The sequence below is a fragment of the Pagrus pagrus genome (genome assembly GCF_965226575.1).
Source record: "Pagrus pagrus genome assembly, chromosome: 10".
NCBI classification, from domain to species: Eukaryota; Metazoa; Chordata; class Actinopteri; order Spariformes; family Sparidae; genus Pagrus; species Pagrus pagrus.
In genome coordinates, this window is record NC_140194.1 from 3,240,056 (window position 1) to 3,341,711 (window position 101,656).

Consider the following 101,656-nt stretch of genomic DNA (forward strand, 5'->3'; position numbering starts at 1 on the left):
ATGTTTCTCCTCTCATCCTTTATTTATCAGGGATTGCTTCTGCTGAGAGCATTGCTCTGTTCTTTTATTCCTGGCCACAGTCACACCTGGACGGCTGCACGCCACAGTGTGTCGCAGCCTCTCAAAAAGTATGAAGCCTCAGACCTGTAGCCTCATTTACAAGTTAACTCTTCTTCTTAATTCACATCTAGGCTCTGTTATCAAACTGTTTACACTGTGAGTGAGTAGGAAATAATGCAGTAAGTGAAATTTGCATTTTAAAATCAACACTCATCATGCGTACAGCACTTGGACAACTTTTTAATAAATGTAATAATGTTAGAGCTCAATTACAATTCATGATTCCAGAAAACAAACCATGAACTCGTTCAAGGATCTCGGATCCCACAGTGGGGAAGTCGACTCGTGTGTGTGTGTGTGTGTGTGTGTGTGCTGCACAGTAAATCAGGAGTAATGAGCTGCTGGTCGTATCAAACGTGGTGCCATCAGCTTGCCAGCAGGTGGCAGTGTGCATTCATGCAAAGATGCTCGTCTCACAGATTATGACTGAACAAACCTCAATCAGATATAGATCATTTAGTAATTATATTAATACGCGTACGGAGAAACAGATTCAGTGTAGCATGAATGTGATCTCCGAGCTCACACAGAGAGATGTTGCTGTTTCATCTCCACGCTACGCCAAGACTCATGAATACAAAATGGATGAATGTGAAGCCCCTTAAAAACAGGCAGGGACTTGAAACCACCCTTTTTTTTTTTTTTTGTATCCCAGATGTATGATGCATTATGTAGGTGGACCGGATACAGACATCAAGACCATCAAGTCAGCAGCACGCAGCAGCTCTGTGTGTGCTTCCCCAGCGGCTCGCTCCAGTGTCACAGCTGTTTAACTCTAGTAATGCCAGCTAATTAAGTATGGTGTAGGGCGACCTGCTGGGACCCCCACGCTTGTGAGTTCACACTGGAGACTCCCAGAAGCTCAGGTCAGGAGGCTGCAGGCTTTGGGACATGAATGATTAATCCTGAGATTGACTTTGCTCTTCTCATCTTGCTGCTGGTAACAGTTAGTTGAGTTAGACAAGAACAGCTGTTCCGGTTTATTTTTTGAAGTCCTGACTGTTGTCATGCTCATCACCAGGAATGAGGGAAGACAGATGAATGGAAATACATGGAAGGATTATTCAAGTGTAGGTAGGAGGAAAGACATCCTTTACGTCGCGTCTGCCGAGCATTCTGACTTAAAACAAAAAAAAAACCACAAAAAAATCCCCCAGCCAGACCAACATTTGATGATGAAAGTTGTCTTGAACTTCAAAAAAGCGAGACGTTTGACGAGCGGTGCTGTGAACTCGTGTTTGAACAAGATCAAGCTCGAAATATTATCAAAGATAATCATTTATTTAAAAGGAAATAGATAATACAAATGAAACAAAAATCATTTTGTCACATAAACGATTTCATGAGTCATTAACAGCAAAAAGGAATCCAGTTCTCCCACAAGGAAACTCATTTGCCGTCTCGCTCGCAGACATTTCTCTTGTGAGTTTCATGACATGAATAGTTTTTTTTCGCACAGGGCGCCTTTTCCAAAAGTGCTCTCTGTGGAGTAAATACTGTACAGTGCAATGCCAAGTAAACAATACATCACATCTGATCATTCATTGGTAAACATGTTTTATATCAAAGAACTTAAATGTTCAAAGTTTCATCAATACAGTACATTTATAGCAGACTTCACATAGACCCTGGGCAACCTCCCAGTCTCAGAGTATTTCACATTTAATTATCTCCCCTTGGAATTCCACCACCGCCTCCTGATTAGTGTTGCTTTTCTGCAACCTTCAGTTCTGTTTCTCCGAGTGCAGCCTCACCCGCTCTTCTCACAGTTCACATGCCCTCTGCTCTCCTTCAGTTTGTCTTTCTGGCCCTCAGGAGTCTTGGAGTCTCCTCTCAAATCGCTAACCACGGCTCGGAGGGTTTTGAACCTGTCCAGCCGGGAGCTCTGGGCCGCTTGAAGTCTGACCTCTGAACCCTGAGATGCACTGAGGGAGCTGAGGGAGCGCACCGCCGCCATGCCGCGCTCCTTTCCGGAGGTGCGGCGCGGTGTGGTCATGGTGCTGAGCTCCCCCGGGTGCTCCATGTCCCTGATGACCTCGCACAGGTAGCGGGCCAAGTCCTGGCTGGAGAAGGAGAGGGTTTTTTGGGAGCGGCGGAAGGTCAAAGGGGACGGCAAGGTTTCTGTCTCCGAGGGGGGGATGGCCAGACGCAGGGCGATCGCCGCGCTGCCGTTCCCGTTAGACAGCCCCTTCTTGTTGCTGTCCTGGGGAAGCTTGGTCTGCGGGCAGGAGATGATGCTCTGCGGGTAGCTGTACCGGAGAGACTGTGCCGGGCTGGGCTGAAGGGAGCGCTGCAGCTCCACCATGTTAAAGGCATTCTGAGAGACCATCAGAGAGGAAAAGCAGAGGACAGAGAAGAAAAAATAAAGTGTTTTTTTTTTCTCCCCCTGTGCAATCTTTTCTGAAATTCAAGAGATAATGAAAAACAACATTGCCACATGACACCAATCTGTGCACAGAGTAGAGCAGCTCAGCTAATGCCTCTGCTAGCAAATGAACCCACTCCTCAGACTAAAGAAGAAGAAGCTCCAACCACGAAGGAAGAGATGCCGGCAACAACAGCACCATTGATTAACCTAGTAATTAATTATCTGATTGCAGAGAGGGGAGAACTGCTATTACCAGCACTATTAAAACAGAGGCTTTAACAGCTATGGCTGTCTACTTGCTTAATTTCAGTTAATTGACTAACATTTCCCAGACCTCCAGGGAACTGATATTTGGTTTTCATTTCAAGGCACCAACAAACAGCTCTCCCTCTCTCTCTTTCTCAAGTGTTGCTGGTTTGGCTTCTGTGTTATCTTATTTGCATTATTTCATCCATTTAAAAAGTCCTTTTAAAATAGTTTCATGACAGAGCTTAATGTGCAGAGGTTGTGTATTGTATACATGTGTACCTGGTCCTGCTCCCCTCCGCCTTCCTCGTCGTAGTTGAGCACGTTTTCCCGGATGTCCTCCCACTCGCCGTGGTGCGCAGACACGTGGTACACGCCCTCCTTCAGACCTTTGTGTCTCCTCCAGCAGGAGTAGAGAAACAGGCCCAGCATCAACACTGAGGGGTGCCAGAGAGTAAGGTTAACAACAGCCGGAGCACACGGGGATAATTAAATGAGATCCTGAGCAGAAAAACAACAATCTTTGAGAGTGAATGATGTTGACAACATGAGCTGAAGGAGACGATATGAACACAGAGATGCTAAAAAAAAAACACCGGCTGTATCGTTTTGATACACAGCAGGTATTTTTTTTACACATCCTTTGAAATAAACAGGAAATGCATCAGATAATATTTTACTTTTTGTGCATTTTCCATCACATATGAGTTAAGAGTAACATGGAGACCTGGCGTCAGCTCTGGTTCGGTTTCTCTTCTGTCCTACAGCTCATTTTTCTGTTATGCTCGGAGATGCCTCCTCCTCTCATGCTCTTCTCTTTAATGGTGTCCCCCAGGGCTCTATTCTGGGTCTACTCTTATTATGTCACCCCTGGGGCAGATCATGTATGGACACGATATTGCTTTTCATTTCTCTGTGGATGATATGCAACTATCCAACACCATAGTGTGGGTGAATACGAATGAGGCAACCGTCCCTGGCGTCCTCCTCGTCCATTAAGTAAGGGATAATGCCCGAACAGGTGTCCCTTATCAGGAGCTAATGGACGACGTGAGGTCCATTAATTGCTGATCACAGACACCCAGAAGGGCGTCATGCCATTGTCACTTGCCAAAGAAAAAAACATTAAGACGATTAACGTATACTTTTGACGTGTTTCGCCAACAAAATATAAAGTTTCCCCGGCAACATCTCGTTCACTGCTCCACTAAATGGGACAGACCTGAGATACGACTTAGCAACGGGAGATAAACTAGATCAACCAGACCCCTCGGCTCAGCTGTTAGCCAGACAGCTAACGTTATGCTCGCAAGATTCAAAGTCAACATCGTTGTGTACGTTAAGACAAACTGTAAATATAATTTCGCGGCATGTTCAACAACACAACTTGCCAGCTAACCAGCCATGTCACTGTACCCAAATTCATAAACAAATGACTTTTTACGTTATGTTATTTGTTACTTGGTACCAGTGGACAGAGGTGACGGTATATCAAAAGTTAATTGACACCCTCCAGCCAATCAGAATCTAGTATTCACCCAGACCGTGGTATAAATCCTGCTAATGGACACCTAGTTGGGTTTTATCCCTTATGTATGTCCCTTTAAAGCCTTTTACCACGGATGTTTCCTGTTTTAATGTCCTCCCTTCCGAAAATTAAAAAATCGGATGGTCCAAAAATGTTCTGCAGTTGACAGACTTCCAATCAGATATAACTATAATCATCCCCTCCAGCTCCGACACCAGCAGAATTAACGATCTCCCGTCTAGTCAGTGTACCCTGTCTTATCTAATAGTGTTAAAAAAAAAAGAGGCTGTTATTTTTTGATGCACAATTGACAAAAGTGCCGCAGCAGTCCTGCTTTTTGTCAAACTCAGACATTTACCCGAGATCAGGTCATTCCTTTTTCTCTGTAGATTTAGAAAAAGGTCACTCGTGTTTTATCTCCTCCGAACTTGACTGCTGCAGTGCACTTTGTTCAGGTATCAGGAGCTGAAACTTCCAGAGACGACAACCGCTGCTGCCACATCACACCAATCTCAGCTGCCCTTCGCTGGTTACTCGTGAGCTTTTTCGAATTGATTTTAAGATTTTTAACTTCTTGTTGTGAAAGCCTTGAATGGTCCTGGCTCCTGCTGCACCTGCGATCCGCTGACTCCCTGTGAGCCCGGCTGCTGCTGGAGCTCCTCTGACAGAGACCTGCTAACTGTCCCTGTCCATTGTTTTTGCACGTAACTATATAAATGATGCTGTTTTGTTTTATATCCTTTTGTTCTGGATCACTTTTGTTTGTTTCGCAGGTAAAGCACTTTGCAACTTTTGTCTTGAAAGGCGGCAGATAAATAAAGTCATTATTATTATTATTACTTTCTTTAGCAAAGACTGCAGTTCCTTGAAAAAAACGTATTAAATGAATTTGTACTCCTCTCAGCTTAAACTCAAAGCCTCAGTGGCTCTGCTGAACGCCGGGGAGGAATACTGCAGGAGCCGAGCAAGAAAAGGTCCTAAAGCATACACATCAATCACAGCTATTGTGTGCTGAATTATACAACGTGCTGGACTGACCTTTAAAGTCCATTAATCTCAACCAATATTTTTCTCCCATCTGCCATCCCTCTTTCTCTTTTCCCCTTCCTCACTATCTTGTCGTTGCTAGTTCACTCTTTCTTTTCTCTTTAATTCCTTCTTTTTGTCTTCCTGTATTGGACTTTTCCTCCGTCTTCTCTTCTTCTGTCATTAAGACTCTCTCTGCTCACTGTTTTCCCGTTTTCCTCTCTGGCCTCACGTCTGGCCTCGGCTTTTATCTCCCCGCATTTGATGGGATCCATTTCAACTCGGATAGTTTATATGGTGCGTGCTAAGTATCGGTTTAATTGGAAATCTCCCGAGGAATGCAAGGTAATCACATTAGTCTGGATTTTTTAAAAGTAATTGCTTAGAAAGAGAATAATGCACCGATGGCTCTTCGGGGTCACACTAACAGGCAGGTGTTCATAAACAAAGACAGAAAAACAACTCCCCGAGAGCTAATCTACATTAAGAGAGAGAGAAAACCCGTCTCAATTAAAAATCATCATCTCTATTTATTCACACCTCGGCTGCTGCACTTTTTTTTTTTTTACATTTCTATTCTGCTCTCATATCAGACCGAAGGAGGAGAAGAGATTGTAAGCTTCCCCCCCCTCGCTCCTTAGCTCGGCTGTCCTCAGTATGGGGCGGAGGGAGAGCGGTATTGATCAGCTGACCCGGCTCCCTCTCCGCTGCGCCCTCGCGGAAAACACCAGAATCTCGATGAGGCCCCGGTGCCGAGCAGACGCCGGGCCCTGCCTCTCTCACCTCCAGAATTACCCGCTCCGAGGTGCTGCCTGCAGGCCTGTGCTCACCTCAACATCACCTGAGCTGATATTCAACACATCTCTATGGGGGAGGCGTCGATACACAGCGCAGAGGGGATGAAGCGCAGCCCCCTCCACAACACACACACATAATTAGGCTGAGGTAAACACACACACACACACACACACACACACACACACACACACACACATACACTAGTTACCTGTTGCAAAGTCTTACCCCTTTGCCTGCAGCTATAGTGCCCAGAGTGTGTGTGTGCAGCACATTCCAGTGAGATCAATATCACTCAGGATGGAGAACAAACATCGCAGTCATTCATCAATCCATAATGCTGCTGCCTCTTTGCCCCCTAACCGTTACTATGAACTGGGTATTATGATGTTAGCCTGGACCCGGACTGTGCATTATGAATGAGGGTGTGAGTGCGTAAACAGCTGCCTACATATCGCCCGATGGTAACAACTTAACCCTTTCACTGCAGCTCGAGGATGATGAGAAAAAAATTGAGCTGTGACAGATGAAAACATGGATGGCAGGTTAAGGGGGTGGGTGGGTGGGGGGGGGAGAAAACTTGACGAATGAGCAGAAGGAAATGAGACAGGTGAGAGACGAGGAAGAGTTGAGAAAAAAAATCTTTTATTTATAAACCTGAACAGGCACTTTACATGATCGCTTGGCATCCAGAGCCCCATATGGGAAGCTAATTTCTTCCATTCTTCAGAAAAACCTTCTGAACGTCAGATTTGATGCCGGGCTAATAAGACTTGGACAGACATCATCTGGCTTCTGTCGACTGCTCGCACCGAACTCACATTCTTGCTCGGCCGGTGATGGCTTATGTAAAACTTAATGGATGATCATTTTAACTTTTAATGCACGTCGAGGCAGAGCAGGAGTCCCCCTTTAATTTAGCACCCAGCTAGCAGTCCTCGCTTAGTGCAGCGAGTGTGCAGAGCGCGAGCCTGCGGTAATGGTTGTGGTTCCTGTGTTGATGAGGGTCATCATTAACAACTACATACTGTAAAACCAGCTGTTTATTAAACCCGGCCACTGGATTCATTATATTTCCACATTCAGGGCTGTTTATCATCTTTCTGTGTTCAGCTTGAGAGAAACCATAGTTTAGCTCATTTTTCTTCCATCTTTCTAAGGTGTGGGAACGAAACAGCAGCCACCGAAGACAGCTATTTTCTGATCTGAATTATATCGAAAGGAACAGTCGAGTGATTCTCGTCGAGGTGAGAAGTTTGAGTCTTGAATATAAATGCCTCATCAGCGACAGCGGCCGAGCGACTTCAAATAAGACGGCACCTTCTTATAGTTAGCGACACATGAATTTTCATGAATGATGCCAGCGCCCCACTTTATCATCTTTGAATTCATTATCAAATATTGAAGACCGCTTTATATGTTTCACTCTCAAGTGTCAGAATAACTGATGTCCCAATACCAGCCACATGCCCTGGAGGGAATGTTGAGTCAGTTATAGAGGCAGGGACAGTGTATTGAATTGCCCAAGCGTTTTATAAGCCTGTCTCTGACAGCAAGACTCATAAACAGCAATGTGGCCCTGCAGAGGGTAGTGGGTGCAACAAACATGCAAGCTACTCAGACACATATACACATATTGTCCTCCTGTCACTGAGAGGACCAGAAAAATCAGATTTCCTTCGCTGCAGTGCCTAAAAACTAACACAATTAACTCGTCCCGCTCCTGCCGTGCCTCAACAATGAATGTGATCGATAGTTCATCTGTTATGACACAAGTGTGGTGCTTCTTGTTAAAGACATCGATGCATATACATTTAAAGAAGGCGCTGCTGGCAGCAGATGTGGGCAGATATTGCGTCTTGGTCCTATTAGATGTTAACAGAGCTTATGACACCATCAACCATGCAGTTTTATTAAGACTGTTAAAACAAGTGGGCCGGCGTCGTCAGCATCTAACCAGTCAGAGCTCCTGAAGCATTTTCTCTGATTAAAGTCTGATTAAAGTCTGATCTGTTGGTCAACAGAAAATGTATTATGATAACTGAATCATCATTTCATTGTCATTTTTTAGAGCAAAACACCGAAAAGTCCCCAGTTCATTTCAGCTTTTCACTGTTTTTAAATGTTATATCTTAAGGTTTTGGACTGCTGAAAAAAAACAGCATTTTTAACAATTTTTCAGACGTTTCAAGGACTAAGTGACTGATTCACTAAGAAAAAAAACTGAAAATTCATCAAATATGACAAACAGTGCTCAGTCGAGGCTCCTTATAAAACAGAACTTCTTTTCAGTTAATCCAGACACCTGTATATCTTTATCTGAAAACTGAACTTGTGGTGATCCTCAGGGTTATATTCTCGGCCCTCGGTCTGTCAGTGGGCTTCCACATAATGTAAAAATATTATGTCTTTCAACAGACGCAAACTGTATCAGAAGTTTCTCAGTCATCCAGGTCATGGTAATTCTAGGTGCTGTATTGTAGGCAACTGGACCGGTTTCAGAGCGAGGCAGACGTTTTAATTTTTCAGACTGCTGAACTGAAATCATTTTGATGCAGAGAAAAATAAATCGTTTAAAAATAGTTTAATTAACAAGAAATGCATCTTTATGAGCACTTCATACCTGGAAAAAGACATTTAGCAAAAGTTTATTAGCTAAATGAGCTATTTTTGAATATATTAAATGAATTTTTCAGAAACTAGTCCAACATTTTCACAGCAACAGAAATCCCTTGCTTGTTTTAAAGACTCAGTCCTCTGTTGGCAGCTGGCGATGAGTATTTTTTCAGGAGGAAACAAACTAGTTCCTCCAAATTTTCAGTTTTGAGAGTCGACACGTAGATGATGTTTGTTCTGGTGAATAATTCAAACGTCTTATTGATTTTGTAGTTTGGCACAAAATGTTTTTTTCATTTCTTGCTCCTGTTCTTCTTTCATCGCACTTGTTACCATATTTCTGACCACAGGAGTCTTTACCCTGGTTTTGACTTTGTACTATCGAGACTAACAATGCTTGGGTTAAACGCCGACATCCGTGCAATCATACCTCGCAGCTTAAGAAACACCATGCACACAGTCATAAAACTCAAAATTCAGCAGCTGAGCTCTCGACAGGACCTACAGCGAGACCACATAACCCTCCTCTTACACGCAGTTATTTTAAGATTCCAGTCCTGACACACAAAGTGGTCGATGGTCACTCTGCAGCATATATCCCTGAACTCCTGACCCCTCATGTGTCAGATAGCAGCCTCAGATCATTCAGCAAGTCATGAAGTCGTGAAGGCCCACAAACTTTTCACCCAAGGCCGTCCAATTCAGATTTTCACCTTTAAAATACTTTAAAAACATATTTTATAAAACCTTCCTGGGCGTCACGCTCTCCCTTCACTCTTCTCTGCGCTCCGATTTCATTTTCTGAACTTTATATTTATGTGTGTTTTCTCTGCAGTCAGCAGTTTGAATCACATAAGGTCAGCTTCTTTGCCCTTAACACAATGAATAAAATACATGTGAAAACGTTTTGTTTTTTTGACTCGACGGACATGAAAAAAGAAGCTTGTTTTGCTTATATATACACGTTATTCTTCACTAGAGGTTTAGTGCTTTCATTGCAGGGGCGCTTATCATTAATCAGTTGCACTTGCAGAGCTGTCAATCAAAGGCCCGGCTTACTCAGAGGTCGGAGAGGTAACAGCATGCAGTCAGCGCCTGATCCTGTATTGTGCTGACTGCATGCCGTGCTGTAGATGGGAATGTGCTGTGAGACTGTTAGATATGTTCAACGTTTTTACTTTTTACTGACCTTCAAATACCTCATCAGGTATCATCGTTTTTCACACAAACAAGACTGGCTTTTTGTTTCTTTAGTAGTAACGAGTTACATAACAAAGGAAATGTATGAGTACAAGTGACTAATCAGAATCATTTCCAATAAACTGAAAGATTACGTGTTAAATTATCGGTGCTGCTTATTAAATTCCTCCACTAGCCACTGGCCTATCTCAGAAATTAGTTGTAACAAAGTTTAAAACAAGACTGGAAAGTTGAGGATGAAAGTTAAAGATAAAAACATTAAAAAGATGTTTTATCAGTAAGTTTAAATGTTTAATTTCAAGGCTGTGAATATTTTCTTATAATCTTCCTCCTTTATTTATTTTGAGGACTCGTTCCTCTGTGGGCAGCTAATGATGGTTATTTTCTGCATATCATCAGCTTCTTGTTTATTTTCTCCAGCTAGCATGCTGTCACATTATTTAAAAATGTAATGAAAAATATATTTCCTTCGTGCTGTTTGTTGTTGTGACTGGTTTCAAATGTCTTTTTGCATTTTGTACTTTGTCACTCCCAGATCTCTGACCACAGGCATCTTTAGCCAATCCAAATCCAAACTATCCCTTTAAACTTGATTATAATGAAGTTTAACCCTCTTACCTTAAGTGTAAAACTAACCCTTAAAACACACCTTAACCTAAATTTAACCTTTAACCTTGAATAAACTGGGTTAAAGTGAGAGACAATGAAAGAAACCTGTCCTTCCGTTGGAGATATTTCTTGCCGTAGGAGATCCCTGATTACAGATCCAAACCGTGTACTGTACATAACACTAAAGTGCACAATATGGTCACATTTAGGGTGACTTGGGAAAAACAGAAAATGTACACAGAAATGGAAGGAAAGGCAAAGAAAAAAAACATCAGGGGAATAAAATGAGTGGATGGTGGGATATAAAATAAGTTGGACAGATAAAAAGTAAGGCTGAGAGTGAAATTGACTTCTGAAGTCGGAGCGTAACATCGGAAGAGACAGGGGAAACCGAAGTGATGAGAAATATAGAAAAACACATAAAGAAACCAGATTCTCCAGGGGACTTCTACAGCTTCCTGTGAATCACAAATTAAGACATTCAATGTTTCCCTCCCCGCCTCTCTTCTGCTGCAGATATATATATTTTTTCTATGTTTCCACAAACCTCCCGGAAAGAAATTACATCCTGGTTCAACTCCAGTGATCAATATGGCTACGAGACAAGAAGTGTACGTAGATTTCAGAGAGCCAAACAGAGGTGAGAGAAAAATACAAATAAAACAGAAGATGTTACAGATAAAAAAACAAAGATAATGCAAGAATTATACCGAGGAGATGTGAACAAACAAATAAAAATACAACAGGGTGAAAAGAAAAGACAGACAGGACCATACAGAATACATTAGGAGAGATGAGATGATGACAGTGTTCGGTCACCACAGGTAGAAAAGGACATAGTCAACATAGCTACCTAGAAAGGCCATGACACAGATGCTGATGGCAAACATGGAGCTGAGGCTGAGGCTGTTGTTGTCCTCGTTGTGAAACATGGCGAGCGTCACCTCGCAGTGGCGTCCGCGGTAGCCCTGGCTGCAGTGGCACGAGTAGCGGGACGGAGAGTGAGCCACGCAGGTGCCGTGGCGGCAGGGCCGGCTGGCGCACAGCGTGTAGACGCACACTTTGCCCAGGGAGCTCTCTTTGGTCATGTGGCCCGGAGGACACCTGAGCAGAGACGAGACGAGGCGAGTAGTTTAAAGCAAAGACAAGAGACACTCGGGAAGCTGTCAGATAAAAGGAGCACCGACTTCTACAGAGATATATAACCTAAGCTGACAGTGTAAAAATAAATCCCTCAGGAGATACACCTCTTATTTCAGATTCAAAGATATGCTCTTTGAAGGTTACAGTGTCGACTGTACTCTAAGTGAAGAAAAAAAAAGACAAAAAGAAAAACCAAGAAGGGAAGAGTGGCTTCGCAGTAGCACTCCCTCAGTATATCTGTAGAAAAATATCCCCTGAATATGATTCACCTCTGCCCCCTGCGTCTCTTAATGCTTCATCCTGAGGCTGCGCTGCATTCACAGAATATGGATATCCAACTGCGGTGAAAAGTCTCACGCTGGTTCGGAGTCTGGAAATCGCTGCCAGGACACTTGGTGGTCCTGCAGAGTTTAAAGAAACAGCCGAGGCTCTCACGGTCCCTGCCTGTTACAGACTATTCTCTCAGGTTGACACTCGATTAGACACAGTGGAAACAGGCCTGAGCTCAGCCAAGCTGCCATCTGGTGGACACTTTGATATCGAGCGCGTTGGAGGAAAACAGATTAATAATAAATGCACAAACTGTACTGAAATATATCGTCTGTATTGATGAATAGATGTCTGATTTTGCAGTATGTGCATGTGGATTTCTTAATAAACTACATCTAATGACTTCATTTTTGTTAATAAATGGCTTTATAGATCATTATAGAACACTTTTAGGGATACCAGCCATAAGTTTCGGTAAATAATCATTAATAAATATTACTGGGTTTCCTTTATTCTAATAAGCCATCAGCAAAAAAGTTAATACGTCGTATGCAATAAGGCATAAAAAAGACAAAGTCATGATGGAGGAGGATAAAGTGCCAGCTGGAAGGATTTTTCACAAACTTTGTTTTTATCAATGTCTCATAAATTATCAAAAACACAGGAAATTAGCAAATGATTTATTAAAGATGAATAAACTCACATCTTAAAAAGGGATTTTAATATTTGCCTTTGAATATGTTATCAAACTTTTATTGAAAAACAAAAGAAAAGACAAACTTGAAATAATTTCAGCATCATTGCAAACAGAAACACAGTTTCGGGCGACAGATCCAAGGCCAGTTACTGCGACGTTATTTGCCAACCCGCTATACACCGTTGTCTGGCTCATGGAGTTTGTATAGGAAAACAACACCTAACTTACTCACCTTACTTTACTTCCCACCTCCTTTTAGATCTTTAACAGCTTCACTTATTCTTCTGAATTGTTTTAGGCTATAACTCTTAATGTAAAGTGCTTCAAGCTAAATATGCTATAAAAAGTCATTTTTTCTACTTCTTCCTATTGTTGTTAAGTTTGGTGTCTTTGAGATCTTCGTACTGTCACGATGTTCCCGGCTGTTCCCCGTGACACACTGTATTTTTAGACCGCTGGTCACAGGTGATTTGTCTTTTTCGGATCTGTTTTTGTCATATTTTTAAAGCTCATACATATAAATCTACATTGATGCTGATTGCCAGAACTTGTTTATAGTTATTAAATGATAATAAATCTCATTAACACCTAATGCAGCTCATATCTGCAACAATGTTTTTCATATTATCAATAAATGGACCTTTTAAAGTTCCTTTCCCAGAGGATTAAATTATTGTATCTACCTGTAAGGAATCCATACTCTGCAGCTGTGTGGCTCTTCTTAACATAATTTGCATGTTGAGCTCTTGCGTTACTAATTTCAGTATAAACAGTGCTGAGGTATGCAGTCCACGTCTTTGTGTGTATGTGTGTAAATATATACAGAGCGTGCCTGCATACTGTACGGCCTTATTAACATTCTGGGTTATCCATTCTGTATATTTACAGCACCTGCACTCGTGGTGTCTCCAGAGGTCCACGCAGACCAGCGGCGGGGAGCAGTGGTGCTTCCTGCAGGCATCTGAAGAGCAGCCGCTGGAGACGCCCTGCAATGTGACCACCTGTAGCCCCTCTGAGAGCTGCTCCCGATCCAGAGGAATGGAGCGGCCGTTAAACCTCACATCTCGCAAACAACCTGGTGAGAAAAATAAAAAAAACAGTTTACAATGCCAAAAGACACGCTAAGACACCACACCTCGGGGCGAAATGTTTTATGGCGCACATTTACACCACTGCAACAGTGTAAAGTCCAATAAACACACCCATCGACACACGTAAACAGACTCACTGACGCTCCTGCACACCAACAAACACCCACACTCACACGCATGCAAACACCCAAACAGCCTGAGGCTAAGCTGTCAGCGTGGGTTTCTTTTTTGCAGGACATTTTCTCTGCTGGTTAGTTTGCTCACTCTGTGGGTAGCACGAGGTCTAAACATAATTTAAATACCGATCAGTCCCACTGACTCACTATCTCTCATCTGCTTGAAACTAAGGGATCAAAACACCTTTGGGCAAGATTGTGAGATGTGGATGCACCAGTAAGTGGTAAAGATAAGCACTGAATCATTTATATGTTCATTAATTTTAGAGAAGTTAACTGTGAAGTCCACGCTAGGTCTGTGTTTGCAAGTTAATCTATGTATAAATAATCACCTAATGTACTGATTAAACAGTGAATTCATCCATTCACTCATTCACCCTCACATCCATCCATACTGTCTCTTCCTGCCAAAACACATCAGCAGCCACCTACCGAGGAAGCTCCGGTTGTGTCCCGAGGGAAAAGAGTTTCCAAGCATCACGGCCGAGGGGTCAATAATGATCTCTTGACTCTGGCCCAGCGAGGCTGTGACCTCTCGTCTCCCTCCGCCTCCGTCTAGCCGCAGGGTGAACTCTCTGCCGTACCGATCCAGCTCCACCTCGTGCCACTCTCCATCATCGAGGCGATGGTGGAGCAGCGTCAGGTTGTAGTCTCCGTCTCCGAGGTTGTAGAAAACAGCCAGCAGACCCTGAACAACCTGAGAGACACAGCCAGAACTTTGCTGATTTGAAATTCAGGCATTCAAACAGAGAGGAAGAAGCAAAGAAGTGAAAAATAATAAAAGGTGTCGGAACATTTTGGGAGGGATTTAAGGATGTTGAAAATCTACTTCCAGGCTCCATACGGAAGAGACTTTTCAATCCCTAAGTCCAACAGGCTGCTCTGGTTTTGTCGACAGCTGCAGCAACACGTTTCAAATTAATCTGGATTTCAAGGCTTGATGGTTTTTTGAATAAAACTCTAAAAGGAGGTGACACAAATTTCTAAACTGTCAGGCCTGGACTCGCGCCATATTGTGCCGTGATGATGGGCAAGAAACAGATCTTGAGCAAAGACAACATATTAAGAAGTAGGCCAGCTCCCATGGTGAAGACAAGGCAGTAAAGGTTGGGCCAGGCAAAGACTTGTACGATTTAACTACCCAGAAAAAGACACTCTGTTGTGAACCTGCCAGAACAGAAAAAAAAAACTGGCATGAAATTTTCAGTGGTAAAAATTAATTCAGCAATTTTGCAGCTATGATGCTTTGCAGAGCCGCCGCACACATCAGCGCGTGGCAGGAGCCAGAGTCATCCCGAAGGGAAGGTATACAGAAAAAAAAACAACAATTATCTTTAGCAGCTAAGGATGAGCGAGCACAATGGACTCGACCAATGAAGGGGCTCCCATAACTGCAGCTTGTACATGTCCAGAGCTTAATTGGAAACAGTGGGGCAAGATAATTCACATTCAGCGCAGCCTGCATTAACTATTGCTCCCTCAGCATGGGCATCTCCAATGCATCTCCCCCACTGGATACACACACACACACACACACACACACACACACACACACACACACACACACACACACACACAAACGCACACACACACACACACACACACACAGTAATAGCTGACTGTGCTCCGTCCACTGCTTCATCCTGGCCTCAAGTCCACAACAAAAATGAGCAAAGGACAAAGGACTCAATCAATACACCGAAAAAAAATCTGATTATGGAGACTTTCCGCAGCGCCCCTGGAGATCTGCAAAATCGCTATTAAGTACAAAATGCTCTACAGAACTTTTTAAACTCAAATCACATGTGATGCAAAAAAAAAAAATAAAGTGATGATTTCGCTGTTCTTAAGGGTTACTGGTCTCTGACAAAAGACTGACTCTCAGAAGAGTGCATTAGATAAATGTTTTCTTTGCAGAGACACCATACTCCTCGGAGAGCTGCGTGCTGTTTATACCCCGCTAGCCCCTCGTAACCTTTGTGTGAATGTGTGGTTATTTATTCAGTGTGCACTCTATCCCATATCTACCCTTAAGGAAAGAAAGGAAAGGGGAGAGAGACAACCCTTTAAATTAAGGCTTGTTGTCAGCTAACACACCAGGCTTGTGCTCAAGTGTTTCTAAGAGCTCTGAGACAACCAGGCTGAAAATACTTCAGTGTGCTGCCGCAGACAGACATCACATGTTTTATACAGCTCACCAATTCAGCTCCGGAGAGGGTTTGCACAGAGAGAGGCTCCTCGGCCCACATACAGTAAAGGCTACAGCCTTTTCCTTTTTCCTGTCACAGAGGGACTGCGACGAGGAAAGAGGACAACACTGTTTTTCCTCGTGTAGTTTGAAAGAACTACATTCGCTTTAAACAATGCTGTCTCACAAATAACAAGCACTAGCACGAAGATAAGATGTTTTTCAAAGACGGGGCCAGTGGTGTGGAAGCTGCCATAATGGAGGCAGGTTCACTGCGAACAGCTGACCTGTGAGTTAGCCCAAAGTGACAGTCCTAACAGAGATATTTACTTCCAGGTGCTTTTCACACTTGGCCCGTCAGTCAATGAGACGAAAGGCTTTGACAAGAACTACTGGCTTCATATCCACTCAGGAATGTGTCAGGCAGGAGAAGCATGCTATTATGGATCTTTGGCAAAGTGAAGTTGTCTTCTGTGTGAGCACCACTCTACCCCAGCTTTGGCAAAGTGAGCAGCATGAATACAGGCATGAGTTTGAGCTCAACACTTGAAGGGAGCCGTGTCAAACCACTCCATACAGAGCAGGAATCCTGACCTTCGCTTCAGAACACTTTACCCTAAATATTACTGTGCACAACGTTTCTTTCCTGAGACACTGAGACACTAACCGGAGACAGAAATAACCTTGAAAAAAGGTTGCCTAATTTTTTAAATAAGAGCCTCTCAATAGCAGCTATCTGCAGACTTACTGAAAGACCTTGTCGAGAACATACATATGTCAATCATCGGCCCCCTCGGTATCCACCCATATGTCTCCAACCCTGATATTACTCACTCTCCGCCTGACGAGCATTCACAGCAATCACTGTCTGGGGCCCTAATCATCATTTCTTAGGCCCACAACAAGCCAATCAGAGCTATCAGGATGGGGGTGGGGGAGTGACCAGCCATGACTCACCTCCAAGCGCAGGTATTCGTTCTGCTCCTGAGAAAGCAGGCTGAGGATGACACCGGCGGCGGCACGTGTCCGAAGCCCGACCTGGACCTTTGTCTGGCGCGCCGGCAGCGACCACAAGAGCTGGAACTGAATGTGACTCCGGCCGTCAAAGGAGAACTCTGGAGCCGCTTTGTCAATCAGAAACACAGAAGGCTTGTTCAATTAATTCAGCTGTCACATGGGAAATACAAGAGGATATCGCAGCCAGGACGTGCCGTTCTGCAAAAAAGCACTTTATGTAAAGGCGAGGTTATCTTCCGACGGCAGCAAAGTGACGTTTTGGAACACCGAATTGCCCACAAGTCCCTTTTGGTTTGCACACTTTGTGAGGCTTAAAATCCTCAGCTCCACAGAGATCTCACTGTACTTTTTTCTGACAACCTCACGGTCAATTAAAAGTAATTTTTTTTTTTTTTTAAACGCTCACCTTGATCACACGTGGGCCCCGTAAATCCCGGTTCACACAGGCAGCTGAAGGAGCCCCGACTGCTGTGACAGCGCCCCCTCTTTCCACACGAGGGAAGCTGCTCGGCGTTGCTGCAGTGGCCATCGACAGGAGAGCAGCCCGGTAATGTGTTGGAGGATTCAGCTGGGGAACCGAGGTCGTAAAGCTGAATGGAAGAAGATGAACAAGACGAAATATACGAGCAGGAGAAAAAAAATGTTGTAAAAGGATGAACATGAAAGTGAAGTTGTCCCTGCGATAATAGTAAACGAGTAAAAGGAAATGTGATTGCAGGTTAAGAAAGAAAACATCTCTACAATTAACCAGGAAAACTACACGACTGTACACATCATGAACATCTGCTGCTGTATGTATCGTGTATAAAAACAGAAGAACTATAGAGCAAACATTAGTAGCTCGGCAGTATACTGTTAAAACACAAACAATCATAAATAATCTGACAAGATGACTGAACTTTAATCAAGGAGAAAAATTGCAAGTCAGAAATGTAGTCTGGTGTTCGGTGATAGCAGCATGAAAATGAGCTTATTACACAAAACAGAAGTGTGTGAAGTCTTCCAGTGCAAACGTAACAGAGCAGTGGTTGTTATTTTAATTGATACGGGCAGAAAGCAACTTAGTGTATTTATACATGTACATTCACTTGGGTATTTTCATTTTATTCTGTTTTTATAGTTGTAATCCACCATATTCAGGACACAGATTGTACATACATAAATATAACCAGCTTTTATATATGTAATGTATCGTTATAGATTAAACTATCCAGCAGTTTATACGAGGAAGATAAATTTAGCTCGGCCGAAACCAACTACAGTGTAAAATTAAAATTCTGCTTTTATGTCAATGATCCAATAACGGTTATACATAATAATAAAATATTGACAGATGTCATTATGTTGCTCAATGAGTACTTTTAGCTTTGAGACTCAAGTACAGTATGTGTAGTGATTTTACTTCTGTGTTTTTATTTTAAGGTGTTTCTGACTCGATGACTTAAGCAGGCGTGTTCACAGGACGTCTGTGAGGACTTCCTGCAGACTTCACAGCAATCTTCACTGATTCAATTACTCACAACTCATTGCAATTCGAACATGATGTGTAGAACTAATTATGAATGTGTAAAAATAATTACTTCATTGAGACGTTACAGATAGTCTTGAAGTCTCTCTATCAGCGCCTTGCAGTCTCATGACATGATGACAGTGAACACATCACAGAGTGTACAGCTAAAGTCCAAGAGGGCTCAGGCCAGAGGTCGGACATTTGAATTCAGCCAGTGTTCACACACGATGCACACCCCTAAAGACTGCTAGAGAGTAAACATGGATGTAAACATCGCTGGTTTCCAAGATGTTCAATAATTGGTTGAGCAAACAGCAACGTATGTTAATAAGAAAACTCTACAGGGAACCTCCGAGTGCTATTCTACATGCATCACTTGTAACAACGTATCGTTGCTATTCCTTAAATAAATAATCTAAATGTTTCATCCATCATTGTCCTTTTTATATTCCACTTGTGGTGAAGCATGTTCATCTGCAACATAAGGAACAGAAGCAACATGGACTGTATAATTACACCGAGCAAAGTCCCAGCAGCTTCATGTTGACTACAGACTCACACTGACTCAGGTTTCTTCTAGTGTAGCTTTGAGGCCAAATGTACATTGTTATTGAAGTGCAGTCCTCCAGCACATACAGTACATGACCCCTCATCTAAACAGGTAAAATACATAAAGGGATACAGCACGAAAATCTATTCACCACAGGCCACAAGGCAATGTATATAAAGTCAATGCTGCAGGCTGCACACAGTACCTTGGTGTCCAGGCGCAGGTTTCGTAAACAGCCAGTATAGTGTTTGTGCTGCAGCTGTGGGTATTCGTATGATATGTTCTCGTTGACCCCTCCGAGCTGCATGACATGACTTCCATTTAGATACCTGGGAATAATAAAGCAGCACCTCAATACACAAGCAAACAGAGACGAGGAATGTGAGCAAATATAAAAAGTTAACAGGCGCCAAGTTTTTCAAGGCTGCAATTCCAAACACACAAGTCTTCGACATAAAGAAAGACAGGACGCACGCAGACAGAAGAAAAGCAGCAGACACACCACACAATCTGTCAAGGTTAAAATTCATGGTTTCGTTCTCCTGCTGCTGACAAATAGATGACATATTTTTCATGTTCTCTTCCCCTTATTGCGAATAGAAATACAACGCGCAATGGGTAATCAAAACACAAACCGATTCAGCACGACAACTGTTTTCAGAAGTGGCTGCGCGAGGGGGATAAACCGCCGAATGTTTCTCAGCACTAATTTTAGCTTGTTAACGGGCACAATACTTGTTTAATGACACAAGTACCTAATGAGTTGAAAGTCAAACGCCGCGATCAAAGTAAACAGTTCTTGAAGGTACTTAAAATGTATACGTTATTAAAATTAATAGCAGTGGTAAAGCCCTTATGTACGTTGTTAAACTCACGGCATAATAATTACAAAGACAAAACAATGAGCGCGGTGGCAGGCTGAGCCCACAGCGGGGAGAAAACAAACTCAGCTGCAACAAAGCAAAACCGACTTTGTGCAGGAACACAGTCAGAGAGATGAGTCGATGCCTTCTAAAGGATAATATCTGAAGATTTCATCAACGTTTTCTCCCCAACAAAGAGGACAGCGCGGTACGTCGTGGAAAAAAACTATCTGAGTCACTATCTGATTTGATTTCAATAAATGATTCCATGCAGCTCTGACATAAAACGCCCATTTAGATACTATTTACTGAACAGCCACTGAGACTGCAATGCATGTTTGGTATATAATACACCGACTGCAGGGACATTACTCTTCTTTATCTAAAGGCAGTGCAAATGTTATTTTGAGGCATTGGAGACACAGAGGACGCTCCAGCAGTTCTGATAATCAATTAATCATTCAAGTCAATTATTAAGCAAGACGCCAGAAAAATCTTATTTTTGAGGCTTTGCTGCTTTTTCTCCGACTGGTGGTCGGACAGAACAAGTAATGTGAAGATGACACTGGGCTCTGAGACACTACTCTTGTTATTAATCATCAGATTAATCAATAATAAAACAATCACTGGTTGCAGTCCTAACTAACTTTCAAAAATGACTTCACTAACTGGGATGCCTTGTCTAATCTCGGGCTGCAGCTGCTGTCGATTATTTTCTTGACTTATCGACTAGCTGTCAGAAAATGGTAAAAAGGTGAATCAGTATTTCCTAAAGCCCAAGTTAACGTCCTCAAATGTCTCGTTGTGTTAGACGAGTAAAAAAAAGCAGAAAAAATATTCTCATTTTAGAGGCTGGGATCAGAGAACTTGGATGTTTTTACTCAAACCGATAAATCAGTCATCGATCGTTGCAGATAAATTTAAGAGTTGACGTCTAATGGATTAATCATGGCAGCTCTGATCTAATCCTTCAGAACCTAAATAAATACGACCCGACAGTGTGGGTACAAAGTATATATAACATACAGTCTCCTACATCTGTATGTAAAAATGAACATTATTCTTTATTTTTCTACTTTTACCACCTTACAAACTGCTGCCTCTGTGACTGTGACTGCTGCACTCTATAAAGGATTGTTCACCCCTGTGAGGACACGGGACACATCCACATCCACATGGGTCATGCATCCTTTTAGTTTTAAAAACAGCGAAGATAAGAAAACCTCAGAAGATTAGTAGTTCGCAACCAAAGGAAAACCCCAGACGGGATCTCTGGAGAGTTTTCTGAATCCCTTAATGTTGGTTACTTTGACCACAAACACAGCGATTCATCAAGACCAATATGTAGCCACATTTATTTCTTTTGTTCACATACATGTTCAGTCAGTTTTTTGTAAAATATAATAAATAGAAATGGCTCGTTTTAGGATTCAGAGGAGCCACATGGTTTCTACACTCTACAGTGCCAGTGAGACTTGTTTCATTTAATTATTGATCTTACTTATCCCTGTTGGGTGTGATCCCTCGGATTTCACAGGATGAACGGTCCTCTGTCATCGCCCATGAGTCCACGCCTTCCGTCTCCATGATAATCGCACTGGAACATCGATCGAGGGTGAAGCGCACTTCCTTTAAATTGGGGGAAAGAGTAGAGAAAGGTCATCGCTGCTGCACCGAGTGTGGACATGTGAATATGCTGCAGCCGGGCTCTCGCTACAAATCGTAGCATTTATCTAAATCTGATGTCTTTTTCACGCACGGGGAGAAACTGCAGGCAAGGGCGTGAGCACAAAATGCACTTCACTCACTTTGTTGTTGCTCCTCACATCGAGGCGATGCCAGCGTCTGTCAGCGACCCCGATATTATTTGTTAACTGGAGGACCAGGGTCCCAGAGCCGTGGTTAATTTTTAGACTGGGCGTCCCACCGATCAGCTCTGAGGGAAAAGAGAGAGGACGAGAGAGGATCATTATTATACCTGAATGAAAAATTCTCTTACACATTTGTATAACAGAAAAACAACTTAACTTGCTTGCACAGAAAAAATGTTCTGGCAAGGTCAAGGAAAAACTGAGAAGAAGTACACTGAAAACAAACGGAGGAAAAAAAACAGGCAAGTTGCAAATTACTGCTTTATACAGACCAGAACAAACCCAAGAGACATGGGAAAACATTTTACTTCAAAACTAAGATACATAGCACCAAATAAAAAAGAGAATTGACATTATATCATAGCTGGATTACAGCCAGGAGCTTGAACGACACCACAGACAAGGTGACGTAAAATAGAGCCACGCTGTTATGAAACAAGAAACAAAAAAAATCAATTAACACGTCAGTTCACCCCAAATTACTGCTCACGCTGAGCTGTCTGAATCGTTCAGTAATGACGCCACTATTTCTGGAATTAAACGATTTTTTTTTTTTTTTTCAAATCTCATTTTTAAATGATGTGAGCCCCACAAATGAAATTGAATTCACCTTTCGTCGTAATACGAGAGGCAAGCGTCTCAAAAAGCTCAGCGGAGAAACATAAAACCGTCTGCATGACTAGATATCACCGAGTGGTAAATGAGAAAAATGTGTTTGTATCGTTTGGGTGAACCAACCCAGTTAGCCTCGGTGTAGAAAAAGAAATTATGGTGAGAGAAAATAATAATTGGACAGTATATGTGTGTAACCCTGGGCAACACTTCATCTTACAGGTCCGCCAATTTCATGGTACAGCAGTTAGGTGGTAATTAACGAATAACATATTTGAGATTTCTTTGAAATCATCCACAAATTACCACAATTAATACATCAACATGTATTTTTACATGATTTAATAATGATATTCTGGTATTTTCCAATAAGCTGGTAATTTATTAAATACTTTTCCAGGAAACTGATCCACCATTTTATCTTTATCCAACCAGTTTGTGTCTTACTTCCCCTCAGCAGGACAACAAATTAAAGTTATTGCAGCATAATTTCCAACTAGTTTTCTGGCTCTCAACATCTGCTGATCCCAACACTTTAATTTCCAACTAGTTGGTAAACAACTCACTTCAGCTCAGTGGCCTGCTGAGGGGAAGTTAGACAGACACTCCTGGAAAAATTACCAATTATTTATCAACTGTTTATTGGAAAATAGCTGAATATTCTTATCGAACTATGCAGGAGTTATTTTCAATATGTTTTGAGGTAATTAATGTGGTGATTGGGGGGTAATTTCAACAACATTTCAAATATGTTACTTGGTAATTACTGTCTACTTACAGAACCAATTTCAGCAGCTTATTAGTTGTAACAAAGAAGCCGTGTTGTATTTTATTGCTCCGAGGTTTTAAACAACATGTTGACAGCAGTTTGAAGTTGTTGCTACGCCAGTAAATTACGTAAAAAACGCTTAAATATTGCTTTAACCGACTTGTTATCAGGGTTAAAGCTGGTAAATAACATTTTCTAACTAATCTAGGTCAACTACCAATTACATGTAAGCAGAGAACGCACCATAAATCGATGCCAACTTTCCGAGTTTGTTGTTCCAACTTAATGAGGCGTTCAGGTGAATCATCCCAGTCGAGAACTCATTCTTCTAATTATTCCAACAACAAAACAAATGTACTTTATATATCTGTGTGTTTGTGTGTGTGTGCAAAAGCGACTGAGTAAGACAGCGTCCACGTTTACTCCTCGATAACTACAGCACAGCACAAGAATATATGATTCAGACTGGCTGCTATCACATCTTATGAAAAATTATTAATAACCTCCCCTTAACCTACTTCACCTATACCTCTAACTATTATCTTGTGCCAGTAACTTCAACAACAAGCAGCAGCGTTCTCCAACACTCTGCATGATAAATGACTCTTACTATTTACATCTGCTTGGAAAGACATCACTGTCTAGAAACGACCATGAATCATTGTAGTCATTAAGTTTCGCTCTTGGACTTGGTGCACTTGGGGTCGCGCAGAAATATTGGTCTTATGCAAGCGAGAACTGTACACGGTCACCTTTTCAGTTTAACATGTTTATTACTGTCCTTCATCTGGAAGATTCAAGTTCCAGCCTTTGACAGAGCGAGAATAAACCCAGCTGATCTGTCCTTGAGGGAGTTTCTGAGTGTCTAACAGCCACAGAGTGTGTTCAGAAGATGAGCCGCTGCTGCTCTGACGCTGAAGCATGGGGGGGGTAAACAAAAACAGAATTCCTCATGGCACACGACAAAAGCATTACATACACAACAAACAGCGAAACTAGGTTGGTTGTGTAGCACCACAAGAGAGCGCACTGTGTAAGTCGGCGGAGTGAGCGCTCATATCCCTCAGCAGTGCACTAACGAAACTAAAATTTGCTTCATATATCTGATTAGCTACCACCCAGTAATTAAACACACAAAATTAAGTTCCAAGTTTTTAGTGCACTAATGGCCCGCAGGCCTCTTGGCACACAACTAATTATCGGGACTCATTTTTTTTTTTTTTTTTTTTTACCTATGGCCATGTAGTCCTCAGCCTCCCCAGACTGCAGAGTGGCCAGCGGGCCGGCGTACAGCAGCAGCCCGTCGTCTTCCTCCGTCATAAACTCCAGTGAAAGATGGCTATCAAAGCACGGCCTTATGGGGGGAAACCAGGCATAGCCGTTGCCAAGGAAACTAAGTCTTGTCTGCTGACAGTCTGGCCCATCAAGCTGTGGGGGGCAGTGGCACCTGTAGCACCGTGAAGGAGGGAAAAAAAAAGTGAGGAAAATCAAGGTAAAACACGGGGAAAGAAACAATCACTGTCATTCATGTTTTTCTGCGCTCGGTGGACTCTTCACGCCGTCCAATCTCCGGATCTGTGCGGTGACTTCTCCTCCGGCGGACGTGACAGCCTTGTTGATTCACACGGACAAGAGGCTTTGTTCACAGACGCGCTAAGAAGAAGCGCTTTATCAATCAATTGTTTGCATTAGCACACGTAGCCCTGAATATTCAACTCTACTTTAAATCAATTAGCTCCGAACACAACATTACTCCGGCCTATTCTTTATCTATCACAGCTGCCCGGGCTCAACCCTCTGGAGACTGCTACGGCTCGGCACATCACATCTCCTTTGTTAGGAGATAATTAATTCTATTTCGCTCACTTTTCTATGCGCCGTACCTCCGACTGATTTCCTGGACTTTTTCCTCACTTATCAACACCGGCCCCTTTCTCATTCTTAAGGTATTACACACTTTGGTTGATATGCGACTGCCTCCTTCTTGTACTTATCTCCTTTGATTAGAGCTCGAGTGTTAGGGATCAGGGCTCCCGCTGAAATTGAACGTTTCCCCCGTTCCCCCCTCTACAATGTGTTTGTGTACGAGACCGTAACGGTTAAATATCACTAATCGTACAAAAACACCATAAAGGAAGAGATACATGCGGTGATGAGAAACAGGCCTTTCCATCACTGCAATGGCGAGGATGGAGGGGACCAGTTGATCTCACCCTGTCCCCAACACTGCAGGCATGTGAGACAAGCTGGCTTTGCTGATAATGTCAAAGCCATCTATTTTCATGCAGTGTCTGAGGAAAGCTGTGTGTACCGAGGCTGTTAGGGGCTGTTTCTCCCCATCGCTGTTTATTCTGCAGAGGGGCAACGCATGTCAGGAATACTGATCCATACGAGGCAAAAAAGGGACGGCTCAGGCGGAGTGCAGCCTTATGCATACATATGCACACGGCGAAGCGCGGCAACACCTCACTCTTTCACCGCTCTCTTTTTTTCATGCGACTCATGAGAGTGATGCCAATTCAAATCAAGAAGGGCAGGGCATGTTTTTCTCACATCTGACTGACAATATCTGATCAGCCGCTGACGGACGTTGCCTGTTAAGCTCCTTTGAGAGAGGAAAGGAGTAAAAATTGGATTCTTTATGATGGTTTGTTCATATCACACATGAGGGCGCGTATAGCACATACGGGGAGATATTCTCCGCACAGAACAAGAGCTTTCCTCAGCAGTGTGCAGATGAAGGGCAGCAGAGACGATGCAAAAAAGATAAAATCAAAGATAAAAAAACGACTTCTTTACATTCTCTCTCTGTAGACTGTCTTTGATCAACTTGCATGTTCGTGTACATGCCCTTTAATGAGATTTTTGAGAAGTTGTGAGCGTAGAGGGGGGGCAGAGTTGTTCTAATCCCCTTGCCCTATATTTATTTAATCTGGGCATTAGTGTGTGCATGAAATAAAATGTGTGCTGTTCCTTCTTTAGTAGACCTATACAGTCGAAGCTGAAGGCCTTTATATTGACTACAAACCTTCGGCAATATGTAGGGTTCATATTTAAAGCATTGGCTAATGACCTTGATACAAAGCCTACGCTCACTATTTACCGTTAAGTTCTGCAACACGGCGTGCCAGGATTTTAAAAATTCAATATCAGGCTATAAATCTAGAGACCTCATTTACTAATCTTGGCAAGATACACTCAGATATGCACATAAATGTACACGGCTTCCATAGAAAATAGTCTAAAGCCCGCTACTCTATATTCAGCTGACAACACAGCAGAGCAGCTCAAGCAAGTTAGGTCAAGTTGCAGGTGAAGGAGGTTTTTCTCACAAGGGGCACTGCGAGTAACTCTGGGCTCATTTCTCAAGATGTCACTCTTCCACTCTTAACAGGATGAGAGAGAAGACTGCAGCACATCAGCAAACTCTTATTTCTATGTCCTATCTTTTAAAAGCTTCTTCCAGCTCCGGTCCATCTCCTGATAGGACTGCAGCTACAGCTCACCTGTATCCATTCTGGGTGTCGATGCAGGTTCCCCCATTAAGGCAGGGGTTACTGGGGTAGGAGGAGCAGGGTTGGTGGGTCATTTCCCTGGCAGCGCAGCCACACACGGCCGAGGATGTCACCTTTACTGACACCAGGGATAAAGCACCTGAGTCTACCAGGGTGGGCGAGTCGCTGATGCTTAACTGTGTGGAGCAGCCGCCCGATGTCTTGCAGTCTGTGTGCACACACTCATCTATCTGCACCTGGCTCACATTCAGACGCAGCAGCGACTGCAGCTGCAGAGAGTCGGAGAGGGGAAGAAGGGAGGAGATGAGGGAGACAAATATGGGAATTACAATAATCGTCAGTGAAGATACAAGTATTTGTATCTCCAATGTTGGTGGTGAGGGGTAAACAGAGAAATAGATTTGGAGGGATAAAAGACAAAGGCGAGGCCTACTCTACATAAATGCTTTTAATATTCTGTAACTGGTTGTTTTTAAACAGAGCGAGACATATAGTTAGGAATGACAGAGGAATCAAAATGATGCAGAAGCCATTAAAAAAAAGAGGCGACGTAGAGAAGAAATGAATGGGAGAGACAAAGAGACATGACAGGGCCAGGCAGTAAACAGACAGAAAGTTGGTGTGAAAATAAAAGGGCAGATAAAAAGCTGTTATCTCTTCCCCTCAAGCTCCCAAGTGTATCACTTGATATATGAGCATTGATCTTTATCTATCAAACGGGATGGTATATATACCTTCTTTTTATGTGCGGCGAGGACAGCGTGCAGTTTCTCTGGGCGTAGGTAGCTATTATCAGTTAGCACATAGAAATGGATGTCCACCGTGTTCTCCTCTCTGTCTGCCACGCTGAAAATGTTGACGCTCCCCGTTCTGACGGACAGGGTTTCGGACAGGAAGTCCCAGAACGTCTCCAGCCGACTCTTCCCCTCGACATGAGAGTCGATAAAATCTCTCGCTGTAATGCCTTGGGGAGAAAAAGAGAGCGGAGGCTCAGGCAATAAGAACAACCGGCTCGTCAATGACAACTTCTGAGTTGATCAAAGTCTGCTGAGTTCCTGATTCCATTAGCACGAGAGGTAGCCTAACATCTCCCTCTATCGATCCTTCCCCCTCGCCAGATCATCCATAAAGTGAGGGAGTCATGATGCAGTCGAGGAAAAATCGTTTATCCCCTCGCTGAGATAAAGTTAGGGTCTCTTGACGAACAGCCTTGTACAAAATATTTTAATGACCTGAAAATCAATCACGTTTGCGGTGCCACCTACCAATAATATCTGCAGGATGCTGGGCAGTCATCTTTAATCTCCAAATATGATAATGACTCGGAGTCAGAAGCATCCATAAAGGCGTTCGACTCTGCTCGCCGAATGGCTTTTTAAATGTCAAGGACTTTACCTGACACTTCCAAATTGACCTTTATAACTCCAATTTGCTCAGAGAGACTGACAGTGGAGGAAAAAAAAAGCTTTTAACTTAAACTTCAGTGTTAAAGAAAAAGACGGAGAAAAAAAAGAAACTATTACCAACCCGCATTGTGAATGGTTTGCTTTTTTGCAATGCTTAGAAATGCTAAATAATACAAGTATAAAAATTTCTCCTGACAGCCTATTATTTCAGCGTTAACTGGATTGACAACCTGATAATCATTCAATGAAAAGTACCACTTAATTCATGCCTGTGGCAGAATGTGTTTCTTTCAACATCAGCTTCACAAAGAAATTGAACAACAGCAGCGGCGACAAAGAGCAAGCTTTCTATTATGTGGGAAGACTGAAACGGGGAATCCAATTGAAAAACTATTAAACTCAATATTGTCTTGACTTGTGGTTGTTGGGGGTCATGCGGAGACATAACAGGTAAAGTCAGAGTTGAATCGCAGCATCCGCCTGCACAGCTGCAGGCGCCCAATGATTCGAGATTAACGCAGTGTTTAAGACAACAGGTGAGTCAGTGTTTCTGCCAACCCTTACCGGTCAAACGCAGCGAGGCGGATGACAGGATGGCCTTTTCCACCAGGTCCCTGACATGAACTCTGACCCCTGAGATCACGTCGGGCCACACCCCATCGGACACCCCGACCCTCAACCAGTAGCTGCCTGCGGGAATGTTCTGTCGGGCCGTCAGCGCTCCCGAGCTCTGGTTCAGACTGAAGTACCTGAGGAAAAACAGAGGAGCTGTTAAGTAGGAGAGGACAGCTTTAGTGGAGGATGAGAGAAAGAGAGAGAAAAAAATGGCGAGGAGCTTTCTTTTGTTTCTGAGACCTTGTTCATGGGAAAAATACCTGACAGCTGGCAGACAGACAAGTAGAGAATCGGTCAGCGGTACCGGGGTTTACTCCAGCAGGAAGTGAATATAAATTGACTTTGGAAAAAAAACAAAGAAAAAGAAAAAGAAAAAACCAAAAACCAAAAAAAATCCAGCAAATTCTTTGGCTCCAAAAGAGCTTGATGGTTGTCATGGTAACTGTCAGGATCTGTTATGTGAATAAAACAAATATGCAATTGGTATTTCTAATCTGATCTTGAGGGTGTGAATGCTGAGTAGCTGCACAAGGTCCCTGATGGAGTCGCACTGTGCTTGCATGGGGCTGCTTCATCTCAGCCTAATCACACAGGTGAACTACGATTTGCTTCGTTAGATTAAATATGATTGCATTCTTCCAGATACGAGATCGCTATTGACGGCTGCGATTAGAGTCCCGTTCGGAAAAGGCGCGGCGTATATTAGAGGCCGGGGGGAATTGGATCAAAGCTCAGCTCAAGTATCTGTTAGGCGTGTTTCGGGGCTCGTGCGATATCATCGAGAGGAAAGGCACCTTGTTAGAGAAATACATCCTCGACGCTGAGTCCACATCTTCTCTTTTTATTTTCACAAATTTTACACTCTTGGCAGTTCTGCTGGTAACTGTATTGCTCGTAGCACTTGTACTCGTGCTGCACATTTGGAAACCAGCACGTTTTCATAAAGAATTAGATGCATTTTAACACAGAGCTCTTACTTGGCTGCGCTTGTCTCCAGAGTGTAGGTCTTGTTGTCCCAGTCATCAGGATCTGGGGCATACACCTTACCCAGCGCTGCATTTGCCATCCTTCCTGTTCAAGGTAAACACACACACACATGGTCACACACACACACACAGACACACACACACATTGATTCAGTCTGGACAGAATCTGCTGATGCCGACACTTATCTTTTCGTCCCCCTCTTCTCCTTATCTTGCATTCTTGTGTTCTGTTCTACTTATTATGCTCATAACTGTGGAGCCCCACTGCTGGAATGAATAGTCTCTCAGTGCTCCACTTCAGAGAGCGTGGAGCTTAAGGAAGCAGGGCTATCTCAGTATGGATTATGTTATTATCGACCTGCAGTGCCAGAGTACTGCAGCTGGGTAAACAATGGCAGCCTAGATGAGTCACTAGCGCTCCTGTTTTCCACAATTACCAAAACTGCCATTTAGCTGAGCGTGCGATCAAACACCAACAAACCAACGCATCTAACCAACTTACCCGGAGGGCAAAAAAAAGAAAACGACAAAAATAAGAAGAATCACAATCCTTATCGTAACGTGACGTTCAGAAGAGGTTTAGGCAAAGGGCTGGCAAGGGAGGAATGTGCTGAGGGCTTGAGAAAGGATTTGACAGCGATATTACCACAACAAAACACCGTCAGAATGTAAAAGGAAGAGTGTAATTATGAATTCAAGACTACACCGAGCAGGTATAGAGTGAAACTTTTCCCGTCAGCTATAGCCTCAGTTTCCCCTCTTCACTCAAGCTCTGCCTGCAGACAAAAGCTCTGTAGCGAAAAGCAGCGGGCAAAGAGAATGAAATGAGGGGAAGCGAGCACACTCACCCTTGCGGCTATGCACATAGACATCTTTCTCTCCCGCCTGATGGGCGTTATCATTCTGGTCGCCAACAGTGACGGTGAGCGTGTTTGTGGCTGTCATTGGCGGATCGCCGCTGTCGATCATAATCACCGGCAAACGTATCTCCGTCTGTCTCTCCCTGTCGAACCTCCGCAGGGCGGTGAGCGTGGCAGAGCCGTTCCCGTGATCCTGTAGGTGGAAGTCAATAGAGTAATGTGGGGGCAGAGAGAGGAAGAAAGGAGGCCCGTGCTCTGGGGAGTCTCTGTCCACAACCTGCAGCAGAGTTGAGCTCCTGTTGAGCCAAACCACTTGAGGCGCCGGACTGTTTTCCCACAACACAGGAGCGTAGGCTGTCTCCAGCTCTGGCCCGTTGTCATTCACGTCAAGCAGCGACAAGTGGACCGTAACGCTGCCAGTCAGCGCCGGGGTACCCCGGTCTGTCGCCATGACAACCAGCTCATAACCCGCCACCGTCTCCCGATCCAGCCGCCTGGCAACTGTGACCACGCCGGCTCGGCTGACTGCAAAGTGTCCATACGGGTCGGACTGAGGGAGAATGCTGTACAGAATTTCTCCATTCAGGCCCGAGTCGGGGTCAGCGGCTGACACCTGAATGACGCTGGTTCCAACGGTTACGTCCTCAGGTAAAGGGGGGAGAAGATGGGAGCTTGGGTCAAACAAGGGAGCATTGTCATTCACATCCTCCACCTGAACCAAGCAGTGGATGAGGCTGGAGAAGTCCGAGTCCTCCACCTTGATGGTGAGGTTAAACCGCTGCTCTGCCGGCTTCTCAAAATCCAGTTTCTTCTTCAGCCTCAGAGTGCCCGTCTGCTCCTGCCTGTGGCTCACCATGTAGAAGTGTTGCTCTGGATCTCCTGCCACCACACTGAAGGCCAGCTGTCCGTACGTGCTGGCGTCCGGGTCCTCGGCGCTCAGCTCCAGAACAGGAGCATCTTCGTCAGCGCTCTCAGACACACGAGCGCCACACCAGTCCTCTTTAAACTTTGGCACATGGTCGTTGATGTCAGTGACCACTATAGTTGCGGTAGCTGTGCCCATCATACCCCCGCCGTCCCGGGCCTCTACGACTAGATGGTGGCTGTCAGCGAGCTCCCGGTCCAGACCCTCTGCTGCCACAGAAATGGTGCCGGTGCTGGAATCAATAGTAAAAAGGTCTGCGTTGTTTGTGTTTTGTGTATTCTCAGTAATCCGGTAGGTGAGGATTGCGTTCTGACCCACGGCTGCATCGTCGAAGTCTAACGCCGTCATTTCCGCGACAAACGTTCCCGGAGGGGAGTTCTCCTCCACGCTACCGTGGCAGTTGTCAGGTGCGCACGTGAAGGTGGGAGCGTTGTCGTTGATGTCCCACACGTTGATGATAACGTCCGTAAAGCCAGTGAGCCCCTCGCCCTCTTCGTCCGTTGCCATGACAACGAAACGCCAGACGGCCCGCTCCTCTCGGTCCATGGTGCGCTGGGCGTACATCTCCCCCGTGATGTCGTTGATCATGAAGTGTGACTCTGCCCCTTGGCCATGGATGGAGTACCGTATGGCGCCCTGGTCTGCATCCTTGTCTGGGTCTGTAGCTGTCACCTGCAGAGATAAAGACAACTTCCTAAGTAAATGGATATTCATTCATCCAGTCAAAACCCAAATGACTGCTTCCTCTTATCTCTCTCGGCCGTCACCAGGGTCTTCTTTGCTTGTGGATTTTTTTAGACAGCCCGTTTAAGTGTGCACACTTACTCCTGACCTCCTAAATTAAAGCAATGAGCTCTGATCAGACATGTTTCGAGCATCTAGCCTCAGAGTGTCTGACAGCCTTACCGCTGAATTTCCCCACACAAGATCCATCAGGACTGTAGAGGAATGATAATTATACTTTTTTTTTTTTAAAACTATGCTAGTTGTAAGCAATACTTAGCCTCTGCATACAGCTACACTTGCTGTTGATTTAAAAAAACAGAGAGAGGGAGCTCTACAGATATTCGCAGGTCTACAGATTACAGTAATTACTGAAAGAAAAACAACAATCATCTCAGCCTCTCACCTGTAGCACAAACACTGGTGACCCATCGAGCTCCTCTGTGACAGATCCATAGTACTCATTCATGGAGAACACGGGCGCCTCGTCGTTCTTATTAACCACAGTAACCACCACGGCCGCGTAGTCTTCCCACTTCCCGTCTGAGGCCAGGACCAGGAGCTTGTATCTCTTCTGCTGCTCATAGTCCAGTGGCTGTGCAATGAAGATTGTCCCCACCTCTGGCTCGATGTCAAAAACACCACCTTTGTTGCCAGATGTAATCTGGTAGCGCAGCTTGGCATTGGCTCCTGTGGCAGGAAAGATAAAATGCACGATTAGGAAATGTGAAGTCACTGATTCTGCCAGTAAAGAAAGCGTTTTATAATAAGGTTCGGGCAATCTGACGTTAAGCATAGCAACATTTTTAAGAAGGTAGTAGACTTATTATCCCTCCAAGTCTCTGCATGCTGAAGAATTGTTGTTTTTCCTGCTTTCACTATTTTCCCAGCAACAACAGAACGGCAGGAGCCCAGGGGTATTACACCTCATTTCCTCCGAGGTCTGACCATTAGTAGGTTTTCATGTATCCCTTTCTTGTTTTGATTACTTAATTAAATGGAAACGTTGTACATCGTCTCCTCAGCTTTAATCAGATACTAATTAAGAAAAGAGTGCCGAAAAAAGTAAAAGGGAGCGTGAGAGTTAAAAGCGGCATACAGTAATGCGCTCTGATAGGGCCCCCTGGGGAATGCTTCTGAGGCCCATCGAGAGACGGGGGGGGGGCTGGGGGTAGTTTTTATTAAAGAGGAAGTCAATATCTGAACTTATCTTCCGTGTCTCCATGGAGACCATCCAGTCCAACGGTTTAACACTGGGATAGATAAGATAATCTCCTGGAGTGAACAGTCTTCGCTTTCAATCATCCTGTTGGGTTAAAGTAGCTACAATCCCATGTAAATACACTAATCTGCACTATTAACACAACCCCAGCTGACAAAGTGCTCCCTGCCTCCCACAGGGATCGAGGCAGGCTTTACAGCGGGCGAGCCCAGGGTGGAGTTTTTAAACAAGACGGATTGAGCGTAGCCTCTCAGACACAAGTGCAACAGTGTTGCAACTTTAATGTTGGGGGTTGGTGTTATTCCACAGCTATTCATCATTAGTGCCGCAGCGCAGCCTAAGCTGCACCCCCGCTCGCCATAAATACTTGATTAACGGACCTAAACATGCCTGATAAAGGGATGTTAGGCTACCGCTGTACAGAGGATGAGCAACTGCTTTATTGGTTAAATCCCGCCCACCTACTGTGTGGGAGCGTGTCACTCTTTTTGGAACATATGTGCTACAGTGCATTACCAAGCACTTAAATGACTGCAGCTAAATCTAGCACACCGCATGATTTCAGCAGAGCTCAGGCCAGATTGGGAAAGACTGCCCGCAGGGTCACTTTATGCATATTTGCTACAAATGCAGGCCATCTTGCAAAAAAAAAAGGGAAAAAAAAGGTGCCGACTTGGCAAACAACTCACTGTTAAGAAGCTGATTGATAGACTGCCAGAATATTTCTGTTATTTCAAGGAAGACAGTCTGATGAGGAATACATAAATCTGTTAACTGCTGTAAAGTTTTAAAGCACCTCGCAAAAAACTTTTTATATTGGTTTCCGGATGACTAGCTTCTTTGACCTTTATTTTCAAGAGAGTGGCATCAGTAAAATCTCTCCGTGGGACCTTCGTCAGCCCGCTGTCTCATCAAGCATACCTTCATCCTCGTCATTAGCGCTAACGGTGACAACAGCCAGGCCCACATCTGCATTCTCGTCGACGCCGACTTCATACAGTCGCTGAGCAAAGACCGGTTTGTTGTCGTTGACGTCGCTGATGAAAACCCTCACATACGCTGTGTCTGCAGGAATGACAGAAAGGCAGAAGATTAAACGGCACAGCACACACACACACACACACACACACACACACACACACACTTCTCCAGACACTGTATATGTGTGTGTGTGTGTGTATTCTCCCTCCATCTGTTTATTGATTCTACAATTCATTGTCACTCTTTAGTGGGGAAGAGGCACTTAACCCCGACGCAATGTGCCTCATTCACATGGAAATCAGAAAAAAAAAACATTATTCACTAAGAAGTGCTGTAAATTACATAAATTATTCATTTTGTCAAGAGTGTATTGTTTTAACAGTGGTAACAGTTTTCACCAGAAAGAATAACGGTAATAGGGCTAAACCTCTTCAACAGGCAGCGTTTTTTTTTTTTGTTTTTTTTTTTGCTGAGCGCAGATAAAGAACGTCTCTACTGGGGAGGTTAAATATTTATAAGATGACAAGTGTTTGTGTCTTATCTGTGCCCTCCTCATTACGCTGTTTATTTCTTTAGTTAGAAAGAGTAAATTATCCGCTCACAGAAACACATGGGTGACATGTTAATTTGGAGCTGCTGCAGTGTGAGATGACGGTGGAAAGAAGGAAGGAGGCTCTTTTTTTCTCAGCTTTTCACTTTTTTTTTTTCCCCACTTCCCTCCTCCTTGGTGTGTCCCAGCGGTGACACAGAGAGAGACAGGTAATGTTTGCAGAGGAGATGAGCCCTTCTGGATGTGGGAGATTCGCAACACGAGACGCAGCTAAGGCTCATTCCAAATGCTAAGCAGATCTGGCAACTCTGGAGAGAAGGCTTTACTGCTCCAAAACATCACCCTTTACCCCCTAATACCCTCTTCACAAATATTTGCAAAAGCTCCTGAATACAAAAGTCATATTATGCCACTCGGAGAAAAAAAAAAAGAAGCGACTGTGGTTCTAAGACTGCCAAAATGTCACAAAGAGAACATGATAAACAAACACGGGCCGTACCGGTTAAATATTGAACAACGAAAATTAAAAATCAGACGGAGGAAGAAAAAAAAAGAGGAGGGGGTTGTTACAAAAAAAAAAAGAAAGTGCCAAGAAATCTCTGAGCTATTTTCACATGGAACAGAGTGAAGCTGTCTAGTCATGGCAGTGGAATAAATCAAATTAAGATTCATTTTTCAAAGTCAGTCCCAAGGTATAAATGAATGTAATGTCATGCCAGTGCAGTCTGTTTAAAACACAGCGCACAGACGAAGAACTCCTCGTAGATGAGTTTTCAGTATTTCCCTGTGGGCTCATGGAGAATTAACAATGCTGTATTTTCATGAATGGGACTCTGCACCGGGGCCAGAGGTCACTTCAAAGTTAACTCCCAGCCAACTTATACAGTTTCTTAGGAAAACAACAACTAAAAAAAAGATTGGGATCCACTGAATTTAAAGTAACAGTTAGTGACAAGTAATAACCCTCAGGTGGGTTGAGAATTGTCTGTATGGAAGAGACTGACATTTTTTGGATTATTCAGTTTCTTGCTGAAGGTTAGATGAGATGATTGACACCTGTCTCAGGTGTGTCAGGTAACTGTGAAGCTACCACCAGCAGGCTCCGCTTAGCTGAATCGCATTTACAATTATAATTGCCAGCATACAGACTGGAAACAGAAGAAAACAGCTGGCATGACTTCAAGATATCATATGCCAACATTTCTGTATTAAATTACATGTTCAAACGCAGAAAAACCCACAAGTTTATTTAAGATAACGATGAGTTTTGAGGATGAGTGTGAGGAAGAAAGTCAGCCAATGAGACTTACTGTAATTCAACTTTAAAACAACAATTTACGCCTTGCATCATTTTGAGTTTATTCACCCAAAACAGCCAGATAACTTTACTGTGCATTAGCTGTAAGCTAAGCCTCTCACTAAACTCAGCACTCACCCAGTTCCTTTCTTTTTTCCCTCTCTGTAACGTTACATTCATGCTCCGGGATCGCTGCTGCAGTCAGGCTGATAAACAGGAGTGAAGATAAATCCAACTTTTTACACCAAAAGTTAAAAAGTAATCTCTGAGCTCTCCTCCCGTCAGTAAACCGTCTCCACACCAGAGCAGATTCCAGTGTGTGAGCCTCTTTTCGAGAAAACAAATGTGCCTCTGTCCCTAAATGTCAAAATATTCCCTCAGTGACATGAAGCAAAAATCCAGCCGAAATGTATTTCTAACCTGAGTTGGGCTTCTTGTTCTTGCCAGGTCGCGCTGACTCCTGCCCGTCTTCCGACTGAACTTCCAGCAAATAGGAGCTGCGGGCCTCACGATCGAACACAGCTTCTGTGTAGATGATCCCATGTTCTGGGTCAATGCGGAACAGATGATGGTCGCCGCTGCTGTCGCTCAGCAGAGAGTAAGTGATCTGTAGTGCCACAGGGAATTTTGGAAAATAAAGCAGTGTTTCTTTTGAGCAATAATTTTGCAGAAATAGCAGAAATTAAAGGCGTTTGTAGCTGAAAAATGTCAGGAGGTCTCTATCATATTCCCACAGTCTTTCTTCTCATTACAGACAAAAACAGATCAATGCTTCTTCCTTCCAATGCTGTCAGAGTCAGTCACACAGCTGCGATGGCACAGTTCCCAAGACCACTTTGAAAACACTTTGACAACTCCGGCGCAAAAGCTTCCACACAAGTGGGATTGTGGTGTGATGTTACAGAATACTCCTTCTAGCGTGGAGTCTACACACATGGTTATAAATATCTTTAATCTGTTGTTCCTGCATGTCAAAGAAGATAACCACAAACCTCTCCATTCAGACCGAGATCTTTGTCATGTGCAGACACTTGTAGAACCGAAGTTCCTATCTGGGCTCCCTCCGTTACCGAGGCCTCGTAGATGGAGGAGGTAAAAAAGGGCACGTTGTCATTGACATCTTGGGAGAGGAGAGAGATTTAGCAGCAAATTGATAATGTGTTAATTTCCAGATTGTAATTAGGTAATAAATTCTCCAGCATCCTAAGCTGTAGCAGCAGTAAATGTGCACATAAAAGATTTAGGGGGTTGATTTTCAAGTGCAACGCTGCTTACTGCAGCTGCTGACTTGAACTTTCTGGATGTTGGACTTTTTTCACCAGCAAATGAACCTAACATTATACCTGACGGCTAAAAGCCAATCAAATTATCATCTGATAAATCAGCTGTTTTACACATACAGTACAAAGCAAAAACAAAAGGGAAGTTATAGACAAAGACTCAGATATTATGTTTACATGAATAAAAGTTACTATAGATGTTTTATTACCTTTTCAGCTCACTAAACTGACATTATATGACATTTTATATTGATTTTATACTATATTTAAATCATACATCTCAAAGAACAAAGACAGTTTGAGTGAGATGAGTAAGAGTCACACCTGTTATGTTGATATAAACTGTAGTGAAAGCAGCGAGAGGCACCGCAGCCACATTCTGCGCTCGAACCCGGAGAGAGAAAAGGGCCGTGGTCTCGTAGTCGAGCGGCTCGGACACCAGAATGGACGCGGAGCCGTCTTCGCGGTTGGGGGAGAGGTAGAAACGAACCGGCATGTTGGTTTCGGGGACCATCCCGTCCTCCAGGTTGTAGGTCACCCTCGGGTCACCCAGCTGAGATGTCGCCTTGATTGTCTGAAGACGAGAAGTTAGATCATGATTTTTGCCAGCGCTGAAAGCCCGACAGGTTGAGGATAAAAAATTACAGAGGACTGACGCAAAAAACAGAAAACAGCCCTGAGCTGAGAAAAAGCTCAAAAAGCTCAACGGCTTTGAGCTGCTAAAACACCAAAAAGAAGGTTTTTATTCTGGGCTTGAGGGAAGGTTTTCAACTTGGGAAAATGTTCTGATTCACTTTCTTGCCAAGAGTTTGGCAATACCTTGCACACGCCTGTGAGGCTTAGGGGCCCGTGTCCACATAGCTTTTTTTGGGGGGCAGAAAGGGCGCCTGGCCTGGTGGAGCGCTGGGATGAAGAAAAAACACCGCACGCTGGTGTTGTCTCTATGATAACAATATCTCAACAACCACCGCTGTATGATCGACACTGCCTGCTTAATAATGGTGATGGTACCGGCTCCAGCTATCAGCCACAGAGCAAGGACGATGTGGGTGCATGACATGATCCATAAGAGACAAAAATACAGTGAATATCATCGCCTCGTCCAGGAGAAAGAAAAAGTGCGGTGGCGATGTCCCCAGCACCTTTTCTGAAAAGTTAACATTTTCATCTAGAGCGATCTGAAACATTTGGTTTTTTTTGCTGCAGATGCTTTCTTATTGTGAACAACTGAAAAAAGACGCTGGCACTGGCGAGAAAAACGCTCTGTAGACAAGAGTCCTAAGTACGAAGCTGGAGCTGTGAGGCAAATTAGCTTAGCTTAGCATAAAGACTAGAAACCGGGAAAAGGCAACAGAGCTCCTGGTAGCCATATTTTCATACTTTGGTCTGAGACAGGCGAGCTGTTTCTCACTGCCTCGAGGCTTTAATGCTGAGCCAAGCCAACCAAGCTTTTTCACACACGAGTGTGCCATCATCTCTTCTCATCCAAATCTTGCAAGAGAGCATACAGGTGTATTTCCAAATATTGTTGCACTACTCTTGTTAACAAGGTTTTTAGCTTGTGAGAGGTCAAGACACATCTTTTCAAGCTAAATAAGAGGTTGGTCTGACAGTAATTCATGTTTTGCAGTCTGAAAGAAGCACAAAATACTTCAGATTTTCATTTAGTCTGACGACAGTAAGTAAGCTGAGAATCAGACTTGTCCTGGCCCTGAATGAACCTCTCATCTCACAGTGAATCCACTTGTAAAGACCTTAACATTTTTTTTTGTGCTCTCCAGATTGACAGCTACTGTGTATATACTTTTCACATCAAAGGAGACATTTTGGATTGACTTAATTAGCCCGGAGTCATGAAACTTGCTAAGCACATGCAATTCAACGTCAGCTATCTCCTACAGCATCAATCTTTGAATAACGTTTACAGATTTTCCCAGCGCACTGACAAGCTTTTCAAAGGCATATTTTTCAGCCCAAAGAGAGCACGTTGTCTGAATTACACACAAGAATGTGCACAAATGCAAGGGAGTCAGTAAACAAACACTCAGACGGTTCAATTACAGCAACTCAAAAGTGGCAAGGCAAAGGAAAAACAACAGAGCAAGTTACGTGCAGACAGACGTACCACTATGGGCGTATCCCTGGCGGTGTTTTCAGGGATGACGACACTGTAGCTCTCCTTCTCCCACTCCGGAGGCTGGTTCTTCACGTTGGTAATGGTGACTGACAGCTCCACAGAAGTGCTTCGGTTTCCCCCGTCAGTCGCTATGATTTCCCGCGTTATATAGGTTCTCTGTGTCAACAGCAAACAGTTTATTCAGTCAGTTATAAATGCATTGATCTTGATCATCTTGATGCAGAGAGGATTTCTAGTTGGAAAGCTGTGTCCCTGGTAAGGCTCCTTATTAAAACAAGGTCACAACATATCATTACCAAGAGTACATTAGTTAAATTTAGCACATAATAAATAGTGACATTCTCATAGTGTTTTCAATAATTTACATTACATCACAGTCCATTTACATGTGTATGTGTGCGTGTATATGTTCCCTAACTCATGGCAGTGTACTGTACGTGTATGTGCATAATATTTATGAGCATGAACTTATGTTAGTCCATGTGTATCTGCTCCTCTATCTATTTGTACATGTCTATATGAATGTGTGTGTACATAGTTGTCAGTGATTGCAGTCGCCAAATTATTATCAGGGCATTCAGAGCAATAACGATTAGTTGATTACTGACAGAAGAGAAGCAGCGGTTTGAAACTAAATTAATTGTTTACGTACATTTTCAGGTAAAAAATTTGAAAATGGTGTTTCTTTACATTTCTAAAACTCTCAAATATCCAGCGCTAATTTTAAGAACAATTGAACAAACAAACGTACGATTATTACAACCGATTACTTACTAAATGTGTATAATATACAGAACTGGAATATACATGCAGTATATACCTGATGTAGCATGAAAATAGTAATAACAATAACTGTTAAATCAGCTTGCTATAATTGGACTAACACACGGCTGTGTCTCTTTCCTGCTCTGCAGCAGTGGAAAAGGATCCTGCCTAAACCGAAACTTGTTGTATGAACTCCACGGCAGAAAATCATTTAATTAGGCAGAGAAACAACAGAGGCAGCACGGTGAGCCGTCCAAAATTTATTAAGCTATAATTCAGGTTGCAAAAAAGCTCCTCTCCTTTTTTTTTTTTTTTTTTATTGTGCTTTAATTGAACCACTAGGAAATAAGGGGGTGAATTTGACTGAGGAACTGTATCTCATCAAGGCGGACACTGCAGGGAAAGCTGAAAATTTTCCTTGAGAGGTCATTAGAGTATTTGATTCTGTTTATCTAAATGAGACAATGTGTTACATCAACGTAGCACTCGCAGCAGAGCGTAGCTTCTATAAAGCCCTCTAAAATGCCTCCTCTGGCCTCAGACTAGGTAATTTTATTTAATTCAACCACTAACAGTCAAAGATAATGCAAGTCATAGTTAAACCACTTTGTTAATGAAAAAAAAAAAAAAGGCTCAAATAAGAATCCTTTTGTTACGATGTAACAATTCAACCATCAGCTGCATTATTCTATTAATGCAAATTGTGGCCCTAGCAACTCTATTATTGTAGCCAGATAAAAAAAAAAAAAGAAATCTCACTTCACTTCAGAATTACATTTTCTATTCCTGGGACAATCCAATTAATATTTTGTGAACAAGTACAACTCTTTTCCAAAAGCTTGATACCAGGGAACAAAGATTGTGATCGGCGACGTCCAATATGGACCCGGCAGCTGCGGCTTTTACAATAAATTAATGGCTGACTGACTTTGTGGTAATATCCAACCGCGGTTTAAAATTAAATTTGCAAGTAATGGTATCAGATCTGAAACATGCGGTTGTGGTCGCAACCTTTCTTCCGTATTCTCCACTTAATTCTGTGTGCGGTCGTACTGTACGGTGCATTACGCTGGCTCTGGCCCTGCTGTCTGAGAAACATAAGAAGTGCTGCCGCCGTGCAATGTCCTCCAAATGTCAACTGAAAGACTGCAAGTCAACTGGGAACTCCGTTTGCACACTTTACTCTCAAGTTCGGTGTGAAAATTTGTCCTACGTGATTCACTGTAATCAGAAACTGTGATGAGAAAATCAAAAAAGAACAATGTCTCAGACCAACAGAGACATTTAACATTTAATGAAGTGCTTCTACAAGCTTAGTTACAGCACACAGAGTGTGGGATGATTCAAATAGCTTCTGAAACCACTTTTGAAATATGCAACAGCTTTGTTCAGCGAGGTTTGGGGCTTAACACTTTCAATTTTACATGAGTCAGCGGCAAAATTTCCAAAGACTTTTAACACCAGTGCACTAAAAAGTATACTAAATAATAAATGTCTCCATAGTGCTAGAGCAAGTTTCTGGCCAAAGAACAACATTTAGATTTGAATAAGTGAAAAACAGGAAGGCGAGAGCTGATACACGACAGGAAAGATGACAGTCGACAACACAGCGATCAAAAATGTAACAAAAAAGAAAATGTGTTACATCACCGACACTCACGCGATCACAAAATTACTGTAGCTGACGAAGATAAACCAGTGAAGGACAGCGTGTGAGTCATGTCGAACAGCTTTACTTTTGAGAAAGACCTGTTTAATTCATCTTGAGGGACGCTGTCTTTTTTGCAGCAGTTTTTCCAAAAAACATACGACTTCAGTTTTTAAGACAAGCTGTTCGCATGGTGGTAACCGTGCTCTGCAAGTTGAATCCAATCCAATTTTTTCAGTTAATAACTTCAAAAAATCCTCATCTAAAGCGGTTGCGTGCTGTCAGTCTCCTTATCAAAGTCTCAGATGATAAATTAAAATTAAAGTCTTTAATCCATTAAATCAAAGCCGGAGTATTTAATATGGGTCCTGCTTTGTGATAGTTAGCATTTTAAAAAAACCTGTGCCAAGGCTCTCGTTTCTTTTAACAGCTACTGCGAGTTAGGGGACTTTTCTGCATATCTGAAGTCTTCAGTAACAGTGGACCGAACAGAACCGTGGTCATCAAATAGAACCACAGGAACTCCAAGTCGTTAAAATCTATTTTTAATCATTTGTTTGGGCTGAATCATTCTCCCCGCGTCTTCGTCCTCTGTGGTCGTTCCACATGCGGCACCTCTGTGAGTACACATACCCTAGATTGGAAGTAGCAGACGGAGGCACTTTGAGGTGGCGTACTCATTAACTTTGTTGACACAGACCCAGAGGCTGCCATGTGATACAGACAGTGTGTGTGTGTGAGTGTGAGTGCTTGGTGAGAGAGAGGGAGAGAGAGAGAGAGAGAGAGAGAGGCCGTTAATAACTGCTGACTGACCTGTGATATGGGCTGGTTAACAAAGACCCATCCAGTGACAGGGTTGACCCGCAGGTACTCAGGCTGCTCCAGGGACATGGAGTAAGCGATAGCTGCATTAGTGCCAAAGTCATCATCGTGAGCCGCCACGCGAAGGAAACTGGTACCGACCAAAGTGTCTTCTCTCAGGAAGTCTACAGGGGATAAATAATGTATGTGCACTCAGTTCGCTTGTCTAAGAGTAGAGACTCGTGAGCCTGAGGGCAAGAGGATGCTGAAGGTCACACTGTTATTATGCAAAAATGATTTAGTTTATTGACAAGGTATTTTCTTTTATGTCTATTTCCAATTTTCTCACAGAGATGCAATTCATTAAGCAAGGGTATGAATGTGATCTCATTCTCTTTCCCAAACAAAATTTAATCTAGAGGCACATTTACTGCATTTACGCACTAAAACACGTCCTCAATTAGGTCAAATTAAAGTAAAACTTAAACTTTACCTCAGCATCTTTAAAGTCCTTGATATGCCTACATGATACAAATTTTTTGTCCCACAGCTGCATCAGCTTGTATCATTTTTATCCAACACTTACACTCATAGCGCAGATTCTCAAACTTGGGGCTATTATCATTCTGGTCCAGTATTTGGATGGTGAGCTGGCAGATGCCTATGAGCGGCTCCTCCGCCCAATCAGTGGCCGTAACTGTAATTGAATACTCTCTCTGCCGCTCCCTGTCGAACCGCCGGGCTGTCACAATCACTCCTGTAAATATAGAAGAAACGTGCACACATGAATACATATCTACGTATCCATCCATTCAGTGATTCTCCAGTTCACCAATCTATGCATGCATTCAACCATCCATCCATCAATCTATCTAACCATCCATCCATCCGTCTAGCTATCAATCTAACCATCCAACCATAAATCAAGGAAACAAGCAAACAATTACAAAGAGCGAGTCAGCCCTTCCCTTCAAGTACGGCGACTTTGTTATTAAATTTCGAGATGAAGAAAATAGAGGCGAAGCCTTAAAGGAAATGACTGACAGCAGAACACGTCGACGCCACGTGTTTGGACTTCGGATCAGCTCGTCTATTCTCCATCCCCCTTTTGTTATGTAGAGTCTTTCTTATACACTGACAAGCCACGTCCAGCCTGGCAGGTTTAAACGTAATGAGGATCGATCGAGGCAGGTTTTGACTTCTTCAAAATATCAATTTGAAGAACGGGAACACTTCCTACCCTCTCGGATCAAAGTTCAACTTGACTGACCATTAGGAATGTCAATTATCAACAACGCCAACATGCAGCGCTGTCTATCTACAGTAAACTCTGCGCTCTATATCTAATTGAGACCTATTTTCATCCAGACAATCCATGACGGCTCTACCTGTGTCGGGATGAATTCTGAAGGCGGGCATGGCGCTGTCTCTGTGCATTAAGCCGTATTTGACTTTTCCATTTGCTCCCTCATCTGCATCCACAGCATGCACTTGCAACACAAAAGTCCCCGTTGGCTGGTTCTCCAGCACTGAAGCCTGCTCACGATATTGCTGGCACTGAGATGAAGAGAGAGGAGAAGGGAGGAAAAAAAAGAAGGAGAGAGAAATTATTCTCATATATGACACTATGTTGTCAGAAATACGTTACTTTAATGAGAACGCAGGGATCAGAAAGGATAAACTCATTATGTAGAAGGTCAGTACAGTATGCACACACAGGGAGGTACAGAGCATGAAACACAATATAGAAGTTATAGATACAATAAGCCACATCTATGAACATGAAAACACTTGAGCAGATTCCTTTTGAAGAGCCAGCAGTGAACAGCTTTGTCTTAGCCAGGAATCCATCCTCCCCTAATGAATATATGCCCCAGATAAAGAGCCGTTCTCTGGAGTCCTTCCTTTATTTGAAATCAGACATAAATGCTCGCAACTCTTTCAACAGTATGGCCATGAACATAGAAAAACAATAGGCGAGAGCAACAGCGAAACAGAGATGGATCAAAGGAAACGAGCGAGCACATGAGGATAGCGCTCGTGAAAAAACAAAAAAACAATCAAACGCTGTACTCTACTTGATGGTACTGTGTTTTTCCGGGAGTATAAAGTAGTGACCATCACACCTTTGATTATTTGGGATAAGAATAGATGTGTAAATCGATGCATTTTAATCGCGGGAAGCTGAAAAAACCTTTGATGTCTGGAACGACGAGCGTCCCTTTTCCCTCGCCGCCTCCAAAACTGACCAATCCCAGGTTGCGTAACAGGCAAGATGGCTGCCTCCACGAGGAATTCATCCTTATTTTCGCTTTCGACGTAGTTCTTGCACAAGTGTTAAAGGAAATACAGTGCAAGGCTTCATGGGAGGTGATGGCACAGACAGTACGGCCTGTAGATAGCTGCTCATAAAAATCACATCATATCAAACAGAAGGTCACGCTAGCCGAGATAGTTCTGAGGCGCAACTTGATATTTAAAAAGTTGCCTTCCAGGGACATCCAGCCCCACCTGAAAGACCGCTGGAGCTGCTTGCTCCTCATGCATATGTCTCCCGCTGAAGTTCAAGTCATACGTAATTAGGGAGGAAGTTAATTAAACAGGTATGGTATATTGTGATGATACTGCACTTTTTTTTTTCGTGAATTAATTGAATTCCCAATGGAGCGCCTAAAGATAGAGTGGGTGTGCGGGGCTAATCAGAACTCTTGGGAAAACAGAGCGGAGAGAGACGGAGGCCAGGGAAATGAGAACGCCGGGGCAAAAAGGGAAAGAGCAGGAGAGTGGGATGAAGAGAGGGAGGAAGGAGTGATGGACAGAGAAGATGAGAGAAAGATGGAACAACACTGCGAACGCACGTTCTTTGATGAGAGTAAAAATACTCGCTGTTAGCTATCACGGTTTTCCACAATTGTTCAGTGCAGTTTACACACAATCACACTTGTTCCTAACGAGATTAAACCAACTGAACAGAGTATAAGACAGTTCAGAGGCGCACGGCGGGCACAGGATACCGTCGATAACGACAATAGGTGCAAATCTGAGAGGCTGAGGTGGACGAGTACACGAAGGAGGTGGAGGAACGAGAAGGAAGAATGTGAGGACGAGGAAAAACAAGTGCGAACAATAGCAGTAATTTCAAATGAAAATCAAGCGACTGTGATGGGCAATGTTCTTGTTCATGGATTGACAGTGAGGGAAGCGGGACAAAGAGCACAACAACACAATCTGAGAAGGACAATCAGAAGAGGACAAACAATTTTAGTTTTTCTCGCCATGCAATATTTTATCGAAGTCGAACCCATTATTATTTTCGCTGTATATATATCTTTTGAATTGCAAGACCGTGGGTGAAAGGACTTCTGTGTTCTCCGAACAGCAAGTTATTGTTGACAAGGCCATTCGACTGTGTAACGTACAGCACAGAGTTGTTGAAGACAATGTAAATGTTGAAGGAATCAACAGCGTCAGCCTTTCTACAATTTACCGATTAATTTACCTCCTAACGCAAAAGAGAACGCAAAGATCGCCAATGTATGTAAATCCATCGCTTACAAACAACTCATCTTGATCTATTTTACTTAAAGTGAGTGTTTGTTTCAGGATTTGGATACAGTTTTATGGATGAAGCTTGGTTCAGTCTGAAGAAGAGAAGATCATTGGCCAGCGTGCCAATGTGGAAGTCCCTGATCAGTATGAGGGGGGCAGCACGAGCCTCTCTGCAGCCGTGAGTAATCGTGGGGTTTTTCCACCACCATTCCACTTTAGGGCGATATAACACTGAACATCTGAACACAGTCTTTGTTTTCACGGCGGTGTCCTGAAATGTTAGTAGTTCAATATCAACCAGCGATTTTGCGGTATTTGTTTTCCAGTGTAATCCCCTTCCCTCAACTCAATATAGGATTTTTTTTTCTCTGCATGCCGGTGAAAGGTCTATGACCGGAGAACACCAGGGAAAATCTCCTACAGGCATTAGACCTGACCTGCAGTGACACAGGTGTAGGAGTCTTGTCAAGGCTCGATCCAGCACACCAGAGGGTTTATCCCCCGTTGCCTGGAAAAAGAGACCTTTGCCTGAGACGTGATGCTGAGGCAGAATGAATCCCTCGTCTGCATTACTTGCAGTAGTCACAGTATACAATATGTTCTGTAACAAGTTGTGAATGTACATTTCTTATATATTACCTGAAAATGCATTATCTGTAGCTACATGTCCTTGACGCGGTGTTTTCCAATGTTAGAGTAGACTTTGAGCACGGATAAAATGGTCTTCAGGTGATTTATGGAGGGATTTTGCATAAAAGAGCCAGAAGTTTTGTAAATGTAGTCTGAAGATTTGTTTTTTTTCTCTCCATTTTTTGAGAAAACGCTGGAAGGTTTCAAGAAATGTGTCTTAGCTACTGTGCAAAACTGTAAGAAAGGGTCAGGGTTGGTGGCAAAAACAAAGAATACAACTAATAGTTTAAAGGAATTATTAGACATTCTGGAAAATACACTTTATTCTCGCCTCCCAGGGGGAAATAACTACCCTTGTTCTTGTACTTAACAAAAAATTTCACCAAAATATCCCACATATGAGCTCTGCCATCTGGACCTGGTGATGTCACTTGGAGTCAGAGTCTGTGCAGTAGTGATCAGCTGGTGGAGCTAAATTAACGCGGCCCATCTTGCTCATTAACTTCCTTTTAATAGAATCAAAAACACATATTTAAACCAAACTTATCAGAAAAAATAACACTTGAACATCAGCGTGATGAGAACCTACCTAAAGTGACAGACACCATCTTTGGGAAACATTTTATTTTTAGTCCATCTGTCACATCTGCAAATATGGACAGGGCAGGATTCATAACACAGATCCAGCCAACTCGGTTTGATCAACATCTTCTGGCTTCACTTCTGGGGAGCTGTCATGTCATCCATCTTTATATACAGCGATCAGCCAAAACATTAAAAGGGACTGACAGGTGAAGTGAATAAAATTGATCATCTTGTTACAATGAGACGTTCTGCTGGGAAAATCGTTGGTGCTGGCATTCACATGGAAGCCATTTGATATGCACCACCTTTCCAAACATTGTTGCAGACCAAGTACACCCCCTCACAGCAATGGCACTCCCATATATTGACCCTCCAGCAGGATGTGACACCACATTACTCAGGAATGGTATGAGGAATAGTTCAAGGCATCGACCTGGCCTCCAGATTCCCCAGATCCCAATCAGATCCACAGGACACAAGGGGTCTCACGCCAATGCCCTGGTGCCAGACACCACAGGACACCCCTGAGGTCCTGTGTCCGATCTATTGAGGCTTAGACACAGGGCCGCTGGTGGTGCCCTGTGGTGTCAGGCCAATGCAACACCCTGGGCTCTTTGTCCATTCCTCTGGCGATTGCCGCAATGTCCTAATGGGGCGGGTCACTGCCATCAGGAATTGCCATTGCCATGAGGAGGTCTTCTTGCTTGCAAACAGTGTTTTAATGGTTGGTGCATGACAACTGTGTGGACCCAGAAGTACATTGCATTGTAAGGAGTTGATCTATGTTGTTCACGTTACCTCTCAGTGGTTTTAAAGGGGTAAACATGCTAATAAGCACGCTCGAGAGGTGCCCATTCTCATAGTTGTTGCCATTCTTAAAAATTAAAAAGAAATCCTCACCTGCTCAAACACAGGTTTGTTGTTGTTGACATCATCCACTCCGACGATGACCCGTGCGGTGGAGGAGAGAGGGTGTGGCCCACCTGACGCATTGTCGTCCGTGGCTGTTACATTCAAGACGTATTCCAGACCTTGAAGCTTGGGCAGGGGAGTGGAGCGGAGACGAATCAGCCCTGCAAAGACCACAGACCCATTAAATTACACATTATAAAACATCGTCCCTCCTAACACAGTAAGCGGTACCATTCCATTAGTCATTAAGCAGGATGTTATTGCCACTGTGGCCTTGCATGGTGAAGGATGCGCTATCAATAAAAACAGAGCGGAAAGTAAATGCGGACTGGATGTTGTTGTTCTAGAAGTCGGGAGTGAGATAGCAAGTAGTGAAAAATCCACCTCAGAACTCCACGCAACGGTAAAAAAATCTGATATGCAGGCTAAATCCAAAAGCAATTTCACACTGGTGATTTTGTCACATTTTCTAATCTAATAATTGCATGCTCTCCTCAAAAGATGCCCATCCAGTTTGAGCACTTGAGCAAAAACATAAAGTAGTAAGTGACTGGGGTTAGAAGTTAACCAGGCTCAGCAGATGCCTATTAGCTGTTCCTTTCTGCCCCCCCCTTTGTCTGCTTTCATGTAACAGTCAAGATCAAAGGTGGGATAAAAGCAGGCAGCATCTGAGTCAACATATTTCTCGTCAACAGTAATACAAAAACATCAGAGGGCGCGGGACGAACAAGACGCCTGTGATGTGGGGGAAACTCAATGAAGTGAGAGCATCGGGAGGTTCTTTATTCTCTCGTTGTGTTTCTATTCATCTCTTTCAGTGCTCTTGATTAAAGACAACACAGCATGCTGACACACAGATGCGAGTGCCTGACTCTCCTCTCTCCCAATTTGCTTGTGATCCCGGCAGCCCACAGAGAAGAGAAGCGCCCCGGCTCCTAATGACAATGCGTGACGTTGACAGCGCTGCACCACTACATTAAAATAAGTGAACTGTGGGATGTGCACTGTAATTATCCTGGCTGAAATGTCAACCTTGTTTACCAATGCGACACGAGCTCCAGCAGCTATTCAATGAGCCCGCACTCTTCCTATATACAGTAAGTGGGAAGCCATATAGTGATTTCTCCTGCACCAGAAGGATATCAGCCTTTTGCGTTTTTCTTGCTGCGCGGATACACAGAAAGGGTGGAAGGGAATATAAAAAGATGACACAAAAGAAAGAGGAGCTGGCAGAGCGCAGCCTGAAGATTGTGAGCTATGATAGAGCAGTTGTTGTGAAATTGAATTGAAAGGGTTGGGTGACAAATGTCACAGCGATTGCCACTGGTTTCGGATCAAAGGGTAAATAAAAAAGATAAACTGTGCAGTCGCCAGTACTAGAAAGCTCTGAAACATAGGGAACATTTCTCTCTGTACCTGCAGGAAAAAATAGAAAACCAAGTGCAGAAACGGTCTAAATAATGTCATCGTTTATATTTATGACTGCAATAATAGAAAGAACGGCTCTCATATTGAAATTACAGCTTTTAATATCAACTTTCAATATCTTTCCACATTGACTTTGAGAGTAGAGGGCATTCATTGCGCGCCACTGTAGCAGGAATGTATTAGGGAAAATTGAATGTGTGATTTGACGGAAAGCCTGTCAATTAGACTGAGGGCTGCATATGCGAGGTCTGGGCGGAAAATTAAGAAGTATCACCTTTCTGGCTGTCGATGACAAAGTTTCCCTCCTCATTTCCCGCCGTTATGGAGTAGATTATACCGTCGCCGTCTGGGTCCTTGGCCAGAACTGTGGCGACGAGGGTGTTGGGGCCGGCGTCCTCAGAAACAAACGTTCGATATCTGCAAGGAGGAACTCGAGTTTAACAAGTGCGGCAAAGTGACAACGCACACATGGAAGTCAATGATAGAAACACACTCGGACAGGAGATACAAATCATTTCACACAGTCCAGAGCATCAGCAGGCTGATTAGACTTATGGTTGTGGCTTTTGCTTGTCACTATGATTTAACCTATCCTCTTTGCCGGCCAGACCAGAGACAAATGATAATGTCTACTGGGATGTTGAAGTCATTGAACAAATGGTGCTTCCACATACCCCGGCACACTGTGAGCCATTTGATCCAGTGCCTTTTAAAATGTCAACAGTGATTTGCTTGCTCTGTGGTGCTGGGCAGCGAGATGCCCGGCCAGACACAGGAGACTGATATACCACTGTGGTACAAAAGCACAATGGGGTGGAGATGAACTGCGTGACTTGGAGGACGCAGAGATGAAGAGGGATGGAAAACAGAGGAAAAGGAGAGGGAGAGGAGCAGGTGACAGAAAAGAAGGCTGGCACAGAAGTGACAGGTGAAGTGATATGTGAGGGCGGAGGGAGAAGAGAGAGAGAGAGAGGAGCGGGGAGGAAAGACGAAGGCTGATAGACAGAGAGGTGCAGGATGTAAGAGGGGGCGGCGTTCACACAAAGTTTGAGTTGATTCGTCAGCAGAACTCATCCCCTGTGAGATTTTGTTCCGTATCCTCTTCTAATGTGTGTGTGTAACTATGTGTGTCCGCGGGGAGGGCGGTGTCGGCGTCTGTGGCGAGAAAGTCAGAGGTGATTGATGGTTTACAGAAGAACGCTGATGGGTGATTCATCTCCGCCAGTCGCGGCAGTCTCCGTGGCAACATGAGTGACCTGTAATCTGTCACCCGGCTCAGAGGCCACCTCTCCGCATCTCCGTGGGATGAGACGTATACACTCCCCCCTTGCTTTTCTTCCTCGAGCATCTCCCCTCTTTCGTCTCACTGAACTGTGAAGTTGTACTCAGACAGAGCAAGACCGCCTGTCTGTCTGCTGGACAGCGTGTCGCGGGCCCTCCCTCACTTCAATCACTTTTACAACTCGTTCAGATGTGACGTGAGAGGACATGCCAGGACACATCAAGTCCGTCCACTCACATGTCGGGATGTCTCAATTAGTCTGACTGGAGGATTAATTTTATAAACGTCACGGCATCCATCAGTCTACCGCTACATGTCTGCCTTTGTGCTGTTTTTGGCCGCTCTGTCCTCTCCTGCCCTCGCAGCACTTATCTACATCTCAGTAAGCCACACTATGATGAAGCGCCCAACACACCCTCGCTGGCAAAATGCCTGAATTTCTAACTATCTGTCTGCTGGTCTGGCAAGAGTATTTGTCTGGCTGCCGACAGGCTTCTCTGTTTATCTGCATATCTGACTGGCTGTCTCCTGTCTACTCGCCGTGCATGTTTCGGTATCCTCTTGTGGTTTGCCCTGCAACCATGTTTCACCGTGTTTTTCTCTTCACTTTTATGTTTGCCTGCCCACATGTCCACCTCTCTGCCTGCCTGTTTGTTGGGCTCTGTGTCGAGCCACCCACCGAGACTGACACCTGACAATGCAACAGGAGTGAGTAAAAGAGGTAGGCAACAGTCTTCAGTGAAGGTCATTGAAACATGACTGACAGGACAACCGGCTTACTCGTTTGGGGGAATAAATGCAGCGGAGCTGCCGTGACAGTTGCTGCCCGCCCACTCACACAGCTTGGCCAAAAAAGGCGGTCGAGGACACACTGGATCGCATCCATAAGTCAGTCTGCAGCATACCTTCGGAAAAGGCCAAAAATAAACCCCAAAGACTGACATTTGAAAGCTCTGTTTACTACAATATGGAGGAAAGAATATTTTATCTCCAGAACATTCTCTGAAAGTAACAGTGTCCCACTGTGTTTGTTGTGTATGTGTGAGGAGTGAGTAACAGATTGTTTTGATGCCAGATTGCTGAGATTAACACGCCAAATTTAATACACTGAGTTTGTCTTACTGTTGCTGGTTTTACTACAGCAGTGTTGATGCAAGCTGGCCACTATTCATGGCAGTACTCCCAGCATCAAATACTATTGCGAGGAACAGCCTTAAGGGTGGCAGGCCCGTGATGTGTGATGTAACAACCTATATATCTGTGATGCAACTACCTTGACTTCTCAAAGAGCAAAGCTTCGGTGGAGTGAAATGTGAAAGTTTTCTGCTTTTATGATTTGGGCCACAGTCACAATGCATGTAAGCTAAGAAATATCCCTTGAGCATGCTGTATTTGTTTATTAAAGGTGCAAATAAACTTATTATTGTGTTAAATGAAGCAACATTTATATGCACAAAGACACATACAGTGAATACTTTTTGTAATAGCTTATCGATCCCCTCACAGCACTCTCGATGCTTGGCCTTGCACCTTTTTATTTCATTGCGAGTACTAAATAAGTACGGATGATGTTTGTGTGGCTGCGTTTGTATATTTGCTGTACTTTCATCTCCTGGAGGGTTATTTATTTTGTTGAGGTTGTTGTTTACAGCTGCCAGATGAAGGTGGGCTATCATGCAGAAATCTTTGTTTTGTTGTTAGTTAATGCGTCTGAATTATTCCATGTAAATGACCAGACACGATATTCCCATTCATCCATATATTCACATAGATTATCTCTCTATAAGTATAAAGTTTAAGTGATAAAGTCACTCACACAGGCTGGGAGAACTCAGGGGCCTCATCGTTGATGTTTGCCATCCTCACGCGGACTGTGGCGGTGCCCGAGTGAGGCTCGTCCCCGCTGTCCGTCGCCATCACCACAAACTCGTACAGATGGTTGGGTCTCTCATAGTCCAGTCGGCCGGCGGGGAAAACGGTCCCATGAGGTGAAATGCTGAAATCCGGGCTCAGGGTGTAATAGGTGAGCTCAGCGTTTAACCCAGAGTCACAGTCCGTGGCCAGCACTGCCCGGGGGAGGGGGGGGGAAGACATCACATTAGGACCATCAATTCAGACTTAATCGAAAATGAGCTGATGAGATGGCATCAGCTGATGAATATGTTGACATCTGTGTACATCATTATCTCTTTATGGCCCCGCTAAACATGTAATAGATCATAAGCTCTGACAGCTACAATTACTAGCACATAAACTGCACTGTGACCCTCCAGAATTAAAACCATCATTTGCAGAAAGGAGCTAGAAGACAGCAAAGAGAGCAAATGAAATGAACGAGCTGTGTTTTCTGCAGACTGTGCTCGGAAATGATTTGATTTTGAGGTAATTACACAGAAAAACTATAGAGCAACAGACACAAATATTGACACCCTTGGTTGAAGAGCTCATTTTAGTCTAAGTTTGCTGTTCGGTGAATTTCACTTAAACTCACTGTTTCATACAAAAGCGCCTCTAGCTCATAACACTCGCATATTGCGTATTCTTTTGATGTGTTCATTTCCTCTGTGTCAGGCATCAACACAAGCAGCCTGTGCATCTCAAACCTTCACTCTCCTCCCATCTCACTGTCTTCAGATATAGTCTCACACCGGCAATTTACTCTGCACTCTGTGTATAATCTCAATAATGTGATCGTCTCATTAAACGTTAAAGAACTGAAGTGGTACATTTCCCTTCAACCTCAATAGTTTCAACTAAAGATTATTTATACCTTCTCAACCATCAACCTCAGAGGGCAAAGTTGAGGTGATCGCCTCATTCTGAAGTATTCATCTGTGTCGTTGCCCCCGGCAGAATACAAGCTGATGGGGGTAATGGGGATTTCACTCCCTTGGTGCCTCAAAACTTTGACATTTCATTAGCGAGCTGTGCAGTCCGCCAGATTAAGAAATTAACTCTTCCTCTCTCTTTTGTTTCAGATGTTCAGGGCGTCCTGAGCTGCGAAAGTCAAGCACACTTTCATGGTGTATCAGCTGCAGTCTATTTGTAGCATGAAGATCGAACTTTTCTGTTGGTACCTCTTTCAGAAGACTCCCTTGTCTTCACTCTCTCTTACCTTTGATGCCTCCACTGCGGCGCTCTTTCTGCCGCACTGGTGAATTATTTTTTTTTGTTGATGCGTTGGTTTATATTTTTGCGCCATTTTCTCCTAGAGCCAGCTCTGCCGTGCCAACAATTTCTTCCGCTCTAGGCTGTGTATTCGAATGTTTTCAGATTAAATTTGTTCCGTTTTTCTCACCCAGAATCCAGTCGAAACAATCACCCAGCTAGAGATTCCCAACAAATCACCTATGGCAGCCCATGGGGGACAGAAATCCCACAGGTGCAGAGACATTCGACAAGAAATAAACCGTGAACGCGGTGAAATGTGAAAAGAGTACTGCTGAATGATGGTGCATTGGGTTTACTGAGCTGAGGGAACTTTTGCCTTGAACCTAGTATAAGTATAAAGACTGCAAAATTCTCAGTCCTGTTTAAGCACATTTCTATTTTAGGCTGTTGCTAAATTTTCCTCTAGTTTAGTTGTCAAAGGTATAAACACTGATACAAATGTCTGTAGGACTAAAGTTGATCAAGATTTACAGCTAACAGACATACATGACGTGCTACAGTACAGAAACTGTCTGCACTTACATTGGCACAAAATGTTTCTTCACTGGAGTGTATTTTTATGCAGTGCCTTCAGCCTCATAATTGATAATTATAAGGTAGCCTCAAGCAGTTACAGATAAATTGATATGCCGTTTTTCATACAGTACATAATAAATCAAAACAAATGGTACGGCGTCTTTGTAGCAGCTAGTTTAGTTCAGTATAATTGAGATTACGATAGCAGATCTGAGGGATCTATTAGTTTCTTTCAGTGTGCCAAAATGGAGGCATTACGGGTCTATGAGCCGAAACAATGACTCAACGTCTGAATAGCAGCTTTGGCTTTCTCCCAAAATACAATTGGTCTTTTCCTGCAGAAAGAGTGACTTTTTCGGATAGTTTCCCTCCTCACTTCAAACTGAAACAGACGGATGTGAGATATTGAGTCAGCGGAGACTCACCCTGCAGCAGGGATGTGGCGGTGGTTACAGTCTCAGGAACTCCATCTACACTGTAGATGGACTGGAGGAACTCTGGGACACAATCATTTTCATCCGTTATCAACACCTGAACCTGATTAGTGCCGGCGCGATGGGAGGAGAGGAAGAGGAGAGGAGAGGGGAGAGAAAACAGTCAAAATCAGAGAAGAATACAAAATTAGCCCTCAAATCCAGGAGACAACCATAGAAAATTCTCTACAGGAAGCTGACCCCAAAACTTAATCTAAATTGCATTTTATAGTTTCTCAAGTTGCCAGTTCAACACATCCTTTATCTTCCACTTCATGATTTTCCCCGAGTCAAAAATAGAAAATGTTCTGAGCATGTGTGTGTATTCTACAAAGGCCCTTAGCCGCCCTCCGCCCTGCAAGCTCCCTGTCACCACTGTGTGTAAAGTGTGAAGTGACAGCTGAGTAATAGTCCTGAAATAGCTGGGATAGGTTTTCCCAGTCTCCATCTCCGACTCCACAACATGCAGCTGAGCAGAGGGAGATTTTTGCCCACTAAATCTGTTGTACGAACTGAGTGCCTGACATGATAATTGGGTAACAAAATCTTTGCATTAATAATTTAAATGATACTGAATTCATGAATAGTTAAGCTCGAAATATTCGTTTGCGAATGAAGTTTTCAGATTTTTGAGCTCTCATGCCGAGCGCCTCTGAGTGCGTTCTATATTTCACACAGTTCATCTTCAGATCGCACTCTCGACGAAAAGCTCCTTTCTGAGACACAAAAACAAAAGGGTGAAACAAATCGCACAGAAACAAAACACTTGGGCCCCGCGGTCCACTTGTTAACATTTTCAAAACCATTCAGCCGTGCCATTCCTGTAGACAGCCGCAAACTCCGCTGCTTTCCCTCCTGTGGTTATTGCCAAGTAGTGTGATGTCAATAGGTCAGTGCCGAGATCAGATCATTGCCATTAATGCAGCCTTGTCAGCCGCAAAACACTGAGGTGAGAACTGGTCTGTCTGAGAGCTTTGCGAAAGTCCAGTGGGAGGACACGAAGCAGAAAATGTCGGCAACAGGGCAGAATTTTTTTATTTAAGTTGAATTCAGCAGTACGAGTAAACGCTTGTGTGACAGGCACAATAATAAAACATCACAGTGGACCTTCGCTTTGGGGTAAGTTGACCCGAGTGCGCGAACTCGTACATGACTCACGTTTGCCGCCCCGTATCACTCGCTAATTAAACTAACCTCTGTGGCAGAGCTGAGGCTGCCGGGCTCCTCGCTCGCTCGCACCATCAGCAGGTAGCGTCGCTGGTCGCTCTCATAATCTAGCGTCCTGGTCAGGCTGATCTCCCCCGTCTCCTGCCGAATGCTGAAAAGGCTGCTGGGATTAATCAGCAGGCTGTAGCTGACCGGCTGCTTCTGGAAGGAAATGGCAAAAACCACCAGGAAGCTGCGGAACAAAGAGAAAGTGATTAAAAGAAAAAGGAGAAACAGTCTCTACTATTCGATTTTTTAGCTGCACACATGTTGAATTAATATCGAAATCCTCTTTTCCTACATCAGCACCACACTGTAATGGAATCAATTATTGTATGGCCCATTGACTATGTGCTATAAACACAGTCAATCAGTACTTGTCAGTTCTGTGTAATAATGTCGTACCATTATGCAGATATCAGTGTTTGTTTTTACGGTTAAGAGAGTGTACGTTGTCCTAATGGTGTGCGATGATGATTTGTTAATTCACGGGTGAGTGCTCTGGTGTGACCAGATGAATATTCATCAACATAAATCTTCACAGGTAGCAAATGGAAAATCAACACGTAAGACAAGCGTCTTTCTGCATGTCTGCATTAGTTACTGTAAGACTTGTTTTTGCAGAGATATACTTCATGTGCATGCATGTCTGTTTTACTCGTTGCAAATGTAGGTTACTATAAAGGGACGTACGTGTAAAAGTGCCGTTGTGTCAGTGAATCAGTATGCATTCATGCATGTGTTCATCCTAGTGTGTGACGATTTACAGACATGAGGTGTAATGACATTTTTAATGTTGTTCCTCCTTGTATTGTATTCTTCAGTCTCAAGCGATTACACTTCAATATACTATTGAGTCAACAATGAAGTATCTGACAAAGAGTGTTTGGTGATATCCACAAAGGGAATAGGGCACATTTGAATAAAAGCCCCAGCGCAACTGAACGATACCACATCACGGCAATTTCTACTGAAAAGGCCAAATACTGTCACACGATGTTGGAAATAACAGAAGAAAAATATATCATGATGTTTTGCCTGTATCACACAGGCCCAAGTCCATGCCTGATTATGTATGTGTGGGTGAACGTTAGCGAGGAGCACGGTACTCACGGCTGTCCTTCAGGTGTGTTCTCTGGTATGGAAATGGCATAGCTTGCGTTGGTGAACTGCGGCGCTCTGGCTCCTGCCACCGCTGAGAGCATGGCGGGGGCACTGCGGCTGCCCAGCCCATCGAGGGCCACCACGCTTAACAAGTACTCTCTGTCCCTCTGAAGCACCAGCCCCGTGGTCACCACCTGGCCGGTCTTCTTGTCCACTGCAAAGCAGCCGTCACCGCCTGCAGGGAAATACAATGGTACATTGATGCGCTGGATGCAAACCAATCCAATGGTTGAAGTACCAACTGACTGCTGGCTTGAATATCAACACAGAAGTGGAAATTTGACCACCTGGTCAACTCTGTCTTGCTGGGTTTGCTGAGTGAATGTTGAACACATGAAGAGGTTTTTTTTCTATATATGATTTATCTTCAAATTAACATTTAAATGCAATAAAATTCTGTGCAATTCATTCATTTATCAAAAGATCTTAATAGTGTGAACATATATTAAATTCTAGCATGGGCCCCACTATAAGTCCCAGTGGATTAAGATACTTAAAGCCGCTTTATTAAAGCTACTATTTAATGTCTATTTTGTATTCAGGCAGTATGGTAGACATTCAACATGAATTTGCATTTATATTTACAATTAATTCACTTGGCAGCCGCTTTTGTCCCAAACCATGCACAAATTAAGTGCGAGCCGAGCCACAATAGGTCGAGGGAGAGGCCTTTAAGAATACTTGTCTCAACACTCGGGTCTATGTTTCCCCTGAAACAAGCAACAGTAGGACCAGCTGTCGTGCGAAGGCTCATAAACCTTAATGAGGTGGCTCAGGTAAGGGTGCCTTGTTTGTGGCCACTCTGTGGACAACCATCAGTGATTTAAAATTAATGTGAGCCGCAGGTGGGAGCCAACAGAGAGTGTCATATTGTGATGATAAACTGAAACTCGTACTTTGACCTAAGTTATCTCCCAGAAGACTATTTTTAATAGTGTCCTTTCTCTCCACCTTGTGATTTTTATATCTCATTTACTTCACATATAAAGGATCTTGTTATCCCAAGTTATTACTATTGATGGTGATTCATCCTTGTCATTATTAGTCCAACAACCATGTTTCTTATTCGCCGTTTGCAATGTTAGCTGTGCACTGGAAACCTCCACATTCTCTTGACCAATCCAATATGAAAAAACAATATGCTGTCAATATGTTTTCATGTGGGGACACATAGCAAACAGTACTGTATATGTTAATATACTGTTTGTATGTGGCTATATGGTATTGTCTTGCAGCACCAATCCTCTGAGTATAATAAGTTCAAATCAGTCACGACAGCCAGTTTTGTTGCAGACTCGTTGGAGAGAGCGAGGCCAGAGCTGAGCTGTATACTAATGTTGTGCTAAATCGAAGGACTGTCTGGGATCACAAAAGAGTTCAGTTTTGGAGAGATTGAGTTGAAGGTGACTCTCCTTCATCCATTTTGATAGATCATTGGAGCATGCCAAGGGAAAGTCAGATAGAGAAAGGTATCATCAGCACAGAAATGGTAAGAAAAAAACATTTTAAGCAGATAATCCAACCAAGGGAGGTGGTGTATGTTAGGAAGAGAAGGGAACCAAGCACCGACCCTTGCGGTACCCCAGTGGGCAGGAAGTTATGTTTAAACTCCTTTTCTGGGATAAAAATCTTTTTTTTTTTAATTAAACTTCCTTGGCAAGTGTGCAGCCGTTCTTTTTATTCACACAATTTCCCGATAGCTTTGCGTCTACGAGATGTGCGTAGAATCAACTTATCCTTGAACTCTTTTTGTTGCCATGCCTTTGAATGATCACTCTGCAGGGTACGACTCAACCCGCATAGCACTGAATCCAAGATGCCTGGTTTGGGTTGGATGGAGAGGAAGATTTGGTGATTCACCAAAGCACTCCAAGGTCAGATAGGTCAAAGGCTACCAAAAGATGAAAACTAATGAATTGGGCATCAGTTCTCATTGACCTCAATGTTCGTATTACTGACATCAATGCAGTTTCATTGGAAAGTTCAGCCTTGGTCCACAGTAGCATTCTTCTTCCAAAGGAAAACCCTCTTGGGGTTCAAACAGTCCAAAATCACTGAGAAAACATTGTCATTCTCCAACTGCCAGAACATCTTTTCAATAAAAACGTGGTAAAGAAAGAAGCATTGACATTGAAGAAGTTTTACTGACACTGTAATCTGTAATATATGATACAACCGTGAGACATCAGCTACAGTTTTGAACTCGAGGACGGCCGTTGTTCACTAAATCTCTGTCATTGCTTTCATCTGCTGCACATTAAATCAGGAATGTTTTATCGAACTATCTACCACTCTGTCAGCCAAGTACTCAGCCAGGTACAGGGAATGTGTTGTGATCAATTTACTGCTAAATCATAGTGCATTCAGATTAGAGGGGTGAAAACAAACTCTCAATAATACATTTGACAAGAAAAAACCTGCTCCTCTTGTATTTGAGGCAGCACTCGAAGATGCTTGGAGTCTTACATTTATATTCCCTGTATTGTTCATATCCTTGAAGCCAAACAAAGATGTTGAATGCGCTTCCTTTGTCAATAAGCTTTTGCAAAGACCATTTTAAAATATTTTCAATATTTGCTGTACTCTTACAAGTGACCTCAATGAGAATATGCAATTAAATGAAGATAATAAAGACATTTTGTAACCTACGTTGTTACCCTCCATTTTATGTAGCCATCAGCCTTCTTTTCACAATTTCCATTAACTCATTGCTACATTTATTTGCCCGTTAGCTGGAATAGTGTGAAACTATTATCAGGAAACACAACAGCTCCATATCATTACCGGGGCACAGGTTAACTGTAAGGATGAACATGATGATATAACAAATCCTATAAAAGGATCCAGACTAACAATGTGTTGGTCTATATCCCAGTATTTTCTGACTTTACAAACCTGTCAGTGGATCTCAGCACAAAACCTGTTAGTCCCTTGTTTAAAACGGACATCATGATGTCTTAAACAGCTGGGAACTGTAGTTTCTAGAAAACGTTACTCAAACAGGAGTGACTAGAGCATTTCTTGGGGGACTATTTTGAGCAGCGAGACAATGTACGTTGGGAACGTTTTTTTAATTTCCTAATTTCACTGTGATTCAAATACAGTGGAGGTTTCTCTGAAGTTTCTTTGTGGGAAGGGGTGTCGTGGTGCCTGGCAACCCACCCCAGTGGCAAAGGTCAGCATTGCTGCACGCAAACGACCCTGCCTGACGTGCGCTCGCTCAAGCCCTCTGCTCTGCTAAGTTTGCTGCTGAAAATGGATGAAAACAGGTCCCAAGAAGAAAAGACACACTTTCAAATGTAACTGAACTTGGTGACCTTTCTTTCTATTGATATTTGCCTTCTGTTTCGCTTGTTCGTACTTGAGCAACCACTCTGCAGACTGTAGTCCTGCATCTTTCTTATCCGTCTTCCTCTTCTTTTGGAAGGTCTATCTGGTATTTTTTGTGATGTAAACTTAAGTTAACTTTTGGACTTTTGGACTAGACTAATGAAAAGTAACTTTCATTCACAGCCTTGTATCTATTCTATTAATGTGTGATGCGTCGGGTTGTTTTGGGGCAAGGTAGGCCACTTGCCGATACCCTTGAAAATCTCTCTTTTTTTCATCACCAAAGTTGGCAGGTATGCTCAGTATGGGGCTGAGTGTTATGGCCTTAAAAATATAATCACAATATCTATCTCGTTATAATGAAATTTGCTCAAAAGCACTTCATAAATATTAGGACTGGCCAAAAAACTCAAATACCTCGATACTGACATTGAGAATGTGCCCATTTTCATATTCAATGGAAAAAGTTATCCAGTCGTGTGGCGCGTTGATGTGCTGTGAATAAGTTCTGGATCTCAGTGGAGGTTTATGAAACAGGAATAAACTGTATCAGGTTTGGATACAGAGACAATGCTAGTTCGTAGGAGCAAATCGTTGTTGTTTGTGGTCTTTCATGGACTCTGTTAGCAAAAGGAGAAACTGAGAATATCAACAGAATTATACTTTATGTAAAATTTAGATTGTTGAATATTTCCATTGCAGTATCAGTGTTAACTATGCTGCATCCTGAATACTGTTACTTTTGATACCAATGTGGTATTGCTACGTTTTCAGGGTACACTGTGTATTTTCTTCCCACTAGTGATGTTTTGGAAAGCAATGTTTCAATCTGTGGGTCCCAGTTTTCTCTGCATCGTGCACGTGTTTCACATCCTGCCATTTCACAGCATCTCACGGATTGACAGCTGCAGGCGGTGACGCACCGCCGCATGTGTCAAGTGTCAACGGAGAGAATGCAAGCGAGCAAACACGAGTGTAAACAACATACGATTTTAAGTATTTAAAAGAAATGAGATTTACAAATGTTTTATGTGGAAGGAAATGCATTCAACACATTTGTTAGACCTTGAGGAAACACACAGTGTGTTCTGGTGAGAAATACTGCATGTATAACTTTTGTCTGTTTCAAAGAAAACCTCCACAGGCCACCTTTAAATAAAAGATCTTCTTTTCCACCACTGTTTAATACTAAAAAATGGGATCAGACAGACTGACCTCGCTCATCAAAAGGCCAGCTACTCTCATCCTCTTGAGGTCTTGAAAGTTAATCACATAGTAAGGGGGTCAAATTAATACATGTGGATTCTTGAAATCGGGTCTGGATTACTCTGAAGGGAAATAATTTAGTTTGTGGTGGCAAACATCACAATTTACAAGAAGTTTTAGCCTCACTCGTTTAGCTTTTTAGCCATAATCATGAGTACCTTGTGGTAATTGTGGTTTATCTCACAACAGGGAGTTGTGCAAAAAAAAAAACTAATGTTAGTCAAAGAGAAGTCTGGAGCATTTTGTAAAAGCCCCTTTGGCAAGATTAGCACATCCTCCCCCCAATCTCTGACATGCTAACAAACCTCTATCCCCTCAACCACCAGGGGGTCCACTACTCTGGCAGCCTTCCAACAGCCCACTGTGTGCGATTGTGTGTGCGTCAGCGGATGCTTGTGTGATTGTATGTGTGTGTGTGTGAAACAGAAAGAAGCCGACAGATAGACAAGAGCGCATAAACAAATGTGTTAAGGCCTCTGGCTGTGTGTGTGTGTGTGTGTGTGTGTGATTGTGTGGTTGTATGTAAGTGTGTGCAGGAGAGAGAGAGACAGGGATACGGAGGAAGAGAGAGCGACAGGGTGACAGAGAGACAGAGAAACTAATGGACACCTAAAGAGTGTATTAATGCATGAATGAATGTGCGAACGCCTGTGGCTGTTCGTCTGAGCGACTGTGCTGGTGTCTGACTAGTTGTGTTTATTTCCAAGACTCGATAGCCTGTCAACCTACTTTAACAACAACACAGTCTATTTTAATATCAGCTCGCTCCTATACATGTCATGTGTATATGTGGTTGTGTGGATGTACAGCAAAAAAGCTTACCGTCTGACAGAAAGTACTCCACCTCTCCGCTCTTGCCCTCATCCCCGTCGTGGGCCTGGAGCCGGTAGACAAACGTTCCCACAGGGGCCTCGGGGGACACTACAGCCAGGTATGGGTACGGCTTCATATTCCACTCAGGGACGTTGTCATTGACATCGGTGATCTTCAGCTTCACCTTGTTCAGGTACCAGTCTGGGCCTGGGGGATAGTGCAGAGATAGTGACGGAGCAGTGGTTACTGGAAGTGACAGCTGTCATGTAAGTGTGTGTGTAGAGGGGAGACAAGCAGCCAGGGGAATCCGAAGCACCGTTGAGCAGCGAGTCAACTGAGGGTACAGGTACGCCAGACATAAATCCTCTCTAGCAGATGGCAAAACATAATGCTGCAGGATTAGAATAAATCTCAGTGATTCCTGTATCTGCAATGTGGAACTGATACTAAAACAGTCTCGATTCAGCTCACAGTTTTGGTCAGAGTCAATTGCTACACTATCTTTAACATGTCAATTCACCCGCTATCTCTTCCACTTCCTTTTTGCTTCGCCATAGCTGCCAGGTTCAGGGGAGATTGTTAGAAGCTGATGTCTGGAGGGCAGTTTGAGCCCATGGTGGATTCTGGTGGACGTGACGTCATCCAGCCATTCTCCATCATTGGACCCATCCTGGCTTCCAGACACCCGGCTTCCCATGGGAGACAGATTCAGCCACAGTCTCATCTCCCCCGTCTGTGTAAGGCTACCTTGATCTTCCCACAGGGGCCCCGGGATGATGCCTCATGGCTGCAGGCATTTTGTCGCCTGCACACTGCATCACTGAAGTGAATAAGAAGATTCCAGGAATCCAATTACCAACTCGCTAACCCTGAGCCGGGGCAGACAGCGAGAGTGCACAGCAGCGCCCAAGGAGAAGTGGTGTACAACTGCGTCGCTGCCTCTATGACAGGAGCGTGGCGTGCCTTTTGCTGTAACTGATAGTGGGGCATCATTATCTACATTAAATACATTCTGGAAACAATGAGAGCCAAAAAACTCCTGACAATGTCATGGGCTCGGATCTAGGGCACTTTTTGTGCAGAAGCTATTTCTGCAAAATGGAGCAAGTCACAGAATTGTGAGCTAAGAACACTATTTCCGCTACTATTGGCTGTGATCTCATGTCAACGTGGCATGAAGGAATGTCAGAAGAGCTGCCAGCCAGTTCAGTAGGCTGCAAAACCGCAGAGGCCATCTGCCTCACCCCAGAGAAGAAGACACCCCCTGCCAGGACAAACACACAGACATATGAACACAATCCCAAAAGCTCTGACATACAGTCAAGTCGTCCTGTCACAGCCAGACACATGCTTGCACTGTTGACGTTGCTGACGTACGTTAGCGTGCCTGTTTGTGTCTTCCTGTATCTGCCTCTCTCTCGTGAACAGACACACTGCACTCTAACGCACAGGGGGGAGTTACCTAAGGGCTAAAAGTAACTATGGATTTCAAATCCCATTACATAAAAGCTCCCCTGTGTGTGTGACCACAGGCTATATATGTACTTTTTTTCTAATCCAAGACAAAAGCAGCAGGAGTTTGCGGTGCATCCTTTCACTGGAGGAGCGCTGACTCAACAGATGTGTTGTGCTCTACAAAACAGTTCTACTCTGTCGGTTTCTCTAATATTCTGCAGCATAATGTCTCTCCAAAGTCGATTATAGCTGATAATAGAAAACTGTACATCGGTAATGAGCGGTACATGCAAACAGCAAATGGTATAAAGTCTTCACTGTGTGGATTGCTATCATAAATCTTTAACAGCACCTTGTGTTCACTCAAATGAGTTGGAAAGCAGAACACAGATGCCCAGATCCCAACTCCTATTTCTTTTTTAACTGGCTTACAGCTAAGATGCATTTTTGATGGAAAATGCAATGTGTTGCACTCCAGAGTAGCTCTGGAGCGTTCACAACTGGAGCACAATAGCTATAAAGTGTGTGACAGCTCCTAAAAGGATTGTTAGAGGGATAATAACAGAGGGGAAGAAGAAGCTAGAGGAGCAAATTAATCTAGCTTTCTGCTCAGGCTTTAAAGTTGCTCTGCAGAGAAGAAAGTTCAGACTCGGATCTGACGATCGTTCGTTTTGGATAAATAGCCACTGTATCGTGGGGGCAGAGAAACTAATCAATGTTCAGATGCTATCTCATAAACGTTGGCAGAGGCAGTTTATGCAGTTTAAGCCAGATCATCCTGCCCTGCAAGACGGAGCGATCCTTTCGTGATGAATAATGAGAGAGGATAAAGATTCTTTAGTAAAGACGATGGGCTTAAAAGGCACTTAATCAAAAAGAAATCAGAGCTCCAGCACTTAACATTTAGTTGACTATCAAATCTTTGCAGGGAGCAGTGGAAGGCACATTCCTTGCTTCCTGCTTGTTGGTGTCTTTCCCAACCATGTCTCTGTGGTAATGGTGGTGATGATTTTACAAGGCTCCATCTAATTAGCTTGTTACAGAGAGACTAATCAGAGGCAAGGCAGATAATTAGAGCCTATCAGCTCTGGAATGATAATGAAGAATGTACCAGTGTGTGTGTGTGTGTGTGTGTGTGTGTGTGTGTTTGTGAGGTGGGCTTGTGTGCACAGGCAAGTGGGAGTAGACACGCCGCATGTTTTAGGTCTGCAGACGTGTGCGATTTCCCTCTGATGTGTTGAGATAAGAACAGAAACGGCTGTGAGCGATGCCTCGTGAGCATCGAACTGACACAACCTGCCTCACCTGACCGAGACAGAAGATCAAATAACCGGGCAAAGCAGAGGCTCTCGGGCTCCACTGGATTTTTCAAAGTCAAATATGCTTTGTGCTCGCACCGTGTGATGAAAAGCAGCAGCTTTAGCTTTACAGTACGCCACAATCCCATAAGGATAAGAGCATCGGCCGAACGACTAACAACAATAATGTATCGTAAGAAAAGGTGGCTGACAGGAGGGCACCGCCTCAGTGACTGCAATGAGCGAGGAGGTTTTGCATGTGTGTGCATACCAGTCGTGCATAAGTGTGCGTTCTATATAACTGCGAGCTACTCTGTTGATGTTTCCTGCTGTTAATCCTCTCCTTGGGTAGTTGCTATATAAAGCTGCTAAGTGGCTTCCCAGTATGAAAAAAAAAAAAAGTTGTCTCAAGTGCTTCTGTGCACATGTACTCTGCCCACAGTACAAGGACAGTGAGTGTGTGTGGGAAGGGGATGAGAGGAAACAGAGTGAAGGAGAGAGGCACAGATACCAAAACACAAATATCTACAGAGGGTAGAAAGAGACAGAGAGGAGGAAGAGGCATGCAGCGGGGAGGAAGGAGTATCGTGTGATGCCGAGCAGAGAACGTAAAATAACATTGCAGAGACAAGAGCACAGGGGGAGCACAACAAACAGCGTATCACAGCAATAGACGCTGAGAGCATCTGTGTTTGTAAAGAAAACATACAGCAGCAGAGCACAAGACCACGAGAGGAGAAAATCAGGGTAGAACATACAGTATAATTAATATCAGAGGGTCTTCTCATGGGTCCCTTGTTCCTCCTCTGTCCAGCGAGGGAGGATATTAAGATACAAATATTTCTGTGTGGAATTAAATAAATTGCGTCTGCAAGCATAAATATCAATGGCTCATGCGAGACCCGGACTTTCAGGGGTGCTTTGTAGCAGCGAGTGAATGGAAAGTGAAAATCAGCTCAATGGGGGAGTAATAAGGTACATTAGCTAAATGTTTGCGGTGTTAAGGAGGCTCTATTCTAAGCCGCCCACCCCCCCCATCTCCGTGCTTAACGCTGAGTGTGAAGCCGTCAGCAGGAGATCAACGTGCTAAAAGCACTGGGGACAGAAATCTATTAACTCAAGGATCCCAGCACCACCACACACTCCCTGGACTCTGAGTGTTAGAAGGGGCTGACACACCAACCACGTAAACACACATGCAGGCAAGATGCTACACGTCTTCAAGTTCTGCTCATTTTTCACTGCAGAAAATGCACACAAGAGTGATCAATAAAGTGGCCAGTACATGACTTCGACCAACTGCATACGCAAACAGCAACATTGAGGGAATGGTGGTGAAGCTTACATTTGCAGGTAATGCAAAGAAAACACTAGAAGGAACACCTCAAAGATGGACGCCTCCATCAACCAATCAAACTGCAGCAAAGTGCAAACTTGTCTAATATATTTCGTGAAAACTTTGAAGGAATCTGATATAAGGTGTTCAGTTTATTCAGGGGCTACATGGAAGATCTCACTACGCTGACATGTATGATTTCAATTAATCATTTTCAGTGAGAAACATGCCGTCTTCACTCAGAGACTATTTTTAGTGCAGAGGACTGATGAAGAGCGTCATCACAAGGTGCAACAACAGACACCTGAGGCTCAGTACCAGCCACACTGTCAACTGTGTGTCTGCACATGCTCGGCTGATAAAGTTGATTCTGAAACAAAAAAATTGTAATTCTTTCGTAAGCCTTTTTAACAACTTGGCCACGGGACTACAGATTAAAAAAAAATAGCCTTTTGGCTATTTCTGGCATTTTTAGTGTTTTACTAATCTGCACTGTCCCTTCTTGAATAAACACAATTAAATTAAAACACGGATGATTCACTACACTTTTTTTAACCCGGCAGCACAAAAAAAAAGATCTAATCGTTCACCACACTTTCGTGGTGGACAGCCAAGATTAGTATCGGACTCGAATGTGAAATATGGTCATAATCTCCACTTGTGTTCCTGAGTTATGGTGTTGAATAATGGCCAGAAAAGTAGTTTTTGCAGAACATTATTAGGGCTGAATACCAAGCGACAAAAAAAGCTGTGAAACTTGAGACCATTATTTACTTGTTATTATTTTCACCATGAGTCTCATGACAAACGAGGACAGGAGGTTCGACAGTCGCGCTGTCCCCGCCTCCGACGTCTTGAAATTCAACTTAATGAGCATGCCGGTGTTGAGTGATTGAGAGTGGAGGGTTGAGCCTGCTCTCATCAGAGCCCTGTGCTTTGCCGGATCAAATTGTGCATGCGGAGCAGAAATTCTCCCTCGTTGTTTCTTATGCGGTGGGTTTAGAGATTTCTCAAACACCACAGAGCAGTTCCAGTTCTCATTCTTTATCAGTCTTTTGCCTCTTTGTCGGTGCAGCTGATGCAACCGCTCCTTCTTCCGAATAGACTGAATCACTGTGACTTTGCAGTAACAACAGTCGCTTCCAGGTGCAACTCGGATATATGTGAATTTGGCAAACTTGTAACTGTAACGTTAAAAGATAGTAAAACATCTTTCTGACGTTTCTGCTGTGCGTCTGCGATATATCTAGACACATCGACGTCTCGGAACAGCTGCTACTTTTAGGCAATCTCAAGCTGTCATTTTATTTAATCTGTGGCCTAACAGGTGAATTCGGTCTAGAAACCCAAGTTTTGTTATTGATGAGATATTACATGTGATGGATACACTTAGCAATACATGAAAAAAGACAGTTATAAGTATTTCGCTCAGCCCTAAACATCGTAATGTCACAGTGAAGCTGTTCTCCTGTTAGACACGTGTGTGAAACTGTGTCACGTCTAGCCTTTTAATTCTTAAGTTATGGCAAAAAAATTGTGTTATAAGAGGTCACAACGACCTGAATGACAATGACTACGAAAGTAGAAAAAGTCCCTCAAAGCATCCCTGAGAAAACAGAAACTGTGACAGACGCACGGACAGCACGAAAACATGTCACCTCCAGCCACAGCTGTCGCCAGCGCGGATTCATAAAAAGCATGTTTGTGTGCATAAAATTATTATTTTTTTGTCCTCGCATAGTCCCATGTGACTAACCAACTCATGTACTTCTACAGCAGTGAGATAAGATAAATGGATGGATAGATAAACGTCTGACTCACCAATCCAGCAGATAGGAAAATTGGCCAAGAGGAGCTCAAAGATCCAAACAGCAGTATTTATGCTGTTAGTGCGTCAGAGCCCCCAAAACTTTATTATTTACTGGTATTAGTCCCTAATGGTTCTTTCACTGAGTGTTCAGTGTTTCTGATGTATGCTGGGGTTAGCTCAGACTCTCCATGACCCTGACCAGCATAAGTGGTTTAAAAATGGATAGATGGATGGCTCTCTCCGTCAGACACAGACGGCTGTAGTCATTTTTCTGGCTGACTTTTTCTTGCGGTTCAGCCAAAAAGAATTACAGAACACAACACAAACCTGCTTTTGTCTTATTGCTTTGAGCAGACAAGGATTCTCACTTTCTATACACTTGCAAAAAAGAGGATTTGAATGGTGTTATATAAAAAACAGTACAGTAGCTTCAGCAACAGGAAATATTAAGTCATTCTAAAACAACCGTGGCCTGTGATTATTGTGTATGACCTGTGCATCTGGACTGGCGTAAATAACAATATTTACTTTGTAATTACTTTCACACACATGGCACGCTTTAAATAATTAATGCACTGACTTTGCTCTGTGGTGATGATGAGCTTTGACCCCCTTTAATTGATAAGTGAAATTAGCTAGTCTTCTTACAGTTGTTAGTATTTTGCTGACAAAGAAAAGAAAACACACAAGTTGACCAACGATTGATGAGCGACTGATTTCTACTTCCGAGTGCAGAGTCGTTGCTTTTGAACACGAGTGAAAATCATTTTGTGCCTGCAACAAAAACCCCGAACCTCCACCCACATTCCCTCAGTGTTTCTTAAAGGCATGTGTGCTCCTCTCCAGAACCTCCATCCACGACTTAAAAACTGCAGGCACTGCCCACACACACACACACACACACACACACACACACACACACACACACACACACACACACAGTAACCCTCGTAAGACCTCTGAGGCAAAAAACACTCATTATGTGAAAACAAAACTCGGGCTTCTCTGTTGTGTAATCGCAACGACCCCAGTTTGATTTCGACATCACTGCACGTAATCTCTGTCACTGTTTCACCACTTTGTGCTTCTGTTTCTTGTATCAACTACTGACTCAACGCACGAAGGAATATTCTTTACAAAAACATATGTGATGGCTCTTAAACACCGACCCTGTGTCGACTTGACAGACGGCTTCAGAGCGTTGTCTCATTGAGCTGGCGGAGCGATCCGATCCATTATCGGTATCGACTGCAGACACTAATGTAGCTCACTGATCGGATATTGGACTGAAGTCATCGCTCCAAAGCGGATCGACTGTATTCTGTCTTATTGCTTTTTAAAGTCACGTATAGAAATCTACTCACTAGAAGTTTTTCACAACATTAGTTGCCATAGCAATTTGCTCTCCTGCGCCTGTTTATATGTTACCTGAAGGGTATTTCCTCGGGGAGTAAGACTGTATGTGTGAGAATAGTAGTATAATAGTAGTGTGAAGCCTTTTGTGGCTCCAGGGGAAGCTGTATGTCATCTGTTAATTGCCTCCAGTGGTGTCACTCAGTGGCTAAGTTGCATTGTGGGTAATGTAGGCACCGGGTCTTGAAAAGGAGGAAGGACGCGTGGATATCTCTGCTTCTGCTGTATCGAATTTGACCATTTGTCTTTAACCTGCACACCATCAGTCCAGAGAGTCCAACAGTGTTATAGGAGCCTAATGCTAGGCCAACACATTACCCACAATGCAATTTAGGCACTAGGACTGTCATTACTGGAGGCAATTTATCAGATTACATGCAGCTTCCTCTGGAGCCACAAAAGGCTTTATACTATTATTATCACATATGCAGCAGTGCCCACCAGCACCTATAAACACTCTTTGAATGTGTAAAATCGGTGGAGTTACGCTTTAACCCGCAGTTTAAACGATCTGCTTTGTAATACATTTAAATGTGGCGCATTTTTGTATGTTATTGAAATGCGTGGTTTACTACAGCCTCATGTAACCTGATATAATACCATAACATCAGTATCAGTAGCTGTTTCAGAGGATATCCAAATTCAAATTCAAGCGAAGGTATTTCAGAATGATCTAAATGGTTCGTCATGGAACATACTTTGGAGAAAACTTGATGTTTTTAAGGCTTTTAAGTGCTTTCCTGCGTGTTAAGTTATGGATTTACTATACAAAAAACTGGAACTAACATTCAGTGCAAGCAGCACTCAGACACTATATCTCTGCTGCTGAACGTGAAGATAAATACGTCCCCTGAATAAGTTCTGACGCACTCACTGTATCATTTTTTCTGAACCTGGGTCGCCGGCTCAATTCATTGTCCTATATCTCTGAGTGGGGTTGTTCAGTTAATACACCCTTTTCGCGGCAGACATGATGACTTTCAAAACAGGAAGAGCACAGGTGTAAACAGCACTAACAATAGCTTCAATCCATTAAGTGCCTCAGTAAGCCCCGTCAGTGAGTGAGCATGCACAATGCCAGAGCCCTGAAATTGGCCTACCTAAATGTTAATGTCACTAATTCCACCTTTGCTTTGCGGCTTTGACGAGCTGAAATGTCTCCTGTGAAAAGGGTTTTACTGTGCACTGTGTGATTCTGCAGCATTTCAATATTAAAAAAACAAAAAACAAAACATAAATGAGGACAAGTGTCACTTTATTTCCCTTCTGACAGTCAGATTGAGCCATATAAAGCTTGTAAGCTGTAAGATGCTGAAGCAACATGATGACTGGACATCATTCGAACGTGAAGCGACAGAAGAGAAGAGATGCAAAAATACATCAATGACAGGAACGTTAGTCACTTTCAAAATGACTCATCAAACCCCTGCTAGCTATAAAGACATTTTGATCACCGAGGTGATCATGTCTGCACTGATTTCTCCATCATGTGGAAACCTTTCGTTTTTAGCCCAGTTACCTCAGTCAAATGGAAAGACTATGCAAACAGGGGCTTTGTGGTGACAGGACAAAGATATTGTATGAAGTCTAAAAAATTTAAAAACTCTCAATCCTCCTGCTATTAAAGGTGCAAACAAATAACGATGCCTCAAGGTGGGAAAGCCAATTGTATTTGACGTGTGAATGTGTGAGGATTTATTTTTTTTTCCCAGCAATCTTTCTGCTCAGCCTGTGTGTGTTTTAAAATGTGTGTTTGGTGTAAAGTCTATATGAAGTCAAAGAGACGTGAAGTCTGTCTATTTACAGCCGAGAAGAAAAGTTTAGTAACTTTTGGAAATTTACATTTTGCCAGTGTCAAAATTGATCTATGGACCAGAAGAAATCAAGATATGGGCAGAACATTAGATGTTTGCATTAAACTTTGCATTAAAACTTATATTGAATTATTATTCTAACACTACTGACACACATACATCTTCACAAGTTCACACCTACCGTATGCAGGATTCTGTATGGTCGTCGCTCTATACAGTAGTATAAAACGTATGCAAAACAATACACGAAAACAGTTAAAATATTTACTCATTGCCATCAGTCTTCTAGCAGGGATCCCACACCTTAAAACATTAAATTAAAGGGCTCTCCAGACCGAATACCCTCAAATTCAGGAACCCAACATGGCAAAAAAGTTTGTCACACAGAACAACACTGATGATTTCATAATGAGAACTAGCAAGTGTTTCCAGAAACTCACAGACAACAATTAAAAAGCAGACAGATGCTTGGGTGTGTGAACGCGTCTCACCTCTGCTGTTTTACAGTCAGTGTTGTGAGTGAACACGCTGGCGAACACTGAACTTAACGGATCCGTTGAGCATCAAAGTCGTTAACTACCGCAAGAGTTACGACGCTCATGCACTGTTCTAAGGTACACGGCTCTTGAAAAGACAGGGTGTACTCTGGTCAACAGACTCAACCCAGAGCATCATGGGATTGCCAGTGGATGGCTAACAATTGCTAACTGCAACAACAAAGGCTGGTTTCAACACAGACAATAGATGAATAATCACAGACGACGTTCAGTGTTTGATTTTTTCATTATACAACGTCACTGCAGTTCAAGGCTGCTAAAAGGGATACAATCACACCAGAGGCCTCGTTAGCACAACGTCATCATTCTGGGCAAAAAGAGAAGTAAGTCACTAGCATGCAGCTTTCCAGATATATTTAGTAGGTTGTAAAATACATATTTTTATATATAACATATGACATCCTGGACCCCGAATGAAGAGGTCGGGTGGTAATGTGTTAGTAATTAGTTACATCTTATATTACTTTGTTACTGCTCGAAGAAACAAACAGAAGAATATGGAGGAAATGAAATGAACTAGTTTATTTTAATCTATGTGAACTGAACTTTGTGCTAGCTCTAGTCAAATGTTAACTTGCAAAACAGCCTGTTCGCTAATCTCAAGTAAAACATATCAAAATAACTTCAAATCCTATTCTTGCACCAGATATATACATCTGAACACGTTCAATGACCTAGGTCTATTTTCAAAAACTCTCAAGGCCTTGATTTACCCCCTCCAATTCACAAATATTCAAGGGTTTCAAGGGACCCACAGGGACACTGTCTGACAGTCGGGGCTCAACACTATCATCTGTCCATGCACAAAAAAAGTCACTTTTCACTTGTAAATAAGAAATCAATGTACTTTTTTCATTTTGTTTCATTCAGACAAACATACAGTTGAGAGCAGCCAATGTCAACATATAAATGATTCAATGTATGAATCTTATTATAGTATTAATATGCAAACGGGTGCACGTGCCGTTTGTGTGCACACACATTGTGCTTCTACAAAGAGCTGGCCCCGGGTCTGCTCCCACGGCACACAGATTGAGAACTGGTCTAGCCGACTCAGATTCATTTGTCAGAGAGCATTTCCAACAGCAATAACAAATGAGTTGGGTTGAGTTAGCATCAAACGTGGCTGGAAAACTGGCTCCCCCACTCTCCAATTTTCTATTTTTGTAGCTTAGCTAATCTCAAAATGTGTTTTTGGGTCAATGTGACTGATTCAGGGAGAGCAGGTCACAATTACAGCTACTAACACTAGTTAGCTAACGTCACTTGTCAGATAAGTTGGGTTGCCTCTGGCGGATGCCATGTAACATCAACATTCCTCTTTGTTGCAACGCACCCAGTCAAAATGTATCTCTCCAGCTGTTGATAAATTTTCATTCTCTTTTCGACTCATTCAGTGCAGTTCCCTTTTTTCCTGGCGCCTGGCGAGCTGCAGAGCCTGAAGGAACGTTGTTCACTGTTCTTTTGATGAGAGCAGTGAACAATGTGATGGGACGATGGTGACGGGAGCCAGAGTTTTTGTCTGCAGCGTGAGACGGTTTGGAGACTGTCGTCAGAGAAAAAGAGGAAAGCGGTGGTGACTGCAGTAGTGGAGCTTGTGAGGAAGTCAGCTACAGGGCAGCCTTCATTCAAAATGTCCCTGCACCCGCCCAAAGAACGAGATCATCGTCCATCACAATGTTTTACTGTTTGACATATGCCAAATCTGTGGACATCGTCCGAACCTACAGTCTGGAGCTCTTTAATCCAGAATAATGAAACTCCATACGTCTGATCAGTTAGAGGCAGGGTTGATAACGAGTGCAGGTTTTTCAAGATGTAATAAGATCAGGAACCCCACCAAGCCCCTTCATTTAGTTTCAGGTTATGTTGTGCTGCGAGGCAGAATAAATTGTATATTGTGCACCACTGAGATAAAAATTTCCAAACCACCTCCTCAAAATCCGTTTAGGTTTTTTGATACACAATCTTCACGTACTTCATTTAAACACAAGGGGGAGATTACTTTCAAGTCAATAGCTTTCAATGGAGCCAGTTCGGATTTTCCATCCCAGCAGAAATGTTTGGCCTGCTCTTAAAGGGAATGTGAGTCATGCTGTCGTAGATCTTTTTAGTCATGTCGGTGTATTTGTCATGCGGCAAAGTCCAACGCACAAAGAGCTCACTGTTATGAGAGGAGTCACGGTTGTGTTTACCGCTACAGTTCGTTACTTGTCGACAGAATTCAAATAGAGCTCTTGGTGTTAATGTGTTGGAAAGATATTGATTTCCACTCTGATGTTTAACAGCGTGACATGAGACACATCCTGTATTCTTACTCCGTCATAAATTAGATTCTCTTCCCCGTCCTCCTTATGTCCTTCATAAACAAAGGGCACTTTATTGATCCTCGCCTTTGACTGTAGATAATCAATGTGAGGACAGAAAAACAGGATATGTGATTGAATCAGCCTACAGTGAAGCACAGAAGTGCCTCTATGGTAAACCCACTTCAGACCCTCATAAAGGTCTTGTTGATCAAACCCACAGAATAAGCACTCTTTGCCTCGCTTTCACATATGTTATCACAGTTACTGTGACAAAGAAGCTCAAGGTCAAAACACTGAGTTTAATTCATGCTTGGCCACTTAACTCTCTTGACACTTGTCTTTTGACATAGGTTACACCTCATCCCACGTTTACTTTGTGTGCGACAATAAAGAAAAATGATTCATCAACGCCGTCAACAGCCTCTTCCGTACCACACTCCCCTTTTTTTAATTATAGATGAACAAATAAATTACTGAAATGAAATGCACAAAGTAAAATCTAATTTTATTTTGCGCTGAGTCATATTGCTGAGAACATTAACCGTCTGTACGCAGTTTATTATTTCCACCGACCGTGCCACTTTCTGTTCAAATAAGGCGTCATTTGCAGAAATGTTTTCATCGACGGAGCTTATATTGAGTTTTGCGTCTGACATTAATCAAACTATGTGGATGATGGATGGACAAAAGCTTTGTCCTGACACAAACGGAGGCAGATCACTGATACATTCAGTTTACTACAGAACTCTGTGTTGCCAATTGTTTTACACATAATGAAAAATACTTCCTACCGTCAAATTAAACTTGACTATTCAGAATTGCAGCTTACTGGAAAGAGGAGATATGTAATCAGAAACATCAGGAGACACACTGATATTATTGTTCGCTATAGCCAGAGGTGGAGGAAGTACTTACATATTTCACTTAAGTAAGAGTAGTAATACCTCAATGTAGAAAACACTAATTACTAATGCATGTGGAAGCACAAAGGCTGCACTATTAATCGCAAAACAATCGAACTGCAACGTGGCGACGTGCCAATGTACATTTATAAAAGGTAAAATGTGTGAAAAGGATGAATAATGTGATGTTAAAGAGCCTGAAAAACCACCCGGGTGTTTTCAGCTCAGGTTGAACTTTACTGGAGCTATTATGAAGTTATGAGATAAAGTCAAGGTGGACCTCTGTTGTCCCAACAGGTGCAGCAAACTGATAAAAAAGGGTCAGAGTGATGTCAATCAATTACAGTCTGTATGCACACAGGCGTTCCTCTAAAGACGTCTCATTAGTGGAAGTGAAAAAATAAAACCATGTGTGTGTGTCGTCTCTGAACTCTTTCACGTAAAAACAAAACACTGGACTGTGTTAAATGTGGGCCGAGCTTCTGGGTCTGTAAAGCGAGGCCCAATGTGGAAGTGGCTTAAAGCTACATTCTTTCTATCGGCCAGCAGGGGGCGACTCCACTGGTTTCAAAGAGAAGTCCGATTGACTGTAAGCTTATGAGAAAATGAGCCTTCTTCTCACTTCATTTATTAGGTCAGTAAATAGTTTTCAAATGAGTTTATGGTCTCAATTGCTAGTTACAATTCTTCTTCAATATAGCATGATGCTGATTTTAGTAAATTACAGTTCAATTTAGAGTAAAATAGACAATAAACAAGACGTGTTGTCAGGAGTAAATACAAATCTGAATCTAATCAGGATAAGCTCCACCCTCTCGTCCACATATGGTCACTTCTGGCTCCTAAAAACCAAGATGGTGACGGCTGTACTGCCAAAATCGAGGCTTCAAAACTGTAATCCACAAATCAATAGTTGACGTCACAGTGAGTTTATACTTGGTCCAACACATTCCCTCATACCTTCCTCTTTGTCTTATAACAGACACTACAATAGTTGTATAGTGAGCACTAAATCAAGAAGTCAGACACTTTTGGATGATCATCACTGTGTATCACCACTGACTGGCTGTGGTGTCACACAACTGTAATTTTTGCTTCTTTGATTGGTTATACGAATACGATATACTTTATTGTCCCCAAGCTACAGTAAAATAAACGACATGAAACAAAACGGCACCAGCTGTGTCAGTCACAGCGATAAATTACACATAACATATACTGCACACAAGCCATGATAAATAAAAAAACACCATGACACCATTGCACAATCCCTTCAGCCTGGAGCAGCTTTGTTTAAAAGTTTGATAGAGGTAGGCACAGATTAATTTTTAAATTTACAGTGGGGAGACTTCGTATCTGAGCACTGGGCAAGAGATCATATTCTGTGTGGAGGATACGTGATGGGAACAGACTGTCGCATAGCACTGCAGGACTGTTGGTGGAGAACTGTGAACACGCCACGGACATGAATAGGACGCTGAAGGACAAATATTGTGCATTTTATAGCGAAAAGTGAGAGATTTCAGTTTTAAAAGGCCACAAACCGAAAAGGTTGGCGGCCACTGTTTAATCCAAAATAATGCATCATGTTTTAAGAGCTCATCATATCTTTCACGTGTAAAATCTTGATCTTAAAAGTAACTGTAACGCTGTAAATTTAATGGAGTGAAACTTACAGATAGTTCGCTCTGAATGTAGTTGAGAAGAGGTATTAAATAACATAAAGGACACACTAAAGTTTAATGCAAGTACCTCGAAATTGAATAAAACGAACTTTGTCACTTTCTGCCAGGTTACACAGTTATCGCACAGTTATATCGGCATCCAGAGCCTCCGAAGAAAAAGGTGAATACAACTCTCTCAGTTGACTCAACAGCACAAAAAACACGAACTGAACATATTTGAACTGTTGGATTTCTTTATGAGAAAGTCGTAAAAAAAGGTAGCGACTCATTAATATCAATTAGAAGCGGGCATGCACAGATGTTTTCCTGTAATACCACTAACTCAACCTCTCATAGGACCGATGGCAGCTATTAGTGGAATTGAAACGTAACTCATTGATCACATGTGAGCAATAGCCACACATAACACACACATAACACATACCACCGCTTCCTCGGGACGGGTTATATGCAGAGTACCAGTTTCACCATGTTGTACATTGTATGATCGCATGTTCAGGTGGAAGATGTCTCAATATTTCCCCCAGCGGCCATCGTTTCACTACATAACAGCACTTTCTCAAAACAACGCTGACATTTTCTGAAAGATGCTAAATGGCTACATTTACATATCTCTTTACAGCCGAAGTGCTTTGCAAGGTTTATTTTGCTGCTCATTCACACATTCACTTAGCCATCAGTTACTTCAGTGCCTCGAAGACACTTGGTGGTGGAGGTCGGGATTGAACTGCCAACCCTCTGATCAGTGAAGAACCTGCTCTACAGTCGCCACAAATGCTTGTTCACCATATTATGTTCAGGAGCAGTTTCATCTCTCAGCATCCACAGACTGGTCTGCAGGCAGTTCTGTTTGGCATGTGACAGTGTGTCAACAGCAGGCAACTTTAACAGAAACAAATACTGTATTGTGAACAGCTCCTTAATATACACAGTGGCTCATTTTTTATTTATACAGCTTTATAGTTTTTGAAATGTGAATGGCTTGACTTCTGACGGGGCTAGGCAAACCGTTTCCCTTTATATAATTCCCTCGGTGCACAGGCAGACACAAATGGCTTTCTTGCTACTCATTTAGTCAAAGGCCTTTCTCCAAATCCACCGTGAAAACTAAACACACAGCATATAGATCATTTTTAGCTTAACGTATGCAATAGCACAGCATGAAATAACAGTCTGTCAAAGCAAACACAGCAATACTTTGTTGGCTGGGTGCTACGAAAAGGGAATAGTCCTTTAGCATTCAGAAGTTTCCTGATAGCCTTTTGACATACAATTAAAGCTTGTTGCCGGAGTACAGATGTCCATGATTGCTTTTTTCGCTGAGACTTCAAATTGATAGTTCAATTATTTTTAATAAGTGAATAAATAACAAATGCAGCTTAAATAAAATCTCAAGTATGAAAGTAGTCTGAGTTGATGGTCTGAGAAAAAGCAAACAAACCTACAAAAAACCCTAAAAAATCGAATAACAACAATTAAACAGGTATTCTAGGCTAGCTAGGCTAATGTTTTCCACAGTTTTTACGCTAAGCTAATCATGCTAAACACTTCCCAGACCTTCAGCCTGCGTGCACCCAGCCCCCACAAACAGTGGCAGGTTTTAAAGTCAATTTTGACATGGCGGCCAAACCGTGCAACGTCATGTGATGCACACTGACCGCAATTTTTCTCATAAGCTTACATTTTGAACGAAGAGCTGTAGCTGTACAACACTGGATACAGTTTTTTTGCCCCACAATCCCCCGAGAAATGTATCTAATAACATTTGGGAGGTCTAGAAGAGCTGCAGATTAAATTGTTTTATTCCCATCCGAGTTAGCGGAGGGCTAAAATCGAAGTGAGCCGACGGATGTCTTTAATACTTTGGGCCACAAGAGAAGCATGAGGAGGTTTTGGGTGATTTTTACACCCAGGAAGTGTCTTTTTTTTTTTTTTTGGATTCATGCACCACTGAGCAACTTTCACAGGAATGAACAGGTCTCCGCCCCCGACACTGTCTCCAGATTTCCCTTGGATTCATGGGGTGCCCCTAGATGTACACATGCTAATGTTGATATTGTTCTCTTCTGAATCTTGGCAGCAGCAATGCATACTTATTTTCTGGGCTGGATATCACAACTATTGAAAAAACATCAGCAACACCAACACAGTAGAGCCTGCACTTTCTCATCAAGACCCACAGAGCAGATTAATACCACCAACACACATAAAAACATTCCATTCACCATTTCAGCAAATGCTGAATACTCCATCAAGGTCAACAGGACCCAGTGCTCCCAACAAATCAATAGTAGTCCTACAGCATAATGAGGGCAGTAACAGGTTGACTGTTGATGCAAGATAATTAGGTTTTCAGCCGTGTCTTAAAGGAAGATACAGTGTCGTGATTTGCATTTCTTAAGGCAAGTGGAATCAAAGTTTCGAGGTCCTGATTGAAATTGCTTGATCGCCTTTTGTATCTTATCTAGACTTTAAAAACAGCCCGAACAAAACAGCTTTTTTTTTTTTATTGTAATTATCCTGTAAGATTATTGTAGCTTGGAAATTAAATGCTTCCTAACAGAGGCTGTGGACAACTCATTCACTGTGTGAGAGCTTAAGTTTAAACATTGATGGAAAGGCACCACACGAAGCTAAAACGGGGAATTTGTCTACATGAGCTCTCTGCTCATTTCTATAAATGCCGCATAGCCCTGTTTTCTCTGAACTTTTTATGGGCCGGTGAAGATGAATAAATGGATAAACAAATGGAGCTTGCTGGTGGAGATTTTCAAAATGAAATCAAACAGTACAAGTACAAGAGATCCCCGATCTTCAAATGAAACGGGAGAAATAACTACACAGACAGGTATTAGGTAACATTTACATAAGCACTACATTATTAGTCAAGTATTGCATCTTCTCAACTATCTGTAATATCATACATAATTAAATTAGATCTGGCTGTGAAACACGCTTTCTCTTCTCAAATACGTGATGGAACAATGTCCCTGCTATCCAAACAGACACTGCGTGTGGGAATAATATGCACTCAAGCATGCATAAAGTACAGTGCACGGTGCACTCACCCACCCACCCAGCCTTCCACTACTCTACATAGTAAATGGATGCACGGCGGCACATATGTATGCCCTGTCGCACAGATCACAGCAGAGACCAGTCATTTGGAAAGGTGGCCACAAGAGTTAATCTAGACGACACTGCAAGATGGAATATTCCAGTGCGATCTCTGGCTAACATCTGAGGTATACAGACGTACTTTTCACCTCGCTTTGGGCTTTTTATTGTCCTGCCTGCAGCAGGAAACATGTGGTGCATATGTTCTTCTGACTCGTATATACCACGTGTGTGTACAGTTGCGCGGTACGTACTGTTTGTTTGCTGATGCCAGAGTATTGAAGTTATATTGACTCGCGACTCTCGTGTGCATTCATGTGTGTTTGTGGGCTTTTCACGTGTGCGTGCATGTATGGATGCGATGTCGGCGTGGGACATGCTTTAAGTTTGTGCGTTGTTTGCTCACTGAGGTGTGAGAGTAGCTGTGTACATGTTTGTCTGTGTGTCTACAATAGAAAGCAGAGGAGTGAGATGCTCCCGATGCTCCCCGTGCAGCCCTCAGCTCACACTTGCCTGAGGCTAAGTGGATATAGTAAGGAGTTCCAAGAAACCCGGTGCAGCTCCGGAGAAACAACAAAATATATTCCTTTTAGGAATGTTGAGCAGGGTTGGGTTTGATGCACATGAAGGTCGAGAAGAGAAGAGAAGAGAAGAGAAGAGAAGAGAAGAGAAGAGAAGAGAAGAGAAGAGAAGAGAAGGAGGAAAAAGCGATTGATACCATGTTGCTCTCTTTCATTCCAGCCAGGAAAGGCACACTGTTCATACCAGAGGCTTTCATTCGGTCATTAGTCTCTATCAGCACCCGTCTGTTAGTGTTAGTGCGTGTCAGAGAGCTATCTTTCTCTCCCTCCCTGGTTTGATGATGGAGAGGTAATTTCAGCTTTATGACGGTGTGACTCTAATGATGTGGACGGGGGAGCTGAGAGCATGTGAGGGCGGGGAAACGGTGAAAAATGCTTTGTGTATTTCTGAGTGTGCACACATACAAAAATCGCACATCTGTGCCATTTCACTGTGTGTGTCTGCTCACATTTGAGCGAGTGTGTGTGTGCGGAAATGAACGGGATATGGTCCAACTTCTACCACTGTCCCCACCACTGAATGGTCTGTTAATGGAGAGTAATGAGGGAGTACTTTCATGGCAGATGTGCCCTCTCTGCAACTGTGTTTTACCCTGAGATGGTAAAACTGACCCAAGCGAGACATTAGCAGGCAAGCAGCCGGATGTGAGCTCGGCATGTGTTGCGGCTATTTGAGTGGCGTGTTCGCAAAGTTTGCCTCTCACGCTGCTGTGCCCCAGGAAGTAAGAGTAAGTATCACTCCGACATAGCACCTAGAGCCACATTAAATGACAAAAGCCCAGGCAGTGTCAGCCAGGCCCAAAATCTGTTAGAGGGCCATCTTCTTCACTGGAGTGTGAAATTATTTTAGCTCTCTGCTCATTATAGGATTTTAAAATGCATTATAGTTAGGGCTTTTATGGTGTGCCGCGGCATTAATTCAATTTGCCCCATTCACGCTTTCTTATTATCATGCTCAGTTCAAGCTACAGGGGGAGGAAGCTGCTGAGCATTGCTCCCCGGCCTTATCTCTAAAGGATATAAACTACACTACCCAGCTCAATCAGAGCCAGCTCGGACTGCTCCATCCATTCATCCACTTTTCCTCTGTCTCCCCCTCTTCTGTTTCTCCAAATGCTGCTTCCTGTGGCGACCCCCATCTCTCTTTCCATCCTCCATCCCTTTCTCCATTTTCCCTCTGAGTTGGTGATTGATGGGGGTTGTCCTCGGAGCCCTTTTTCGGTATCTTTTCCATAGAAATACGTATATAGGCAAACAAACACAAGCACACACACAGCGCAGGGGAGAGCCGCCAACACACAAACACACAGACCAGAGCCAGGCAGAAGCAACAGAAGGGAGCCCACAGGTTTAATAAGAAAACAAGCCACAGTGTATGGGTGAGACAGCATTAATCTATCACTGGAACCAGAACTTGGGTCTGTGTTTGTTTAGTACAACGGAGAGGTAGGCACTCTGGGAACACCCTATCACTGTCTGTTATTGTGCACAGGTACAATAATGAGTTGCACATCACAAATGTATTCCTGTGGAAATACAGCAGTTTATTATGGAGCAGCAGTGCCAACGTGGACCGGAGCTCTGACAGCGTTCCTCCAATGTAAACACTGCACTCTTGCATGAATGCACACCGACAAAACAACACATGAACATGGTTTGTCCATTGTCTGTACTGCACACACATACATGTGCATTAAGGATGCCACACACTCCACTAGTCACATGCATTAAACTGTAACTCAGCATGTGACTGCGGCCTGGCTTATTGGTAATGGGGGGAAGAGGAAGAGAGGATAAAGTCCTCATTTAGATGTCTAATCCAGTGAGCAGTCTGTCCTGTGTGGACCATCATCGGCCGTCATTAACAGCAGGCCAGCAAGATTAAACAAGATCAATGTTTATCACCCACTGTGTTCGAGAGAAACCAAGTGTTAAACGCCCCTAACGCATCACGATTTATAATAATATCTGCCATCAGAGCTACACTAACAACGGAAATCTCTGATTATATTCCACATATGTAGTAAAGATTGATATTAATCAACTTTAATGCCCCAGATCGGCGATAATGTCCACAAATTCACATGATCTCATATTAACATTTTTAAAGAGTAATGCTCCATCAGTAGGATTTAAATATATGGCGATATCGCACTCAATCCAAATATTAAGACAAGCTGAGTGACTCATTTGTAACTTTCAGCACATGATTATTCACAGTGCTAACCGAACATTTAGGGACAGATCCTCAATTTAGTGTTTGACAGACGCAGCCATTTCTCAGTCGGAGATATCCATCAAAACCAAGTTAACGCACATTCAAACAATTAATTATTGAAATTACTCGATTAAACAGCGGCTGTGGTGTCGGGGCAGAAAAGGGCAGCAGTAATTACGAGTCGATAACTTGTGAAAAATGACACGCAATGCTGTGGCCAGTTTAGTCTAAAGAGCAAGTATGCGGTTCACAGAGAAAAACTCAAACTCTCCATATGCTCATCTTTAGAAATCTGTTACATATTTTAGTGTTTAGTAAAAGGAGTTATAAGGCTGCACCGACTTCAAGGTCTTGATCCGTACATGTGTTGCAGTGGTGCGTGTCTGTGTTTCCCAAGGCTGGCACTACTAACGACACAGCAGCATCCCTATCCCATCCCTTCTCAGCACATCATAAGACTGCAGAGACCATATGGTCTGATTAGTCCACAGAATTAAGCTCCACGCTGTCGAGGCAGCGAGGATAATAAAAAAGAAAGCCATGCACGTTCACTAGTTCCACTGAGAACAGACACAAATTGGGGGCTGGAACACATTTAGAGAAAGAAAAAAGCAAAAAAAAAACCTCACACAAACGCTCCACATGCACGAGCACATGAGCCAAGTTTGGAACGGACATAACAGAAATGTCCCAATGCAGCTGGGAAGAACATAACAATGGCATTCAATAGTGTGTCCAAGACAGATCACAAAACTAGAACAAAAAAAAACGGTCCTTTGTTGTGTTTAGATCCTCTGTTTGCCTATCTCTCTATATATCTGCCACTCTCTCACACACGAACACACTCCAAGTCACATTCGAAATTATCCATATAACAGCCCATGTAGCCCATGCTCTCTCCTGGATACTCATCAGCCCTGAGAGGCACTACATTTTCTCTGCATCAAAGACACCTGCTATTGTAATCATCTATCCTCCGGCTGTGATGGACTTGGAGACTTTTTAGTCCCCCCTGTTTCCACGAATTGATTAAATAACTGAACCATGAGATGGACATCATCTTCAAACACATTTTCTAATCTCGGCCGCAATTCCCTCGCCTTCTGCATAGTCTTTTTGATCATCAGTCAGCCTAAAATGCTAAAGAAAAAAGCATTTTTCTTCATTCTAACATCACTTTTAGCACGGCAGTCATTTTCGTCTTTTCAACAAAAGCCGCACTCGCGCTGTGCAAATTGGTGTCGCACAATTACTGCAATTTCTGCAATTTGTGCACTTTACTCTAAAGCAAAGTTCACGGCGTGTCAAAACATCTCACTAGGCAACTTAGCCAGCCATGAGATCTTTTCCCTGCATTAAAAATCTCCTTGTTCACAGTTCATTCAGCAAAGCTTTCCAACTTGTCTGTGTCCTGTGTGTTTATCAGCGCCTCCTTGGGCCACCGCGAGCCAAGCTGCAACTGTTGTTATGCTCAGTTAATTGGACCTTTGGGTGCAAAAGGTTGAGAAATTCAAGACCAAATAGATAAATAAGCACAAGCATTGAATTCCCATGACATATCCAGGCACTAGCTCCAATTTTCCCCTGCTCATTCTCGCCTATAGGCGGGCTTGTCTGAAAGGCTGATTCATTAGAGTGCTTCAGGACAGTTCTATCAGCCTTTCGACTCAATCACACACCTACCTCTCCGCCAGTTTGTAAACTATCAGCAACAGTCTGTCACAGCCTATTCTGCGACATATAAATTGTTGTTTAAAGTGATGTTTTGTGACTGCGAGCAAAACAGCTCCTGGTTAATCAATAGCACAAAATCAATTCAGCTCCCCCGAGAAAACGCCACAGAAAGGCTAGCGAGCACGAAAAAGGTGGAGCCAAGACAAAAGTTTTAAATGGACAGTGAAGACGGCAGGTGTGCAGGGGCCGTTCAGCCAGTGAAATCAATGTCTGCTGTGTTAATTACAAATCATTACAAATGTAGGCAAGCACAGTCAACACAACTGCAAAAAACTAAATCACACTCACAAAACCCTCAAACTGTCGTCTCCTAAAAAGCTGGTGTCACCAAACCATAGGGGTTAGATTTAATAAAATAAAACCTTCTCCGTTGGTGATAAGCTCCGTGTACACTGTGCAAGTAAAGCTCATTTATCACACAGGTAGACACCAGGTTGCACGGAGGCAATCTGGGATTCTGTGCCATTGGAGGTCAGCGAGACATTTACCTGACAGCGCCTGCCTCCGTGCAATGTCTGGAGTTGACAATGTCTGTGGTAATGGGCATCAATAATGCAGACCCTTGGCCAGATAAAAACTCCCTGTCGCCATGAGTGTCCTCGCAGCACTGTGCCTTATGCAGCACTCACATCACCCAATGCATCACCTCACACAAAAAAAACTTGCGCAATTTATGTGGGTCGAATGCTTGAGGTTTCTGCTCTAATGAGATGTGCTTTGCTTATGTAAACAGAAAGACAGTTGTACAGCAGATGTAGTCGCTCAATCCACGTCTTTGTCTTCTTGTTTTTTTTTATATCTTATCCTGATCTGACATCAGGACACTAACACCTTCTCTTCCTCCCTCCTCGAGTTGTTTTGGTAGTAGGGATTTGCTGATTTGATCTGGCGTCGGGGTCGATACTGACCTTATTAAGCAAATGAGACGCGACCGATTCACATTAAACGCAGTTGCGCTTATTCTCATTATAATGTCATCATGATAACATGTGGTGTTTCTGCTATCAGTTACTTTCATTTAGTCATGGCAGACCACCAACTCAGATTTTTAGTGCTACAGAAATCCCTGAAGTACTCTCCAAAGATAAGGGACAGCATCAGTCATGTCAGCAAATGTCCAATCGCAGCAGAGGTTTATGCTCAAGTAACAGAGTCCACCAGCTGTTGTAAGAGTTGTGACTCTCGTCAGTCAGAAAGTGTGGCTTGTGACGAGGTCAGGGTGGTCAAAGCATCAAAGCATCAGACATTTACACAATATTTGCGTCTTATTTCCCATCATCAACAGTAGGGGAAAGCGATCTGGTCAAAAGAGTAACACGGTATCACTGTTTCATGGGAATCATGATCACAAATATCTTCTCAATTTTGAAATGCTCAGTAGACAAATAGCCAACAATTTTCATTAAAACACAATTTTTGCATTTAAAATAGTTCTCCTAATCTCTACACTTAACTCAAACTGTTAACTCATAGTTTCGTTTGGGTTATGTCTGTTTTTCTTGCCGTTCTGCTATGGCAGTTTATGAACTTTAGTTTCCCCAGTAAACACATCAACCTCTTTGGTTTCCTTCCCGGTCTGCTGCTGCTCCTCTCAGGGCCACTCATCCTCCAGAGCCACAGAGTGTCTCTGGGCTTGGCAGAGCAGACAGGCCAGGCTGCGACAGCCGGAGAGGCTGCAGTGCTTACCGGGGAAACTAAAGCTCATAATCCCGTGTTTCTTTCTGTTTTTGAAACACAAAGCTGTCGAGGCTTTCATCGTATGAAACCGATAGAAGCGAGCCCATCAGGGTCACAGTTTGGCAAGTCTTGCAATTAAAGCAGTGGGATCCATAATAACACTTTTGCAATATGTCACCCAAAGAAGAGCCACATGAAGTACTTCCTCCAATCAGCATCGCCATCTAGTTGGCCAACTCTTCTATTGGTTTGTTCGTATAGCGCGAGATCCGCTAGTCACTGAAGTTATGTAAAGTTTGGAAACAGAAGTAAGAGAACATTAAATACCACAATCTCAACGATTCACCTGAACAGCAGATTGTGGATTGTGATCAAGATCGATCACAATCTAAAATCAGTAACGCAACCTTAATGAAGTGGATTTACCTAAACCATTGTAAGATCATAATACAGATTAATATGTAACAGTGACTTTTAACAGGTTTGCAGGGCACATATACATGATCCTCTAATGCTAATGGTCAGAAAACTCCTCTCCAGGACAGCGACGAACATCTTATTTCTTTGTCTAATTGGAGGATCAGCGGTCGGTATCGGCAGAAATCGTATCGGGAGACAACACACAGTATTCTGTCTTTCTATCTCTCTATCGTTTGCTCTCTCTCTTCCTGCCGTTGCAAAGGGCAGGTCATACTTTTCTTCTCATCTTCCCTGCATTTGCCCTACAAACAATCTTCAGACAAATATGAGCGCACATTGCCCTTTTCACAGCAGAACTATATTTTTTCCCGCCCCCCCCAGTGCCCTGTAGCCATCCACTCTGAACTACAGGCTAGAGTACATGCACACCTCATTCCCCTCCTACCACCCCAATAGTTTCTCACTTCTGCCCTCTAACCATCTGACAATTATGTTTCACCAAGCTGACCTCATCTGCAGTATACAACCGCCTGCCTCTGATCTGGCTGCCCTTTACTTATCTTCAGTAAAGCTTATAGGCACGCAGGAAAAAACAATCTCGCACAGGCACGTTTTTTTACACACCGCCTCCATCTTTTTTGTGGCTCCATCCAAACCCCGTCTCTCTCAGTCCTCGTCAGGTTTCTCACCTTTGCCTCACTTAACCTTTTTGATCTTGAAGCCACGCTCTCTGACCACGCCCGCAGCTTTACAGCTAGTCCTGACCTTTCTGTGTCCCATCAGAGGACACTTCAATCTTAAAAAAAAAACGAGCACTTTTCTTACCGTAACAAACAGACGCCACGTTCCAGTTATGACAAAGAAATGAAATTGTTTTCTGATTTGTTCACTGATAACAATTTTTCTGCTTTTGACCACATGTAGCGACAATAACATCCCCAGGTTTTCACACGTTTTTAAATACTTGCAAGTCAAGAGTTTTGCTAAAAAAGCATTTTCCATCCTTCCCTCGCACTATCCTAGTCGATTCGGTACATTGCGTCTTAGATCTCGACCCGAATGAGAAGGGCCTAATCTCCATGGTATACGCCACAAGCCAGCACATTAAGCCCCTTACTTGGTCGGACAACAAAGCAGCTCTGGAAGAGGACATCGAGGGAAGAACCACCGGACCTCGTCAGTTCAAAGTCCTCCACCGACTGCATTTCTCAAATGCTAGATTAGCGAAAATACGCCCGACGGTAAATCCCAAATGTACCAGATGCCACTTTGGGCCACATGATTTGGGCATGTCAGGCGCTGAGCAACTTCTGGGACCCCATTTTTTTTAATCCCTCGCACATATGTGTGGTAAAACGCTGAACCCCAACACTGTCACTGCCATTTTTGTCGGTGTGGCAAAGTCAGAGGAGAATTTCTTGGGACGCCGTCTCACTCTTCTCAAATCAAAATCAACAAAGTCACCTTCATTTAAACAGAGAGATGATCGTCTGAAAAAGTCAGGTATTCAGTGGATGGTTCTTGGAAGTTTCATTAAGTTTCATACAACCTGGTCCTCCTTTATATAATGAATAGAAATTATCTATTTTGCTTGAATTAAACCTGCTCTTATGAAGTCTGTATTTGTCTAAATTTTACTGACATTATCCCCCAGATATCATGTCAAGGCTCTGCGTCACATCAGCTTTTTCATAAGCAGAACATCTGTTCTTCAGCAGCCACGTTAATAAAATAGTTGTTTCACAGACTTTCTGCATTTTTATGAGCATAAATACACATATGGAGCTCGTTTAGATCAAGTAACAGATGCTTAGTAGCTGTGCTTAAATATGAAAAAGCTTTTGATGCTCCTGACCCTCTCTGTCACTCATTTTAAATGTTAATATAACCATCTCACAGCAGCCTTGTCCACAATTTGTAAAGAATAAATTCCACTGCAAATTGCCTGCCGCATTTCACCAAACACAGCGGCCATGTGATCATATAATGATATAAGACCTGTGTGAATTGGCATGTCTGAGATTTGAGGTTGTATTTCTCTTTTAAATAGCAGTTTTCTGCTGTCAGACAGTTAAACCAGTCAGAAATTTGATCGCAGCTCATAATTCTGATGGGGCGCCCCTGCAGTCTTCACGTCAAGGTGTCCTTGGGCAAGATACTGAACCCCAAATCGCTCCCGGCAACTCTTTCCATCGTGTGTGTGAGTGCGTATGAATGGTTATTGCTCCTGGTGAGCAGGTGGCCCCTCGCATGGTAGCGTCTGTTACCAGTGTATGAATGTGTGTGTGTGTGTGTGTGTGAATAGGTGAATGCCGACTAGTGTTGTAAAGCACTTTGAGTGTTCAGGAAGACAAGAAAAAGAGCTGTATAAATACAGTCCATTTACCATTTAATATGTCAGCATACAACAGCTGTTTTTGTGAGATCGGCTCTATTGACAGAGAAGGTTAGGAACAACAAAAGGTTTTCATATTCAAGTACAGCCACAAAGCGTCTTTTACTTGATCTGAATACGCTGCACGTGTTTTTATGCTTGTAACTCGTGCAGAACGTGGGAATATAAACTATAAACCATATTAATAATAAGTGGCTGCTGAATAAAAACAGATGCTTCACTTCTTAAAGTTGTATGGAGCCTTGACATCATATTCAGGAGATTATAATCAGTAACCGCAAGCAAAGTATAGATTTAATTTATCTTGTGTGAATGTGACACATGAAGCTTAAATGTGAGGTGGTAAATTCTGAATCACACGAGGTCCCCTGTGAATACGGGATAATATTTCATACTAACACCCACTAACATCTGGCTTTTGTCTTCAGTGAGGAAGAATACATTCTGCATTTATTGCTGGGTCAAATGACTGAAGCCAGGGGTGTTTATTGGCTCCAGCCCTGATTTGCAGCAATAATAACGACATAACACTCGGTGGGAAATGTTAATTTCCACCACTCTTCCAGCGCGACGCTACGACGTGTGTTGAAGTTCTAGACGTCGACGTGTCACCAGTTTTCATACGTCTCCGTTCAAGCGGCACTTGAACATCACTCAGTCTGTGTTCGGTTTGAAAGAGAGATTGAACGAAAAGATATCAAAAATTAACCAGCGTAACATTGGCACCTCCGTGTTGCTTTCTGCTGTTCCCTGTTTTCTGTGATGTCGAACGTTACACGCTAGAAAAAACAAAGAAAGGCAAACTCATCTTCTGGCAATGGAGGGAAAAATCGCTTTTTTCTTGGTGTAAAATGGTAATAGTTTGCCTCTGCTTGTATACTATAAATTCTTCACATCCATATGCTTTAAGTTTATTGAAAAATATCTGTTTTACATGCACAAGAGAGCTACTTTCCTTCCTCTCACTGCTCTTGTTCTCTCTGCTTAATCCCATCTTTGAAAATTGTGGCAAACACACTCCCCTTCCCTCCTACATGGCATCAGATACATGCTAAGACTGTAGAAGAGAAGACTGCAGGGATGTAGTTTAGACACATTCATTTGATATCTGAGAGACCACAGAGAAGAAATCAAGTGCTGCAGGCATGTTACAGCTTCACAGCATGTCGACAGCACAGAAACAACACATCTCAGAATCTCTGCTGCAGGATATCTGAAGGACAATCATAACATTTACCACAGGCCAAGACTGATAAACAAACACATTTACACAATTAGACGTACGCATGTTGAAAAAAAAACCCTTTGTGTTTATGCACATGCGACCACGAGCAGGCTCGCAATCACACAAAATAATGCATAATCACCACGGGCATTTGTTTTTCACTAAATTGAATAAATGCACACAGCTTTTTATGAAATTGTTTTCTACTTAAACAAACAGCCCCACAGTCACAAATTACAAACGAAAATGAGATCGGGTCTCTTCTCAATTCATTTCACATCACAAGGGGGAATATGCAAATATAATGGGGGGGGGGGTAAGAAAACGAGTATGAAAGGGGAAATTGGATTAAAAGACAGCATGAGGCGAGATGCTGACTATGAGGCAGAGACGGGAAGAGGGAGGAGGACAGCGAGAGGAGTGAGCAGAGGAAGGTTCCCTGAAAAAAAACCAGGCTGAGAAGAGGTGATTACCATGAGCTGAATGCCACCCTGCCCACAGATACCTAACGGAGAGGGAGAAACCACTCCAATACCCCCCCCCCCCAACCACCACCACCACCACTCCAACTCACAAAGGACTGCACCACTTGTTCAATACTCCTTCGAACACGTCAAATACCATTAACAGATTCCTACTCAGGTGCAAAGAAAAACATTCTTCGGGCGGGACGACCAGAAAGCAAAAGAAAAAATCCCCAACAATACAAATCTAAGCTGACGTCCTCTGTGGGCCAGCGAAAATCCTTTACAGGAAGAGCTGTAGAGGTCCCTCACTGCCTCTCCTCAAAACAACACCACATAACCAGTTTCTGTGAGTCATGAGTCATGGCCTACTTCCATTGCTTTTACCTTCTTCCCCCCCCCCTTATATTGTTGGTTTGATACACAGAGGCTATGTCAGAAAAAATCATTGTTTTCTCGAGGGATTTTTGGTGCACTGAATATAGTTTAGAAGATAAATATTTCTCCAACATTAGCAGGGGACCTAGTCAAGGAGAAAGGGAGGCATGCTTCCATGGGGGCCCCTGAGCAGGAGCACACTCCTTTGGGCAAACAAGGTGATACTACTAAATCAGATGCATCAGAGTGGGAGGAAAAAAAGTGTCTAAAGCTCGTCAGGGAGGCCTTGAAATCCTGTCTCGGATATCTGCTTATTATGAGCTATGAGAATAAGTACAGCTATCTAAAATTAGTATACTTACTCTGATAACGAAAATTAAACAGCCTCGTTTTCTTGTTACGTAAAAGAAAGTTTTGAGCGAGGTGTAATTAAAAGAAATTAAGTGAGAATGTTTGTTGTGTTTGCGCAACGGAGAAAGTAATTCCTAACTTTGGGGCGAAGTAATTAAAGAGTAAAGTGGCGTAATGAATCACAGCGCCGTGATGGTTGTATACGTAATATAAGAATATTAGCTCAGAAATGAGCAGGACTGATTAAACAATGTCACTGTTCCCGGCGAGCAGCCACACGTGGAGATGTGTTGCACGGCTACATTAAATGATCACAAGGGGATCAGATCTGGGAATCAGCAGCAGTTACGAGAGTTACAGTTTTATTTTAAGCGGCCACATTTTGTTGTTTGTGTGCCTGTACATCATTTTTATAAATGGATGATGACAAATTATGCATTCCCGGGGTAAAATGTGTGCAAGCGGCTGTGGCACCACACTCTGTCCTGATAACAAAAACATTTTGATGACATAATTAGCACATTACAACCTTTATTATTCAAATCAAACCTTTTAACAATGTTTTCTTTTCCTTTTTTTTTTACTAATACAACAGACTACAAAGGAGGCTCGGTGTTCAAACATGTCACGTCTTGGAGCGATAGAGGGGGGGCAGAGGATGAGTTTTTGGTAAGCACATTTTCTTTCAGGTAAGTGTGTCAATAAGGATGGGCCCCATGCTGAGAGTAATCCAGCACCGCTGTGTGTCTGCGACGTGCCAGAATAATTTATCGGGAGATATCTTAGCATCAAAATAGACTTTTTAATCTCCATTTGAACAGCACAAATAACAGCTCTTCTGATGGCTCTAATAATCACGACGCCGCGCTCACAGCAAACTTATTAACATAAGAAAGGCCTCGGGCCAGTGTGATTAGCATTCCAAGCCCAAATTAGTGACTTTAATGAACACGTTTACAACACATTTTGCAAAATCCACATTCACCAGGCTAATAAGCGTCAACGTACCGAACATGTGTGTGTTCTTGGAATTATACAGGAGAGCAAACATTGAGCTGTGATGGATTGCTGAGAGAAAATCCTTCACAGGGGTAAACATTTACATACGGGCCTCGAAGAGATGGCTTTATAGTAATGGAGGCAATAGTAGCTGTGATAAAAAGCATTTTGGAGGCAGCAGAGTGAGAAGGGGATCTTCAGCATCGGTACATCTGTGTTGGGGTGAAAGTGTGGACAAAAAGAAAGGACGACGCAACAATTCAACAGAACACCTACAAAGATGTCGCCCGTGAAAGCTTCCAGGTAGTACTGTAGCTCTGTAGCTGCTGCCGAGGGGCGTTATTTCAACTCTGGTTCTGGCTTTTGAGGACGTGGTTTTGTCATGCTGTTTTGTGTCAGGGTATACCCATTATTTTGTCCACCCTTTGTACGTGAATTGTGTCGTAAACATTATTCAGGGTTGGCACCGAACGCTGCTGACTTGAATATTCTTTGAACTGCGGGGAAAGACTGCTGCCTGACAGTGTTTTCTGTTTGACATTCAGCAGGTGACTGTCAGCGGCACGGACAGCTCTGTGCTACAGAGAGTTCACCGCGGTGAAGTAAGTGGAGACGATGCAACTCATGGGGCCTTATTAAAACTGTTGTTACCGCACCTGGGGTCAGTTTTAGTATGACTAGGATGTCTCGCACTTGCATACAAACAAACACCGACCGAGACAGGTGCACTTACAAAGCATCTCAATCATTTTTCCTCTCCCCCCTTTTCTTTGCTCGCTCCTTTATCTGCGAGACAGACCGCGGATTCGTTGCAACACCCGAGCAAACCCACATGCAACGGTGAGGAAGCGAATTCATGCGAGAGATTGGGCCGAATCTCTAAAAATAAATTTTTTAAAGACATCTGAAATGGACTCCTTCTCTCAGAGTGACGCGTATGCAGGGATTGGGAATGAGACAGGAAGAAGAAGAAAGGCCTGTCCGCCCAGACTCCCGTCAGGATTCTGTCTGGGAAGCTGTAGTCGCAGGATAAAGGACATGCCATGCCTTTGATCAGGAGAGGAGAGTTTCACAGGTGAGGGAGGTAAAATGGAGGAAGGTATCTGAATATCTGTCAGGCTCGAGCAGCTTAATTCTGTTACGCATCTGTGAGAAGAAAAGTCAGAATTCTGACTATTTCTGCTCCCTCTGAAAAAAAAAAAGAAAAGCCTAAAGACGCCCCAACGCAAGAATGTGTCCCAATCAGCCATGCAATTACAATCCAGAACATACTGTGCAATGTTACAGCAGCAGGCATTTCAAAATGAAAACAGTACACACTGCTTCCTGCACACTGTGTAGCTCAATTACAAAGCAAATCATTTTTCATCCTCGGTTTTTTTTGTTGTTGTTGTTGTTTTTTAAGTCGAGCTTTCAGATGCACGAAAAAAAAACTCAAGAGCGACTCATACGCTCGAGTTTCACCTATCCTCCAAGAATTTTGAGAGGGTTGACTGACTGTGGCGGTGCTACTTCAAATCCCCGGGACTAGAGAGTGAATGAGAGGAGGATTAGAGGGGTAATGCCAGCAGATGAGACAGAGAGAGAGAGGGAGAGAGAGAGAGAGAGGGTCAAAGTGGTTTGCCACTCTGCGAGGATTAGCTGTGAAAACAACTTCGCAGTCCCAAACTATGTCAATCACAGACATAATTCAACCAGCTCACAAAGACACTTTAACACGAGGTGGGAAAAAAAAATCATCCTCTCCCTGCTTCAGATGCTTGTGCATATCTGAAACGGATTGAAGGAGGAAATCACCTGAACGACTGCTCGTGTTTCAGGTGTGTGGATGTACAGACGATAACGAGGCGGCACACCTGTGGAATGAATCCTACGCTGCAGCCGGGCTGACAGCCTCATATGGACACGATGCACATGATGGATTTGTCAGGCCTGTTGAGGGGCTCCGCTGATGAAGAGTGAGGTGTCCAGATGGCAGCACAGTTTGAACATGTGCATGCAATGTGGAGCACTCCATTAAAATAGGGCATCACCACTACAATGCAAATAATTCCCAGGGAGAGGGAGGGGGTGATGAGGGGGGGGTCGGTTGGTTGCATGACTTCACTTAAGTGCAGATTAATGGAGGAATATTATTCTACACACCTCGTTTATCCTGAATCTTAACAGAGAGCTCCACAGCAGGCTCTGTCTCCCTGTCCAGCCTCCTGGTGATCGTGATATCTCCACTGTCGCGCCCCACGGTCACCGGAGAGCTCTCTGCCTCCGGGTAAATCAGCTCGTAGGCGGCTGACTGAAACCTGGTGGGACTCAGGCTCGTTATGACCGAGCCGATGCTGGCATCTTCAGACACGTTGAGGGAAACCACAGTGCCGGGGTCCAGTAATGCCCTCGGTGAGCGTCCTGCCCTGCCTGACCCCGTTAACTCGGCAGGACGCGTCGCCCACCGCTGTGGCGCAATAGTCACCACGACACCTTTACTGGTCAGAGGGGGCCATCCGTGGTCTCTGGCGAAAACATGGAATTTGACTTTAGCTGGGAGCCCCAGGATGGAGTCAACCAGCAAAACTTCGCCCGTTTTCGGGACGACATAGAAACTGCCATTTTTGGGGATGGATATGTATGTCAACTCTGCGTTGTTGCCGCTGTCTGCGTCGACAGCCTCCAGCCTGTAAACCACACTACGGAGAGCGGTGGTGTCATCTAAAGTTATGTGAACGGTGTCTGCACTGCGAAAAGTCGGCTGGTGGTCGTTGGTGTCCAAAACGTCCACTTTCACCGACGCCACCTCGAAGGCGGCTGCCTCCGACACGCAGGTCCGGCAGCACAGCGCCACGCTCAGCAGGTATTCTGAGCGAGCCTCTCGGTCTAAGACCCGGGAAGTTTTGAGCAATAGGTTCCCCCGCTTGTGGTGGGCGAAGGCGCGGAAATCTTCGCTGCCGTTCCCGTACAGTTTGAAGTGCATCCCGGAGACTGGGCACCATTTTTGCGCGTTGATGCGCCTCACCGGAACGCTCAGTCCGTTCACTTTAGAAGCCGCCGGGGAGTTCTCAAAAACATGCCCGTGAAAGAAAGGCAGTCGCCTCTGTGTTTGGTATCCAGCAGCCGGCGTCAGAAGGCAGCATAACAAAAAACACCAAATCATGTTGGTGGTAAGTTATGTTCCTCCAAGGGACTCGGGGGGTTGGCAGAAAATCATTAAAAAAGACAATAAAAGCACTTGAGAAACATTCCCTTCATGGTTATCCACGACACGATCCTTCCAGGAGACCCCTGTGAACTTAAAGCTGTTTCATCCTGGGAGATCCGGCTCTTGGCTCCATGCAGCACGGCTGCGTGCAGGCAGTCCACAGCGCTGCAGGCTGTTGGCTGTATTCGTACCCAGCGTTCAGCACCAGAGCACCGGACAGCGCCAAGCGCGGGGGCGTGGCGGCGCACGGGGACGGAGCTCTTCGGTGAACCCCACCCTGTGCGATGGTCAGGAGGGTCCTCGCCTCGCAGCTCTCCACGGCGGCTGAGCTTGTGCGCACACGGCTAGAGCCTCCCCCAGCTGTGTGACACGGTCTGCCACAAATCCGCTCTCAGCGTAAAGAAGTGGTGACAGAGAGGAAACCACTCATCCCTCCAGTCCGCGCAAAGTCGAGTGAACACATATGCTCCTTCTCCCATCGACGCTCTGTCTGGAAACCAACCAGCACTGACTCCAGTGAGGCGTCAGGAGCCACCTTGCTCAAGAACACTCACATGTGCCACACTCATCTTCTCTCTGAGGAATCAAACCCTCGACCCTCTGACCACAAATCCCCTCTGAACTTTAGGTTCCCACAGTGCACTGCATTCCTGCATGTCCACACAAAACAACGTCTAAATTACAGCTATAAGAAACTACAAAACACTGGGAAATGCTTCAATATAAATGCAAATGCTGGGATCTGGGCTGTTAAACTGTGTAAACATGATGATTTAAGACAGCCTGCGCTGCTCGGCTCCATACATCTCTGCAGCCAGTGTTACGTGCACACACCAGAGTTCAAATTAACATTGTCACCATGATTGCTCTCCCTTGCCTGTTCCCACTCTGCTAAGCACCCCGAGCACTCTAAACCTAATCTGTGGGTGGCTACTGCTAATTCCCACAGCTCCAATTCCCCTCACCACTCCGTACGTGACAAGTCAGGAGACTAAATATTACATAGAGGGCTCTGAATTGTCAAAAAGATACGGAAATAATGGATGAGAGAGCACCGTTGTACGCTCGATTTGAGTCTGTCTCCCGTATCACGTCAACCTTTACCTGAGACGTGCACGGATCAATATTCATACGCTTTAGGGGGTGTGTGTGTGATGTTATGCTGGACGTGTAATTCAATGCCACGCAGTGTTGCTCCGCTCATACATCTGTATTCAGTTTGAAAATTCATCAAAGCACCCGCGGAAAGATCCTTATCAATTTGAAACCACAATCCATCACTGCAATTTTATCCGAATCCTCTCTCTGCAGTAAACTGTTCTTTTTCAGGCAATAACTCTGGTAACTGGCAGTGAGCCCCCAGACAATTTTGAATCACAGCCTGCAGCTGGAGCACAAAGCTCATATTGGTTGATCGCTGTGCTCTTTTTACATGGCACGAGCTGTGGGCAGTGTCACCAGGACACACGAGCCTATCCCGATCTCACTGCTGGTTGTTTTTTTTACGCTCTCTGACACGAGGGAGGGGGGTAAAGGCATTTCAAAGATATGTGCACCAGAATGACCTCAGAGTGAATATATGACAGGGAGCCTTTTTGAATAGTAACTGACCTCAAGCGATGTCAGTGGTATTGTCACTTAAGGTGAATTTGTGATGTCTAAAACAGACAGTGTCTGAGCGAGAGGACCCTCCGCTCGCTTTTCTGCTCTGTAACTTCTCTTTGAACTTCCTAAGTGCTTCATGAATACAAATCAAATCCTGTCTTTTATCATGTTGTCTCACATGGCAAAATGTGCCGTGACTGCCGGCATGGGAGATAGCTGTAGCAGAGGCTAATTCAATCACAGGGGCCCAGGCCAGAGTGTGAGGGATAGTTGACTCGAGGGTTGCAGCACTTATCTACTGAGATGAAACGCCAACATACACATCACATAAAAAAACAACAAAGCTGTAATGAATTTTTTTTTTAAAAGGGAGGAGGGGGGAGGGGGGGATCATGAAACAGTCTCATCATCCCTCTTCTCCAACTGATAACTGAAAGCTGGAGGGCATTAAAGAGAAAAAAACATAAATCACACTGCAGTACGCTGGCCGACTAACATTAGAAAGCTGCATGCTTACTTAATGAATAATTGACCGAATCCATTCCCTTCAATCAAACGGAGGCAGACATAGCTTCTGAAGCCAAAGGTTGTGGCCTTGTAGCATTTAAGGCGCTCTACCTTTGCTCGTGCGTCCCGCAGAGACCGGGGCTGATGGGATTGTTGGGGCGGATGGAGCTCCAATAATGTAACTTCCATGTTCTGTAAATTGACAATTGTCTGTTGTTCTTCCTGGAATCGCACAGAAAAAAGAAAAAAAAACAAAACAGGAAATGATGGAAAGTAGCGTTAAGAGGATCCTGCACTGACATCACCTCACAGGCCGTTTATGCCAGAGAGTAAGTGGTGTGTTTTTAAAATGTTAAAAATAGACTGTTCATCAGAAGACAACGACTTAAGCGGCTGAAAACAGGAAGGTTTATTATGACAGGACGAGTTAAAATGGATGACTAAGCATCCAGCTCCTCTGGTTTTTTTCCATTCATCTGTGAACGCTGTTGTTCTTTTAACTTTTTCTCGTAGCGTTTGTGGGAGATCTACTCGACATGTTCCCCCTGGAAGCAGCTGCAAAAGAGCCATTTCTGGAAACGCCATGACACCTCCGTCAGGAGCAGCAGACGCTCTGTAGGAGGCGGCGTGCCTGCGTATATATACGGGCCCCTGAGGACATTTTCCCCCTCGTCAAAACCTGCAGGCAAGAAGCAGTTAGAGGAGCTGGATAAATATAAAGACACTTCCCTCTTGTATTAGGTACGACTAATTAGATTTGATCTGCGATCCCCTTCAGGCTCCCACCACCTACTGTAGTATTTAAGCTTGTGCTGTAGAAACCATAACTGTTTATTAATAGGGATATTAATTACGGTGCATCGTGTGCAGCCAGGTTCAGACTCTACCTTTGCCAATAACAATGCAGTGGAGGCACCATCAGCTTTTGATAAGGTCAGTGGTGCAGAAGTGCAGCAACTAAAAACCAAACTTTCTCATTATGGAGCGCCTTCTTAACTCAGAACGCCACTCCTCATAAAGGTTTGACTTTTATCCATTGAGAGACTCGGCAATGTAAAATAACAATGAGAACAACAGCATCCACTTTGAAGGAGAAAGAAAGCCAAAAATAATTCAATGATTAATGCATGGCCTGTTGTTTCTGATAAAAAAAAAACCCAAAAAAACCTGCACAACTTCAGGGCCACATCGTGTCTGAGGAGCGCGTTTATAATATCTACACTGTGATTAGTGGAGCCTGGGGTTGCCTCGGTGATTAGCGCTCTCAGAGTACGATCATTGATTTGAACAGTATCTCGTTTTTTTTTTGTTTTTTTTTATACCCCCGAACAATCCTGCTTCCTATTAGCACATTAAAAGATATCTCACATCATGGAAAAAAAGACACAGGAGACGGTCATTGAAAAATAAAAATAAAATGAAAATTAGCACGGCTCGGCGTCCCCCCCCCCCCTCGCTCTCAGGCCGACTGAGAGGTGAGATTTTTGTAAGAGGCTGCGATGATGATCTCTTTGAAACGCGGTTTCACAGAGCGAGAACATTACCTCGGCTGCAGGATGAAACTCCTCAACTCCTCTTCTCAGTTAATTATCCCGGCAAGCTCCGGCAATTAGGCAGGTTTCCATTTACTCGACCAGTTCAAGGCTATGAACTAATAGTGTAGATTTAATAATGTGCTATTTATGAGGTTGGGAGGATTAAGAGGGAACTCATTTGGGGCTATATGAAAAATACTGAAGGCTTTTTCGAGAGCTGTGGAGTAATTGTTCTTCATCGCGGTGGTCCTGCAGCATCTCACGCATGATTTCCGCATGAGCCTTAAACAAAAGACAACTCCAACATCCACAGTTAGACCTCTGGATCCAACAGTGTGATCTTCATCATCTGGTCCAACTCAGCCTCCATCTTTCTTTTGCAAAATCAGTGAGAACTGTCAGCGGTGATGACTCAGTACCAGAGAGACTAAAATAGATCAGTTATATCCTCGTCTGTCTCAAAAACACACTGCCTCATTTTCCCATTTCTTTTTATTCTGTGAATTTTTTTTTTCTGAGTACACCGTTAAGTGGCCTCTTAATAAGAGCAGCTCTAAATCGACCTTATTCTCATATTTCATACGGTAGAGGTCTCCTATCCAGGCGAATGTACCCTGCCGTTCATCATCGCCATTGTCCAGGGTGAACAGGCTGTGAGCGGGTACGGGGAGTTGTTTTCCAGCAGGACCAATCATTGAAAGAATAATGAGGAGGGTTTAAGCAGCTCCCAGGAACATACATCTCACCTCGCCTGCTTCTGAGCAGAGTTTGTGTTTTCAAAATAAAAGCCAACATTACTAAATAGGCTGCTGGCCAAAATAAATAGCACTGAGTGCTCTTTTCAATTCTGTGCATGTGTTCAATTAATCTCAATCGATCTGTATGTGTGGAGCATCAATTCACAACAAGAGTCATCTGAACCAAACTCCTTATTTAGTTATTCACAGAGAGCCGACGTCTCGCCCCCGAGAGGAAGAAGTTAGAGACAGGGGTGAGAAAACAGCTGTTTTTAACAGGAAGAAACCTGGAGCAGGACCAGGGGGAGGGAGGGGGGAGAGAGAGAGGAGAGGGAGAGAGGGAGAGAGAGAGAGAGAGGAGAGGGAGAGAGGGAGAGAGGAGAGGGGGAGAGGGAGGGAGAGAGGGAGGGGGGAGGGAGAGGTGAAGACGAGCTGTGGGAGAGAGGGAGGTGGGGGATACAGCAGCCACATTAGTAATAACAGCTTCACTAATTGAGATATTAATAATAATAATAATAAAAACTATAATAACAATAATAATAATATTAATAATAATAACACTGTTGACATGTTTGTAGCTTCTCTCAACACTTCATGTTACGATATATATATATATATATATATATACATACATATAAATATA

General features: G+C 43.5%; 1 protein-coding gene across 1 annotated transcript; it reads right to left on the reverse strand.

Moving 5' to 3' along the window:
- Positions 1 to 284: 284 nt before the first annotated feature.
- On the reverse strand, positions 285 to 97,107 carry LOC311264103 (neural-cadherin-like). Its single transcript, XM_084364689.1, has 33 exons — positions 95,585 to 97,107; positions 63,311 to 63,508; positions 57,842 to 58,067; positions 56,717 to 56,921; positions 55,475 to 55,586; positions 53,179 to 53,428; positions 50,355 to 50,497; positions 48,641 to 48,813; positions 44,365 to 44,533; positions 43,563 to 43,733; positions 42,989 to 43,161; positions 39,751 to 39,918; positions 37,950 to 38,199; positions 37,338 to 37,465; positions 36,766 to 36,952; positions 34,439 to 34,582; positions 32,702 to 32,985; positions 30,636 to 32,244; positions 29,779 to 29,872; positions 28,751 to 28,935; positions 27,515 to 27,744; positions 26,772 to 27,049; positions 24,498 to 24,712; positions 21,822 to 21,949; positions 21,515 to 21,642; positions 19,356 to 19,479; positions 17,497 to 17,680; positions 17,031 to 17,197; positions 14,318 to 14,582; positions 13,510 to 13,693; positions 11,362 to 11,612; positions 3,017 to 3,171; positions 285 to 2,437 (listed from the first exon to the last, which is right to left on the reverse strand). The coding sequence occupies exons 1-33, from the start codon at positions 96,582 to 96,584 to the stop codon at positions 1,871 to 1,873; spliced, it is 8,745 nt and encodes a 2,914-aa protein (XP_084220815.1). The 5' UTR covers positions 96,585 to 97,107; the 3' UTR covers positions 285 to 1,870.
- Between the last annotated feature and the right edge of the window lie 4,549 nt (positions 97,108 to 101,656).

Coding starts and splice junctions, on each gene's coding strand:
- LOC311264103 (XM_084364689.1), bottom strand. CDS start 96,584: ATGATTTGGTGTTTTTTGTTATGCTGCCTTCTGACGCCGGCTGCTGGA. Junction 43,162..43,562: donor TGAGAATCTGCGCTATGAGT/GTAAGTGTTGGA, acceptor TATCCCCTGTAG/ACTTCCTGAGAGAAGACACT. Junction 32,986..34,438: donor CGCTAATGACGAGGATGAAG/GTATGCTTGATG, acceptor TTCCTGCCACAG/GAGCCAATGCCAAGCTGCGC.